Genomic DNA, 143,516 nt, shown 5'->3' with positions numbered 1-143,516 from the left:
GAGTGGTCTCTAACCCCTTTTTTGTTTGTCTCGCTTAGAATCTATTTCGATTCTTCATTTTAATCTAGTTGTTGAGAAAATGGAAAAGGGTATTTCCTTGTTCTAGGATCTTTTATCTTTGCCTTGAATCATTGGGTTTAAACATTACTTCAGCAATATTAAATCATTTCAAAAATGGCAGCAACATGCCCTTTTTTCTCTCTTTTTTTTTATCAAAGAATCATATGAACGATTAATTCCCGCATGATACACTTTTGATCGAAAGAGTTTTACCAATTCCAACAACTTTTCTTTTTGATTTGAAAATAGTTTGAATCGGATCCTTTCTATTTCTATATCACAAATAGACTTACGAAGTTGTTCCAACTTATTGCAATTGCTCAGGATACCCTTTTTTAGTTTAGCTTCTAGTTAGCTTCTAGAATCTATTTCTTAGTTCAAGGTCCCTCTTTACTAACCTAATCAAAGAATTAGTAGATCTGTTCACCCAAAATGGGAATGGGTGGGGTTATGAACTTATAACCTATAATCGATGATCGAGTCGATTCCATGATTATAAGTTCATTCCATACCGGACTGCACCTAATAGGGCTATATACATTCTCATTATGAGAAGGGTCATTCGAGCGTATCTAAATAGATACTATGTTTACATATAGATCCTACGTCGTTACATTCCATTTAGGATTAGGAATGGGCGTGTCAGACCTTCTTTTTACATATCTCTCGTTATTTGGGACCCTATTCACCTCTTTTCTGCTTTTTCTTCTATTGAATCGAGAAATAAATAGGTTTGATTGTCCATCTTTTAATATAATCTATATATATTTAATATAATCTTAATATAGACATCCTCCTGATACTTCAAATCAAGTAATTGGATGTCCGACTAGCCTATATGACATGACCGATCAATAGAAATACTCCAACACTCCACTTTTGTCATATATTCCATACATCACACTAGATAGATATCATATTCATGGAATACGATTCACTTTCAAGATGCCTTGGTGGTGAAATGGTAGACACGCGAGACTCAAAATCTCGTGCTAAAGAGCGTGGAGGTTCGAGTCCTCTTCAAGGCATCTTCTTCTGGAAATCCTAGCTTTCTTAGCATGATATTAGGGAATCTCATTGCTATTACTCAAACAAGCATGAAACGTATGCTTGCATATTCGTCCATAGGTCAAATCGGATATGAAATTATTGGAATAATTGTTGGAGACTCAAATGGTGGATATGCGAGCATGATAACTTATATGCTGTTCTATATCTCCATGAATCTAGGAACTTTTGCTTGCATTGTATTATTTGGTCTACATATCAGAATTGATAACATTTGAGATTATGCAGGATTATACACAAAAGATCTTTTTTTGGCTCTCCCCGATTCATAACTAGAAAGTTTTTCTGGACCCTTTCTAATCGGGACTAAAACTCCAGAAATTAGAAATGCCAAAATAGGAATAGCACTTGATATTATTAGAAATGCCCAGAAAATATCATATTCGTAAAGCAGAAACATAGACGAACTCTTATGAATGTGAAAAATAGATCGGATTAGTCACTTTGACCTGGAATTCATTTGATTTGATCTTGTAGTCCAAATAATCCCGTACCATGAAACCTAAATCAAATCATGTCTTCACATATCAAATATTTCCATATTGATACATATGACACTTTTGTTCTGCCAATGTGATGGAGAGTGAGTGCGAAAAAGAAACTTTTATTTTGAGTATTCTATTATTTAATTTAATATTATTAAATATTGTATTAGATTGAAAAATAGGAACTTCAAATCTTTTTCTGATATACATAAAGTAAATAGAAAAAGATTCAAAGTGGATTTCTCGACCCGTGAAATGAAAAAATAGCCTCTGGAGTTTTTTTTTTTTATATTCATCTGAAGGAAATATGAGAAAGAAAACAATAACAATAAATAAAAGAAATAAAATGAAGGAAATATATCAGACTATAGTAATTTTATACACATAGAAATTAGAAAAATACATAAAAATATTGATTTTTATCAATTTCACGAATAAGATCCAAGAATAAGATTAGTTGATGGAGGGGGAGGGGTAGAGAATTGCTTTTACTGCAATCAAAACAAAATATGTATATTGTGAAGAAGACTATTTGTCTTTACCTCTTTTTTTTTTCTTTTTTCAATCTAAATTGAACTAAATTGGGGGGGTGTAATTATATTCCTATTGTCGTTGTCGATTTAAATGTTACGTAATAGGTTTTGTTTTCTAAATTCAATTTGAGTAGATACTAAACATCAGATAAGTAAGTGGAGAATAGAAAGGAAGGATAAATTAAATGAGGGGAACAAATAATTACAGGGAGTATTCTTCGTCGAGGAGGCCTTGGATTCACTCGGCAGGGGCAGTACCGTCATCTTTGTACCAAAAGTTAAAGCTGGTGACGGAGGGCCGCTTGATAACGATAAATACTGAGGAGGACATTATTGCATCTGTTACTAGTAGTGCACCGTATATAGAAAATGACGATGAAGCAATTGAGTGTTCCTTTCGATCATTGGAGTTTGTAAATGCAACTTTCATCATTGAAGGGGGCAGGGTCCCAATGCCAAGAATATCTGAGGCTACGAGGATGAGCTTGCATTTAACAGTGGGAAATGGAGTATTGTCCGGAAGAGAACTTGGAAAGTATCTTCATGGACGAGTTGAGGTGCTAGTTTTGGCTGATAAACAAGATTGTTTTGGCTTAAAGTATAGGCCAGATGCAAAGCAGAAAAGAAAGGAGATGGAAAGGAGGCAGAAGAGACGAAGAACGACTGAATGGGGCAAAAGCCGAATGGGAATTAATGACTTTTCCCCATATATCCTATACATTTATGTTAGGTGGAGTTATTTATCCTGAATTGAAAATGACAAGGGAGGGAACAGCTGAAGACGCAATGGAAAATTTGAATATCAATGTCATATCTGAAGAGAAAGTGATGAAACGTGACTTAGCAAGCATTCGCCCTTATGAGCTTGGAAGTGTTCTGAACAACTGGACTGCAGAGGAAATTCCTGTAGTTTTTAGTGCTAATACAGAGTAATGTTCAAAACACACTTGTTGTTTTAAAGCCTAAAAGCAATAAGAATCTTTTGTGAAATGGGCTCATGTTCAAAACGTTTATTTCAATATAAATACACTTTCATGTCTTATTCTGAGCAAATATTCTTTTATCTTGAGCAAATTTTCTTTCTTGCATTTCATTTATAATCATACCATACAGATAAAGCTATACTTAGGTTCATTTGTTTGTTGGATATTCTTTCGTGCCTACAATAGGTTTCTAGATATCAATGGTATGAGTGACGCTGTTACAAACTCGGAGCTCCTTTTTGAGTGAAACATGTGTCTGGAGGGATATCAAGATTTTGAAGATGATGAAGACTGTAGCTTACCTTCGGATTTGTTAAAGATGGTAGAAACAGATTCTACCCCATAAAGGGACAATCAAGAGTGTGACCTTAGAAGAGGGGAAAGAGGTGAACATTGGAACTTGCATAACTAAGGAAACAAGACGGGACCTCATTGATTTACTGTAAGAATTCAAGGATATCTTTGCGTGGTTATATCAAGACATACCTACACTAAGCGCTGATATTGCGGTGCATCGCGTCCCCATAAAAGAGGAGTGCAAGCCTGTTCAACAGAAGCTTCGAAGGATGAGACCTGATGTTGCAGTAAAAATAAGAGAATATGTCCGAAAGCAATTTAAGGCTGGGTTCTTGCAAGTTGTTAATTACTCAGAATGGGTAGCTAACATTATCTTTGTCCCTAAGAAAGATAGAAAGATGAGGATGTGTGTAGATTACAGGGACTTAAACAAGGCCAGCCTAAAAGACAACTTCCCCCTTCCTCACATCGACACTTTGGTCAACAATATGGCAGGTTACTCGCTGTTCTCCTTCATGGATGGTTTCTCTGGGTACAATCAGATAAAGATACATCCTGAAGACATGGAAAAGACCATATTCATAACCTTATGAGGGACTTTTTGCTATAGGGTGATGCCATTCGGGTTGAAGAATGCAGGGGCAACGTATCAAAGAGCCATGGTAACCTTGTTTCATGACATGTTGCATAAGGAAATTGAGGCTTACGTCGATGACATGATCGCAAAATCCTGAACAGAAAATGAGCATATACAGGTTTTGAGAAAATTGTTTTTGAGATTGAGAAAGTTTCAGCTAAAGCTCAATCCAACAAAATGTACTTTTGGAGCTAGGACAGGGAAGCTGCTTGGTTTCATAGTCAGCGAAAAGGGAATTGAGGTCGACCCCGACAAAGTCAAGGCTATACAAAAATTGTCTCCGCTGCGCACTCAAAAGGAAGTTCGAGGTTTCCTAGGAAGACTAAATTATATCGCCCTATTCATTTCACAACTGACTGAGAAATGTGACCCCATATTTCGCCTTCTCAAGAAACACAACCCAGGCGTGTGGGATGATGAGTGCCAGAAAGCTTTTGACAAAGTTAAACAGTATTTGTCTAATCCCCCGGTGCTAATGCCACCTAGCCCTGGTAAGCCGTTGATATTATATTTGACATTATTTGACAATTCAATGGGATGTGTGCTCAGTCAACATGATGAGACAGGAAAGAAAGAAAAGGCGATATACTACCTCAGTAAGAAATTCACTGAGTGTGAATTGAGATACTCATCAATTGAGAAATTATGTTGTGCTTTGGTTTGAACTACTCGGAGATTGAGGCAGTATATGTCGTACCACACAACTTCGTTAATCTCAAAATTGGACCCTTTAAAGTACATGATGGAGTCAGCTGCTTTGAGTGGAAGGATGGCCCGCTAGCAAATTCTGCTTTCCGAATTTGACATAGTTTATGTGAGTCAAAAGGCTGTGAAAGGGAGTGCAATAGCAGATTTTCTAGCCAGTAGAGCTTTGGAAAATTATGAGCCTTTGAGCTTTAATTTCCCAAATAAAGATCTAATGTATGTGACAAATACCGAAGAGGACACCTCAGAAGATCATCCGTGGAAACTGAATTTTGACGGAGCATCAAATGTTGTTGGTAATGGAATTGGGGCAGTCTTGATATCCCTAGGTGGATATCATTATCCATTCACTTGTAAATTGGATTTTGATTGCACAAATAATATGGCAGAGTACGAAGCATGTATCATGGGAATCCGTGCAGCCATCGAACATAAAATCAGGGTGTTAGAGGTGTATGGGGATTCTGTACTGGTGATCTATCAGCTCAAAGGTGAGTGGGAAATAAGAGACCCAAAGTTAATTAACTATCGAGAGCTAGTTCGAGATCTAATTAAGGTGTTTGATGATATCACTTTCTATTATCTCCCGCGAGATGAAAACTAGATGGCAGATGCTTTAGCTACGTTAGCTTCTATGATCAGAGTAAATGGACGAAAAAATATGAAGCCGATCCAGATGAGTATTTATGAGGCTCCAGCTCATTGTTGCAATATAGACGATGAAGAGGAAAGGGATGATTATCCTTGGTATCATGATATTTTACTATATGTGAAAAGCCGTGAATATCCTGATCAAGCAACTGAAAATGATAAGAGGACGTTGAGAAGGCTAGCCAGTGACTATGTCTTCGATGGAGAAATCCTGTATAAAAGGAGAAAAGATCAAGTGCTGTTAAGATGTGTTGATGCTGTTGAAGCTAAGAAAATCCTAGAAGAAGTCCATGAAGGTGTCTGCGGGACGCATGCCAATGGGTTCACAATGGCCAGGCAGATTATGAGATTTGGGTACTACTGGTCCACAATAGAAGGAGATTGTATCAGCTATGCCAAGAAATGCCATAAGTGCCAAATTTATGGTGACAAGATCCATGTGCCTCATTCACCCCTTCATGTCATGACTTCTCCGTAGCCTTTCTCAATGTGGGCTATGGACATCATTAGGCCGATTTCACCGAAGGTTTCTAATGAACATCGATTCATCTTTGTGGTCATCAATTACTCCACCAAGTGGGTAGAGGCTGCTTCATATGCCAACGTCACAAAGTTGGTAGTCAGCAAGTTCTTGAAAAAAGAAATCATATGTCGATGTGGCATGCCAGAAAGGATTATATCTGACAACGCGTTGAATTTGAATAACAGCATGATAGTGGAAGTTTGCAGGCAGTTCAAGATTAAGCACCACAACTCGTCACCTTATCGCTAAAAAATGAATGGTGCGGTTGAGACAATCAATAAAAATATCAAAAAGATCGTGGGGAAAATGACTGAGACCTACGAGGATTGGCATGAAAAGTTACCATTTGTTCTTTATGCCTATCGAACATCTGTCAGAACTTCTACCGAGACAACACCTTACTCATTGGTTTATGGGATGGAGGCAGTCTTGCCCATTGAAGTCGAAATTTCTTCTCTTTGAGTTTTATCAGAGTTGAAGCTAGACGAAGTAGAATAGATTCAGTCCTGGTATGATCAGCTGAACTTGGTTGAAGAAAAGAGACCGAAGACTATCCATCATGGGCAAATGTACCAGAGGCGAATGATGCGAGCTTACAATAAAAAGGTTTGCCCCAGAGTATTCTGTAAGGAGGACTTGGTATTGAAACAAATTGTCCCTATGAAAAAAGATTTTAGAAGGAAATGGATGCCAAACTGGGAAGGACCTTACGTGGTAAATAAGGCTTTTTTTGGAGGAGTACTGGTATTAACTGAGATGGATGGTAAGAGGCTGCCTAACCTAGTAAATTCAGATTCAGTCGAGAAGTACTTCACTTAAGAGGTGAAAACGCGCAAAGGGCGCCTAAAAGAAAAATAAATGAGAGGCCAAGGTGAAAACCTACAAAGGGCACCTTGAGACCAAAGGGGTTTTGAATTGAAAACCCGAAAAGGGCAATTCAACTTTTGACCAAGGATGGGGTATGTGGTAGTCTTGCTATGCTGGAACTAATGAAGAGGAAGTACGCATATCTTGGGGTATCGACAGAATACGTTAGATCTCCTAGGCACATGATAAGCTTAAAATGGTCCTCGTGGAGTTCATACGGAGGAGCTTATGTTGCAATATCTAGGGCGTTCATTTTTTATCCTCTTTACCTGTTTTTGTGTACTTTGGCAATATTTGCTTCCTGTAATTAATCCATTTTTCTTGAAACTTATTCCTAATAAACTTTAGTTTTGTCTATCTTTATTTTTATGATCACGTGCTTGTATTGAAATAACGATTAATGGAATAATAATACTTTTGCAAATGAGGTTTTGCATATTACTCTGGAAGTTTCTAAATTATATAAGAACCTGAAACATGATTACTGTTTAGAACTTACCCAGCTTAGGGGTGGAATATTTGTGTTCAAATTGGGATTATCTCTTCAGATTTTCAGTTAAAGATATTGATTGGATAAGAAAATAGGATATTGTGTCAACTAAAGCATTAGAGATAATCATGATATTCCTCATTAATGCAAATGTTGGGCGAACACATCTGGTCATGACACTTAGGGAGTGGTGTAATAGACCGAGTTGATGAAAGTTTCTAGGTGACAAGGGGGGTTTGAAGATGGTACAAACCTTATAGTGGAAGAGACTTTGAAACTACAGTGGGGCAAGCCTGTTGAGCAAAATGAGTTATTTCTATAGGTTTTGTTGAGAAATGTTAGTCGAGGAAGAAGGCAGCATAATGCGATGATGATAAAGCTCTGATGAATAACGAGTGATGACACTTAAAATTTTTTCAAAAAGAAAAAGAAAAAGAAAATCATTTTCATTTCTACATTCATATCATTCATAACACATTTGGTTAGGAGCATCTGATTCATTTTGGTCTTAGCATTCTAATCATTTGGCATAAACATAAACATAAAATCGAGTCTGGAGGGCATGTTCCTCAAAGGACAATGTAGCGACATCGGTGAAAATTACAGATCTTATCTCCATGTATCGGCTATGGAGCAGATCAGAAATGGTGAGTCTTATCTTTATGTATCGGCTATGGAGCAGATTTTAGCCACCAATCCTTATCTCTCTGAAGTTGCAGAGAGCAGGTTGAAGATACAAGTCTTATCTTCCTAAAGTTGCAGGAAGCAGACTGAAAATTACAGATCTTATCTCCATGTATCGGCTATGGAGCAGATCAGAAATGGCGAGTCTTATCTCCATGGATCGGCTATGGAGCAGATTTTAGCCGCCAAGCCTTATCTCTCTGAAGTTGCAGAGAGCAGGTTAAAGATATAAGTCTTATCTTCCTGAAGTTGCAGGAAGCAGACTGAAAATTACAGATCTTATCTTCATGTATCGGCTTGGAGCAGATAAAAAATGGCGAGTCTTATCTCCATGTATCAGCTATGGAGTAGATTTTAGCCACCGGCCCTGTCTCTCTAAAGTTGCAGCGGAGCAAGTTGAAGTCACAAACCTTATTTTCTTGAAGTTGCTATAAGACTACTTGAAGAAGAGCAGCACCAAAGAAGTCAAAGATTCGGCAAGACCGGGCAAAATTGGTCCTTTTAGGGTCTTTGCTTCGTTCTCGTTACACAAAAACGGGCAAAGAGGGGCAGCTGTAAAACACAATTTTGGCCCGGGCCTATCCACACACAAAAATCAAAGAATAAAACAAAATATTAACCCAATTACATGAGACAGGGTCCATACCCATAGTCCAAAATCAAAGTTTAATTGGCTAACTTAGGAAAGCCTAGGTCAACCATGCCGCAACCCCCCACGTCGGTACTCCACGCACGATCCCCTTGTGCCCTGCTCCATGTTGCACCCATACTCCTCACCCTTCGTTCCCCACAACTTCACGGCCAGCAAGTTGGACAAAGAAACAGCAGAAACTGCTTGTATTTTGGCTATAAAGCCTTTGATTTTTAATTGTAAAAGGTTTGATTTTTGAATATAAAATATACACGAAAAATCAATAGAGATCAGCCAAACGAATACACTTCAAAAGGTGGTTGTTCATCATCATTGTATTATGTTTTTCTTTTTTTTTTCATTTTCATTTGAGCCCACGAAATACAAACTAACATTTTATAAAATGAAGAGACGTGCCTTTCGATTCGCTGGCAAAAGGGGAAAAAGTTCGGCTTTCCGATGGCTATTTACGGCCGCGCATGAGGCGGCGAATGAGAGCTGGATTCTAGTCTTTCAACTGGGAAGTGAGGAAGAAGAGAGAGTTTGGTTTTTGTTTTTTAAAAACAAAAGGGTAAAATGTTTAAGGAAAAATACAATTTTAAAAAAAGGGTTTTGGGTTTTCTAAATCTTTAATGTTTTTTTAAAAAATTAATAAACGTTATGTTTAATTTTAATGGCATGGGGAAGGGGAAGAGATAGCCTGCGTGTGGACAAGCTGGATCTGCGCATGTTTCCCTTAAATGGGTAATTTGCGCTTCCAGTCCTTTCCATTCGCACCAGTTTTAAATTAACCCATATTTGCACCTTATTCATTTTATTAAATTTTCCCTGTAATTTACGCTTAGTTGTTATTTGGCCCGCGTCTGGATGCTGCATTTAGGGACTTGGATCATTTGTGCTTTTGGTCCCTGCGCATTTGTGCGCATTGCGCTTTGTTTTTTTTTTAAATTCCAATGGTTTATGTTATTTATAAAATATCCCTTTTATTTTAACTTTACTTTAATTGAGTTTTTTTTATTTGCATAATTCACCTTTTTTTAAAGATTCACTTAACATTTTTTTCATATTTATATTTAAAATCACTTGACAATTTTGTTTTTTATAAAACATTATTTTAGAGCTCTTTCTATATCTTATTTTGTATGATATTACATTTGAATATTCTTATATATATATTATTATGCACATAATATTTGATAAAATAAGCTCTATTCTATGTACATTATTGTTTTCATATTATTTTATGTAAATATTCTCCTTTAAATTTTATATATATATATATTTAAATTTATTTATGTATAATTCGGTTCTCTTTAAAGGATCATTGTATATTTTATTTATTTAAAATATTTTAGCATCTTGGTATATATCATTTACACTTTTTATGTTTTTCCCATTTTCATATATACATGTTTAGTTAAATTAACTTGTCTACGTTTTATATTATTTATTTTGAATTTCTTCTTACGTAATATATATATTTTAATAATTATTCATATATTGTCAGTTTTTATGCGTATAAGTTATTTCTAATTTTTGCTTGTGTTATTCCTTTGTATATATTTAATAGTCTTTAAATTGTTTATATCATTGATTCCTAATTCTTGTGTTGTCTTGCATATCACGTGTCGTCATTGGCTCTCATATCGTTTTCACATATTATTATCCATGCATGTAATTATGTTTTTTATTTCTTGTAATTGCGTTATGGTTTCAATTCCCATGTTCACTCAATATCGATTGTTTTTATCCTCAAGCAAACAAGTATTTTTAATTCGTTTTTATAACTATCAATTTTAAAAGCTTCTGAAACAAAGGCAATGTTTGGCGTTTGGAAATTTGGAAAATCATGCCCTAACGTGCTCGGCTTCAATTTTCTGCTTGCCCAAAATAGTCAAATATTCCTTTAAAATTTCATTCATGTTTTCTAAAATTTAAAATAAGGCAATGTTCTATGTTTGGAAATTCGAGAAATAGTGCCCTAACGTGCTGGGTTTCATTTTTTCGTTGGACCAAATAATTGAATACCCTTTTCGTGGCGTTTCGAAAATCATGAAGTGATCTCGGTTTTTGGGAGGCTTAAAATATCGTGTCCTAACGTGCTAGATGTGGTATTTTATTTCTTTGAAACGAGTGAATCTTGAAATCCAATTCGAGTTGATCACACATTTTTAAAGGAATCGTATTTTGGCAATTTTTCTTTAAGTTTTCAACCATAGGACATTAAATAATCAATTGGTACCAATTTTGGGTGCTACGAGGGTGCTAACCCTTCCTTGTGCGTAACCGACTCCCGAACCTTTTCTTTTAATTTTTTTAGACCTAAAATTATTATTTTAATAAATCAAATGTTTTATTAAAGTGATCAACCTCAAGGTGATCCGATTACACCTCAAAAAAGGTCGGTGGCGACTCCATAATTCGTTTAAAGTCGATCCTTTTTTTTTTTCAAATTTAAAAATGGTTTCGACATAGGGGTTAAAAGAACCAAGCTAAGCTTGAGAGGTAAAGCTTTCGGTTAGGCTTATATGTTTTTCTGAGCATTTCTAAAACATGAAGGAGTTTGGTGGTTCAATGCTTAGATGTTCAGCTTACTCTTGGTCCTGTGTTTGAATAATTGTGTATAAAATAAAATTTCATTTTGATTTTTGGACCCAATTTTAAAGAAAATCTGATGGGTTAAAGTGTTGTTAAAATTTTGTTTTATGTAATTGTATTTTCAATTTATTGTTATTAAAAGAAGAAAAAAAGAAAAATAGAACAGTTTCCTAATTTTATTCTCCCACGTTACCCTCATCTTTTTCCTTCGTTAGTTTCTTTATTTGCAGTCCAATTTCATATTTTGGTTTTGTTTGCCATAATGTTTCTTTCTGTCATCATTTTCCTTGATTTTTTATTTTTACCTAATTGTTGCACGGTTTTTATAATCCAAAGTTCTAATAATTTAAGCCGTCTCATTTGTTCTCTCGTTTTCGTTTAATCAACTGTTATAAAAAGAGTGCAGAGTAAGTGCCGTTCTTCTTGGTTTTACATTTGTATGATCGAAATTCTTATGGGTTAAGTATGGTTGAAAAATTGAGTTTTCAAATTGAAAAATTGAGTTTTCAAATTGGTAATGTAGAGGCGAATTGATTATTTCAGGTGCTTGAAATCGTAATTTCAGGTGTGTTTCCTAAACTAATGCAAATTAGGCTTCGATTTAGTGTTGAAATTTGTGAAACGCAATAAGATTTGGAGTGGTTTTGGGGCCACACAAGCAGCCACATGGGCGTGTGCTGCTGTAGTAACTAGGGTAATTCGTTAATCATACGACCTGGCCATACGGTCGTGTGACCCATGTGGGGAAATTTGTTGTTCGCACATGGGCGTGTGGTTTTGTCGAACGGCTGTGTATATCCGTCACACAGGCGTATGTTTCAGCCACACGATTGTGTCTCTCAGCCACATGGGCATGTGTTCTTACCACATGATCGTGTGCATTACTCACTCGAGCCTGTGTATTAGTCACACAGTCGTGTACCCCTGTCACACGGTCTGGATCCTTCTACACGACCAGGCACATGGCCGTGTGGCCTTGTTTTTGCAGTTTTTATTCTTTGTTTGTAAACTGACTCGTTTAGTTCCTGTGTAATCCAACACTTGTTTAAACCTCTGTAAATGTGCTTGGGACTCAGTACAACTTGGATTCGCATATGTATGTGCACTTATAGGCTTTAACTTAATTGTTCGTTTAAGTGATAATGTGATGTGATGAATAGATTTGAGTTTATTGTTGTTATCATAACTCTGTAATTGAATACAAGTATAACCAAATCTGAATCTGTTCAACTGGATATGTGTACTTATGTTTTTGTATGTTCGTATGCATGTTGTGTTCATTTTGCATTTGCATAAAAATTTGTGGTTTTGGTTGTGAAGAGAAGGAAGTCTAATTTGGGCAGTTAAACTACAAATTAATCTGATATAATCTGATAGCAGTACGTCCACAATTTATATATTTATATGTCAGCTCAGTTGCACATTTTCATTTTAGTGGCTTAGATCCACTATTGTGGTGTGTAGGGTGGATGAGCCTACTGTAGTCCTTTGTGGTGTACAAGGTGGATGGGCATACCATATCCCAATTGTGGTGTACAGAGTAGTCGAAGTGGTGTTTTGGCTGGTGGGGTGGGATTTTTGCTTGTTGTATATTGTACGCATCTAAATTTATGTCTGTTTATATGATTGTTAGGACATTTATGAAATACTTTGAATAGTCTATTGCAATTGGGTTACATGAGTGTTTGGAACAATAATAATATAATTGTGTTCTGTTTGTTAATAGAAACATTTCGTATATTGGATTTTCGGTTTTTTTTTTTTTTATGTTATCTGTATATAGATTTTTTTTGAAATATTTGTTGTGTTATTTCATCTTTTTCCATTTGCTTATGTTTTAAACTCACACTAAGCTCGTGTAGCTCATCCCCTTAATTTCTTCTTTTCAGGTAATCCTTGAGGTTAGGTGTCAGAATCAACAAAACGAAGGTCTCAGAATTTCAAGTTTCAGTTTGAGTTTTAAAATAATTTTTATAAAGATTGATAATATGTTTTCACTGAAACTATAATTAATTTCATAAGGATTGTGGTGTGAGTTTTGCCTTCGAATTTTCATTAAGTTTTGAGTTTATGGTGTTTTTAATTAAATTTGAGATGCCATACATGAGTTTTAGTATCTAAATATGATTTTTTCGACAAGATAACAATTTGTTTTTCCCAATGTAAACTTTTGATTTTTAGTTTGATTATCAAAACTTTCAAACCTCTTTTGGTTGCAAATGTATTAAATCATTAATTGGGAATTGGTTCCAAGGAAAGTTTTAAGTGAAAATAAGTTCAACGTTTGTAAGCATTTTGGAAAAATTCGTTTTCGGTTTAAGTAAATAGCAAGAGAAAAAGACTAATGGAAAGAATTTTTGTGTTTAAATCAGTGTTTTTTTTTTGAGCCATTTCGGTGGCCAATGTGACCTCTAGAATCTGGTTGAAACTTCTGGGCCGAGTTTTGAGGTGTTACAACATATTTACATGCTCAACAAATGTAGGATGACTCCTACTTTGTTCCAAATATATAACATTTGTGTATCTCATTCAATCAAACCTTTGATTCTTTTAATTTAGTTGGTTTTTTAACTCATATTTTTTTTGCTCAATTGAGAAAAATAATGTAAAACCGAGACATCCTCCATACCATGAATACAACATGAATACAACAATATTAGTACTGACAACCAAAGACAAAAACCTCCAGAAAACTAGAACTATAATGTATTAAACAAAATTCACCACCAGGCTTTAAAAAAAGAAGATCTCGATATATCAGTTTTCACCAAAGCATCCTCCATACCATTGCCTTGCGTATGGATATCTTCGAACTAATAATGAGGTAATTGATTAGTGCCATAGTCGATATCCCCAAACAATTTCTGTAACGACCACGATTTATAATTCCTATTCATTAGCCATTCCGAAGCTACACTCGAACAAAATTTGATGACTAAAGATACATGCGCCTTCTGACACAATCCAATATATAAAACATATAATTATGGACACTCTAAGTAAACTATCAAGCATTTAATCAAAGTATGATATATATTATTTAAAGTAAGGTTTTGAAACTTTTTTAAAATTTAATATTTTGGCAACAACAAAAAAACAAATTAGAAATTTTGATGATCTTTATTGTGATAAGTGATGTAATAACCCAAATTTTCCCGACCCGTAAAATAAATAAATATAAAAAAAACAAAACAAAAAATAATAAAAGTCCTTTTTTACAGTCCAAATTGATAGCCTATGTACACAGCCCAATTAGAGCACTACTTATGGCCCATTTACAAATCACACTGGTAGCCCACATATTACACCTAAAACCCTTAGCCCAAATACCCAAACCAGACCTAAACCAGTGAGGCCCAATACCTAAACCGAATCAGGAAACCCTAGGGTTTCTAGAAACATTCGCGTCGCAAGCATGATCCCAATCGTCACGCCGTAGTCAGTGACCCCACGTCTCGCACCGCAATTGGCGCGCCAGTGCGCTTTCATCAGCGCCCGATCATCGTTGGTCTTCTTGTTATCACCTGCAAAAAAAAGGAAAGAAGGACAGCAGAGGCAATACAAATATAGCGAGAAATAAATATTGTAAATATCATTTTGTGATGATTTTCAGTGGCTATAAAAAGCTCGAATCGAAACAATGTAAAGGGACGGTTGATACAGACACACATATACAATAAAAATACCATCAGTTGATTGAAAGAAACAGAGGTGATTTTCCTTACTTTTTTCCTTTTTTTGTTATAAATGCATACAAATGTCATTAAAATAGAAAAAAAGAAATATATCGTCGAATTTACGCTGAAAATCGAAGCTCTTGAGCTTCCGACCGCCCCATGTGGTGGAGTCGATAGTGGCGTGTGGGTGCGTGGACTCGTGGGAGCCTGTGGATGGAGGCTCGATGGAGCTCCGAGGGCCTACTCTCAATCCACTTTCAGAGGATTTTTTTTGTTTTTTTTAAAACCGGTTTTAAAATGATTTTTAAGGCCAAAATTTGGCTTATATAGCCTCATAGGAACGACGTCGTTTTGGTTTAAAACAATAGGCCTCAAAACGGCATCGTTTCAAGGTTGAAGATTCGCGCGTTGACCCGTGACCCGGGGAGGATCCGCGTGTTTTTGGTAAATGGGCAAATTGCCTAATTGATCCTTCCGCATTTTTAATATTTATAATTTCATTTTATTTTTATTATAATTTTACCCTGACTTTTTATTCCTGTTTTAATTTAGTCCTAGCTGCTATAATAAGGCCTATTTTGGGAACGACATCGTTTTGGGATTAGGGTCAAATTGCCCAGTGAGTCCCTTGGCTTTTAGCATGTGTTTCAATTTGGTCCAAAATACATTTTATTATTTTAAAATTAACCCTAGAGTTTTATTTTCATTTTATTTTAATCCTTTTAAATTTGTTATAATTTATTTATTTTAAATATTATATATTTTATTTATTTTACTATAAATATTATTTATGAGTGTAAATATTATTATATATATTATTTTTATTTTATATTATTTATTATATTATTTATATTTTATTATATATTTTGATTTATACATTTTATTATATATCATTTTATTTTATATATTATTCATTATATTTTTTATATTTTTATTATATATTATATAATTATTTATTATTTATTATTATGTATAATTTTAAAATTTGTAAATTATTATTAAATATTGCATTTTATATATCATTAATAAAAATTTAGTATGTAATACTCTAAATTTACTATAAGATTTTGTTCCTATTATATATAATATTATTTATATAAAATATAAATTAAATTTTTACATCATATAGTATATTTTATATATATTAACCATTTTGAAAATTTCTCCTTCATTACTTATCTATTATTTTAATTATTTTATTTTTAATACCTCATTTAATTTTAATTATATTTAGTTTTTTATATATTTTTTGATTTATATGTTATAATTGTTTATTTATTTTTTGCGTCCTTTTTGGATTTATTTAGTATCGTTTTAATATGTTAATTTTATCTCATAAATTATTTGTTATTTTTATGTTATTTATTGTTTTATATATTCGCATGAAAATTAATTATTTATGTTGTTATTTTAAGTTATATATGTATTATGTAATTTATGTTGTTATATTCATTGTTTCCTATGTTATATTTTGCATGAAATATTAATGCATGTATATTTATGTTATTTATATCTGCATGAAAGGTTAATGTATATTATATAATTTATGTCGTTATTCATCAATTTTTATATTATATTAGCATGAAATGTTAAAGTATGTAGTTTATATTGTTTAGTATTGATATCTTGTACTATGTCAAATGCATCATTGTTATAAAAGTTTTTATTTCATTTAATCCAAAAGAATTTTAAAAAATAAGGCAATATTTTTTTGGTATTTAGGAATTCGGGAAGTAGTGCCCTAACATGCTAGGTTGCGATTTCCCGTTTGTCTAAATGTCTAAAAAATATCCTTCTAAATAAATTTTGTAAATCTCGAGATGATTTCAGTTACGAAAGTTTAAGAATATCGCGTCCAATCATGCTGGATGTGATGTTCGTACTCTTTTGAAGCGAAGGAATCTTGATTTTTAACTCAAATTATTACAGTTTTAAAAAGAGATCTTATTTCTAGATTCCTTCAAACTTTTGACATTAAGACAAAACTATTCAATTTGGTACCAATTTTGGGCGTTGCGAGGGTGCTAATCCTTCCTCGTACGTAACCGACTCCAGAACCCGTTTTCTCACAATTTCGTAGACAAAAATATTTTATAAAGTGATCCAATCACACTTAAAAAGGTTGGTGGCGACTCCCGTTTTCAAAATACCCCCCTTTAAAAATGATTTTGACAGCTTGGTGACTCCACTGGGGACTTTATAAGAGAGTCAAGCCAAGAAATTGATTTTTTTTTTAATTTAATGTCAAAAGTTTGGAAAATTTTTAAAATATCGATCTTTTTACATGTGTTTGCTGCATATGTTTGTTATTTTGATTTCCCACACATGTATTTGCATGACGCTGTGGTCGCACCATTAAATGGGAGTGAGAAGCTACACTTTCGTGAGGTTTTCACCTCCGTATGGGCTAGTAGATTGCTTCCGGTCGTACCTATGTCTTCGTGAGATTTTTATCTCTGTATGGCCATAGGGAAATGTGTCCCCCTGAATCAAACTTGGTCCATATGAGCCTATAATGAGTGAGGACCGATGAATCTGCTGGTTCAGGTACCCTCGCTTTAGAACTGAAACACATATAGTGAACTTTAAGTGTTTACCCTGAGGAGTATAGTGATAGCCTTTAATAAGCTACCCTTATAAGTGCTTGTTTATTATACTTTTATATATGATACTGACTTATTTTATTTTGCTATCATTGCATGTCACTCAACATTTAAAGGTATCGATTCACGGTTCGATTTCTAGATTAGAAAGTTTTGTAATGAGGAACGAACATCTTGATAAAGTGGAGGACAACACTTCTGTCTGTGCATGGTCAGAGAAAACCCAATTAGAGAAATGAGATAATGTCACTGAGGGGTATACGTCAGAGTTGTGGGACTTCACTTGTATCAGTTCGACACAGAATGAGTTTCAGGAGTTGAAGGACATTTGGGCCCAACAGGATGACGAGGCTAAGCAGCTGTTCTACCAGAATTATGGAGATCTTCCCTATTTGCTAGAAATCAATGTGGATAAGCATCTGTTTCGAGCTATGGTACAGTTTTAGAACCCTGCTTATAGTTTTTTTACATTTGGAGAGGTAGACTTAGTACCTATTTTGGAGGAGTTTACGACCTTGCTTCGCTGTCTAAAAATCCAAGGTAACAAAAGGGTGATGGTAAATGTATTCCGTGGGCAAGTTTGAGGGATCTGATATTGGCACACCCAGATGTGAAGAAGAGGGTTGATGTCTTGGCCTTAAGTATTTATGGTTTGGTGATTTTCCCCAAAGCTATTGGGCACATAGATGAGGCAGTTGCTGATTTATTCGATCGACTTGGTAAACAGAACACACTTGTGCCTGCAATCCTAGCCGGGACGTTTAGATCCTTGAGTGCATGTCAGAGAGCTGGTGAAGGTAGATTCATTGAATGTGAACAGTTGTTGTTAGTATGGTTCCACAGTTATTTTTGGAAAGTTGATAAGGTTCCTTGCCGAGTGTTCTTTGAGGATTATTCTCCCTTAAAGGAAGCAGCAGTTACGCCGAGGAGGGACGACATTACAGAGGAAAGGTGGATAGAAATACTTCAGAATCTCCGAAAGGAAGATGTAATGTGGAAAGCCCCTTGGATAGCTCCTAATGAAATCCTTTATCGTTGCGAAAGTTTTGATTGGGTACCTCTTCCTGGAATTTGGAGAGTTGTTGGTTATGCACCATTACTCGTCCTAAGGCAATACAAAGCGGGGCAGTTTATACCAGCAATACAAGGGTTAGCTCAAAGTGATTACTCATATAAGGGGGATCATTATAAGAAGAAGATGCGAGAGATTTTCGAGGCTTGGAAGAAGATTTGCTGTGTGAAGATTCTGACTGAAGGTCCGATGACAACCTTTGAGTACAAAGGGTGGTTTAGCAAGAGGATCAGTGATAACATCCCTAGGCCGAGTTTGAGGGCTGCTCGATCGATGGAGGAGAGTTTATGAGTGATTCCATCAGAGTTAAAGTCATAAAGCAAGAGTTTGAAAGGAAGAATTTGGAGCTCGGGAAAAAGATAGAGAAGCTTGAGGAGGAAAAGATGTATCTAAGCTTAGATGTCGACGTTCAGAAAATCAAGCTTAGAGGAAAATTAAGGAAGACCGAGATGACTTGAAGATGCAATATAAGAGGATACAGCTATCAATGAAGATAGTTGGATTGGGGAAGTCTCCAGAACAGTGGCAGCAAGAGGGTCAAAAAGAAAGAGCCAGAGCCGAGTATTGGGAGAAGAAGTTTCAAGAGATGCAAGCGCAAAATCAGACCCTAGAGAAGGAGAATCAATGATTAAAAGCTAAGGTGACTGAGCTTGGACGATCTCTTCATCATCACCGAAGTTGTAACTCTGCGGTCGAGTTAAATGCAAGTCTGAACAAGATCGAGAAAATGAAGCACAATATTAGAGGATTGGAAGTAGCATTACAGAACTGTGAACTTCAGATTAAGCGGCTTGAGGCAAGAGAAGGACATTGGAAGGGAGAGCTTCACCATTTTCAAGATCAAGTCAGAGATAGGGACTATCTCATGGGAGAAGCCATAGTCCAGGTTCGAGAGGTTGCTGATCATTTACAAGACCTGGCAACGCAAGCTAATGTATTGAGTGTAAAGTATGAGTCAGTGTCAGATAGAGGCCGAGAGTTAGCTTTGTTATTGGATAAGGTTAAAACTCTGGGCCTGAGGGTGAAAGCGTATTTGTAATTCGTTTTGTGTAAAGATTTTTGTTTCTTAAATAACGTTTTCTAAAAGAAACTGAATCAGAATCGATATCTTTTTGCATCCATGCATTTCCATCTCATCACATCATATGCATTCCAATTTATAGAAGGACCCTAATTAGTTAAAATTATAGAGAGAGAGAGAGAAAGAAAGAGTGAGAGAAAGAAAACCTGGAAGCAACACATCCTTACGGTACATGCACTAAGATAAAGAATATGGATGAAAGATTTGAGCAGATCCAGAAAAAAATGCAAGAACAATTGCAGGAACAATTGGCAAAAATCTAGCAAGAAATGAAGGATCAAATGTTGGAGGCCCAAAGGAATATGATGGCTGAGATGGCTCAGTTGCTGAAAGGGGCAACGGATAAAGGAAAGGCCCCTATGACTATCACTGAAGAGGATAACGAGGATCATCCTCCTGGTTTTACTCCACCTTATGTGCAAACTCAACTTGAGCCATATCCTTAAAGGCCGTCCATCACAATAAGGCCTCAACATGGGTAAGTCGATGCTGGAATACCCATGAATTTTCAAACTGGCTCAGGATTCAACCCAGGAGATAACCCTACCAATCCAGTCATCCTTGATTTAGATATAGCTGAGAGGGAAGAGATGAGACTCGAATCATCAAGACAATTAGAGGAACGTTGCAGATGGTTAGAGGAGAAATTTAAGACATTAGAAAACGCTGATAATCGTCAGGGAATTGCTTCTAAGGACTTGAGTTTGGTCCCAAATTTGGTGCTTCCTCAAAAGTTCAAGATGCCGGAATTTAAGAAGTACAATGGGACTACTTGCCCTGAGGCCCATATCACCATGTTCTGTAGGCGAATGACTGGCTATGTAAACAATGATCAATTATTGATCCATTATTTTCAAGAAAGTTTGGTTAGGGCAGCGGCTAGGTGGTACAATCAATTGAGTTGCATAAGGATCGGTTCTTGGAGAGACTTAGCACAAGCCTTTATGTAGCAATATAATCATGTGGCTGACATGACTCCTGATAGAATCACTTTGCAGAACATGGAAAAGAAGCCTAATGAGAGCTTTAGGCAATATGCACAGAAGTGGAGGGAGGTTGCCATACAAGTTCAACCACCGCTCTTGGAAAAAGAAACCACCATGCTGTTCACTAACACTTTGAAGGCCCATTCATTACTCACATGATTGGAAGTACCACCAAGAGCTTTGCTGATATAGTTATGGCAGGAGAGATAATTGAGAACGCTATAAGGGGTGGACAGATAGAGGGGGAAACTGCTAAAAGATCGACACCAAGAAGGAAAAATAATGAGGTGAACAATACGAGTAGTTATAATTCAAAAGTGATTACGGTTAGTCACCCAGAGCAACTACAGTTAGGCAACAGGATTCCAAAAAGCAGAGATCTGGTTCGAGACAAAATTCTGATAAGGTCTCATTTGCGCCTATTCCGGTGACGTATCGGGAGCTTTATCAAAGTTTATTTAATGCGAATGCAATAGCTCCTTTTTATTTGAAACCACTGCAACCCCCATATCCTAAATGGTACAATGCAAATGCCAAATGTGAATACCATGTAGGGATATTGGGGCATTCAATCGAAAATTGCACTGGCTTTAAAAAAGTAGTGGAAAGACTTATCAAGATGGGGGTCGTAAAGTTTGACGACACCCTTAGTATAGAGAACCCGTTGCCAAACCATAGTGATCAAGGGGTAAACATAATTAGGGACACTGGTATGAGAAGGATTAAAGAGGACATGGCTGAGGTAAGAATGCCGATGAAAGTAATCTGGGAAGAAATGGTGAAAAAAGAAATGATAATCTCTGAAGAGGGAAATAAAGGAGCAAGGGACTACTACGAGTTCCATACAGAAAAGGGACACGAGATCTAAGAATATGACGAGTTTAAGGCTTTGGTACAAAGCCTTATGAATAATAAGGAGCTGGAATTTTACGAAGCTGGCTCAAATGAGGGTTATGTATGCGCATTGGAAGGTGAACCAAAGAATCAAAGAATCAACCGGCCAAGGATCATTATTTCTCTACCAATGAATAATGAAATTGAGACACAAACTGTAACGCCCCTTACCCGAGACCGTTTCCGGAGTCGAGCACAAGGCACTACTAAACTTATTTGAGCACTTAACCAAATTTAGATAATTTATATAATACTTTTCAGACAAGCTGTCCAACTGTGTCATAGTTGCTAAATAATTCATATCTCGAGTTATAAAACTCGAAATCCAAATCTGTAAATTTTCTCTGAATTTATACTTATATATCTACTTACCAATTTTTTTCTAGAATTTTTGGTCAAGTCAATTAGTACAGTTTATTATTTAAAATCTCCCCTGTTTCAGGGTTTGACTACTCTGACCTTTGTGTATTACGAATCAGATATCTCTCTGTACAGAGCTTCAATGACTATGCCGTTTATCTCTAATAAAACTAGACTCAATAAGGAATCTGTACATATAAAGTATGACTTCTAATTATCTTTGTAAAATTTATGGTGAATTTCCAAAGTCAGAATAGGGGATCCAGAAATCGCTCTGGCCCTATTTCACAAAAATTTAAACATCTCATAAAATATAGCTCATATACCTGTTTTGCTTCTTCCATATGAAAATAAACTCATCAAGATTCGATTCCATAATTTATTCATTATTTAATTCCATTTCTACTATTTTTAGTGATTTTTCAAAGTCAAACTACTGCTACTTACCGAAAACTGTTTTAGTACAAATATTGTTAACTAGTTTATAACATCTTTACTTCAATTCATTCAAACTCTATACATGCCATATAAATCTTTAAACATAAAACAAAACTACCGAATTGATCTGAATAGTGTGCCTGTTGTGTTGATCCGATCTACCCACTTCACTTCAAGTCAATCTACATAAAAATATTAAACACACACAAGTAAGCTTATTGAAGCTTAGTAAGCTCATAGGCATATAAACACAAATCATATCAAATATCGTACACAATCATATATCTATTAGTTTAACTATTTCATCCTCCAAATCACAATTTCATTAATAACTCATTGGAATAATTTCCATATGGCAACTCACAATTTAACTCCCTTAGGCCCATTTCTCATTTACTTCATTGTCAAATTAGGGAACAATAAGGGAATTGAGTGCTTCATTATCACATTGCCATAGTAAACTATGGACTTTCACATTGATACGCATCACACACCGAAGCCATAGCCTTGCCATGGTCTTACACGGTTCACATATCATACCAAGGCATATCCTGCACATGGTCTTATACGGAATCACATTATCACATTATACCGATGCCATAGCCCAGCTATGGTCTTATACGGAGTCACATTATCACATTGCACCGATGCCATAACCCAGCTATGGTCTTAAACGGGCGCACTTATCACATATTTTTCGTCAATTCATCAGGGTCACAGAATAGAAGCACTCAAATCCATTGTTCCTACTAATTTGTACTTTTAGTTACACATTATTTATTAGTTAATGCAAATTGATAGTATTCATCAACAATAAAATACTTTAACAATCATAAGATTTTCATAACAAAACATTGAACTTTGCCATATGAACTTACCTGGACTAATTTGTAAAAGTCGTAGAAATTCAGGGACTATTCTTGAATTTTCTCCTTTCCACGATTCAGTTCGTTTTCTTGATCTATAATTATAAAATCATTTCTTCATTAGCATCCATTTCAATTCTATTTCACTTCACAATTTATGCTGTTCAAATTTTGAAATTGCACTTTTACCCCAAAATTTACAATTTTCACAATTTAGTCCCTTCTCAATTCACCCATCAATTGAACTAATTTTTCTCAATTAACACTTTATTTTATCATTATAAACTATTTCAAAACCTTTTATATTCTTGATTTCAACAGAAACCTTCAATTCACAACTTTTTCACAATTAGGTCCTAAATATCATTTCCTATCAAAATCACTTAATAAAACCACCTTAATATAAAATTAGAACTTAAATTTCATAATAATTCATCATAAAATTCCCTTATCCATCCAGGGTAACTTCCAATTTCACCCATAAAATCAAAAACTAATGAATTCTACAAGTGGACCTAATTGTAAAAGTCATAAAAACATAAAAATTATCAAGAAAAGTAAGAATTAAACTCACATGATGTAAAATATGAAAAACGAGCTTTCTCCAGACCTTCTATGGCGTTTTAGCTGAGAAAATATGAAGAAATGTCTAGATTTTTCAATTACATCATTATTTAACTATTAACTTTTATGGTATTTTCAATTTTGCCCCTTGTTCACATTGTTTTCTTGCTTATTTCATACCCAAACTGTCCAGCCATTAACCTTTGGGTCTAATTGCTCTTTAAATCCATCTTTTTAAATACTTAAGCTATTTACTCACAATTTAACAAATTTTGCGCTATTTTCAATTTAGTCCTTTTTAATTAATTAGCCATCCAAACGTTAAAATTTTCTAACGGAACTTTAATACTAACTCAATGACACTCCATAAATATTTATAAAAATATTTATAGCTCGATTTTCAACTTTGAGGTCTCGATACCTCATTTTTGACCCGTTTGACCTAATAAATTCTTTTAATTCACTAATTTCACCATTTCACAAATTCTTCTAAATTCTTACTTGACTCATAAATATTAAATTACTATCTTGTTCAATCTTATTTGTCGAATTTAGTGATCTCAAATCACCATTTCCGACACCACTGAAAATTAGGCCGTTACACAAACAGTGCCAAAAGTCATTATTCACAAACCTGTTTCCTTTCTTTATAAGGATAACAAGAGGGTACCCTGGAATTATGACTGCAATGTGACAATACCGGAGAGAGAAGATATAGCTAGTACTTCTAAGGAGGCCTAAGTTGAAGGATCCTACACACGTAGTGAGAAGTATTATGATGTAAAAGGCATCAGAGTTGAGCCTATGAAAGTGAAAGCTTTTGACGTTGAAAAGAAGAATAGGGCTGAAGTACTTGTTAATGAACCAGTGAAGGAAGAAGAAGCTAGAGAGTTTCTAAAATTCCTGAAACACAGTGAGTATAGCGTGGTTGAACAATTGCGCAAACAACCAGCTCGTATATCAGTGTTGGCTTTGCTTCTAAGTTCAGAGGTACATCGTGAGGCATTAATGAAGGTGCTCAACGAGACTTACGTTAGTCATGATATATCCGTCAACAAGTTGGATCGATTGGTTAGTAACATAAGCACTGACAACTTCATTTATTTTAATGATGATGAAATCTCACCTGGTGGCATGGGATCAGCTAAAGCTTTGTACATCACCACTCGCTGCAAAGGATATATATTGCCGAGTGTGCTTATTAATAATGGGTCAGCTTTAAATGTCCTGCCATTGTCCACATTGAACAGATTGCCCATAGACAACTCTCACATGAAAACATGCCATAATATAGTGAGGACATTTGATGGCACGGAAAGAAATGCCACGGGAAGGATTGATATCCTCTTGCTGATTGGGCCAAACATGTATGAGGTAGACTTTTTAGTGATAGACATCAATCCCTCTTATAATTGCTTGTTAGGGAGGCCTTGGATATATTCGGCAGGAGCAGTGCCCTCATCTTGCACCAGAAATTGAAGCTAGTAGCAGACGGACGACTAGTCACCATAAATGCAGAAGAAAATATCATAGCAGCAATCACCAGTGACGCAACCTATATAGAGGCAAACGAAGAGGCTGTTGAGCGTTCTTTTCGCTCCTTAGAATTCATTAATGCAACATTTATTTCAGAGGGGAATGAGGTGTCGGTGCCTAAGATATCCAGAACCACAATAATGGGTTTGCAGATGACAGTGGGGAAAGGAGCCTTGCCAGGAAAAGGATTGAAAAGATATCTCCAATGAGGAATTCAAGTTCCAGAACTAAAAGAGAAGAGAGACCCTTTTGGCTTGGGTTTCAGGCCAGATCACAAGCAGAGGAGGAAGGAAATAGAGAAGCGTCAAGAAAGAAGAAGGGCACGTTTAAGTGGAAGAGAAGTAGAGTGGGAATTGATAACGTTCCCTCATACATCCTAAACCTTTATATCAGGAGGGATAATTTACCCTGAGAGAGGGTTGCTCGAAAAAGGAAGTTATCACATCAATGCTGTACATAATGAAGAGTCTGAATGAAGAAACCTTGAGGGTATTCGCCCTTACGAACTGGGAAGCTCTTTAAACAATTGGATTGCAGAAGAACTTCCTGTAGTTTTTAAAGACTTTTCAGAGTAATTTTCAGAACACTCTTGTTGCTCTAGAGCCTAGGAGGAATAAGATTTCATTTGTAAAATAGGCTCATGTTCGGATATTTGCATTTCAATAAAACACAACTTTTGTTCGAGTGAATATTCATAATTCATAAATAAACATTCTTAAATTTCATTCATTCTTTGTACATTCTTTCATCTCCCGCAGGTCCATAAATGTCAATGACATGAGCACTGATACTACAAATCCTGAATTCTCTTTTGAGCAAGACATGTGTTTAGAAGAACCTCAGGATTTTGAAAATGACAGGGATTGTGATGTGTCTCCAGATCTGTTGAGATTAGTGAAATAAGAGGAGAAACAAATCCTACCATGTGAGAGAGAGGAAATAGAGAATGTAGTCTTGGAGGAAGGAAAAGAGGTGAAAATTGGGACATATATTGCAAAGGAAACGAGACAAAGTCTTGTTGAGCTACTACGTAAATTCAAAGATATCTTCGCATGGTCATATGACGATATGCAGGGGTTGAATACTGATATTGTTGTACATCATCTCCCCATAAAACAATATTGCAAGCCAGTCCAACAAAAATTGCGAAGGATGAGGCCTGATATTGTGCTGAAAATAAAAGATGAAGTCAAGAAGCAGTTTGATTCTGGATTCTTACAAGAGGTTAAGTATTTAGAATGGGTGGCTAACATTGTGCCTGTCCCTAAGAAGGATGGAAAGGTACGAATGTGTGTTGATTACAGAGATTTGAACAAAGCTAGCCCAAAGGACAACTTTCCTTTATCGCACATCGACACTTTGGTGGACAATACAACAGGATATTCGTTGTTTTCTTTTATGGATGGCTTCTCAGGGTTCAATCAGATAAAAATGCATCCTGAGGACATGGATAAAACCACCTTTATAACATTGTGGAGCACCTTTTGTTACAAGGTAATGCCCTTCGGGTTGAAGAACGCAGGGGCAACATACCAAAAGGATATGGTGACCTTATTTCACGATATGATGCACAAGGAGATTGAGGCGTATGTTGATAACATGATTGCCAAATCTCGAACAGAGACGGAGCATATTGAAGTCTTGAAGAAGTTGTTCCTGAGATTGAGGAAGTTTCAGTTAAAGCTTAATCCGGCAAAATGCATCTTTGGAGCTAGGTCGGGGAAGTTATTGGACTTTGTGGTCAGCGAAAAGGGAATAGAAGTTGACTCAGACAAGGTTAGAGCTATACGAGAATTGCCTCCACCACGTACTCAGAAGGAAGTTCGGGGTTTTTTTGGAAGGCTGAATTATATCACTCGGTTTATTTCACAATTAACCGAGAAATGTGATCCTATATTTCACCTCCTTAGAAAACACAACCAAGGTACTTGGGATGAGGAATGCCAGAATGCTTTTGATAAAGTCAAGCAATACTTGTTAAACGCTCCAGTGTTAACCCTGCCCAGTCCAGATAGGCCATTAATTCTGTACTTATCAGTGTTTAGTAATTCTATAGGATGTGTGCTTGGTCAACATGACGAGTCAGGAAGAAATAGAAGGCGATATATTACCTCAGTAAGAAATTCACAGAGTGTGAGATGAGATATTCTCCAATTGAGAAGTTGTGTTGTGCTTTAGTCTGGACGACTCGAAGATTGAGGCAATATATGCTATATCATACGACTTGGTTAATTTCGAAACTTGATCCATTAAAATAAATGATGGAGTCAACAGCCCTAAATAGAAGAATGGCAATGTGGTAAGTACTACTTTCAGAGATTGATATAGCCTATGTGAGTCAAAAGGCTATAAAAAGAAGCGCGATAGCAGAATTTCTAGCTAGCAGAGCTCTAGAAGATTATGAGCCATTGAGCTTTGATTTCCCTAATGAGGAGTTGATGTATGTGGCAACTACTGAAGAACATCCATGGAAGCTGAACTTTGATGGTGCATCCGACGCGGTAGGAAGTGGAATTGGGGCAGTCTTGGTATCCCCAAATGGTGATCATTATCCATTTACATGTAAATTGGATTTTGAATGTACGAACAATATGGCCGAGTATGAACCATGTATCATGGGGATTGGAGCGGCCAAAGAGCGAAAAATTAGAACCCTGGAAGTATATGGAGACTCTGCGTTGGTAATTTACCAGCTTAGCAGTGAATAGGAGACAAGGGACTCCAAATTGATTAATTATCGAAGGGTAATTTTGGAGTTACTTGAAGAGTTTGATGACATCACCTTCAATTATCTCCCACGGAATAAAAATCAGATGGCAGATGCTTTAGCAACACTGGCTTCCATGATTAAAGCAAGTAAAAAAGAGGATGTGAGACCAATTCAGATGAGTATTTCTGAGGTCCCAGCCCATTGTTGTAACATCGAAGAAGAGGAAAAGGAGGATCATCCTTGGTATCAAGATATATTACGATATGTGAGAAATCGTGAATATCCTGAGCAGGCAATTGAGAATGACCAAAAAACATTGAGAAGGTTAGCATGCGAATATGTACTAGATGGGGACATCCTTTATAAAAGAAGGAAAGATCAGGTGCTTTTGAGATGCGTCGACGCTGTGGAAGCCAGACAAATTTTGGAAGAAGTACATGAAGGTGTTTGTGGGACACATGCTAATGGCTTTACAATGGCAAGGCAAATCATGAGGTTTGGATACTATTGGTCTACTATGGAAGGAGATTGTATCAGCTATTCCAAGAAATACCATAAATACCAGATATATGGGGACAAAATTCATGTACCACATTCATCTTTGCATATTATGACTTCTCCATGGCCCTTTTCCATGTGGGGCATTGATGTCATTGGGCCAATATCACCGAAAGCTTCAAATGGGCATTGTTTCATTTTCGTGGTCATCGACTACTTCATGAAATGGGTAGAAGCAACTTCATATGCTAGTGTTACCAAGTCGGCAGTAAGTCGATTCTTGAAAAAGGAGATTATTTGTCGGTATGGAATGCCTGAGAGGATCATATCAGACAATGCATTAGACTTGAATAACAGCATGTTGCAAAAGTCTGCAGCCAATTCAAGATCAAACATCATAATTCATCTCCATATCATCCAAAAATGAATGGGGCAGTGGAAGCTGCCAATAAAAATATCAAGAAGATAGTGGGGAAAATAACTGAGACCTACAAAGATTAGCATGAGAAATTAACATTTGCACTCTTTGCCTATCGAACGTCTGTCAGAACCTCTACTAGGGCAACTCCTTTCTCGTTGGTTTATTGGATGGAGGCAGTGTTACCCATTGAAGAGGAAATTCCTTCTTTTCGAATTTTGTCAGAGATAAAGCTGGATGAAGCAGAATAGATTCAATCGCAGTATGACCAATTGAACTTGATTGAAGAAAAGAGGCTAAGGGCTATTCGTCATAGTCAGATGTATCAGAAGCGAATGATGCGAGCTTATGACAAGAAAGTTCGTCCAAGAGAATTTCACGAATAGGACCATATATTGAAAAAGATTCTTCCCATACAGAAAGACTTTAGAGGAAAATGGATGCCAAATTGGGAAGGACCGTATGTTGTGAAGAAGGCTTTCTCTGGTGGTACACTGATTTTGACAGAAATGGATGGGAAGAGTTTACCCAGTCCAGTGAATTCAGACTCAGTCAAGAGGTACTTTGTCTAAAGAGAAGGGAAGTCAAGGTGAAAACCCATAAAGGACGCTTTGAGACTTCTAAAAAAAAAAAACGGAGAGGCTAAGGTGAAAACCCGCAAAGGGCGCCTTGAGATCAAAGGGGTTTTGAGTTGAAAACCCAAAAGGGCTGCTCAATTTTTGAAAAGCATGCAGTGACCTTGCTATACCGGATTTGACAAAAAGTGGAGTGTGTAACATACCGGGGCATCAACAAAGTACTTTGGATCTTCTAATCACATTGTAAACTCAAAACAGTCTTCATGGAGTTTGTATACAGAAGCCCAAGCTGTGATATGTAGGGCATCTAATTTTTGTCCTGTTTACTATCTTTGGATTCTTTTTCTTCTCAAAGATATGTTTCCAGATTAATTTTCTTTTGTATTTTTGATGATTTATTTAACTATCCTTAAGATCAAATTATTAGTTTTCCATTATTCGTAAAGCTTGTTGCATTGAAATAATAATGGATGAACTAAATATTTTTTACAAACGAAGTTTTGCATATTACTCTAGAAGTCTCCAGATAATACGAGAAACTGAAACAGAACAATTGTTTGAAGAATTCCCATGAGTAAAGGTCGGAGGTACTCGAGAAAATTTCTCCTTCTGTCCAAAGGATGATTGGACAATTCAAACGATCTAATCCTAAGAGATGATCATTTCCAGCAGGTCGTAACATTCGGAGAATGGTACAATAGGACCAACTTGATTCAAAGCATACGAGCAGAGTATGATGATACTTCGAGTGAAATAAAGATGAAACTTTGACGGATGAACGAGTAAAAATGTCCGAAATAAGAGTCATTTTCATAACATTTTGCATCATAATATGTCTAACTAGGAGCGTTTGACTCATTTCGATCATGGCATCCTAATCATTAGGCATAAGCACATACGCATTCTACAGGTTATGTCCTTTAGGGGGGCAATATAGATCAAAGATGACAGATTTGGCGTCTCTGTATTAGACGGTGAGCAGATCGAAGATAGCATTTCTGACATTTGTGTGTTTATATCGAAACAGATTGAAGATGACAGATTTGGCGTCTCTGTATTAGACAGGGAGCAGATCGAAGATAGTAGATCTGGCATTCATGTGTTTACATCGAAGCAGGTCAAAGATAGCAGATCTGACATTCGTGTGTTTACATCGAAGTAGATCGAAGATGACAGATTTGGCGTCCCTGTATTAGACGAGGAGCAGATCAAAGATAGTAGATCTGACATTCATGTGTTTAAATCGAAGCAGGTCGAAGATAGCAGATCTGACATTCTTGTGTTTACATCGAAGCAGATCGAAGATGACAGATTTGGCATCCCTGTATTAGACGGGGAGCAGATCAAAGATAGCAGATCTGACACTCGTGTGTTTACATCGAAGCACATCGAAGATGACAGATTTGGCATCTCTGTATTAGATAGGGAGCAGATCCAAGATAGCAGATCTGACATTCGTGTGTTTACATCGAAGCACATCGAAGATGACAGATTTGGCATCTCTGTATTAGACAGGGAGCAGATCAAAGATAGCAGATCTGACATTTGTGTGCTTACATCAAAGCAGATAAAAAATGACAGATTTGACGTCCTTGTATTAGGCGGGGAGCAGATCAAAGATTTCAGCATGGCATCCCTGAGTTTGTAGGGAGCAGTTTGAAGATTGCAGATTTAGCATTGCTGAGTTACAGTAAAGCAGTTTGGAGCTATCAGAATACCTTTGAAGAAGATGAGGATCAAGATTTCGAGACCTGGCCAGGCCGAGCAAAATTGGTCCTTTTATAGTCTTTACTCTATTTCTGTTACACGACAATGAGCAAAGAGGGGCAGCTGTAATAACCCAAATTTGCCCGACTCGTAAAATAAATAAATATAAAAAAATAAAACAAAAAATAATAAAATTCCTTTTTTACAGTCCAAATTGATAGCCTATGTACACAACCCAATTAGAGCACTACTTATGGCCCATTTACAAATCACACTGGTAGCCCACATATTACACCTAAAACCCTTAGCCCAAATACCCAAACCAGACCCAAACCAGCGAGGCCCAATACCTAAACCGAATCAGGAACCCTAGGGTTTCCAAAAACATTCACGCTGCAAGCATGATCCCAATCGTCACGCCGTAGTCAGCAACCCCTCGTCTTGCGCCACAATCGGCGCGCCAGTGCGCCTTCATCAGCGCCCGATCATCACTGGTCTTTTCGTTATCACCTGCAAAAAAAGGAAAGAAGAACAGCAGAGGCAATACAAATATAGCGAGAAATAAATATTGTACATGTCATTTTGTGATGATTTTCAGTGGCTATAAAAAGCCTAAATCGAAACGATGTAAAGGGACGGTTGATACAGACACACATATACAATAAAAAAACCATCAGTTGATTGAAAGAAATAGAGGTGATTTGCCTTACTTTTTTTCCTTTTTTTGTTATAAATGCATACAAATGTCATTAAAATAGAAAAAAAAGAAATATACCGTTGAATTTACATTAAAAATCGAAGCTTTTGAGCTTCCAACCGCCGTATGTGGCGGAGTCGATGGCGGCGGGTGGGCGCATGGGAGCCTGTGGACGGAGGCTCGACGGAGCTCCGAGGGCCTACTCTCAATCCTCTTTCAGAGGATTTTTTTTGTTTTTTTTTAAAACCAATTTTAAAATGATTTTTAAGGCCAAAATTTGGCTTATATAGCCTCATAGGAACGACGTCGTTTTGGTTTAAAACAATAGGCCTCAAAATGGTGTCGTTTCAAGGTTAAAGATCTGCGCGTTGACCTGTGACCCGGGGAGGATCCGCGTGTTTTTGGTAAATGGGAAAATTGCCCAATTGATCCTTTCGCATTTTTAATATTTATAATTTCATTTTATTTTTATTATAATTTTGCCCTGACTTTTTATTCCTGTTTTAATTTAGTCCTAGCTCCTATAATAAGGCCTATTTTGGGAACGACGTCGTTTTGGGATTAGGGTCAAATTGGTTAGTGAGTTCCTTGACTTTTAGCACGTGTTTCAATTGGGTCCAAAATACATTTTATTATTTTAAAATTAACCCTAGAGTTTTATTTTTATTTTATTTTAATTCTTTTAAATTTGTCATAATTTATTTATTTTAAATATTATATATTTTATTTATTTTTACTATAAATATTATTTATGAATGTAAAAATTATTATATATATTATTTTTATTTTTATATTATTTATTATATTATTTATATTTTATTATATATTTTGATTTATACATTTTATTATATATCATTTTATTATATATATTATTCATTATATTTTTTATTATATATTATATAATTTTTATTATTTATTATTATGTATAATTTTAAAATTTGTAAATTATTATTAAATATTGCATTTTATATATCATTAATAAAAATTTAGTATGTAATACTCAAAATTTACTATAACGTTTTGTTCCTATTATATATAATATTATTTATATAAAATATAAATTAAATTTTACATCATATAGTATATTTTTATATATATTAACCATTTTAAAATTTCTCCTTTATTACTTATCTATTGTTTTAAATATTTTATTTTAATACCTCATTTAATTTTAATTATATTTAGTTTTTTATATATTTTTTGATTTATATGTTATAATTGTTTATTTATTTTTTCGTCCTTTTGGATTTATTTAGTATCGTTTTAATATGTTAATTTTATCTCATAAATTATTTATTATTTTTATGTTATTTATTGTTTTTATATATTCGCATGAAAATTGATTATTTATGTTGTTATTTTAAGTTATATATGTATTATGTAATTTATGTTGTTATATTCATTGTTTCCTATGTTATATTTTGCATGAAATATTAATGCATGTATATTTATGTTATTTATATCTGCATGAAAGGTTAATGTATATTATATAATTTATGTCGTTATTCATCATTTTCTATATTATATTTGCATGAAATGTTAAAGTATGTAGTTTATATTGTTTAGTATTGATATCTTGTAATATGTCAAATGCATCGTTGTTATAAAAGTTTATATTTCATTTAATCCAAAAGAATTTTAAAAAATAAGGCAATGTTTTTTTGGTATTTAGGAATTCGGGAAGTAGTGCCCTAACATGCTGGGTTGCGATTTCCCGTTTGTCTAAATGTCTAAAAAATATCCTTCTAAATAAACTTTGTAAATCACGAGATGATTTTAGTTACGAAAGTTTAAGAATATCGTGTCCAATCATGCTGGATGTGATGTTCGTACTCTTTTGAAGCGAAAGAATCTTGATTTTCAACTCAAATTATTACGGTTTTAAAAAGAGATCTTATCTCTAAATTCCTTCAAACTTTTGACATTAAGACAACTATTCAATTTGGTACCAATTTTGGGCGTTGCGAGGGTGTTAATCCTTCCTCGTACGTAACCGACTCCCGACCCGTTTTCTCACAATTTCGTAGACCAAAATGTTTTATAAGGTTATTCAATCACACTTAAAAAGGTTGGTGGCGACTCCCGTTTTTAAAATACCCCCTTTAAAAATGGTTTCAGCAAGTGACATTGCTAGTATTATAATAAAGTAATGCTTATTTCAAAATTCCATTTTTATATGGTAAAATACTAAAAATGTCCCTCAAAAGTAATTTGAAAATCAATTGCACCCTTAGTTGAAAAATGAATCAATTAGACTCTTAATAAAAAAAATAATCAATTGAACCCTTCGAATTGTTATTTTCGTAAAGGCACCTAATGGCCATTTAAAGTTCTGCTGAATAGATTAAAAATGCCACGTAGCAAAACGCCTTTGGTCCACATGTTTTTTTTAAAAAAAATACATGGATAATAAAACAAATGTTATTTTATTTATATTCCTGAAATTGAAAAGAAACCCATTAACAAATTAGTTTAAACCCTAGTTATCGATTAGCTCATTGTAGTTGATTGTCACTGTCTTCGGATCTTCTCTAACCAAATGCATCACCATTCAGACACCATAATCCTTAGACAACTTGCACAATCCACATAATCACCATTTACCATATTTAGCACAATTTCAATAAAAAAACCCAAAGTTGAGGAAACAACAAACCCGAACATTAAATCAATAATAGATTGCAAACAACCATCAAATAACCAAGATATCAAACCACATCAGTAAGGAAAAGAGAAAGAGAAAAGCTTCCTTGTTTCAAACTCTCAATCATAACCTTAATAAATCTATACAACGCATAAGTGCAATTACAACTAAACTACCTTAATCAACATTAATAAATTGATACTTCTAAATTCAATACAATCTAACCTTGTTAATTATTCACCATGTTGTCTAAAGAAAACTTAATATATTAGTGCTTTCCTTCGCATTCCCCCAATTAAACTTCAAATACATAATAGAGAGTTTTTTTAAAATGATGGATGTGAACATTGATTGTGTGGTTTGAAGAGTTCTTTATTTATGGTAGCATAAGAGGTTCTTGAAAATTATTAATTACGTGTATACTATGTATGTGCTTTCTATTTGAAAGATTCTTTGAAAATTAAGAATCACGTGCATGCTATGCATGCGTTATCCATTTGCAAATGCCAAATATGGCTGCACATTATGTCAATGTCTAATGTTAGTTAATAGATGCATCCTAATTTAGAACTTATAAATCCAACTAACTCCATTCATTGTTTTCTACGTGCATTACACGTGTGACGCACATGCATAAAGGTTTCTAATTTTTCGAATTAGGCCAATTCCAATTTTGATTTACCAATAAATTTTTCCATACCTTTAATTTGAGCTATGGGTCCCACTCTGGTGACGAAAAATCTCTACAGTAATAGCATGTTTGATTCCATCAATGAATAGATCGACAGATAAGAATATTTGTCTATCTATAATGGAAATTACATTAGTAGGAATATATGTCTAAACGTCTCCTGATTGGGTCTTAACTATTGATAAAACAATCATACTTCATTCATTTAGTTGAGAACTTAATTTAGCGGGTCTTTCTAAAAAATGAAAATGCAAATAAAAAATAACTTCTGGATAAGCTTGACAACTCGTTTGTTTTGGTAAGTGAAACTAATTAACTTTTATTACTTGGAAGTTTATAAATGCTACCAAATAGGGAATCTGGTGGAAAAATAAAAATTTGGTTTAAAAGGAAAAAAATCCAAGGTAGTAAATGAGATATTAATGAGTGCATTAGGAAAGTAGTATTGCATTAAGGCACTGATAATTATATAAGTCGTGGTAGTAAGTTTCAACTATAACCTACATTAAGTTTAAGCAGCATCTTTATTTGATGAGAAAAACTGCATCTCTTTGATTAAGCGATGGAAAGGTAATGGCAAATGGTTTATTCCATTAAACCTCTTCCAAGATTTAATACCGAATTCTTTGTTAGAAAAGTTTTGAATCATCAAATTTCATCTTTCTATCTATTTTGCAGGGATGAAAATTGAGATATTTGAGTTTGAAGAGTGCAAAAGACTTCAATTGTGAGATTGAAGCTGATGAAAAAGTGGTAATAAGAGGATACTGACAACTGGGGAGAAAATAGTATGCAACGACTTTGAAATTTTTCTTCACAATGGCTTCAAGCATTCTGTTTGCCAAATAAGTGGTTGGTTCTTGTTTATTGACAGGGCCAGGTAGATGGAATGAGATTAATGGTGTCGGTGGGCATAGATTTTGTGTGAGCATAAGAAAAATTTCGAAGTCCTTGCATACTATTTGCTCCCCGGTAGTCAGTATCCCCTTATTACCAATTCTTTATTAGCTTTCATCTCACAATTGAAGTTGTGAATTATTAGAGCAGAATGAAAATTTTCCATTGCCTTGAAGGCCCTCTAAAGTAAATATCTCTACCTTGATTTTTACCAATCGATATACCAACTGCCGTGATTTCGACTATCTTCTAATCTACAAAAACAATATTGATTTAATAACAACTAACCTTTTTTAATAAAATAATGGCCTAATGATTTATTCATCATAGGACCGATCCACAATTCAAAGCAAGGGGCAAAGCATCAGCATCAAGAATGTCAGATTTAAAGATCTTGAATTTCTAATCTGATGGGGCAAAAGGCTTTTGCTATCTCTACCCAGGGAATTGCATATAAAAGAAAAGAGAGAACAAGAAAATAAGGGCATTCGGAGAGCATTATCCACAGGAATTAGACAGCAAGAACTAAAGGAACAGGACTCGTCGAAGGAAGAACATCAATCCAGAACTTTCTACTGAGAAGATGAGTGTTTTGAAAGACATTTAACTGTAAAAATGGAGTCAAACATTTTTTATTTAATAATATTTAGTCAAAACTCCAAAAGTGTTTCGAAATACATTGAACTCGTGAGTATCTACATTACTTTTTACGTGTTCTAGTATTGTAGAATTAAATTTGGATATCCGTCAATTTAACGAATCAAGAATACGAGTTGAAGGCAACATGCATGGTATTTATAGAATTTTTAAACATAAGAGTTCAAATGTACGTCACATTAGTTTTTTGAGTTCAATGCATAAGTTTAACCTCTCAACTTGGTTACTGTTAACTAATGAAGTATAACATTTTATAAATAAGAATGTTAAGAGATTGTGAGATTTTATTGTTTTGAAATGTCTAAATTTTTAGATATACTTTAGTATTTTTGTGGATAATACCATTATCTTATTTATAATTTAAAACTTTTTGTTAAAGTAATTTACTAAATTCAAATATTTAACTAATTCAATTTGTAATAGTAATAACCCAATTTAATGTAGATAATAAATTGATTTAAATTTAAAGCAATTTATATATTCCAAAAGGACATTGAATCATTACGATCTCACATCCATGGTGTTTGCTCTACTTAACTAAGTCTATAGATTGCAATTAGCAAGATGTCTTGCCAATTTTATTTAAGCTTTTCATTATAATAAACTTCAAATGCATAATACAATTTTTAGAAAGATTAAGCATTGATTCTATAATTGAAAAAGTTCTTTATTTACAATAGAACAATTAAGGTTTTATATAGAAAGTTAACAAGTCTATTTCATGATTTGCAATATGAGTATAATGTATCCATACTTTTAGTTAAAATGAAGAGATTTTTGTTAATATAGTTTATCGAAATATGAAATGTAGCATGAAAGACTTCTCGAAAGCTTTACTCTTTAAAATAAAAATTGATATTACAAATCGCTACTAAATTAGATGGATTCATAAAAGTGATATTTCTCTTAAATTTATAGGTTTTTATGTGTCCGAGCTTTCCCTTCTCTATTTGAAATAGGAAGATACGTGTAAAGTAAAATGTATGTACATGGATTACAACGCATAAATACATCTATGGTTAAATTATCTTTGAATTAGTATTAATAAATCGATATGTCTAAGTCCAATACAATCTAACCTTGTTCACTAGTCACCATGTTGGTTAAAGAAAACTTAATATACTAGTGCTTTCATTCGCATTCCCCCAATTAAACTTCAAATGCATAATAGAGAGTTTATTTAGAATGATGGATGTGAACATTGATTGTGTGGTTTGAAGAGTTCTTTATTTATGGTACCATAAGAGGTACTTGAAAATTATTAATTACATATTTGCTGTGTATGTATTTTCTATTTGAAAGTTTCTTTTAGAATTAAGAATCACGTGCATGCTATGCATGCGTTATCCATTTGCAAATGCCAAATATGGCTGCACATTATGTGAATGTCTAACATTAGTTAATAGATGTATCCTAATCTAAAACTTATAAATCCAACTAACTCCATTCATTGTTTTTTACGTGTATTACACGTGTAACGCACATGCATAAAGGTTTCTAATTTTACGAATTAGGCCAATTCCAATTTTGATTTACTAATAAATTGTTCTATATCTTTAGTTTGAGCTATGGATCCCACTCTGGAGACGAAAATCTCTACAGTAATAGCAGTTTTGGTTCCAACAATAAATAGATCGTTGGATAAGAATATTTGTCTATCTCTAATGGAAATTAAATTAGTAGGAATATATGTCTAAACGTCTCCTGATTGGGTCTCAACTATTGATAAAACAGTCATACTTCATTCATCTAGTTGAGAACTTTATTTAGCGACTCTTTCTAAAAAATGTAAATGCAAATAGAAAATAACTTCTGGATAAGCTTGACAACTTGTTTGTTTTGGTAAGTGCAACTAATTAGCTTTTATTACTTTCAAGTTTATATATGCTATTAAATAGGGAATCTGAAAGAAACATAAAAATTTACTTTAAAAGGAAAAAAATCCAAGGTAGTAAATGAGATATTAATGAATGCATTTGGAAAGTAGTATTGAATTAAGGCATTGACAATTATACAAGTCACAGTAGTAAGTTTCAACTATATAACGTACATTAAGTTTAAGCAACTTCTTTATTTGATGAGAAAAACCTCATATCTTTGATTAAGAGAGGGAAAGGCAATAGCAAATGGTTCATTCCATTAAACCTCTATTCCAGGATTTAATATGAAATCTCCGTTAGAAAAGCTTTGAATCATCATATTTCATCTTTCTATCTATTTTGCAAGGATAGAAATTGAGATATTCAAGTTGAAGGAGTGAAAAAGACTTCATTGTGAGATTGAAGCTGATAAAGAAAACTGGTAATAAAGGGATACTGACAACTGGTGTGAAAATAGTATGCAACAACTTTGAGATTTTTCTTCACAATGGCTTCAAGCATTCTGTTTGCCAAATAAGTAGTTGGTTCTTGTTTATTGATGGGACCAGGTAGCTGGAATGAGATTAATGGGTCGGTGGGAATAGATTTTGTGTGAGCATAAGCAAAATTTCGAAGTCCTTGCATACTATTTGCTCCCAGTAGTTAGTATCCCCTTATTACCAGTTCTTTACTAACTGTCATCTCACAATTGAAGTCTCCTGCACTCTTCAAACTTAAATATCTCAATTTTCATCCCAGCAAATAGATAGACAAAAAATATGGTTGGTGGTTGATGATGCGTAGACCCAACCAAGTCTTGCACACAGCTTCTTAAAATGTGATCAATTGGGAATCTGAAACCATGCCTTTCTTTACCCTTAATTGGTTCGTGTTAAACTTGTTAGATCCCACTTGTCATATAAAAAATCAAAGCCCAATATGCTCCTCATGAAAGTTTACAAGTTGTGAATTATTGGAGCAAAATGAAAATTTTCCATTGCCTTCAAGGCCCCCCAAAGTAAGTATCTCTACCTTGATTTTTGCCAATCGGTATAAAGAGTGTCGTGATTTCAACTATCTTCTAATCTACAAAAACAATATTGATTTAATAATAACTACAATTTTTTAATAAAATAATGGCATAATGATTTATTTATCACAGGACCGACCCACAATTCAAAGTAAGGGACAAAGTATCGACATCAAGAATGTCAGATTTAAAGATCTTGAATTTCTAATCTAATAGGGCAAAAGGCTTTCGCTATCTCTTCCTAGGGAATTGCATATAAAAGAAAAGAGAGAAGAAGAAAATAAGGGCATTTGGAGAGCATTCTCCATAGGAATTAGAAAGTAAGAATTGAAGGAACAGGACTCATCGAAGGAAGAACATAAACCCAGAACTTTCTACTGAGAAGATGAGTGTTTTGAAATACATTTAACTCTAAAAATGGAGTCAAACATTTATTTATTTAATAATATTTAGTAAAAACTCCAAGAGTGTTTCAAAATACATTAAACTCCTGAGTATCTAAATTACTTTTTACGCATTCGAATATTGTAGAATTAATTTTGGATATTCTTAAATTTAACGAATCAAGAATACGAGTTGAAGGTAACATGCATGGTATTTATAGAATTTTTAAATATCAGAGTTCAAATGTACGTCACATTAGTTTTTTGAGTTCAATGCATAAGTTTAACCTCTCAACTTGGTTATTGTTAACTAATGAAGTTTAGCGTCTTATAAATAAGAATGTTAAGAGATTGTGAGATTTTATTGTTTTGAAATGTCTCAATTTTTTATAGATATACTTTAGTATTTTGTAGATAATACCATCGTCTTATTTATAATTTAAAACTTTTTGTTAAAGTAATTTACTAAATTCAAATATTTAATCGATTCAATTTCTAATAGTAATAATAAAATTTCATATAGATAATAAATTGATTTAAATTTAAAGCAATTTACATATTCCAAAAAGACATTGAATCGTTACGATCTCACATCCATGTTGTTTGCTCTGCCTAACTAAGTCTATAGATTGCAATTAGCAAGATGTATTGCTAAATTTATTTAAGCTTTTTCATTATAATAAACTTCAAATGCATAATACAGTTTCTTAGAAAGATTAAGCATTGATCTATAATTTAAAAAAGTTCTTTATTTACAATAGAACAATTAAGGTTTTATATAGAAAGTTAACAAGTCTTTTTCATGATTTGCAATATGAGTTTATTGTATCCATACTTTTAGTTAAAATGAAGAGATTTTTGTTAATATAGTTTATCTGAGATATGAAATGTAGCATGAAAGACTTCTCGAAAGCTTTACTCTTTAAAATAAAAATTGATATTGCAAATCGCTACTAAATTAGATAGATTCATAAAAATGATATTTCTCTTAAATTTATAGGTTTTTATGTGTCTGAGCTTTCCCTTCTCTATTTGAAATAGGAAGACACGTGTAAAGTAAAATGTATATACATGGATTACAACACATAAATGCATCTATGGTTAAATTATCTTTGAATTAATATTAATAAATCAATATATCTAAGTCCAATACAATCTAACCTTGTTCACTAGTCACCATGTTGGCTAAAGAAAACTTAATATACTAGTGCTTTCATTCGCATTCCCCCAATTAAACTTCAAATGCATAATAGAGAGTTTATTTAGAATGATGGATGTGAACATTGATTGTGTGGATTGAAAAGTTCTTTATTTATGGTACCATAAGAGGTACTTGAAAATTATTAATTACGTGTTTGCTATGTACGTATTTTCTATTTGAAAAATTCTTTTAGAATTAAGAATCACGTGCATGCTATGCATGCGTTATCCATTTGCAAATGCCAAATATGGCTACACATTATGTGAATGTCTAACGTTAGTTAATAGATGCATCCTAATCTAGAACTTATAAATCCAACTAACTCCATTCATTGTTTTCTACATGTATTACACGTGTGACGCACATGTATAAAGGCTTCTAATTTTGTGAGTTAGGCAAATTCCAAATTTGATTTACTAATAAATTGTTTCATAGTTTTAATTTGAGCTATGGGTCCCACTCTGGTGACGAAAATCTCCACAATAATAGCAATTTTGATTCCAGCAATAAATAGATTGTCGGATAAGAATGTTTGTCTATCTGTAATGGAAATTACAGTAGTAGGAATATATGTCTAAATATCTCCTGATTGGGTCTCAACTATTGATAAAACAATCATACTTCATTCATCTAGTTGAGAACTTTATTTAGCGGCTCTTTCTAGAAAACGTAAATGCAAATAAAAAATAACTTCTGGATAAGCTTGACAACTTGTTTGTTTTGGTAAGTGCAACTAATTAGCTTTTATTACTTGCAAGTTTATATATACTATTAAATAGGGAATCTGGGGGAAACATAAAAATTTGCTTTAAAAGGAAAAAAATCCAAGGTAGTAAATGAGATATTAATGAGTACATTTGGAAAGTGGTATTGAATTAAGGCATTGACAATTATATAAGTCGTAGTGGTAAGTTTCAAAGCAACATCTTTATTTGATGAGAAAAACTTCATCTCTTTGATTAAGAGAGGGAAAGGCAATGGCAAATGGTTCATTCCATTAAACCTTTATTTCAGGACTTAATACTGAAATCTCTGTTAGAAAAGTTTTGAATATCATATTTCATCTTTCTATCTATTCTGCAGGGATGAAAATTGAGATATTCGATTTGAAAGAGTGCAAGAGACTTCATTGTGAGATTGAAGCTGATAAAGAAAACTAGTAATAAGGGGATATTGACTACTGGTGAGAAAATAGTATGCAATGACTTTGAGATTTTTCTTCACAATGGCTTCAAGCATTCCGTTTGCCAAATAAGTAGTTGGTTCTTGTTTATTGACGGGACTAGGTAGATGGAATGAGATTAATAGTGTCGGTGGACCGACATAGATTTTTTGTGAGCATAAGAAAAATTTCAAAGTCCTTGCATACTATTTGCTCTTTGGTAGTCAGTATCACCTTATTACCAGTTCTTTACCAGCTTCCATCTCACAATTGAAGTCTCTTGCACTCTTCAAACTTAAATATCTCAATTTTCATCCCAGAAAATAGATAGATAAGAAATATGGTTGGTGGTTGATGATGCGCAGATCCAACCAAGTATTGCACGCAACTTCTTAAAATGTGATCAATTAAGAATATGAAACCATGCCTTTCTTGACCCTTAATTGGTTCATGTTAAACTTGTTATATCCCACTTGTCAGATAAAAAATCAAAACCCAATATGCTCCTCATGAAAGTTTACAAGTTGTGAATTATATAAAAATTTTCCATTGCCTTCAAGGCCCCCCAAAGTAAGTATCTCTACCTTGATTTTTGCCAATCGGTATACCGACTGTCGTGGCTTCAACTATCTTCTAATCTACAAAAACAATATTGATTTAATAACAACTACCCTTTTTTAATAAAATAATGGCCTAATGAATTATTTATCACAGGATCAACCCACAATTCAAAGCAAGGGGCAAAGCACCGGCATCAAGAATGTCAGATTTAAAGATCTAGAATTTCTAATCTGATGGGGCAAAAGGCTTTTGCTATCTCTTCCTAGGGAATTGCATATAAAAGAAAAGTGAGAAGAAGAAAATAAGGGCATTTGGAGAGCATTCTCCATAGGAATTAGACGACAAGAACTGAAGGAATAGGACTCGTCAAAGGAAGAACATCAACCCGGAACTTTCTACTGAGAAGATGAGTGTTTTGAAAGACATTTAGCTCTAAAAATAGAGTCAAGCATTTTTTTCATTTAATAATATTTAGTCAGAACTCCAAGAGTGTTTCGAAATACATTAAACTCGTGAGTATCTAAATTACTTTTTAGAATTAAATGTGGATATTCGTTAATTTAACAAATCAAGAATACGAGTTAAAGGTAATATGCATGGTATTTATAGAATTTTTAAACATAAGAGTTCAAATGTACATCACATTAGTTTTTTGAGTTCAATGCATAAGTTTTACCTCTCAACTTGGTTATTATTAACTAATAAAGTATAGGGACTTATAAATAAGAATATTAAGAGATTGTGAGATTTTATTTTTTGAAGCGTCTAAATTTTTATAGATATACTTTAGTATTTTTATGGATAATACCATTATCTTATTTATAATTTAAAACTTTTTGTTAAAGTAATTTACTAAATTCAAATATTTAATCGATTTGAATTTCTAACAATAATCTAATTTAATGTAGATAATAAATTGATCTAAATTTGAAGCAATTTATATATTCTAAAAAGACATTGAATCATTACGATCTCACATCCATGATGTTTGCTCTGTCTAACTATATCTATAGATTGCAATTAGCAAGATGTATTGCTAATTTTATTTAAGCTTTTCATTATAATAAACTTCAAATGCTTAATACAGTTTCTTAGAAAGATTAAGCATTGATTACGTGGTTTAAAAAGTTCTTTATTTATGATAGAATAATTAAGGTTTTGTATAGAAAGTTAACAAGTCTATTTCATGATTTGTAATATGAGTATAATGTATCAATACTTTTAGTTAAAATGAAGAGATTTTTGTTAATATAGTTTATCTGAGATATGAAATGTAGGATGAAGGACTTCTCGAAAACTTTACTCTTTAAAATAAAAATTGATATTGCAAATCGCTACTAAATTAGATGGATTCATAAAAATGACATTTCTCTTAAATTTATAGATTTTTATGTGTCCGAGCTTGCCCTTCTCGATTTGAAATAGGAAGACATGTGTAAAGTAAAATGTATGTATATGGATTACAATGCATAAATGTATTTATGGTTAAATTATCTTTGAATTAATATTAATAAATCGATATATCTAAGTCCAATACATTCTATTCTTGTTCATTAGTCACCATGTTGTCTAAAGAAAACTTAATATACTAGTGCTTTCCTTCGCATCCCCCCAATTAAACTTCAAATGCATAATAGAGAGTTTTTTTAGAATGATAGATGTGAACATTGATTGTGTGGTTTGAAGAGTTCTTTATTTATTGTAGCATAAGAAGTCCTTGAAAATTATTAATTATGTTTATGCTATGTACGTGTTTTCTATTTGAAAGATTCTTTGAAAATTAAGAATCACGTGCATGCTATGCATGCGTTATCCATTTTGCAAATGCCAAATATGGCTGCACATTATGTGAAGGTCTAACGTTAGTTAATAGATGCATCCTAATCTAGAACCTATAAATCCAGCTAACTCCATTCATTGTTTTCTAAGTATATTACACGTGTGACGCACATGCATAAAAGTTTCTAATTTTGTGAATTAGGCCAATTCCAATTTTGATTTACCAATAAATTGTTCCATAGCTTTAATTTGAGCTACGAGTCCCACTCTGCGGACGAAAATCTCCACAGTAATAGCAGGTTTGATTCTAGCAATGAATAGATCGTCGGATAAGAATATTTGTCTATCTGTAATGGAAATTACATTAGTAGGAATATATATCTAAACGTCTCCTGATTGGGTCTCAACTATTGATAAAACAATCATACTTTATTCATCTAGTTGAGAACTTGATTGTTTTGGTAAGTGCAACTAATTAGGAAGTTTATATATGTTATTAAATATGAAATGTGGTGAAAACATAGAAATTGATTGTAAAAGGTAAAAAAAAAATCAAAGGTAGTAAAGGAGATATTAATATTTTTAAGGTGAATAAACAATGAGTGCATTTGGAAAATGGTATTGTATTAAGAGAGGGAAAGGCAATGGCATATTATTCATGCCATTAAACCTTTATTCCAGGATTTAATACCGAAATCTCTATTAGAAAAGCTTTGAGTCATCATATTTCATCTTTCTATCTATTCTTGAGGGATGGAAATTGAGATATTCGAGTTGAAAGAGTGCAAGAGACTTCATTGTGAGATTGAAGCTGATGAAAAAGTGGTAATAAAGGGATACTAACAACTTGTGTGAAAATAGTATGTAAGGACTTTGAAAATTTTCTTCACAATGACTTCAAGTATTCTATTTGCCAAATAAATGGTTGGTTCTTGTTTATTGACCGAACCAGGTAGCTGGAATGAGATAGGTGTTGGTGGGCATAGATTTTGTGTGAGCATAAGAAAATTTTCAAAGTCCTTGCATACTATTTGTTCCCCGGTTGTTAGTATCCCCTTATTACCACTTCTTCATCAGCTTTAATCTCACAATTGAAGTCTACTGCACTCTTCAAACTTAAATATCTCAATTTTCATCCCAGTAAATAGATAGATAACAAATCTGGTTAGTGATTGATGATAAGGAGATCCAGTCAAGTATTGCATGCAAATTCTCAAAATGCAATCAACTGAGGAACTAAAACCATGCCTTTCTTGACCCTTAATTGGTTCATGTTAAACTTTTTAAGTGTCATTGGCGATATCAAAAATCAAAACCCAGTCCAAATGTAGCATGCTATTATTATATGCTCCCCATCAAAGTTTACAAGTTGTGAATTAGTGGAGTAGAACGAAATTTTTCCATTCCTTTCAAGCCCTCAAAGTTATGATATGAACATTAATGTTATCGATTTGTTTCATTTTGAATACTAAATTATTAACTATAGTCGATAGTGTAATAATTTAATTTTGATTAGTCTAGTCTAAATGGGATCGATCCTACTTTCAGTTTTTGGGTATGAAATTTTATTTTGGTAGTACCTATCAATTTTTATTTTATAATTTTATAATTTTCTAAATTTGGGTTTTTTAGGATAAAAAATATTAAAAGAAATTATTTGAAAGAGTTTAAGGTATTCTCTATTAGCTTTATTTTTATTAGATATTCTTGAGTTTGATTTTCTTTCAAGTTTTGTATATATTTATATTATTTAGGAATTTTAAATTTTATTAGATTTTTTTATTTTTATATTCTTATAGTTTTCCAAACTATAAGTATCGAGAATGAGTCAAGTTTAAGGAATAAACATGTATTTAAGCCAACAAAAGAAAATAAAACTTCTCAAAAGAAAATTTTAGAGATTACCTATAAATTTTGATTTAAATTTTTGTCAAAACATTGATATAACGTGTTAAGTCAGCTTGTTGTTGCATCATTAATAATAAGTAATCGTTCAAAAATCAAAATGTAACAAATTAATAACGTTAATCATACCGTAACTTTTTAAAAAAATTAGAGACTAAAATATAATTTAAACCATATATAAATGATTAATTTACCCAAAAATTTATTCTGCGTTCATCCAACTAAAATAAACATGGTCAAAATTATAAAAAAAAAGAATAAAAAAATGTGGATGAGCTATAAATTAGTCAAAATGTTACTTATCTAATCTCATAAATTCGCTTGACATACTAGAGAGAGAAAGAGTTTGAACAAAAATATATAGTTGGCAAAGGTGAAAGTCCTGAGTTTTGAGTACCCAAGTTTAAGATTTATCATGTAGAATTATATGCATAAGTTTTGGAATCTCATCATGTGTAGGAGTTTTAGCTCAATTAGTCTTAATTTTTTTTTTAAGAGAGTGAAAAAGGAAAACCAGTTTGATTCTAAAGGAAGAATAATGTTCTCGTATACTTTATATACTTTTGATAGCCGATATGGAAGGAACAGACAACTGAAATAATTAATGGGAAATAAGAAAACATAATTGTTCTTGTATACAAAAAAAACAGAGAATAATGTTTAAGATACAAATAGTAATAATGATAAAACATAAAACTATAAAGATACATGTATTAGATGAGCTTAACGTTAAAGCAGTCCACTCAAAACCATTCATGTCTACTTCTGGAATGGCAAAGAAACAGAAATACTCCCATCTTCAAAGCCCAAAGCATAAACATTTTCATCATCTAGAAAAGAAGCGATAAAGTATATACAGCTTCCTTTTCCTTTCTCCATGCATGAGCTTGCAACGCAGCAACTATGTCCATAACAAAAGAAACATAAATAGAAGGGAATATGTAACATTATTTAACAATATGTAACATAAACAAGAAACATAAATAGAAGGGAATATATTTTTACCCTTTAGTTTTATTAGTATTTTGGTTTTGGGCCGATTAGACAAGGGCCATTAGGATTGCTTTTAGGTTGGTTTTTTCCTTTTAGAACAGTTTTTTACTCTAGGATTTGTATACTGTTCGGCTTGGCCTTTTAATAATGGAAAACTCCCACATTTATTTTCAAAAAAAAAAAATCCTTGTTAGGGTCTGAGTGGGTATTAGGGTTAAAACTTGATTCTTAACAGCTGGAGTAACTATAAAACTGGACTCTTGCCGCCCTATTCACTACAACTCTTGAGTCGTTTTTTTCTCTCATCTTTCACTCCGAGTCTATTAATTAAGAATTTTTGTGTGTTTTTAGAAAGAAGAAGGAATTAGGGTTCCATGGCCAAGTGTAGATTCTCAACAGCTGAACAGGTGGTACAATGGTGTAACCTCCCTGGTGATGTTTTAACTATCGTCCTTTCTCATCTTTTTGGTAAAGATTATGCCAATTTGCTAGCTGTTTGTCGTTCGTGGAGGTCAGCTCCACCTCCACTGAGATCCATCTCCAATCCTTCTGCAAGTCCGTATCCGTCTCTTTTCCACTTCTCCGGTAACAATTCCAAGTGCAAATTCTATGACCCTTTTTACAATGACACATATGTTGCTCAGATTCCTGATGAATTGATTGATGCAAGAATTTTCTTCTCCAACTACGGCTGGTTGCTCATGTGTCAAGATACTCGACTCTTTTTCTTCCATCCATTCACCAATCAAAGGATTGACTTACCAAACATACAACGTCACACCTTAGAAGAGTATGGCAGAATGTGCTTCTCCACTCCACCCACTTCACCTAATTGCATGGTTTTCGGTATTCTAGATGATTCTCCAACAGTAAGTGACGTAACAATCATTCATCGAGGAGAAAGTTCATGGCCAAACGTCCGTTACAAGACAAATAATGTAAGGTTCTATACATCCCATGGTAATCCTGTTTTCTACAAGGGTGCTTTCTATTGTTTGGGCATAGATGGAAAATTGGGCATCTTCGACCCCAGCAAAAGGGGAAGGCGTTGTTGGAAGATAATTGTCAAGCTAAAACATCCTTGTGACTCAATTCAAGAGAACTTTTTAGTTGAGTCCAACGGAGAACTGATTTCGATCTGTATGGGCCATATTGGAGAGTATGTCAGGGTTTTTCGACTTAATTATCACTATGAGATTAGGTGGGAAGAAGTTCAAAACTTGGGAGATGAGATGATTTTTGCTAGTCGAACAGGTAGTATGTGCATGCGAACTCATTCTATGGGGAATACTATATATTTTCCGAACTTCGACAATGGAGGTAATGGGCTGTTTTATTCTCTTGCCTCACGTAAATTTCACTCACTTGGGGTAGCATTACCTAGAAAAGATTTGTATAATACAAAACGGATGTTACATTGTGCTTGGATTACACCAACCGCTTTGGAAGTTTATAGGGACGATGAGCTTAGATGGTTTCCGAATCGTGAGAATTTTATTCCTTCTAGCGGAAGAGTGACCGTCGTGGGGGCACCCCACACACATCCCTCATTTGTCCTCACAAATCTTGAGCACTCGAACAATCAACTCGTCTTTAACATGTTCAATACCTCTCACAATGCTAAGCGGATACTTGAAGTTCGCCAAATGCGCACAGTAAAATGTGCTTTCGGTTGGTTATTTCAGGTTGACTGGGGCTATTCGGATTGTTTGTTAATTAATCCGCAAAGCATGGAGAAGATCCATCTCCCTCGACTACCCAAAATATTCGATCAATGTGCAATCTCATCGTCTCCTAAAGATCCTAGTTGTATTGTCTTGCTTATTGATTATTATTCTTTTGAAAATGGTAGTAGGGTCGATTTTATTTACTGTAGGCCTGGTGAGAGTGAATGGACAATTGTAACGGTGAGTTCCAGCTCGGATGAATCACAAAATTCAACAGATTCTGATAATGAGGAAGACGAGGAGGAAGAGGTGAATTCTAGCTCGGATGAATCCGAAAATTCAACAGATTTGGATTATGATGATGAGGAGGAGGAGGAGGACGAGGAAATAGAACCGAAGATCCTAACTAAAGGTAGAATCGCACATTTAACTGGCTACCAAGGTAAGATTTATGGGCTAATAGCTAGGTCAAACTTGGTGAAAATAGATTTTGATCCAATTTTTCAAGTGAAGTTTGTGAAAAGAGGTGTATGGGTTAGAGTTAAGTTACCCTTAGCAACCTCCCTTGGAACCGTAGATAATAAGATTTACATGGTTGAATCATGTGACGAAATTTTCGTGGTTCGAATAAATTTACGTGGTGAGTGTACTGAAAATGCAAGCAAAATTACAGAAGTGGAAGTTTTCAAGTTAAGTTTGACAAGAAAAATATGGGAGAAGGTGGGATGCCTAGGAGAGAATATTGCTTTCTTTTGTTATGGAGATAGTTGCTGCGTTGCAAGCTCATGCATGGAGAAAGGAAAAGGAAACTGTATATACTTTATCGATTCTTTTCCAGATGATGAAAATGTTTATGCTTTTGACTTTGAAGATGGGAGTATTTCTGTTTCTTTGCCATTTCCAGAAGTAGACATGAATGGTTTTGAGTGGACTGCTTTAACGTTAAGCTGATCTAGTGCATGTAGTTTTATAGTTTTATGTTTTATGTCATTATTACTATTTGTATCTTAAACATTAATCTTTCCCTTTTTCTATACAAGAACAACTATGTTTTCTTATGTCAGTTGTCTGCTCCTTCCATATCAGTTATCAAAAGCATAGTGATGGCCAAGTGTTCTGTTAGCCAAATAAGTCATCGCTTCTTAGTTATTGACCTCACCCAGTAGCTGGAACAAGTGGAATCCAACGGTTCATGTGGCCAAATTCATTAGTTCAGGTGACACCACATTACGTATAACAGTCTCCACATCCAGGAACGGGCGGGGGAATACCTCCTCTGCTTTAAGGATTATTGAGCGTATGTAGCCGTTGTTACTCGAAATCTGAAACAATATCAGATAAACATGCTTTTTGTGGCCGCTCTTCGCCTCCTTTGTCTCAACTCTTCGTATTAAAGTCAAGAAGAATGCTATTCTTATTGCTTGAGAAAGGGTGGTGAAAATGTTCTCCATCGTTATAGAGACCTCGAATTGCTTTTTCGGTTGTGTTGAAACTAGTAAGATCTAAATATTCTATGAATAATTTTTTCAACGAAGGGAAACTAAAAAAAAATTAAAGATCCAAAATTTTCATCTTAACTCCATTCGCATTATAAACATTCTACAAAGAGTCTTTGTAAACTTTAAACACCTACCAAATACCACTGCCATAGCTATATAAGTATGCAATTTCCAATAAACCCCTTGGATATGTCCAGCATTCCATGCATTTAAGTCATATATACGGAAATGCTCATGAGAGAGATTGAAGCCGAAGATTCATGACCCTGTGTGAGATAAGTTCTATGAATTGCAAAAAGAAAAAGTTTCATAGTTTCAATGGTTGCTGACAGGGTGAAGAGGATTCGCTGGATGTAATCATGTACATTTGTTACCATCAGGAATATAAGCCTCAATGTTTTGATTTCCTGTTTGGCTATTTTAAATTCAAATCGTGCTAGTCAAGGGAAAAAAAGGATTATGCTTAAATCGAATTTTCAAGTTTTTTAGTGCTCCGTTTTGGGTCGCATTTTCATCTCCATACAGCCAGTTTTATGGATTAACAAAGTGCACTTGACCGGCAACTATCAGACCAAGCTATTTAGAACAACAAAATAGGTGGCTCGGGAAAGGAACTTTTTTCAAGATACCCAATGACAATGAATTAAGCAAACATACCAATGTCGAATGAAAATAACTTGACATACCAATGTCAAAAAGCTGACATCAGTATCTTTATTACCCTTTTTTTTTTTTATAGTTTTACAGAAATTAAAAGTATAATTAGATATTTTTATATAATTTTATATAACAATCTAATAAATATAATTGATGCTTTTAAGTACTAAATTGAAAAAAACAAATTTAAGTAACGAAATAAATACATTAAGGGCTAAATCATAAATTAAGCCTATTAAAAAAAACTCACGTCAGTTGTTTTATTACCCTTGTTCTCGGCGTACAAAATTGATCGTGATCAAGTGCTTTATGGGTCGTCTTAAGCCTTGCGGTTCACCTTTATCCTAAAAATATATTGAGATTTTTTACATGCAAAGGATTTACTTGTTACTAATATAGTCTAGCCTTTGCTCTTCTTTAGATCCCTTGTTTCACTCTGATAGTATAATTAAATCGGGTCGATGCAGAAGAAATAAATGCATTTTCATACTATTAAGATAAGAAAGTAAAAAAAAAAAAAATTAAAATCTAATTTAGATTATGCTGAATCACTTATTCTACTGGATCTTACGGAGCCCTATTTATACACAACATCGTCAGGTCTGATCATAGAAAAGATTCTCTTCAAGCGAACCAGCCTATCTTTTGTATGGGACTTACACGGTGGTTAAAACAAAGACACATTTAGTTGTGAATTCCAATGTAGCAGATAAAAGCATATTTCTGTACGGCCCAATCAATAGTTCAAGTCACACACTCCCATGATTCATTTTTTATTCGAGGAATTCTCTTCAACTATTTATGTCATATCAAATAAATAATAGAATATTGTTGTAGTTGAAAGGAAATATCCAAATACATGTCTTAATTTTTTTTAAAATAATTTCTATAAAACTAAAAATAAAAACAATAAAGAACAAGGGTAATAAAGAGAACAAGGGTAATAAAGCAACTGACGTGAGTTTTTACACCTGAAGGTGGTCAAGCAATTTCGTTAACAGAATTGTCAGTCTCTTTCGCTCATATTCTCTCAACTCTCTCTCTCTCTCTTTTTTCTCCAAATTATATGTTATTTTCGTTACAAATTTCTCTCTGTCATTTCTTTTCCCCAAGAAAGAAAAGAACTCCTCCTGCAAATGGCGCCGAAAGCCAAGCGAGATAAACCTGGCAACTACCAATGTAGTGATTGCGAAAAACTTTTTAATTCTTTCGACGAGATGAGACGCTTGGTGGCTGAGGTGCATTCTTTAGAGATGTGCATGAGAGAAAAGAACAAATTTAAGTACCAACTCTATACTTATCAGTATTTCAGTATTGAAATGTATATCTTGACAGTATACTTGTCAGTATTTCAGTATTGACAAGGGTAATAAAGCAACTGACGTGAATTTTGTTTAATAGGCTTAATTTAGCTTAATGTATTTATTTCGGTACTTAAATTTGTTGTAATAGCAAGTTTTTTTTTTTAGTTTAGTTGATGTCATGTAATCTAGTTTGTTTTGAACTTAGTTGGTGATGTATTTAATGTGATTAGGTAGTGTTTGAGCTGATAAATCAACTTTGTTAAAGTGTACAAGTTTCATTTTTCAAGTTTTAATGTATTTATGGCTAGTTTGATAATGCTTTTGAAAAGTGCTGTGGAAAAGTGCTTTTGAGAAGTGCTTTTGAAAAGTTTAGTTTAAAATTTGAGTGTTTGGTATTGCTGTCAAAAAGTACTTTTGAGAAATAAAATGTCAATTTTAGACATGATATTATAAAGTAACAAATATGCATTTAAATAATATTCAAATTAGTTAATATTATGATATTTTAGTAATAACATAAAAAATATTTTATTATAACTTATTGTTAATATTTTAATATATAATATTAATTTTAAATAATTATAAGTAACAATTCTAAATAATATAAAAAAGGGGTCTACCGTCTATTTGAAAACTAAAAAAAAGAAGGTTAAAAAAGTAATATAAGACCAAAAGCATTTTTGGCTGAGAAAAAGTGGCAAAATTGCTGCTTTTTCATCTGTGAAGAAGTGTTTATTTTAAGTTGAAAAAGTGGCAAAAATGAAGACTGTTCTTTAATGCTTTTAACAAAAAAGTACTTTTTTGACAAAAGTCCATCAAACAAGTAGAGCCAAACGGGGCCTTAGCGGTAGCAGGTGATGTTTAGATAATGTAAGTGACATTTTGACCGGCTCATGAGCTGGTATATGTAATGGCCTTTATTTAGGTTGTTAATGAAATCATTGAATTTCATCAAAATACTCTCTTTTCTTTGTGTTTCATTTTTGCTCTCCAAACCCGATTCTATTTATTTTCTCCAGCAAATAGACAGCATTGTTGCTCAAGCTTCTGTTAACCACCATTCATCTTTGTCAAAAAACACAACAAGGACACCTTCCTCCTAAGGAGGAATCGGACTGGAGATTCGAAAAACCATGCGCAGCTGAATTTGTGAGGGTGTGGTCATATATACGGAAATGCTGATGAGAGAGATTGAAGCCGAAGATTCATGAACCTGAGTGAGATAAGTTCTATGAATTGCAAAAAGAAAGAGTTTCATAGTTTCAATGGTTGCTGACAGGGTGAAGAGGATCCTGTTTAGCTATTTTAACTTCAAATCGTGCTAGTCAAGGGAAAAAAAAGGATTATGCTTAAATCGAATTGTCAAGTTTTTTAGTGCTCCATTTTGGGTGGCATTTTCATCTCCATATAGCCAGTTTTATGAATTAATAAAGTGCAGTTGACCAGCAACTATCAGAGCAAGCTATTTAGAACAACAAAATAGGTGGCTTGAGAAGGAACTTATTTCGAGATAGCCAATGACAATGAATTATGCGAACATACCAATGTCAAAGGAAAATAACTTCACATATTTATGTCAACTTGAAGCTGCAGTTCGAGCTTGGAGAGGGATGCTCGCTGCTGACTTCTTTTCCTGCAGAAGATGTTACTGTGAACTGGTGAAATAGATTAAAAATAAAATTAAAGTATCAACAAAATAACAGGAACGAGGAATATGAAGTAGAGCCTTAGTCAGCAGCTAAATAGAGTATGCTGAGACTAACAATAGTTCTTTATTTGTTCGTATGTCTCTGACCCTGTATAGAAGGATATCAACTGAATCAAAGCTATTGCTTTCTAGATAACGATACTAAGGCCAGACTTTGTGTCTATTAATACAAAGAGATGACTTAAGCATACCTCTCTGCAAATTCGATTGGTGTTTCGCTAGGTCTCCAGGTACCACACATCACAAACGACGACCCATGATGCCATAAGCTGCAACAGATGCCATTGACTTGCCTACCTAGTAAAGATTTTCATGTTGGTCCCAGAAATACTACTTTACCTTCAAAAGTTCTGGGAGTATCTGTCTGTTGTATGTGAGGTATTTTAATTTGATTTGTTTTGTTGCAAATTGTTGTGATAATTATTAACTCTTTGTGTGGCGCTCTTATGCTTTTTGAACATCTTCATTATTTCAACTTTGGATCTTCATAACAATTGGAATTCAAGTGCAACAATGGCTAATATGGACTACTTTTCATTGGTAGAAGCTTGCCACCCAATTAACACCCCTAAAATCAATATAATATAAAAGTAGTATTAAATAGAATGATGTATAATAGATTTTTCTGGAAAAGTGAGAAAATGATATAAAGATGATAAAATAAAGGTTTAGTGATGCCAAGAAAAAATTGAATTAAGAAGTATGGTGTGATACATTAATCTCAAACAAGGACTAAATTATAAAATCATGAAATGCTTATGGTTAATATTCAAAATTTGAGAGGTTAAAGTGTAAAAATTAGTAAGTTAAAGGACCAATAATGAAAATAATCCGATTTCTTATGACATGGAATTGTCATGAAAGGACTAAATTGGATAGGTATAGAAATAAAAGGGACTAAAATTGAAATTTAATCAAAATTGAGTTGTGACTCAAGGATGAGATTTTGAAGAAATATGATGGGTAAAATGACCAATACCCAAATTAGATAATTATATGGTATAATAATTAATGATGAAAAGTGTTGAAATTTAGTTAGTTGAATATTTTATTATTTTATAAAATATAGTAACATTTGATTAATTAATTAATATAAGATGTTTTTAAAGAAAAATGTAGAAATTTCTCTATCCATCCATTGCTTCTCACATTAGCTATAAATAGGTGAAGAAAAGTTTTATTTTTCTAATAATTTAGTCCTTTATTATGAAACCACACTTTTTCTCTCAAATTCTTTTATAATTTAACTTCAACTTGTTTACACTTGAAAGAACTAACTAGATGCATACACAGGTTTGCAAATAGAGGAAAACTATTTCCATGTTAATTTACTTTTTATTTTTCCATCAATCCATCATTAATTACCATACATATTTATATTTCAAGAGATGAACCCATTTTTTATTGTGAAAATAAAGCTGAAAATAGGTTAATCAGTTTTTTTAGAATGAATTACTTATTTTAAATAAATAACAATATTTAGAAAAATAAAAAGTGTTACTTTCTTACTCAACCATACACATGTTTCGTTAGATGTATCAATTAAAATATATTATAATTATTTTATAATTTTATATAAATTTAAGTTTGTGATTGATATAATTTAAATCATTTTATAATTTCTTTTATATATTTTGTAATTTAATATTTTCTCACACTTTTAAAAAATAAAATAATAAATTTATTAAAAGATATATTAGTCATCAATATATTAATATGTTTGAAATTTTTAATATTTAAAAAAATCAATTAAAGGATATATTTGTCATTTAAGATTTCTTTATGCTATTACCTTATCTATTCCACTAGACCAAACACGTGCGATTATCATATTCATTCTAATCTAAATTACTACCACACTCATTCTATTTCATTACAACTTTATTTCATTCTCATATAATGGCAATTCCATTATAGAATAATGGTAAATACATTTCAACATGGCGAAGTTAGAAAATCTGTTTAAAGGGACGGAATTTTTTTGAGAATTGTATATTTTTATGTTAATAAAATGAAATTTCATCATTTTTAATAATCTATATCTTTATAATTTTCAAAAGAAATTAAATATTTTATCATTTTAAGGGTCAAAGTATAATTTTATCTTTATTAATTTATAATTTTATCAATTTTAAAAGAATTTAAATGGAAAATTTCTTATTTTAGAGGAAACCAGGGCCTCAACCATCCCCTGGCGACATCCTGCATTTTAACTTGGTGCATCATGTTTAATCTTTAGGATAGTTAATAGTTTTTCTCACTAAAATTGATCTATTTCTCTAAATTTAAAAAATATCTAAATTCCTGTTTTTTTAAAAGGGCATATTTATGTAATTAATCCAATAAATAATATGCAATTATATATTCATATTTTAATAGGTACATAAATAAAATAGTTATTAATTAAAGACAATATGAATAAAAATTTTAAAATAACATTCCTTTCAATAAGACATAACAACACCTCTTAAACTTAATAAAATTGATTTAATCAACTAAACAATATAACATTATATAATTATTAATTAAAAATAAAAAAATACGTTAAAAAAATAAAAACAAAAACAAAAATTACTTTTGAGAGGACCAAGTCAGTGGAATATAATGTTAAAAAGAAAAACTAGTTTTTTTAACGCAAAAGTAAAAAATAAATAATTATCTGCTCAAATGTAGCTGATTTGTGCAGATTGTTTAGATAAACCCTAACAAAATCCATTCCCAACAATTATTCTAAAGAATCAGTCAACTTTTCTATACCTTTACCAAAAATTAAAATTATAATACTAGAGTAGTAAAAACAGTGAAATATCAAACTAAGCCTTCTGCCTCCCAAACAAAAAGACCACCAAAGGCAGCAAAAAGCCAAAACCAGAAAAGGACAGTTTAGTAATTAGACGCTACAAACCCAGCCTAATCTTTCGAAGAAATAGTTGTGAGGCTTACCATTTACATCTGCTCTTTGCTTTCCAGCTCATATATTCTCTCCTTCCCCATTTCTGGCTGCTAAAAAACCCTCAAGAAAAGTTTAGATATGGGAGGAAATGGAAAGCACAGATGGATATTTTCATTTTACCAACGTTCTAATTCATCATCTTCTCCAAAGAAATCCAAAACCCAACCTCCACATGAATTCCTTTGTCCAATTTCTGGGTCTTTGATGTTCGACCCTGTTGTAATCCCTTCAGGTCAATCCTTCGATCGAATCTCCATCCAAGTCTGCCGTGACCTTGGCTTTACCCCTACTCTTCAAGACGGCTCCACCCCTGACTTTTCCACCATCATCCCTAACCTCGCCATCAAAACCACCATCCTCGCTTGGTGTCGTGACCACCATGCTCAGGACCCTGCCCCACCTGATTATTCCTCCGTTGAAAAAATCGTCCTTTCCAAGATTCAAGAACAGACTCCTTCGAGATTGACTTCGGGTCCTGACATTCGGGTCTCCGAACGGGAACTTTTGAAAGCGGTGGCTGAAAATCCGCCTGTTCTATTCTCCCACGCCGTCACGGAAATAGGTTCATCCGTTAACGGTAGGTTATTGTGCTCCACCTCCACCTCCTCTTCGTCCGATGAATCTGTTATCGTAACTGCCAGTAGTCCCTACACGCCGTTGCCACTCTCTACCCGCCCCGCGTGTTTCTCAGGTTCCGGTTCTTCATCTTCTTCTACTGAAATTACCTTGTCTGAAGCTCCAAATCTCAAGTCCCAATCTTCTTCTTCGTTGGAAGAACAAGAGCTCGTTTTAAAGCTCAAAAGCTCCGATATTTTCGAGCAAGAAACAGGTCTGGTTTTGTTAAGGAAAATTACGAGGACTAAAGAAGAGGCTAGGGTTTCTCTCTGTTCCCCTCGGCTACTTTCAGCTCTCCGATCTTTAATCACTTCCAGATACAGCGTTGTTCAAACCAACGCCATTGCTTCACTAGTTAATCTTTCATTGGAGAAATCGAACAAGGTCGTGATCGTACGGTCAGGGTTTGTTCCTCTTTTAATCGATGCGTTAAAGGCGGGATCCAGTGAGGCACAAGAACATGCTGCCGGCGCGCTCTTCAGTTTAGCTTTAGAAGATGAAAATAAGATGGCGATTGGAGTATTAGGCGCGTTGCAACCTCTGCTTCATGCTCTGAGATCGGTGTCCGAGCGCACTCAGCACGATTCAGCTCTCGCTCTTTACCATCTCTCTTTGATTCAGTCAAATCGAGTTAAATTGGTGAAACTCGGCGCCGTTTTGACTCTGTTATCGATGGTGAAATCGGGGGATTCAGCTAGTCGAGTGTTACTGGTACTATGTAATTTAGCTGCCTGCCCGGAGGGGAAATCAGCGATGCTGGACGCCAATGCGGTAGCGATATTAGTGGGAATGTTGAGAGAAAGCGAATTGGTTTGCAAGGCAACTCGGGAGAACTGTGTTGCCGCGTTGTTTGCTCTGAGCCACGGTAGCATGAGGTTCAAGGGATTGGCGAAAGAAGCTAGAGCGGTGGAGGTTTTAAGGGAGGTGGAAGAGAGAGGGAGCGAAAGGGCCAAAGACAAAGCCAAAAGGATTTTGCAGATGATGAGAGATAGAAAGGAAGATGAAGATGATGAGATTGATTGGGAAGCAGCTTTAGAGTCGGGTGGACTCAGTCGGACTCGCAACCGAGTTGGTAAAGATGATTTTGCTGCAAATTCTACTGATTTCTAGCACCTTTTTCCTTCCCTTCCTTTTTCTTTTTTGTTGGTGGGTAATTGGGTATGTAAATGTAATAAGAGAGAGGATAATTTAGGTTTATGAGAAGAAATTTTGTGAATTTCTAGGGGTTTTTTTTTTCCAGAAACTTGTTGATAATTTGGGATTTTAATGTGTATAGGTAAATTTCCTGTTGGGTTTTTAGGTTTTTAGACTTTGATTGGATTTTTGTATTTAAAAGAAAATATGATTTATGTTATAAATTAGTGAAATTGGAAACTTCTACCCTTTTCGACTCTTCCAAAATTATATAATCAATCCTAAGATTCTTAAATATATATATAATTGATGCAAACAATTTTATTTTATTTTTGAAATAAAATAAGAAACAAAATTTGACTTGACTCCAAGAAATTGAAATTAAGAAATAACAATAAATTAAAATCAAATGTTACATTACTGCTACATTTAATTTTTGAAAAATTGTTTTATCAAAAAAAAAATTGACAAATTGTAAAATATTCATATTCGATATCATGTTTAAGATTCAGCAATAAACCCGAGATATAAATCAAGTTACAGTAAACAATCGTATACTAGAACGATCATAAGACTTCATGTACGGAAGCAAATCAAAGGGCCTCAGTGTAGATGTTAGGTCTTTAATTCTAAGATCAGCCTGATCTGCTAATGCAAGAAATCGATCGAAAGTATCGGCATTCCGAATGACAGAAGCAATATAAGTAACAGGGTCTGCCCTTGATACGAGATCAACAGCATCGTTGATGATTCCTTTGACTTCACTCGTATTGATTCGTTGAGCAGTAAAACTAGATGCATCTAAATCATGGGTATCATTTACCTTACCATCACCAGGAAAAGAGTTCAGAATACTTCCTTCCCGCTTGTCGATATATGACTTCTTTTTGTTCAAAAGAATGGCTAGTACTTTAACAAGATGTGGAAGACAAGATGGATCATAAATAACATCTGCACCTAAACTGCATCATAAACAAAGATTGCATCAGTTTTAACTAACAATAAACCAGAATTATATTAGAAAAGTGCGGATTTGTTCATCTAAGTATTCATGTTAGAGAACAGGCAACAGTTCTCTTATTCCCAATCAATGAAAACATTAAACATGCAAATTAGATAATAAACAGTATACTCACATAATTTCTGGCATGAAGGTTTGCAGTTCCTTTTCTGATGCTGATTCCCAAGGCAAATGAATGCATTTAACCTACGAATAACAATTTATTTCAGCTTTGACGGTGACGTGATAATTTGTTTTCGTTTTTCAATTTGGTTAAAATAGATTCAAGCTACAATGATAAGAAGAATGATTCATCGGGTTAGTTATACATCGGAATGATTTTTCAACGATGCCAGATCTTTGAAGACTGAGTCACTTCATTTATTTCCATTATTGTTGTCACCAATCATAAACTCAATAGAACATTCTTTCTTTCATGGTTATGGTCCATCATCATCATCTCAGCTTACAGGTCTATATCTGGGAATGTCGTAATAAAACCAATATAAAGATGCACAAGAACCTGATGGCAAGGAATGAAATGTCCGTGACTAGAACTCACCACATTTTGATTTTCGATACTTGTTTCGGATAAATTGGTTTCTGTATTCAACCGGTTCTTCTCCAGATTAAGCTTCATGTTAGCTAAAGTCGGCAAGTCGCCATCACTTAATATCACCTGCACCAGATAAAATTACCATGGTGTTGAGTGTTGACTGCTGATTATCATTTATCATCAAACAACTATGAACTCTATGATAGTAAAGATTCAAGAAAAAAATTATTCAATCCAGAAAACACGAAACATGCTCTTTCAATCTCATTATCAGTTATAACAGAAGATGTGCTTTGAACAGCCTTTGCCACAGAATAATAGAAAAGGAAATGAAAGATTAACTAACATGAACAACTAGTAAACAGCTTTTAGATTTGAAGATGCACATTCTTTTGACAGTCGTATGACTCATAAAGAGTGACTACCTAAACATGTCCTAGCTCATGTGGCGGAAGATTTCCAGTTCAACTATAATTCACCAAAGCAGACAACCAAACAATAAATATTAAGAAAATAAGTGATTCATTCAACGTAAGCTACATTGATGCTTTATTAATGGAGATAATTTTTTAATTATACTACTCAGTTAAATAACAAACCTTGGAGGCTTTTACATGAGCTAGACAAATTCCAACCAGACCAACACCGGATCCGACCTGTTTTTTGATAATAAAAACCTGAAGTAAATAGAAAGATCGAATTCGAGATGATACAGTATACAATCAACCAGAATTTGAACAAGTAATTAACCTCAAAACATGATTTCCCCGAGAAATTATGTGGATAAGAAAGTATGAACTCAGAGAGGAAAAGACTGGAAGGCCAAACTGAACACCTGTATAAACCAAAGCCATTATAAACAAATTCATCTTTACTTACATGCTAAACAAAGGAAAATGCAAAAAGAATAGTAACCATTACAGGTATAATTGAAAACTGTTTTATGCATATTTGTGAAGTTTTAGAAACGACGACTTTTGAAAGCTTAAATTGAGCATATGCACCGGACTTAATAAAAATCTTTGATATTCCTCGTATGATTACATGTAAAAGAATGTGTTTTTCTTGTTTGTGATTATGAAAAAATAAGGCGGTTTAGAAAATACAACATGCAAAATAGAAATCATTGGACAAATATGAACAAACTAAACATACCCTGTATCTCCCTCAAGCATGTTGAGTGAACACTGTAGCGGGACAACCAGTTTCCGTGATTTTGGACAAATCGATAGTTTAAAACAATCTATGTGATCCAGTAAACAGTTAAATGTGAGATAATACAAATAAACTGTAAAAGCTCTCAAAACCAGCAAGAGATAAATAGTATCTGTTACTACCAGGGAAAAGAAAAGAAATGCATTTGCAGACTCTCTCATTTTCTCTGACTGGATTATCGTCCTAGAAAAGATTTCATCAAAAACAATTTAAGTTCCATAAAGATTAATGTTTGAAGATCAAAACAAAACCGATTTGCGCCAAAATCATTACCTTGAAAGAAATCATGTAGGAAGCATATTGTTCATACAATTCATCCAACACATTACCATGGTTTGATTCAATCTCTGTAATAAGCTTCTTTACAAACTTCTTCGAATAAGATTCATAGCCTTTCCCTACCTGTTATAATTCATAAAACTGAACCATGCTTTAATGGTCACTAATAAAAAGAAGGAAATAAACAAAACAAAAGATTGGTTTATTCATAAAACTAAAATTCCCTTATCATCCAAAATTCGAAATTAAAAGTAGAACTCACAGCTTTGGTTAAGCAATGATCCCAAATAAAGCTTTGAACTTTCTCAGTCACCTTTCCTCCACCACATTCCCTAACAAAATATCTCAAAATGAAACAAGCAAAAATAAAAATGATTGTTCACGTGCGCAGGGTTTGTGAAAGCAAACCTGGCTAAACAGAGCAGAGTATCGGTGGTTTCCATGGCGAGAAAAGCGGAGAGCAGGCGGAGCTCCGAAAGAGACATCGAATCCAGCTCCTGTTCCGCCATCGTTGCCCGTTGGCGTCTCTTTGGGATATGCCAGGGTTTTTGGAGGTTTTAGGTTTTATTATCCAGGTGGAAGCTGACTCGGTCCATGTTGACTCAATTCTCCGAGTTGAGCTCAGAGGCCCTATCTCGAGCTCAATCCGATCTTGTTTAACGTTGTTTTCAAATGGCCAACAAGGTTTTATCAAATCAAATAGATTTTCATTTTTAATATATATTTTAAATAATTTATATTATTAAATTACATTATTACATCTAATATATATTTTAGCTTTAAGTTTAATTATTGAAATAATAATTAATCTCAAATCTGATCTTGAATATGAAAAATTGATAAATAAATTATTCGATTATATATCATATGTTTAGTTAATTTTAAATTGAGTATTGAACATTAAATTTATCATTTTCAATATTCGAACCAGTTTCAACTTAATCACACCCTTAATTGCTAATTATTATACTTTGACAAAGCTTAAGATTTAACTCATGTACTAAAAATATAAAAAATACATTAATATAATTATTAAAATCGTTAGTATTTTTGGTTAAATTTGACAATATGACACATTGATTAAGTTATTTTATATGATATAGACAAAATTAACAGCAAATAAACATGTTAAGTTGAATTTTTATAAAAAATATTAATAATATTAATGATTAGACTGTAATTTTCAAATTAAAAGAATAAAAAGATTAGATCTATAAAACTACCAATATATTTTGAGCTAAAATTTTAGTTAATCAAAACTTAACTCAGCAACTTAGAAGGTTTAATTTAATATACTAATTAAAATTAAAAAAATTCTGGTTAAGTTTATTACTTAAATTACACCCTAGCGTTGGATTAATTAATTATTTATTTTACTAAATCATATAATAAAAATTTAAAGGTTATCATATCATCTGTTTATATATTTAGAATTTAATATTTTATTTTTATTTTTAGGATTTTAATCTCTTTACATTTTAAATTTAAAATTTAGTTTCATTTGTTAATATCGTTATTTTTTGTTAATTTTACAGGTGTAATATTTTAAAAGTTTCAAGTATAGCAAAAGAATAATATCATAATAGACCTAAATTTAATAAAATTTTGAATGGCATTAATAATTCTTAAATATTCACATAAGAATTTTAATTAGAATAGAATACTTAAATTAACTAATGATATTATAAAAGTTGAGATGTCAAATTATGATAAAATTAAAATACAAAGATTAAATCTCAAATTTGAACAAAATATAAGGATTAAGATTGAAATTTAATCATTCTTATATAACCTAAAAGAATAGAGGATTATAATTGAAATTTAACCAATACTATTTCATGTAAAAAGAGAGAAAAGGAAATATACTAGACAAATGTCATGTAAAGGAAGGCCCTTCCTTCCTTCCTTTTCATCTATAATAGTATAGGTGAAATTAAAATATTCCAATTTTAACTTTAATTCAATGCAATTAAAAAAGTTATAATAATTTTATTCTTTAATAAAAATAAAATAATATAGATTTATTTCATTCCGAATTTGTATACAAATAATATATATTCACATATTTATTTATTTTAAATGGTTAATGCATCATTTGGGATTTAATTTTGGCAAATGTTTTCAGTATTAGAACTTGAATTTTTTTAAATTAGCCTTTAAATTTAGCAATTGTTCTTACATTGAGATTTGAAATTATTTTATCTAAGTTAGTCCTAAACTTGATAACTGCTCTCACATTAGGACTTAAATTTTTGTTTTATCTAAGTTAACCCTAATCTTGACAATTATTCTCACATTTGGACTTAATTTTTTTTGTTTAACTTAATTCTTGATTTTTTTTAAAAAAATTAGATAATTAAATTTTAAACCCAATATGATAATAATCGATGTGGAAGTTAAACAAAGACAGTATTAACCCTTTTCGAGAACTTAGCAACATATGTCCAATATAAGGCCTATTAAGCCCAAATTTTATGCTGCATAGATCTTCTATGTATTTTAGTTTTTTCTTCCTTAAACCCTTGAAGAATCGTGAACCAAAACCCCTCTGCCCTCTCTATAATTATCAAAATCTAATCAAAATCTCTCAAATAAATAAAAGTTTCGAAGTTTGATTTACAACCCAAAAGGAGATGGCTCTTTTACGAAGATTCAATACTATTCGTTCTCTTTATCAAACCCTTGGGATGCATCAATCTTCTTCATTCCTGTAAGTTCTCATTTACTTCTTTGAAATTTCTACTTTGGGTCCTTCAAAAAGAAGGAAAAAGAAACCTTCAAATGTTTTGATTTATGGGTTTGTCTTACATATTTTAGAAATTATAAAATGCAATGTTTGGTTACTGAGAAATGGAGGGAAATTGGATAGAAAATAGAAGAATATCCATTTTTTTTATATATTGAAGCTTTGATTTTTTTTTTCCTACCAGAAGCTCAAGAAGCTATTCCACTGGGTTTTCAAATGGTAAGTAATTTTCACTTTGTAAATTTCTACGGAATCTGATAAGTTTACTTTATAACATGAGTTAATTTTCATATGCTACCAAAAAATCGATAAACAAATAGAAAGTATTTCTTTTGATCATAAATTTATATGCTTTTCATTGTTCTCAGTATCTCAATTCTACGGCCAAGGTGTAACTTCTTGCTTATATAAGACACAAACTAATGCTCTTCCTTGGACATGTAGAAACACACTGACACTTCGTTCAACCATGGTAACATTCTGAAGTATGAAATGCATAAATTAATTTATTTTTTATTTTTATTAGACCTCTTGATGCTAGATGCTGAGGCAGTTAATGTGGCATCTTTTTCTTTTTTTCTTTTTTTGATTTTAGGCTGCCGAATTGTTGATCTTTTTGAATGACAAAAAGTCCTTATCCACACAAGCGCCTACACAAACACGGAAAGTGGTTTGTAACACCTAAACTGCCCATATTCTATTTTTATTCATTTCTATTCAGGTTCAGAATGATTGTTATTTCCTTCATGGTGCCTATTATGATGCAATTTTTATGCATATATGTTTTTCTGATTTGTTCTTAGTTGGACCGTAGATGGAGGGAATTTATAATGGTGTTCTATTATTCTATAATCAGGTTTACAAATTAATTTAAGCCTATGCTGGCATCGTTTTTAATTTCAGGGAGCTCAAATTTCTATGACTAGCCCTGGATTTGTGTATGAACCTTATGCACTTCGTGAACCGATCCCGTTTTGGAAGAGGTTAGTCTGACTTTCGTGAAGTTGTTATCAGACCATGCTTAAAAGGAATTCTCCTAAAAGCGCCTGTAGCACTATATTGAAAGTCAACTGTTTATTTTATTCAACCCAATATTTAAGCTTTTTTTGTTGGACAGGATCGATATTGTGAAGAAGCAGATAAAAAATGCTTGAAACTAAATTGGGTGGTTGTCTTTTCTGGACATAGCTATTTGAAGACAAGGTTAATAAATTTCAAGATTTAGGGCGAACTAGAATTTTAAAAATGGCTTGGTCGCCATGTTAGAACCGGTCCAACTTCATATTGTGTTGAAATTTAGAAAATCACTCGGTTCATTCTCATTAGACTTACATCTTAGTATGCAGCCTTTTCAACTTATTTTCACATACAAATCATTAATATGCATTTTTCCTCAGATGTCTTCTAATCTGTGGTGTATCAGGTATTTTACAAGAACCGGTTGGAGACAAACAAAAGAAGATATCAAGTCTGAGGTACTTTATCCTGTTTATTCTAACTCAACTTTATAATGTTAAAAAATCTTGCTTTATGTTGCCATGACCATCCTTTTGCAGCGCCATCTGGACAGGATATATTATTTTTCTGAACAATCTCTCTTCTCCTTTCCTTTATAATACCGTGAATACAAGATAATAATAATGTGAATCATATTCAAAATGCATTGTAGAAATGAAGATATAGACTAGAAGAGATCCACTGCATCATTGTCTAGCGAAGTTACATTCTAGTTTCTTGTTTGCAGCTCAAGAGTGCCTATGCAATTGCTAAGTTAAGGAAAACGGGGTACTCAAAACAGAAGTTCTATAAGGAAGCTGTAGAATTATACAAAGAGGTATGCAGATCCAATATCCTGAATTTGCTATTACAATTATATTGTTCACTCTCTTAAATTTATTCCATTGATGTTCTTTCTCTCCATTGCTGAAACTACTTCTCATTTCTCACAGATAAGTACTCTAATAGCAAATGGTGACAAAACATCATTACGGAAAGCAGTTACAGAAAATATGTTCTCTGTATGTCTCTGCTCCTTCTACATGTGGTCATTCTGTTGGTTTTCTAAACTTCTCGTGTTTCCTCTTTTTATGGGTTGGTTAGGCTACTAACAGCATATTGCTTTCTAATTTATACCTAATCCTGCGTGATTCATCATTTGATATCTGATAGGCACTCAAGAATGAAATTAAGCAAAGGGAATCTATATGGAGTAAGGTTTACTGGGAGTTGGTCGAACCTATTGTTAAAATACGAACTTTGCGAGCCCGATTGGTTAGTACCCAATTCATTATTTCTTTGAAGGTGTCATTGACCCAATACAATTTTAGGTCTTGCATCTTGGCATGGTAACTAAAATATTTCAATCAGCATAATGAATGCTGTCTGTATGCTTGCAATATTCAAGTCAGACCCTTTATATAAGATTGTGATATAGTTTTAAATCATAAAGAATATTTTATAGAATTGGAGGAAAAATATAGATTAAAGTCCTAATCTTAATTAATTACCGGTGTCACCTTTTGTTTATTCTAACTAGTGGCTTGTCTTTTGGTGTTTCTACATTACAGATTGGTGTTGATAAGAATGACCTTAATAAAGCTTTCATCCAACTTACTCTCGAGTTCCTGACTAAGGAGGTAAACTGATCCTACTTCAATTTCCTACACATCTTCATATTGTTACATGCTTGTCAATTAGATATCGATTAACCTATTTAAATCAGAACATGGTCGATCCATACTTTGTAGATATCCATCCTTGATATGCTGCCTGCTTATATGACATTGCAGCCATATCCTTTGTCATTTATGGGATGAACTTTATACTGTATTATTGATGGTTCTGCAACAATTGTAGAAGACCACTTGTTAATATCATTGATCATGGATTGACCTTGATATTTTCTCTATTGTTTTGGCAGAAATTCGAAGCATATGATTCTAAAGGCGCTGTTGTTGCTGGGGATAAAACTAAGGAGGTATTGTTCATTATTCTTCTATATGATGTCGACCCTTGATTGTTTCCTCCCTTTTAAGTTCTCCTCCATTTGCTCGGTTTAATTTTTTGCGACATTCTGACTTCACTCTAGAAGACTTAAAATTCGAATTGCTTAAGAATCTATTTTAAGTTGGTCAGTTAGATACTTGGAGATTCTGGAATTAACCTATTTGAAAAGATATACTATGTCAAAAAAAAAGGACTGTGGAATGAAAAGGCATTCACGAAACGTCGGGCGCACTTAGATGGTATACCATTGCCACTCCATATTCACATGCATTATTGTCTGCGTATCCTGTATCACAGCTGATACCATGACTATGTCTGACTTCCTCTGCTTCGAACTATGCATGTAAAAATCTTGTCTCTGTGATCTGCAGGTTCTTGTCCGTTCCATCTGGGTATTCGAGAAGTCTCTCTTTCATTCCGGGTCTCACTGGCGTCTCTGCGGACGAATTAAAGTGTGAGCCAACTATTATTTACTGCAAAGTTCAAACTGATATTTCTGATGGCAATAACGAATAATTTACGCTTACCCGATTTTGTTTGCCGAACTTCTTGTACATTAATTCTATGCATATTGATAGATTCAATCCATGGAGTGATTTCTTAAAGGACTAAAATTGATTAGCAGTTCACAGTTTTCAGAATGACATATATTTCAGGATCTGTAACTTGCCTCAATCAAAATATGGAAAAGTTTTAACTACTTGAGCCAATGTCTATTGGATAGAGTAATAAGGTCTTTTGTTTAAGGTTTCAGTTTGAATTTTTTGATATTTTTCATGTCTGGGTTCAGGTTTTAGTTATTCCTCCTTAACAATTTTGTGTTGTCTCCAAATTTATGAATATTAGATTATGATATACTCATTATGTCGGTGAAAATAGAATTATATAAGTATGTTTATAGAAAAATTGATATGATTAATAAATAAGGATCGGTTGAATGATAAAATACAATTATTAAAAATAATAGACATTTTAGTTTAAATCCTATTATTTTTCTGTATAAAATATATGAAATCACAAAAGTAAAAAAAATATATATATATATATATATTTGAAAGAATATAATTTATTTTGTAAAGTAAAGTTTTTAATCATTACTCGAACGAATTTAGTATTAGTAGAGATGAATAAGTTTAATATCTATAATTATTTTAAATGTTTTATTTATAAAATTATACAAATTAAGTTATATTTTTATGAAGTTTTTATTTTTTATATAATAACTCGATAAAATTTGATTATAATAAGATTTGAATCGAGAACATTATGTATGATAAATTTGTCACCCACTTCGGACTATATACATCATTAACTTGAGAAGAAAATTGAGGTTAATGTATCAAAATGTATCCTTAAACCATTTCAATATATTCAAACAATCTCTTATATTAAGCTTGTAATAAAAGAGGCCATAATCATTAAATCCATTAATTTTAATTAAATTAAATTTTTTATCTTTTAATTTTATTTTTAAACATGTCATAATTTTATTAATTACAAATATTTAATCTAAATAATTTACTAAGCTTAATATATCAAAATTTAAAATTAAAAAAAAAGGAAAAGGAAAAGAAAATAGCATCTACTGGAAAATTGTGTGCCTGTATAATGATCTTGGGGTTCGTGGGTGTCAATAATATTAATCCTAATACTTACAAATTATTCATCAATTAGATGAATAGAGTTGATGCTATTTTTAAAGAGTTTTAATCCTTGTAACTAATAAAATTATGACATATATAAAAATAAAATAAAAGATAAAAGAATACTTTAATTTAAAATATTTATTTATTTAACTCCAAAATAAGTATAAGGGCTTGTTTAAATTGAGGGGCTTTTATTATTTTTAGCCAAAACTTGATCATTTTCCTTTGGTTAAAACATGAGGTTAGTCCTTGCACTTTGACAAAATTTGATATTTAGCTCATGTAGTTAAAATTTTAAAAACTAAGTCCTACTTTTTTTAATTTAAAAATCTTAGTTCAATTATTAAAATTTTAAGTATTTTTTGCCAAAATTTATCAAATTGACAAGTTGATTAGGTTGTTCTCATGTGACGTGACATATGATTGGAAAAAATAAACATGTTAAGTTGACAAATTTTAATGAAAACTACTAACGGAGATAATCACTAAACTAAGATTTTTAAATAAAAAGGTAGGAGGATTGAATTTTTAATTTTTAAGATATAGAGAGTAAATTTCAATTTTTTTCAAAGTACAGGGATTAACTGCATATTTTAAACATTTCCTTTTTATCAGGAAATAATGCGCGGGAAAAAGCTTAAAATAACTTAAAGAAAATACAAAATCAATAAATGAATTCTTACAGGCAAGCTATCAGACTCGCTTTGCCAGTGGTCTTCTGCTTGATTCTCTCGTTCATTATTTGTTTGGTTCCTGAGAAAATATTGGATTTTGCCTGTGGAATCAAGAACAAACTGAGAGCTTTATCGGTTGCTTCAAATTTCGTAACTATTACTGCTTTGGTACATTATATTTTCTCTCTCATCAACGATCTTAGTTTTTTTATTTTATTTTTCATCAATTTCTATTGATATACAACATCAATCTGATCTGTAATTTTATTGAATTTCATTCTATTTGAGCAACAAATTTTTTGAATTTAAATTATTTTATTTTGCTCTTCTTTTCTTCACTGAATATTATCTCAAAGTTTTATGTTGAAAAGATGTTTAAGGTTTTGCCTAAATGAAGTGCTATTTCTAGCTAATGAAATTAACTCAGGAGCAAAGTAGTCTTCCTGGTTTTTAACTTGGGATGATACCATGAAATAAGCAACACTTTTGCTTGGCATGTTTTGCATATATCCATCAATAAATACACAAATATTCAGAAATGACTTCATTGTTTTACTTTGGATGATAACAAATACTTTTGGGGTGGCAAACCAATTCTAATGGCGGCATTTCTAGTAACCCAAACTTTAGTGTTTACTGTGTTCTTAGATTGCAAGAAATATAATAGTCAAATTTTATTTTATTTAGCAGGAGAAAGAATTGGAATGGGGCAAAAGCTTTAGAGCTTGAGAAAAATAAACCATTTTGCCCGAACCAGGTGTGTATGATAAAAACCGATAAAAGTACAGTGGAAGCTCTTATACTAATAATTAGATTGTATTTTGTTTCTCTACAAAAAAAAGATGAGCAAATTAATCTCTGTACATTAGAACAAAAAGTAAATTGGTCATTTTATTAAAAATTTTATCTATTTTACTATTAAATATTGGTCATTGTATATCAATATGAGGTACATGTGGCACATTATTTCGTTAGCTAAGTTAATTTTAACAATAAAATGTATGAAATTTTTAACAAAAATGATTAATTTACTATTTAATTTAAGGCACTCATTTTTAATAGAAATGATAAAATACAATTTCACTTCTAATACTGGGTTCTCCATTATACTTTTACTGATAAAAACCATGTTTTTGAGTTATAATTCTTTAGCTTGTATTGTGTGTTATGTTAGGTAATCAGTGGTAGAATAGTGCATTGCATGTTTCTCCATTTCACCTTCTACATGGTTATAATTTGCTATTTTTATATCTCTTATGCTTGAGGGTAAATGAATTATACTTAAAGTCAGACATATATTGCATTTGACACTTATCTATATTTGCATAAAATGTATCCAATATTTATCTGAATTCGAAGATATATACACATGTAAGTAAACACATCTGTCTGCAGTTTTTATTCTCAAACTTTGAACAATTCAATAACAAACTGGCTTGTATTAATATATATTATCTATATATGCATGAAATATTATTATCATCTATATATGTATATGAATGATCCACATGTAAGTAAGCACATTTTATTAAAAGAAATTAAAGGTAAAGTTCCATGAGTGATTTTTAAAGAAAATAAAAGTCAAATAGTTTAGTAACTGAAATTGGCAAAATAGTCTTCAAATCATTTTCTCCTTTTTTTGAAAAAAAAAATTATTTGTACTAACAAGTGGAGATTAGCCATATTTCACCTGCAATTTTCCTTCTGCCTTGATCATCCTATAAAACATATAACTTCAGTTTTTTTTTTTCAAATTAAACTTTTGGTTATATAATAATCCACCATGTCTTTGATTATTCATCTTGTTGTCACACATGGCTGCCTCCATCCATGATTATGATGATGATCTTGATGATGGCTCATAACCTGCTCTTGACATCTCTTCAAACCATCTTCAGTCACTCTATGTTTCCATGATTCTTCAACTTTCTCTTCTTTTTCTTCATTGATTTTAGAGGAAATATCTTGATCATTATGACTTCTTAACAGATGCAATCTCAACCGACCATTTTCCCTGACAGCATGTAAAATATCAGGTCTCGGTATTTTAACCTCTGTTAACTCCAGTCTCCCATCTTTTCTCACCGGTTTTAGGTAAAAACATGGCTGCCCATTTTCATTCAATGAAGAAAGTGGTGGTGGAAACAACTTACTATAATTCCTTTCTATTCTCATTTTTTCATTACTTCTTTTCTTTCTCCATCTATCCCTTTCTCTTTCACAAAACTCGACCATCTGTTGATGATAATGATGATCATTATCATCATCATCATCATCAACAAGAATCCTTCTCTCTTCACAACTCTCCAACCCTATACTCTCTGTACATGACATAAGTCCGTCAACCCCACCACCTAGATCCTCTATAAATCCTATCCCACCAGGGTCTTTCATTTTCAATGAAGGAGGTGGCAACGGTGGCGGCGGCGGAGGCTGCGATATAAGTTTAATATCATTGACAAGTACTAATGAAGAGGACACAATAACATTTGGATTAATAACCCTAGGTGTTTCATCATTGAAAATCAACCCTAATCCACATTTAGAAAAACGAAGATAATTACGAGAATTCATACTAATGTTTAATAAACCAAAAATAGTACTTCAACATGAATTGTGAGTAGTAATAATAAAGCATTGATACAAGTAAGTTTTAGTGCAAAATAGTTGAAAAAAGAGATGAGAAGAAGATGAAAATGGAAATGGAAAGAAAAAGATCATATTCATATGAAAATAAACGAAAAAAAATAAAAATAAAATTATTTTAATTTTTTAAAAAAGGATTTGAGGAAGAAGAGAAGGAGATGGGGTTATTAATAACATCCTCAAGCCAAAGATAGGGAAAGAAAAAAAAATTAAAAGAGAAAACAAAAATTAAAGAGAAAATATGGTGAAGAGTGTGCCAACGTGAATAATAGAGTAAACGGTGCCGGGTCCCATGAACTATTGCCTTAACCTTCGGTATCATCTTACCATTTATTATAATAATAAATTATTTAGTTTCATTGATTTCTTCTTATAATTCTATAGTCAAATTAATGGGATGAGCCATTTGGCAATGGCTGCTAAAGATACTTTGGACTTGAAGATGAGTTTGAGATATATGTATGTTTTTGAAATTAATAATATAATTTTTGAGAATTTTAAAATTAGTTATATTATATATTGTATGTGTTTATTATGTATTTAACATTTATATTAGTATGTCATATTTAAATGTGGAATGTGGATATTTTAAGAAAGAATTTGTACAACATAAAACCCCATAATGGATTGCCTTGTAATTCATAAATTTACAAGTAAGATGGAATCTTTGTAGTTTAATATAGTGTTAAAAGAAACGTAATTTACACTGACATTCACTCGGATTTAATTAAAATAACAAAACGATAACTCCATTTTTAACTCATTTATTAAATTTTAGAAAAATAACAAATCAGTTGGCATATCTCAATCCTGACCCAATCTGGGTCTGATTCCCCTTCTCCTTCTTCAAATGAAAAAAACCCCAGATAAAGTGTTCAAACAGAAGTTAGGAAAAGAAAAAGTGAAGTGATTGTTGCTGAGAATAAGCACTTAGAGTGAGCTTAACCCGTTTAAGGTAGGTACAGGACCTGAAATGTTATTTCATTGTACCTCTAAACGCTCAAGTTCAACAAGGTTCTGAAGATCTGAAGGACGTGTACCTTGTAGGTTCTGATGACCAATTTGGATCCGAGTGACGCGCTTGTACTCTGAGCAGAAAACGTGTTTCCTGTTGCATGGATCCGGGTCGGTTCACCCGAGAGATTCGGGGGGACCGAGGGTCTTCTTAAGGGCTAACATGGCAGCAACATCGTGGCTTGCAGTTATCTGGGATTTAATAGAGATGAAAGTTGATGAGTTTTATTTTATTGTACTAATTTAATTTGAAATTTTTTTAAATTAAATTGAATTAAATAAAATTTAAGTCGAATTAAATAAACTTTTTAAAGTTAAATTAAAAAAACAGCTATATTAAGACGTTGTCGGCAATATGACTAAATTTCAAATTAAAGAACATAAATAATTAGTATGAACTCTCAGTCAATGGTTTAAAAGTCAATGTTTACACATACTCTATATTGATTAACGAATTTTCTAGAGAGGGATTGCTTGATGAAGCATACTAGTTGTTTAGGGGTATGAGAGACAATGATTGTTTACGTAATTGCTGCTCTTAGGGACTTCTTCAAAACAGCTATACCTCGAAGGCAACAAAACTTCTTAAAAAATAATGAGTAAGGCTTTTCTACAGATATATTAATTTTTATATTATTTCTGGATCTTATTTTACGATTTAATAAATTAATTTTGATCTGAAATATTTCACAAATAGTGTAAAGGTTGACATTTGTGAATGTGAATCAATTTGTTCGTATTGTACTGTCATGATTTCATTCTTCACTTTTATACTTAATTTTTATAGTCGATGGATTTTAGATATTAGAAGTAGAAGCATTTGTGAGTTCATTGTACCTTGTCTAAATTGCGTTTGGTTTAGGAAAGATAGAAAAATAAAAAATGCAGGGTAGGAAAGGTGAACCAATTTGATTGTATATGTCATGAAATCAGTAAATATGAATCAAAATGGAAAATGAAAGTCACTAACAAGGGAACGGTAAGCATCTTTTGCTGTGACAAGCCCTGATCCGACCAACACCACCCACAAATATCGGGCCCAACATTGTTAGAAGAAGGTCGATTACCCAAGATTCGGTGACACCATATCGCCATCAAGAAAACTTGCTAATTTCAAGTCATTAATTCAAGTCATCTCAAGTGCCTTTAACAAGTAGTTCCAAATCAACATACGATAAAGCACGATTGTAGCCATGCAGTGATTTCACTGCAATATCTGATTTTTGTTAGTGTTGAAAACCCTAATTCAAGATTGAATTTTTTAAATTAAGCCGCTCAAAATCGAGAAATTAATAAGTCAAACAAAGAATTAATAAATTGAACCAAATGGTAATTAAGTAGATTAAATTATTTTGTAAATAGTACATGGATTAATTTATAAGGCGAGTATAATGAAAATTTGATTGAAACTTTATACATGTCCCTGATAACAATTTATCATGTCCTTCAAAATAATTATTCCATGATTAAAGTTGAATTAGTAGAGGTGGGAGAGAGAAAATAAAATTTGCTTCATCATCTTTTCTTCTTCACCGTCCCTAGCAAAGAAAAGAAAGAAAAAGTTTAGGTATTTTCCTCCATTGCCGTGAGCTTCCAAGGTCTCTTGGTAAGTGGCTTTTTCTTGTAAATTTTAGTAGATTATTAGTATATACTAATAGACAATTACAACTCAAGCCATGAATTTAGAAATTGTTTAGTTTATTTAGATGAAACATTGATAGAAAGCTTGAGAATGTTTGAGCCTAAAGGCTTAAATTCATGCAAGCTAGTATGAATTAAGTTTACGGTGGAATAGGTTAATATTATAGTAGAAAGTGTCAAATTAAGCTTATATAAATTAATTTTATTTCATTAGGGACTGAATTGAATAAATTTAAAGTTGTTAGAAAATTTTGTTATAGATTGAAAGTATGAGGTCCCTAGTAATTATATGTTAAATTTTAAATTGATAATGAATATTGAAATATACAAGCATTTCAGATAATAGAGTTTTAGAGACTAAATTGAATAAATGCATAACATGTTTAAATTGAATATGTGATTAACTGAATGTGTGATTTAAACTTTGTATTTTTATTTTAATCTATCGAATGTAGCTAAAGACGAGACCGAACCATTGAGAGATAATGGGAAGGCAAAAACCGTTGAAGACTTGCTATTTCGGTTTGTACCATCATAATTTGTTTTTCTTCTAGTAAATTTTAATTAGGTAACTAGTCTTGTTAAGTTGCTAGTGGCGTATGGATACAACTATGTTTGAATGTTTCGTATTAAATGTTGACTTAACAGATAAGTTTAACAAGTACATTTATGTATATGAAATTTATTATGGTGCTAAAATGATTAACTACTTGGTTGTCATATTGAGAAGTATGTGGTAATACATGTATTAATATTGTAAGAGTATGAATTTGCCCTATTAAACGATGCTAGACATGGTTAAGGTATAGTTGGCATGTTATAGGATTGCATATGTTATTGGTGGTAGCATTCTGGCACTACGATGCAATTTATTTTGGCATTTCAGTACATTATATTATGTGGAGTGTTTAAAGGATCAATGCGTTTATGCCTAATTAACACCACGATGCTTACTATGGGGTGTTATGGGATAAATTCACGTACCCATACTTATGTTTGCATCTAGTTAATAGGGGCTATAATTAAATGTTTATTATGCTTATTGATTCTGGAAATGATACATTATTCTTATTCGTAGATAAATGTCCTTCTGATTTTGATAAACGAACATCATTATGATTCTGATTATATTAAGTTATTCTGAAAATGATTTCTTTTAATGTCATAATAATATTTTTTATTTTAATTAAGTTTATTTTAAATTATGTTAGTACCACTGAGTAATCAATACTCAGAGTACGGATTTGTCTGTTTCTATGCACAGGTTTCATAGGTTTTTAGAGTGATCATTAGTTGTCAGCTTCCAAGCGATCAATACTTAGGTCAGCCATCTAATGTAATGTTTTTACTATCTCTAATACGTGTGGCATGTTTAGGAAGTATTTTGGAGTTCTTATGAGATTTTGTTTATATATATATATATGCTCATATTATGGTATACTTGGTAAGGTGACCTACAAAGTTTCCAAGCTTTGCTTGGTAGCTAATTATGCATGGTTGTACAAGTTTAAATATGTTAGTTGATACGTTTTGTTTAGTTGTATTGGATTGTATGTTTGGATAATAATTGATGTTGATTATGTATGTTGAATAGATGATTATTGCGTTAGTGATACGATTAAACATGTTTTTTGTATAACTTACTATGGTTTGAATGCTTGAAAATTGGTAACTTTTGGTCATTTTACTGTTTAATCTCGAGATAGGAAGAACAAGTCTCAAGATCATTAGAATAAAATTTACCTTATTTGTACTCAACTTTTAACCTTTTAAATATAGGGATCAAATTTAAAAGTTCATTAAAATACAAGGACTGGAGAAAAATTTTAACCATTATATTATGTGAATCTTCCTCATCGCTTCTGATATAAAAAAAGTCTTCGGCCCATACGGATATCACATTTGGAACACTGAGGACATAAGCTACTTTGCCAGTGCCGTCGCCGTTTGTGGTTTCGTTTCAAGCTCGGCTCTTATATCCACTTTGCTTCATTTCAAGATATGGGTAAGCTTCATTCTTCATTAATTTTCCGTTCAATTGTTAATGGCGGAAGGAATCCTTCTAAATTCCACTCTTCTTATTCTTTTAACACCATTGCTTCCCATGTAAGGGAAAAGCAAAAAAAGCATGATAGTTTGGATAATGTTGATGATGCTTTTTTTTTATTTAATAAGATGATTCACAAGTACCCAATGCCTTCTGTTGTGAAATTTAACAAATTATTAGGAGCCATTGTTCGAATGAAACGTTATGGCATTGTTGTTTCGATGTGTAGCCAAATGGAACTATTCGGAGTTTCCCATGATGTTTATACTTTGAGCATCTTGATTAATTGTTTCTGTCAATTAGGTCAAATTGATTTTGGGTTTGCTATTTTGGGGAAAATGCTGAAGTTAGGTGTTGAACCTACTGTTGTAACTTTTTCCACTTTGATTAATGGACTTTGTAATCAAAGTAAGATTTCTCAAGCTGTGAGTTTGTTTGATGAAATGATTGGAAGAGGGTATCAACCTGATTTAATTGTCTACAGTACCATGCTTAATGGGTTGTGTAAGACCGAGTATACCGATCGAGCTGTTAGGTTTCTAAGGATGATAGAAGAAAGAGGTTTTGAACCCGATATTGTAGCATATAATACTGTTATTGACTGTCTTTGTAAGAATAGTTTACTAAATGAGGCTTTCGATCTCTTCTCCGAAGTGAAGGTTAAGGGCATTAGACCAAATATCGTTAGTTATAATTGCTTAATTCATGCTACTTGTAATTTGGGCCAGCAAAAGGAGACAAGGCAACTTTTGAATGAAATGGTGGATAACAATATTTCATGTGATATTGTCACATATAATATATTGATCGATGCACATTGTAAGGAGGGGATGATTTATAAAGCTGTAGATATCGTTGATACAATGGGGAAGCAAGGCATTGAACCTAATATTGTCACGTATAATATATTTATTGATGCATATTGCAAAGAGGGAATGGTTTCTAAAGCTATAGAAACCATTGACACAATGAGAAAGCAAGGTATTGAGCCTAATGTTATCACGTATAATATACTGGTTTATGCATATTTTAACAAGGCAATGGTTACTGAAGCTGAAGATATTGTTGACACAATGATAAAGCAAGGCATTGAGCCTGATGTTGTTACCTATAATGCAATAATAAACGGCCATTGCTTGCAAAACCAAATTGGTAAAGCTAAAAGAGTATTTTCGTTGATGATTGAGAAAGGTTGTGCACCTGATATACTTAGTTACAACATCATGATCAATGGATATTGCAAATCTAAGAGGTTGGACGAAGCAATGGAACTTTTTCATCAAATAGCTCAAAACGGACCAATCCCTGATACAGTGACATACAACACTCTTATGCAAGGTATGTGTCAATTTGGGAGAGTTATTGCTGCATGTGAACTTTTCAAGACAATGCTTGCTTCTGGGCCAGTTCCAAATCTAGTGACCTGTTTGATTTTGCTCGATGGTTTATGCACAAGAGGTAAACTCGAAGCGGCATTGGAACTTTTTCGAGCAATGCAGAACAGTAGGTTGAAACTTAATGTTGCATCTTATAATATCTTAATTGATGGCTTGTGCAAGGCTGGGAATATTGAAGTTGGAAAGGAATTATTTCATAAACTCTCTGTCAATGGTTTAAAACCTAATGTTTACACATATGCTATAATGATTAATGGATTCTGTAGAGATGGAATGCCAGATGAAGCATACCAGTTGTTTAGGAGCATGGAAGATAATGATTGTTTGCCTGATAGGTTCTGTTACAATGTAATGATCCAAGGATTTCTTCGAAACGGCTATACGTTAAAGGCAACACAACTTCTATCAGAAATGGTTGGTAAAGGCTTTTCTGCAAATTTGTGCACTGCCACTTTAATTTTGGATCTCATCTTACGATCTAATGATTCAATTTTGGTATGAAGTGTTTCAAAGATAGTGTAACGATCGTCACTTGTGAATGGGAATCAATTTGTTCATAACCAATTGTACTGCTGTTATAAGTTAAAACCTTTTGGAAATTACAATGAATGCTAAAGTTATATTTTCAGTTTAACTTGATGTACTTTAAAAGTATGAAACAAATGAGTGTTATAACCCATGGTTCACTTTTCAAATACACACACGCACGCACACGGACGCATGTGTTTAGAATGATTTTATGAAATCAAAGCAGCCCGCTGATCCATTGGAGACCATAAGTTGATCTCAAGCTGATGTAGCATAAGGAGCTGCAGGGAAAACAGAATTTGTGAACAGCCAGCTATGATGAGTTGTGTGGGATGATTCTAATATTGATGAAGCTTTATGTCCTGCTTTTGTTAAAATGCTTTTAGAATCTTTTGAGGGTGTTGTTATTTGGATTCTTACATTTTGAGTTTCATTTAAAATGGATTGACTTCTTTCATTTGAGATTCCTTCCATTTGCTTGAGGTAAGTATTGAATCACATTTTGATATTTGATGATCTTGACTGGCTTCTTTTATTGAGTTCCAATGTTTTATCATTTGTAAAAGGTATCCCTTTTCGGTGTCTGGTTTTCTGAACTGGATCAAGAAGACTTGCTTTTATGCGTTTAACCTATCAGATTGTATTAGTGAGATTATATCTATATGCAGATGTAGGAACCATGTCCTTTTAAAATTGTTAATTTATGGGGTCAAAACGATTATTCTCTATTGGATGGATAGGGAATCCAAAATATCTCCCCAAGTCTTCCATGATTCTAATACTCACATTTCTTTGCGACTTGTGAGTTACACGTATTTGGTGAGAAAACAATTGTTCACTTCGAAGTTTGGAGAACATGGGCTTGAACTACTAATACAATAAGAGGTATAGTCACGAATCTCAAATCGTAGATAATAAAAATAACATAAAAGATATAAAAGAAAATTTGTTGACTTCGAAAAACTTAATACTCTATGCTAACTAATCCAAAATATTTCTCAGAGTGTTAAGGAATTTTTTTATTCATTTTTAAAAAATAAATTAATGGCATACAATTAATCTTAACTCGAAATTTATTCAAACTTAAAGTGATCTGAATTAATTCTATCTAAATTGACTTGATTTAAAATCATCTTAACTTACTAAATCAACAAGTTTAATATATATGTAATGCGTATTATAAGATTTAAAATTCATTATTGAAAGAGATAATTCAAATTAACCTCAAACATATAACCTAAAATAAACATGATTATTTATTACATAAACATGGTGAGGACACATACGATACAACCAAAATTAAACATATAATAATAATAATAATAATAATATCATTTTGAGTTATCAATCTTATTATTTTGTTTTATATCATCACGATCGGGCTTGTCAGCATACCCAACCCCTCTTCGTTTGGTGGGGAAAAGCATGAACAATCCACTAGCCAAAATCCCAGCCGCTAATGGCAGATTTGTTATCAATGCATTACCATTAGGTCCCGGTCTAGGGAAAAAGCAACGCTGAACATCATAGCTACTAAAAGCCATGACTAAAAACAATGTTAAAGCACAAGCAGCATGAACAAAATCAATGGGTGTAAGCCTATATTTCCTTAATATTTCCTCGGCTTCTCTTGGGTCGTCCAAACCGAAATCATCATCCAGTTCACCGTTGAAAACCCAAAGTCCACTGATGGTGGCAATTCCATAATAAAGCTTGCCATCGCTACCTATGAAACTGTCAGTGAAAGAAGATAAGAAGCAAGCGAGTGAACATAAAATAATGGCACCTAAAGTGATGTATTTATGAGCCATTTCACATCTTCCATTGTTGGAGAATGAAGGTATAATGGCTTCGAATGCAAAGACGGTGCCGGTAGGAAGTAGGTTCGAGAGGTTGGCTGAGAGCGGCAGTGCCTTGTGGGCAGATTTCGGAGAAGCTTTGGTGATTGCCATTGCCACGGATATGAGCTTTTGAAGTAGATTTGTCTTTGTGGGTTATGGATTTTATGCATAAAAAAGGAATCAATTAGGGCGTAAGCCATTTTTATCATAAACAATGTGTCATGAATTCCTTTATTTATGAACCAAATTTATTTCCCAAAAAATGATAAATGTCACATTTGCTTATTCCAATTTGCAACTTGCATATTACTATTGTTTCCACCACAAATATCATCTTATAATGGAAGTTAGTGTCAATTAGGTTTTCTACGTTCCATATATATCCAAATTATTTTTAAAAATTTAAAATTATTAAAAAATTAATTAAATGTTGTCATGTCGTCTACGTGACAATTCATATGTATATCTCATCATTAAAGTTAACAAACTTAAATTTTCTATTTATTTTAAAGTGATTTGACAAAAAAAAAAAACTAAAAGTGATGAAAATTTAAATAAAGATATTAAAATATTTCTTTTATAAAATTAGAAAGCGAAAAGACTATTTTATTCTTTTTATTTGTTTTCGAGTTACATTACAATTGCAAATAAGTTTCTACTAAGAAAAATATTATGTCTAAATTTATATACTAAAGAGCTAATTGACAATAGAAATTAATAATTATAATGCATTAGAAAATGGAATATATTCACACCAAAATCAACCAAAAATGAAATTGAGAAGAATCGGATGCAATTATGAGATCAACTCAGAAAACAATTACTCCACTATGGATGGTTGTAGATGTACAAATATTGAGGTTGGCTCTTTAATTTTATTTGGCTACATTTTAAATTTAGTTATTTATGGATTAAATTAAGTTTTTAATCACTTTACTTTAAAAATTATAATATGATCATCAACGTTATAGAAAATTATAATATATTCACCGATATTATCAAAAGTTATGATATAGTCATTAATTAGTCATTGAGCCATTATCCATCATGAATGATATAATCAATGTTTTTTAAGTCAGATCGATGGTTGAATCGGTCAAGTCATCGATTCATCAGTCCAATAAGTTCAATTAATTTGATTAAAAAATTATTAAAAAATTTAAAAATTTAAAATATCCGATTCAACTACTTGGTTCAGTCGGTGTTTTGCACAATTCAATCAGTCCATATCTATTCCCAAATCAACCGATTCAAAACCTTTCTCCATATCAATTCCCAATCTAACTACAAGTTGACATGGTTTCAGGCAAAAAATCCAAATCAAATTGCATAAATGATCCCTGTACTTTTTTTGAAATTTAATTCTTTTTCCTTTAGTTTCTTTTTTTTTTTAACTCTCTCTATAGTTATAAAGGAGCCTAAGCACTCATTGGAGCACAATAAAGTATCAAATTCTATAAATAATTAACAGTAATTTTTATAGAATAATATTTGAATATTAGAATAGATTGAAAAGAAAAGAGAATTTTTGTTTCTAAGTATTTAGTTTTGTTTAACTATATGATCTTATCAATGAAATTTATCTCCTATTTATAAAAATTCTCATGATTATTCACAAAGACATAACTACTAAATTGATGTCTATTTGGATACAACTATTCATTAGATATTACATGAATAATCATAAACTTTTGTTAATAGTCTAGTAATACAATTTTAGTATCAAATGACAACTTTTGGATCACTCGTAACTTTTCAATTATAATTATTAGAACATTATAAATATTTTAAAAATATTCCAATATTTATTTACTTCATTTAGGGTGTGTTCTTTTGTTTAAAATATTTTACAAAAAAAATGATTAGTTTGGAAAATAAACTTATTTTTGAAAAAATTATATTTTTTATGTCGAAATAATATTGCGTAAAATATTTTTCGTTGTTTAACATGTTTTCTGATAAATTTAATTTTGTAATGCTAAGCATTCAACATTGAATGATACATGGGTATTGTTGATAAAATTATCCAATTTTGAGTGCCTAAAAACTTTAAAAATCAATAAGGAACTCAAAACAAATGGAAGAACAAGTTAGTACAATCAATTCCTCATCATCTAAAAGCATTCAATTGAGTGTCCACATCACAAAATACATTTTACAAGAAAACACTCCTCTCATGAATTCATACACCAAGCCATTGTCAACCGAGAAATACATACTTTAAAAACAAACGAATCATTTGACCAAACATGAATACCAACTCTATCATAAATCAACTGCATAATCTTATATAAACAAAATTAACAATGGAGCAACAATATCCATAAATTTCGATATCATTATATGTATTTAATATGTACCATAAAAGTGAAATTTATAATAAATTTTGAGAGTTTTGTGTAGAAGTGGAAAAGTAATTAGGTTTATTCATAAAGAATTTTTGATCTAATCGAGGTGAGAAATACTTATCCAATGACTTCTTAGGATATCTCATAAAGAATGAGATTTTATCTCAGTTGATTGTGTCAAGCACTCCACAACAGAATGATGTAGCTAAAAGAAGAAACAAAACCTTACTAGATATGGTTCGTTCAATGTTAAGCTATTTACAACTCTCTACTTCCTTCTGAAGGTATGCGATACAAACGGTTTGCTATATTTTGAATGATGTGCCAACTAAGTTTACTTGTAAGGCACCTTATGAATTGTAGCATGAAATAAAACTCACTCTAAATCACTTTAGAATATGGGATTGTTTAGCACACGTTCTGGATAAAAGTGCAAAGAAGTTGGATGCACATATAGAATTGTACATGTTTGTAAGATATTCAAAAAGAACAAATGATGGATTATTCTACAACCTGAAAAAGAATACAATTAAAATTTTTACTCATGCAATTTTCCTCAAGAAAAGCTACATGGATAACTTTAAGCCTCAAAGCAAAGTGGTGCTCAAGAAACTTCCGAGAGTTGTAGAATAATCATCAAATTCAATTCTCAAGAAAGTTGTAGGAATACCTGCAAATAATCAACAACATAAGAAAATCCATCGTAGTGAGAGAATTTCTAAGAAGTTGGACTTCTTCATCTATAATAGTAGTATTTATAATACGAACGTCAATAATGAGGATGATGATCCACTCACTTACAAGGAGACTATGCAGGACATAGATTCTAAGCTCTGAAAATAAGTCATGGATGCTGAGATAGATTTTTTGAAATCTAATACGGAGTGAGAACTTATAAACTTACCGGTTGGGATTAAATCTATAGGGAGTAAGCGGATCTATAAGAAGAAGAGAAATACGAAAGGGAAAGTGGAAATCATAAAGCTAGATGTGTAGGGAAATGCTACACACAGAAAGAAGACATCGATTACATAAGACCTTTTCTTTAGTAGCCATGCTTTAGTCTATCCGTATCCTTTTATTCATTGTCGTTACTCTCGATTATGATATTTGATAAATAGATGTCAAGACAACGTTCTTTAATAGCTATCTTAATAAGATTATTTACATGGCTCAACATAGTGACTATGTTGTCAAAGGAAATGAGCAGAAAATTTACAAATTATTAAGATTCATTTATGGACTTAAGTAGGTATCTCATTCATCGAATAAAACATTTGATCAAAGGAACAAAACTTTTGACAACATAATTAATATATTGAGTCATGCAAATTAAACATTGAAACTAAAATTAAGTATTTAATTTAGAAAAAAAGTCTAGTAAAAATTAAATATACTAAATCGAATATTAAAGTTAAAACAAATATATCAAATAAAATATTAAGGTGTTGCGGAAGCTTTAAAGAGCACCCACATGTTGAGTAATAACACAATGACGAAACCCTAAATCTCGTAAATATTTTATAATTTTTTTAATTTCCTCACAAACACCTTGAAATTTGGGCCCAAAATTTAAATCTCAAAATTAGCCTTACTCTGCCTTCAAAAATCCCTCCTTTTTTTCTTCTTATGTACTATTTTATCAGTCTATCACCACCGTATCTCATTTCTGCACCACCATAAAAACCCTAGCCTTCAAAGTCCAAATCTCATCTCAATACTCCCAAAAATGGTGAAAAAGAAAGTTACCCATCAATCCAATGACCCCAAACAACGAAACCCGTCTCAGGAAATCCATGACCCTGCCAAAGATTCAACCTTTACTAAAGCTTCCAACCCTTTGAGCCGCCAATCTTCCATGGAAGATCCTAAGGAGAAGCTCCAAAATCTAAAGTCTCTTAACTCTTTGCTTGTCAAGGAAGCCTTTGAGAGTAGGCAACAGATTGACTCTTTGGTTCAAGCCAAGGAAGCTCTTGAGGTTGAGTTGATTGAAAGGAAGAAACTTGAAGCTGAGGAGAGTGAGAAAAATGTGAGCGTTGAGCTGCAGAATGGGTTGGTTTCTGTTTATATGGTGAACCAAATGAAGGAACTTGGTGTTGAGAGGGAAACGGTGATTGGAGCATTGAAAAATAAGGTGAGTGGACTAATGGGTAGTCTTGAAGAGGAGAGGAAAATGTTGAGTTTGGTTTGTGAAGAGAGAGATTTGGTAAGGAATGATTTCGAGCTGCAGGTTAATGAGGGTAAGTTGATGAAAGAGAAACTGACGGAAATGGAGGGGAATGAGAGGAAATTTGTGGAAGAAATTGGGAAACTTAAAGTGGAATATGATAGGTTGGTTTGGGAGAAAGAGGAGTTGGAGAAAGTGAAGAGTTCAATGGTTAAAGATAGAAATTTGTTGGAGAAAAACATGACGGATATGGCTGGGGAAGTTGAGCATTTGAGAAGGGAGAATGAAAAGGTTGTGAGAGAGAAGAAAGAGGTTGAGATTGAGAAAAATGAGCAAAGAGTGAAGATTGATGAGATGGAAAAGGAAATGAGTGAAGTTATATTGAGTTTCAGGAAGGAAGATGGGGTTTTGAGGTCTAAAATTTTTGAGTTGGAAAAGAACTGTGGGGAAGCAATGGATAGGGAGGCAGAAAGGGCGATTGAGATCGGTGCATTGGTGGAAGAAAAGAGAGCAAAAGAAAGGAGTATTGAGAGACTAATGGAGGAAAAGGATTTTATGTCAAGATCATTGGAGGCAATAATGGTGGAGTCAGAGGATAGGCAGAGAAGAATTGAGAAGTTATTGGAGGAAAGTGATGCAAATAGAAGAGCGTTGGAAATGAATGAGAAGGAATTAAGGGATATGCATAAGAAAATCAAGGAATTGCTTGGAGATAAAACTGAGATCGAGAAGGACAAAATCCATGGTGAGAACGAAAACATCAAGTTGCACAATGAAGTAAGTGAGCTGAGGAATATTGTGCATAGGCTGCAAGAAGAATGCTTGGATCATCAAAAGAAGAAGGATGAATTGGTTTCCGAAGTTAGCCGGTTTAAAGCTTTGGTTGATCAAATAACACTTGAGAGGGACAATGCTTTGAAAGGATTTGATAAGGAGAAGCATAATGGTGTTAACTTGAGATCAAAAGTTTCAGAAATGGAGAATATGCTCAAGAAAACTGAGGAAGAGCTAGCACGGAAGAGGACCGATTGGCAGAACTTAATCGAGGAAAAGAAAGAGATGGGGAGTCACATTGGATCACTGGCTGAAGATAAAGATAGGTTGTATTTGGAACTTTTGGAGACAAAGAGAAGTTTCAATGATTTGAGAGCTAAAATGGAATCGACAACTATTAATTATGAGCGAGCATTGACTCTGTTGAAGAACACTGCTTCACTGTTATGTCAATCTAAAGATGAAAAATCGCCAGAAGAAGCTGCTATTGCTGAACAGAAACTCGAAGATGAAATCGAACTATATGCAATGGAATTGGAAGCAATCAAAAAGGCATTTAAGAACAAAGAGACAGTGGCTCAAGACTTGAAGCAGAAAGTTGAGTTAATGGAGAAATCCATGGTGGAAGCACAAAAGAAAAAGAGTTTCTGGACTTTGGTGTCGTCGGCAACAACTCTTTTGGCTGCAATTACAGTTGCATATGCTGCAAGAGGACGTTGAACGGTTCGGTTTGGTAGTTAACTTTGTTTTACAGTCTTTTTCCCCTTTACTTTTAGGATTAACTGAGAAAACTCTAATGTGACGACATAGTATGTTGTCTAGTTTTGAACTTTAGCTCAGTGATAAATAATAGGTTCTTGAATAAGTCAAGAATCATAACCTCAAAAGGATACTTTTTTAACTGTTTTATGATCATAATATCTATATGTTGATGCTTCATGTTTAGCTATATTGATCTGTCTGTTTATTTGTTATTTTGTTGTTTATACTGTTTGGTTAAACTAGAGCTTGATTTGATCATGCTAATCTTTGTTGTCCAGACTCATTCGTGAGTTTTAGATACAGGAATGTGTCCAACACGAGTGTCTGACATGAATATTGCTTAAGAAAAATGAAAACTCGAACATAGATAGTTTGCTTAAAGTTCTATGTATCTGTTGACTAGGTATGTTTCATGATGACTAATCCAATATAGATATATGTATATATACATGAACATGTATCAATGGAACATTCATAAGCAAAGAGCTCATACAATTTCAAATGTTCATGCTTTCACTTTGATGGTAGTTGGACTTGGATTTTAGGAGTTGAATCATTTGTGTATTCATTGTTCCTTGTTCCTATGTTACTCGGATTTCTGTTTGACTGTTGGATATGAGTATGTGCTTGACACGGGTGTGTTCAACATTTTATAAGTGTTTCATGTACATGCACTCCGTAGAAAAGAGCATGTAGATATCGAAAATTGAATTTGGTATATTTACATTAACCAACTCTACTGAACTCATAGATTATTCCGAATTTTGAAATTTATCATATGAAATTTCACATGCAACTGATGCCATCTCTAGTTAGAGCACATGATTAGAAACAAAACTAATTCATGTCTGAAATTAGGAGGGGGACAAAGGAGAATAAATTTAGCAGAAAATAACAAAAATTAGGACAAAATAAAGCCAAAATCAATTTTCAAACAAAAAAGTCAAATAGACAAGTTTTGATGTCTTTATCAAAAGCTTAGCTGTTATTTATCATTATGCTAAATATTTAAGCACAACATGAAAGCAAATCCTAAATGTGTGCTTCTCAAAAATGGGTCCCTTTCAATGCAAATCCAAATTGCAACCACTATTATAAGTTCTTTTTCTAGGTTTTATTTTGGGGAATATAAAATCAATTGAATTGAATGTATCTCTTTGGGTTTTCTTCCCTTTTCCAGGCAAGCCAATTTCTGTACTTTTCACTCCAAAAATGACGAGATGCATCCTATACGAGTAAGGTCCTCGAAAAGTCTTATCTTTATACCTGTTTCCGGATATGCACCAAACATGAATGTTGAACACAGATACTTGCTTGTCTTATGGTAAATACAAACAATCATAGGCCACAAATCACAAAACTAAAATTTTATCAATCTTATGGAACAATATAATTGTATTTACAGTTGCCTGAAAAAGAGTTTCAAACAATACTAGAGCAAACAGAACAGCAATAAATCAAAAATAGAGGAAATAGAGAAACTAAAAACACAATGAAGACCAATTTAAGCCATCGTCTTTACATAAACTAATAGTAACACATATATAAACATACAAAAGGGTGGAATCTTTCGAATCCGTCTTCTGATATTAGCTTTATGTAACATTAGCCGAGCACCGACCCCTTGATCGGGTACCTGTAAGAGAGCTTCGTAAAACTATAACATCCATTGTCTGAGCAGCAGGTTTATCAGCTACACGCTGAAAAACCTCTTCTTCATGATATATATATATATATACACACGGGGCAGTAACTGCAAACTTCTTAATCACCACGAGATCGTGAAAAGTTTATTATATTTAGCAGTCAGAACCCACAAATTCACTTATCTCGTCCATAACCGTATGGAAGTGATTGTTATTCGGCAACAAGTAGAAACCGATTGTCGCCTGTTCCATATATAAAAGTTTAACCTCTTTGCCAGCCTTTCTGAGCCCTTCAACATAAGCTAATTGCCAGTCCTGAATAAGGTCCAAACCGGCAACCACAACAAGACTCTTCGGAAATTTGATTCCTTCAAGACTTCTACCGTTAGGTCCAAATGGGTTACATGCAGGATGGTCACGGTTTTCACCTTCGGGGAGAAAAGCTCTCCAGTACCAATCTCGATCTCGTAGAGTAACAAAATATTTCCCATCTAAACGCATTTCGGATTCAGTTCTTTCTTGTCCACCAAACATTGGATTGAGCAGTATATTTCCCAACACATCAATTCCAGATTCCACAGCTCGTGCCGCAACATGGTGTGCAATGTTACCACCAGAGCTATCCCCAGCCAAATATATATGAACCTTCGAATCTTTCTGACTTTGAAGCCATGATCTAGAGTTAACCCACTTAAAAGCAGTCCAACCATCATCATAAGCACATGGATACCTATTCTCAGGTGCACGTCGATAGTTCACCGAAACCACAACAGCCTTACAGATACCTACCAATCGTCGACATAGAGTATCGTAAATAGCACTATTCGCTGAGGAATGTGCAAAGCTCCCACCATGAAAGAAAATTATAACAGGAACAACATCCCCTACAACAGGCTTTTCAAGCTCAACGATATTTGGCTCAGGCTCTTCAGCAGTAGCTGGTCTGTAAATCCGACAAAGGAGGCCTGTAGCACGATCTATGAGGACATCAAAAGAGAAAACTCCATCAACTGGGTTCAAATTAGCAGGGACTTTACGATCAAGAAACTCTGCCAAGTGACGATTGAAAGTGCCGTCCGGTCGACGGAGAAGATTGTAAGCCAACTTAAAACTGGAGATTAGGACCCATGTATTTAGGGGAACCACCGTCTAACAAAGTTCAATAAGATATACATACAGCATGTTAGCAAACAAAATTCATCAAATACATGAACTAACTTTGCAGAGATACACAAAAATTAGCAAGAATCTATGCTAGCCAACAAGCAATGCAGATATGGCCATGTAAGTCCATGATTTTCACAAAGATTGAAATCAAATGTTATCATCCTCTAAAGCAAGGTGATCCAAATCAATAAATACAAATGATTTTCAAAATCCAAAGAACACCAAAAAAGGAAATAAATGAATGAAAAAAACTACTACAAAGGCTTAACCAAATCAGAAAAACTCCAGCTTTCTTGGAAAACAAACAGAAAAAGCCGAATCCTATATATCATTACAAAAATAATAATAATCAGCAAAAACAGCAAAGGAATCAATAAGAAAAGATATGATAAGATCAACAGCTCTAACAAAAAATAAGCTATAACTCAACTTTATTCAACCAAAAAAACCCAATAATATATCAAAATCCATTAAAATAAACCATCTTTGACAACCAATTTAGATAGAAATTATACAAGTTGACCAAAGAAATTAAGGGGGAAAAAAAGAGAAGAACAAGATTTTACCTTGCACTCATTGAGGTTGACTTCATTACTTCCAGCCATTCCCCTTTCTTTTAAACACTCGAAAACAAAACCCAAGAGCTAAAAACAGATCTTTTTGAAAAAAAGAACTCAGAAACCCATAATTCATATCACAAATCAAAATCAAATAAATGAAAAAAAAAATGTCCACCAAAGCTTTTAACCTTTTCTCATTCTTTTCTCCACTCCAATTGTCCCTCCTTTTTCCATTTTTCTCTTTTGCTGCTCAACTTCATAAGTATAACTGTATAAGGCCAGGAAACTAATTTTTTTAGAAAAAAAATCTCCGTAATAATCCCTTAAATAAAGACAGATAAAAAGAGAGAGTAAACTGTAAACGATAAAATCATAAATCTCACTGGAATAAAACAGAGAAGGTTGTAACATGTATTGTATGTGTGTCGTGTAGTGAAGGATAAGAAAGAGCGCGCAGGTTAGAAAATGTCAAGGGCTAATGCTAACATATACAAAGAGTGAATGTGGGACATGAGAGACGACGCGACAAAATGAGTAGCCGAAAGATTAACTGTTATGCGGGTCCCTTGCTTGTGGATTTTTAAAAAAATAATCAATTTTATAAATCAAGTTTTTGTTTAGTAAACTTTTAAAAAATTGTAAAATAATAATTGAATTATTTAATTGTTTTTATTTAAGTTATTCAATTGTTAAATTCTTTTTCAAAATTCGGTCGACGAGCTTTGAATAAAAATATAATGATCAATATAGTGGAACAGTACTTATCAATGAGTAGAAGAACATATCTCAAATTTAAGTTAATCTAATAGTCAGTGTCGAAGATGAAAGTTGTTCGGATTTTAGTTTGCAGATTAATGACTTCCAAAATTATTTCATAAAAAAAAACTAAAATGTAAAAGACGATGTGAAGTTTACTCTTTTGATCGTTGTCGAAGGTGAGAACGAAAAAGGCTATACAATAGCAGTTTTGACAACTCATTGACTTAAATGTAATTTTTCGAAAAATTAAATAACTATTTTGTAACTTTTTAAAGTTGAGTGACTAAAATATAAACTTATTAATAATTCAATAACCATAAATATAATAAATGGAACACATGATAAATTTTAACTTTGTTGCTGTTGAGATTAAAAATATATATATTATTAATATACCAAATATTAAATTTAAACTTAAATATATCAAGTTGAAATATTTTTGAAAAATAAATTAAAATCAAAATTAAGATATATTAATTATATATAAAATATTAATTTTATACAACATGTGATTTTTCATTAACAAATTAACAAATTGATTATACAACATGTGATTTTTCCATGCATTCTTATTGGATTAAACCATATTAAAATTTTAACACCAAAATTGACGCTAAAACTTTATTATTTAAAAAGTGTTGAACTACACAACTAAGATTATTCAACAAAGCAATCGAAAAGAAAACTCAAAAAAACTTATGTCATTGCTCTTAGAGGTCTCTTCAAGTGATCATCCAACTAATTTGATAAGCACTTATAATCTGTTTGAATGCTAGCAATGTCTTTCTAAATTGTTTTGAATAATTATCTCATTAACCACTTCATTACCATGTTTTGAAAATATAAGGACAGGCTTTCTCATTCCTCGAGCTATCTTTTGAATACTCATTTGAAATTTAAAAAAAATTGAACAAAAATATTAAGCATGAAAAATAGATTTGAAAAAAATTAGATTCATTTAAAATATAAGTGAGAAAGGGTTGTATGAAACTATGATTTCACGTCATGACAAATCAAATTTTTTCTTCTGATTTTTAATATTTTTAGTTGAATTTAAATTTTTTCAGGAGGAAAAAACTGAAAATGAAGAAGAAAAATTTGATTTGTCATTCTCCTATTGGAAATGGATAGGGATGACATAAAACCACAGTTTCATACAATCCATTTTCAATAAAAGTTGGGTTTAGACTAAAATATTTAAAGCCAATAATATATTGACCTACTACGTTTTCAAGGTTTAAAACATGTTAAATTATATCATAATGAAATAATATTTAAGCCTTTTTTAACACTTAAAAGATCTGGGTTCCAACATTGATGTTATATATAGTGATAGTAAAATATATACGTAAATATTAAATAAAATTAATTATATTTAAAAATATATATGAGTGTCCTTAAATAAGTTTAAATTAGAAATTTAAACAATAATAAACTTATACAACTATATATAATATTGATACTATGCATAATTCGATCCAAACTTAATTTTACTCAATTCATCAACACTTCTAATTAAACCAACTGAAAGAAAATTGAGGAAATTCGGATCTAATTTTTTAACATTGTTAGGGGTGTTTTATATAATAAAAGTATTTACCAGAACCATTTTGGCAAATTGAGATTCTATCTTATCCACACCATAATTTATAATTTAATTAATTAATTAATTAATTTACACAATGTGGTCCCATGCAGCCAAAGAAAATCTATATTGCCCCAAATGACCAATAATTGCCCGCTTCTTGGCTTTTTCTTATAATCCCACTCTTATTTATTTCCACGTGTGAATAAATATGAACAATCCATCTCTATCACGACAATTAAATATGATAATCTTTTAATATATTATAAAAATATGAAATAAACTTACTACATTTCAGAAATAAAGTTTAATCCTTTCAAAAAATAAATAAATATAAATATGATATTTTTTTATTTTTTATTTTATTCAAAGTTTTAAATATTTTTTCAATTTGTATTTATATTTGTAAAATCGAGGAAATCAAAAGGAGTTGTTATTTTCCAAAAATAATTAAAAATATACATTTGTCCTTTGCATGAAAAGGTATGTACGTTGAAGTACTTATGAACCAACAAGTTCACATCTTTCTACATCTCCATGCGGAAAAACAATTTTTGAAGAAATTGTAACTCTCTTTTTTACCCTTTTATACACAGAAGTAAAAAATGTTTTTTTTATTAAATTCAAAATCGAGTTGGGTTAAATTCCATTTTAAAGAATAAGTTTTATTATCACTCGATCAATGATTATACGTAAATACAATAATGAATTCACATACCTCAATGGTGGCCCGTAACTTTTGTAAATATATGCATTTATATTAAATATTCATACTTTTTATTAGCATTACGTAAATTAGTTATTATGTTGAATCTTTTAATTAAAATATAATTAATATGTCCTTATATAAAAGGATTTTTTTTTATTTTTAAAAAAATCTATAAAGAGTCATCCACGTGAAGTTGATAGATTCTTTAGTACGTCTAGTAGGATTTTGTTTCCTAACTTTGTCAAAAATCGAGTGTCTAAAGAGGTGACCAATTCGCAAAGCACAAACATCTCATCCGAATGCCAGAGAAGGCGAACAATACGCGTTATGATTGTTCACCCACCAAAAAATTTCTCATATTTACAATTTTTGATGTTTGAACCCTTACTAGAATATAAGAAGTTGAGCAAGTATGTGATGACAATTTTATCTCTTTGGAGACAGAAATCCGACAGCAAAAACTGAAGGAATTTGCGTTCCCTCAACATTTTATATTATATAGATCTGTTCAAATAAGTCCACGTAACTTAAGAGTAATCAATTTAGTCCCTGATGATATGTAGCTTGTATGATAATGGCCATGCATGAATTTCCTTCGTTCAAGGCAATGTTTGGCATGCCCTCCAACTAATAAATAAATAAATAAAATTTCCCTTTACTCCAGCTTTTATGTACAAAAGAAATAAATAAGAATTGCTTAATAATAATAATAATAAAAGAATTAAGAGCATGAAAAGCTCTTCACCTTGTGAAATTTCAATGAGCTTTCCTTTTACATTTATAATAATGTATATAATTATCTTATTAATGGTAATCACATGGTCTCTTTGGATTATTTATAGATTTCCATTAAAATATATATGTGTTGTTTAAATTATTTAATTCAAATATAATTACTTATCATTAAAAATTATTTCTCCACCTACGATCACTTTACTTCAAATAATATATATAATCAATCATACTGGAAAAATAAATATTTTATTTTGGTCCAATGCAAAAATAAATATTAAGTGTGATGAAGAGGAAAACCAACAGGGAGCATCTAGCCTTGCTGTCCTTGTCTATGAATTTCACTGTCAAGGGGCAGCTTTGGGGTGCGTTGGGTCAACAACTATGAATAGGTTTTCGGCTTCTTTTGCATTGGCCTCTTTCCATAAGGATAAATTTTGGACTTCTTTTTTAATAATTTTCATTTATTTCGTTTTGGTTTTAAAAATATCCATTTACACTTCTGACTTTTGATGGAAAAATATATTAAATTTTAGCATGTTAATAAATTCAATCCTTAATATTTATATTTTATTAATTCAATATTTATTTTTAGTTGAATTTTACCATTAATTTTGTAAAAATAGTTAAATTATTTTTAAAACAAAATGTTTATTAAAACATATATATTTTTAATGATATTGGTGTTGAAACTCACATGCAATCCACGATACTTCGTACTAACATAAGATGATTTATTTTATATATTTCAATTGGTTTACATATCTTAAAATTCTCAAAGTGGTAACCTTCGCATAAAGTCAAGGCCACATTAGTTGTTATTTTATTTTTAATAAATTATTATCAATGACATTATATTTTTTTTCCTTCTATTTTATTTTTATTTATGATAAATTTTATACAAATATATTAAGCTTGATAATCACCAACGCTGGGAGTAAATTGATGTTTTAAAATATTTAAAAAATATATAGAAAATAATGAAGACTTAAAAATTTATAATGGTTCGGCTCTAATTGTCTACTACCTTCACTTATTTAGCTTACCACAACTAATAATTTCTCAAATCACTAAATTTGAACCTTTCAAGTACAATGTTTAACATTTACAAACACCATCTTTTCAATAAGCACTATAAAGTCAATTCCCTCGAGGTTTTCTAATCTAAAACCTTAAGCAAACCTTTACAAATATGATAATTAATAATACTAATTAATGACACCTCTAAGAGGAAGATATTGCAATAGTCAAGCTCACTTAATGACAATACAACACTTAAAAGAATGAAAGAGATTGTTACTAAAATATGCGTATGAAGAACAAAGAAAATATTAATGAAAAATTGAATTTTTACACAATTAACTTTACAAACTTGTTTATTGGCTTTAATACGGAGTTATTAACTTGCATTTGTGACTGTAGCGATAGATTTGAGCATTAATTGTAGATTGCAGGTAAATTGTATCAGTACAAGTGGACTGGTGTTAGTAGAATTCTTTGAAAATTGGACCATTGCAACTAAAACTACTGGTAGAAGTGTGCTTGTATCGGTAGAAATCTGAAAGTTTTAAGGATTCTAATCTATGTTAATAGTTGTATCGGTAGAAGATGCAAGGGAAACTAAAATTGCTCATTGAATTGCTTATATCGATCGATTAAACACTATAAAACAACACGACTAATGACATATTGTATTCAACTTTAAACTTTCAACATATTTAATGTATTTTATTATATTTAAAATTATATAATTAGTACAAAAATCTATAAAAACATGTCATGCATATAAATTGTGACTTTCTCCTAATCTATTACTATCTTTAATAACTCTTTATTTTTGTATTTATAAATATGAATATATATATATATATATATATATATATATATATATATATATATGCAAGAAGGAAAAAATACTAGAAAATTGGATGTTGACGAAAAATGGGTAAGTGGGGGATGTCTTTGCCATTTTAGGGTTAGGATGGATGAATGGGAAGTTGTTGGCAAGCAATATTGCGGAAAATTTGGGAAAGTTCGGCCCATTTCCAAATCAAGATTTCCCTTTGTGGCAACCAATCAAATTGCACTTTTGTGGAAATAACACAGTCAACCTTCCCCTTTCATCCAAGTGGATTCCACGTGGCTCTAGTTTAAAATTTGGGGTCAAAATAAATTTTCATTTATAATTAAAATTCATTAAATTTAAAGACTTAAAAGGTAAATATACCAAACTAAGGGGACTAACTAAAGTTGTCCATGAGTCGGGCTCGGGTAGAGCCGAATAAAAAAATTTAGGCTCGGGCTAAGCTCGACTTAAAAATAGGCCTAAAATTTTACCAAACTCAACTCAGATAAAAATATTAAAACTCAATTCCAATTCAGTCTGCCCGTATTAAATTTTTATATAAAAATAAATTTAAAAATAAAATAAACCAAATACATTAAAAGCATTAAAATAATGTTGCTCAAATAAATGAAAAAATATATAAAAAATACTCAAATAACACTAAGATAAGTGTAATTTAGCAAGCAAATATCTCTAAAATATTAACAAAATTAATAATAAAATAAGACTTATACAATATCCAAACAATAACAATAAAATAATAACAATATAATAACGAAATGATTGCAAAGCAATGAAAAAGTAGCGGCAAAACAATAAAAAAACAACAACAATTGTTTTTTTGCAAATTCGGATCGGGCCTAGGCCAAAAAAGCTTACCCAATGCTTGACTCATTTTGAAAACGAGCCTTATTTTTTTGTCCAACCACATTTTTTGGGCCTATATTTTTATTCAATCCTTCTAACTTTTCAACCAGACTTTTGAACCACTGACAAGTCTAATTAAGACCCTTACCAATTCGTGAATTTAATTCATATTTATTTTGATAAAATTATTTAAATATATTTATTTTATTAATCTAAATTCAATTAGCTATTTAATGATTAAGTGTGGTTATAATTTCTAAGTGAAAGAAAGATAGATTTAGAGATATTTTGTAGAACCTTATATCAATTGTTAATATATGCCAAGAAGTATAATAAAGCTCTTATGTATTAAGCTTTGATTACTTGATAAAAATAGATGAAAAATATAGAAGGAGAAAAAAAGCTTGTTAAATGGTTATGGTACAAATAATAAGAAGTATTTACTAGAAATTGACCTTATTTTTCTTAATTATGTCTTAATAATTTTAAAATATATATATTTAAAAGCATGAGATAATGTAGGATGGAATTGTTCCTAAATTTCATGGTGATAACTGTAAGAAAAACCATCAGTTCATTTTAAGTCTCTTCAAATTATTTTTAGAGATAATATCATATTTGGTACTTATATTTTCATAAAATATTTAATTTAATATTTGTAATTTAAAAATATTTAACGTGGTACTTGAACTAGTGATATATGTTTTATTATGATACATGATGTATAAAATTATGGATGTCAAACGTGACATTATCTCTTATTTTTAACATTTATATTTTCATAATTAAATTTAAATATATATTTTTATATGATTTGGCATTGGAGGTTGGTGTCGGGAGCCATTTAGGATGATTTCGTTGAAAACAATAGTAAGGCAAGTTGTATTCTCAAAGAGAGATATAGATTCAAACTTTGAAAACAATATTATTAAGAAAGACAACCACGAACCTCGAGAATGAACAATAAAACGTATGTAAAAATACCAAAAAAATATTATTGAAGAAGATTTGACAAAGTTTCAAGGTAGAGAGGGATTGTATAGTTAATGAGATAATGTAAGTAATTTGGAGTTCTAACTTGTGGGCTTTCTACACATGTATTTAAACATGATCGAGACTTCGTTACGTTGCTATGTAATATTTTTGTGGACTTCAGCATGACTTGATGATAATTCATATATTGCTTATCTAGAAAGTTATTGTTGATGAAGATCATAGTCTAATTATCACGATCATGCATAATTGGAAAAGGTGTTTCCTCTTGGCAAGATTACTTTTTAGCTATAAGTTGAACGTGCTTTCTTCTTTTTTTTCGCTCAACACGATTAACTTTACGAGGTGATTGCATATAATAATTTAGGTGGAATGGTAAAATTTAAGCCATCCTATTGATTTTGAATTAATTCGCTTTGAATGAAGTGAATAGTTTTTCTTTTAAAAAGTAAACATAAAGTGGGGTAGGGTGAATTTTTTTAAATAATGGGTTAAAGCGATTATGACAATTACTTATCCCGTTCCACTTCACTTTATTATATGAATTTATCATTTCATCTATATATATAATTATTAAAAAGATAAAAATGTAATAATTGTTATAAAAAATTTCTTATGTTAGAACGAGTCGAATGTTAGAAACAAAAATACTAATTATGAAATAATGATGAATTTAGCAATATATGCTTTCGATCCGCTCCATAGCCAGTTTTAGGCATTTTCAAGGTAAAAAAGTATAATGAAAATTTATAAATGATTTAAAGTCCAAATAATGTTTGGATTTAGGCAAATTGGGCTCCTTTTTAGAAGGCATGAATTTACAACAATGGGCTCTAATATCTCTATACGACGTCGTTATATTTAAACCAAGGGACAAGTGCCCGCCAAATATATCGAGAAAAGCTCCAAACATAAATTATAAGAAGGAAATATATGTTTTTTCGCGCGAAAACTGAAAAATCTCGTGCCACGTTGTCAATCCTCGTTAACCTACAGCCCACCAATCAAATTCCACCAACCTTTGTTATATAATGTACACCGCGCAGCCCCTTATTCTCGAATCCTCCATTGGTAAAATTTTAAACCGACACTTTCGCCATTCCCCAATTTTCATCATTTTCAACAAGAAGTTTTAGGGTTAGGGATTATTTTTGAAAGATGAGTCCCACCGAAGGATCAACGAAAGGCGGGAGAGGGAAGCCCAAGTCAACCAAGGCGGTGTCGAGATCGCATAAGGCTGGGCTTCAGTTTCCAGTGGGGAGGATCGCTAGGTTCTTGAAAGCCGGAAAATATGCTGAGCGCGTTGGTGCTGGAGCTCCCGTCTATCTCTCCGCCGTATTAGAGTATCTTGCTGCTGAGGTGAGTTTTCAAATGGGTTTGATGTTCGGTTTCTAGCTATTTGATTTGTGCGATTAGTCGTGTTTTTTTAGAAAACTAATTGTGATTTGATAAATTTTACATCTTTTATTGCTATTTATTAAATTGTTTTTCAGATGATTTCAATGTGTGATTTGTGCGATTAGCAGTTTTAGAGAAAAAATGTTATTTGATAAGATCACATATATATATTTCATTACTAGTTATTAGATTGAGTTTTCAAATGGTTTCAATGTCTGATTTGTGGATTATTGATTTGTGCGAGTTGTTTATTTTTAGATAAGAAATGTGTTTTTTATATGCTTTTACATCTTTTATTAATTAGAGTTTAAGTGGTTTCAATTTTTATTTCGGGTAAATCGATCTGTTCGATCATTTTGATCGATAAATAAAATTGTTTCCCTAGCATTCTTTGTTTTTGAATAGTTCGAGAAAGTAAAAACGAATGGTTTGCTAGATTTTAGTTTTAGTTTATTTTTCGGAAACGTCTTCTATCTGTGCTTTTTGTTTGGGTTTCTTCAAACTTTCACATTTTTTAATGAAACCCTAATTCCGATCCCCGTTGTACTTGTTTCAGGTTTTAGAGCTTGCTGGAAACGCAGCGAGAGACAATAAAAAGAATCGAATAGTTCCAAGGCACATCCAACTAGCTGTAAGGAACGATGAAGAGCTAAGTAAGCTTTTGGGTTCAGTCACCATTGCAAATGGAGGTGTTTTGCCTAATATTCACCAGACTCTTCTTCCCAGTAAAGGGGGAAAAAGTAAGGGGGATATCGGATCAGCTTCTCAGGAGTTTTAAACTCTCTCTCGCTTTTTTGCTTCCATGAGTTTCTTTTAAACGGTTGTATGATATGCAACGTTTAGTACTAAATTTTTTTATTTATGGCTTTAGCCTTGAACCCCTCATGTTATCTTTTTGATGGAAGCAGTAATATATCAAAGCTTTTTAATATTAAATCTCCAATGTCCCTTTTTCATTTCCTTTCCTGCACGATTGATTGTTGATTTTTATTTCGGATGAATATATATTTTGTTCCTAGGTTCAAGCAAGAATGAATCAATGTTGGGTTTTGGTGCAATTTCGTGTTTCGCTCGGGATTCTGCATTTTTGCTCAGATATTTGCTCATGAGTTGTTCTTAATCTACTGCCAGATTTGCTAATTTCAATTCCCAGAACACCAATAAAAGTTTCAGAATCAAATAAACCAAAGGGGAAAACACTTGTGTCTGAACGTTTGTCCCAGTTCATTTTATGCTCCACAGCTGCAATGAAATGTTCAAACAAGCTAGGGTCTTAAAATATATCAATTTTTTTTTTCAAAATTTCTTTCCCAATCCCCTCTTTCTGCCCCATATCCAAGACAGACCCCTCCCCGGGCGCCAAAGAAAAAAAAAACGAGGAGAAAGAAACAACATTGGGAACTTATATGCCATGGACTGATAACTCTTACAGTAGTCTCATACTCTCATTCCTTTGTGGGCAATGGCTATTTTCCAAGGAACTCCCCTCAGCTCAATGGCTATTTTCCAAGGAACTCCCCTCAGCTCTATCTATCGTTTCACCCTTTTTGGAGCTTATCTTCAGCGGGTTCCTTTTATTTTGGGGTGACTGATTTTTGGGTTCTTTTGACTTGTTTCAGGAAGTTTTGGGGGCCGTGTTTGGATGCAAAGGAATAAATTTCATCCTTTCTGTGGAGTATTATCGTTGTAATAGGTCTAATCATATCTTGCAAGTACAATTTTTGGTTAACCAAAGGAAATTATTGAATTGAAGCATCTGGTAATCGAGGTTCACTTCTTATTTGAGTGAGTTTGTGTTTGTGTTTCTTAGCATGTTTAAGGACGATTGTGAATGGATTTTGTATATGCGTGTTTTGTAGTGTAGAATGAGAGTAGAGATGCACGAACGTTATGTTATTTGGGAGTATTAGAAAGCAATATAGCATTGTTAATGATGTTTAGTTCCACTTAATTTGATGCTAAAACATTTGAAACCATATGATTCTTTTAGTTACTAGGCCAAGCCTTGGTTCTTTGATTATAAGATGATTTGCAGAGTTCTGTTTTGTCCTTTGATATTTAATTCATGGGGTTCAATTGACTGGAAACTGTGCAGTAAATTAGATGAAAGGGGATAAACTTAATAGAGTTGTCGAAGTCCGAAGTGAACTCTATTTAAATTTCAAAACACACTGCTATCCTGCATGCGTCAGATATAAAAACAAATTGCTTTCTTATTCAAATTGTATCAATACATGATCTAGAAGTGCACTTCATTTTCATTTACATATCCATTGTTGAGAAAGACGAGGTTTGTTCTATACAAGAAACAGGGGCATTTTTGTTGTTCATATTAAGGCCATCCTTTTCAGGCTTTGTCGTTATGACAGATGATAAGCTAGGACGTGATTTCTCTGCTGTAACCTGATTCTTCAAAGTTTTTGTTTTCATCTAATATTTTTCAGGTACAGAAGTTTGCTGGCAGTTACAACCTTTTGACTAGCTTTTCTGATCTGGGAAATGTATCAGCAGAGAATTTTTCACGGTATCTATCGGTTTATCCGTATGACAATACCATATGTAGAAAGAAAGAATGCTCGACTTGTTAACTTCCAAAGTTCATTGTATTGGTGTCATGTTTGTTAGTGTGTCTTTTTAATTCTCTAAAACGTGATCAGATTATTCTTTTGATCCAGACCTTCTAGATCCAAGCATTGCAGCATATGCAATCAATGTGTTCCTGCTTTGGTCATCATTGTAGGTGGATGGTTTGTATCTTCAACTGTTCTTTGTTTCTTTATTTTATTTCGTGTAGCGAGTTGTTCTATGTACAGCATATTAAAAGCATCAGACTTACGTCTACATAAGATGGTGTTTACTCTAGTCCAGAATAATTGTACGGGGAGAGAAGTACACAATCTTTTGGCTGTTCTTTTTTGGTCAATTCTTCATCATGTATCAGCTGCTAGCAAACCGTATTTCTGTTTAGTTTACATAATTGCCTTTTCCATTTTGCAGTCGGTAACATTTTCTTGGAGAACATGAGCATCCTCTAGTTACTCGACCAAAACCACCATTAACTATGATTAGAACTTTTGATATTTACCAGATTTCCATTACTATCAAGGTTGTTTTTCATTAAAGTGATGATCTAAATCTAGTAACTGAGTTTGTGTTTTGTCCATTAATGAGTCACTTGCAATTTCTCAGCTTTGTTTGAGATCAAGAGCACTGCTCATCCTTTTCTGACTTGTCCCGATCTATGGGCTACAAAAATGAGCTATTTTCTGCATTTTGTTTCCATATTTCATGTTAAAATCATAGCAAGTGTTCTGCAGGCATTTCCTTCTTTGCATTTATTGGATTGGTTCTTGCTGGAAGATTGAAAGAATTGAAAGTTGTATATATTTTAACAGGTATGATTGATTCAGACTTACGTTTTCTAGTTTATTAATGATTTACAAACTAAACTTTCCGGGCCATTTTTTTGTTAATTTTATTATGGTGTAGAAAATTCGTTTTGTATTTTAGCCCCTCATATTGTACAGGCAAGTGCATTAGTTTTTAGACATTTTCTTTTTCTGCTTTACGTATAGGATCTTGCTGCTAATATTTTGAGTTTAATACATTGTCTTCTATTTTTCAGCAGTGGCTGTTAGGCTCGCATGACACTCAAATCCCTCTTAGGGTGTTTATGGCTATAGTTTTGATCTTGTTGACGGGTTTTTTTGCTTATCCTGCTAACCTTTGTCTCATAAACACTTCAACAAATGAGGTCAGATCTGTTTCAATCTTGTTCTGCTGTTCCTTTTTTTGGTACCTTAAGTTGACATTGCTAACTAGCACTGGCGATTACCATAATTTGGCAACCTAGCCTCCGTTGAACATAAACCCGGAAATACTTTTCTATGCCGATTATTAAGTCGTAAGTGAAACTATGAAACTAGAACCGAATGTTGTCATCTTTCTGAGGCAATCCAGCCTTGACCTAAGATAAACCCTGAACTACTTCGCTATGCAGATCGTTATGTTGTTAAAGAAACCATAAACTAGAGTCAGATGTTCTCATCTATCCGAAGCAGGTTTGCCTTGACCGTACATAAACCCGGGAATACTTTGCTATGCTGATCATTAAGTTGCTAGATAAACCAGGTAACTAGAATCGAATGACCTCATCTGGCTAACCAGCTTTAACCAAACATAAACCCGGAAATACTTTGCCATGTCGATTATTAAGTTGTTAATGAGACTGTAAAACTAGAATAAAATGTTTTCATCTTCTCCATAAGCTGGCTGAGTGAGGTCTGCAGCATTGGAAGTAAGCATCAATGGCATGAATAGCAAAAAGCTCCTAGAGAACAAATGTAAAATCCTTTTTTAAAAGGCTCCTTCTATAGAATACTGAGAAGAACAATGTGTATGATAATGGATTCTTTCCCAATTTATATGAGATCATTTTTTCCGGTCCTGACAAGAGCATCGTTCACTCTGCTTCCACAATCTGGTCTGTGGCACCCATGTTGTAAGCTAAAGATTCTAGATGGATGTACTTATTTCGAAGCATTCGGATATTGGTCTATTGTATACCTTGATGGCTCGGTATTATTGTTCAGTAGACCGATGAATTTGTTTATTCGTATTGCAAATTCATATTATTTCTGCATGTCGTAGTTCTTTTGATAATTAGACAGGACAAAGTAAAAATATATCTTTATTTTCTCTTTAATGTGATTTAAAATGCATGGAATCTTAGTAAAGAACGAATCTAACTATGATCATGGTGGAGACAATGGAATGTTATATAGTATATATTGTTAATGAATTGGATTTCCAATAAGATTCTTGCAAGTGCTTCTTCTATGTATGTTTCATTCCTAACATCATCTTGGACCTTTGGTCCGCCACCTTGTTCTTATTTATAGTTAAAATCCTTGTATTTGCAATCAAATTTTGGTATGAAATGTATATTTATATCATGTTTATGTTATTTAAAATATAATATAATATATGATATGAAATGTATACTTATATAGTGTTCTAAATTTTTTTCCATCTCATATCATATTGTATATTATTTGGTATTGGGGTTTCAAATGATATTATTGAAATTGAAAAGTAAATGGAAAAGGAAAAAGGTAGAAAAAGGGCTTCCCATAATTGAACAATTTAGTGGGTATAATAACACCTACTTTATTCTATCAATTTGGTCCATTGACTAAGTAATTTTAATGTCCATGAAGAACAATTTAGAGAATAAAACATCACCCAATATGATGGGAGCTCAAATGTCATTTCAATTATTATTATTATTTTTGTCATTTCCATCTTTAGCATATATTAGTTACATGTGAAATAGCTTAAAATAAAAGTAATTTTATATTAGGTTAATTAAGTTTTAGTTAAATTAGTATAGACATTATTATTATTGTAGGAGAACATATATTATTAATATTGTAGGAGAACATAGGTTTGAGTCGTTAAATCGTATTATTCTCTCATTTATATGTAGTTCTAAGCACTATGTAAAATATATATATATATATATATATATATAATCAAGACTTATAATAAAATTATTAAAAAATTAACCCTAAGTTATTTCAAAGTCAAATTCTTTTTTAATACTTTTGTTTCCTTTAACCTCTTTTCAAAAGATTTTTTGATCAATGCAATTGCATTTTCTACATCATTCTAGAAAATGGGTTATGTAACATTTTAAGTGTGTTCAATATTGAAAAATAATAGTTTAATTTATTAATCATTTTCAATAATACATAATATATGTTGAGCTGTGATTGGTTAAATTTTAAAATATAAAATTTATAAAGAAAAAATTAATAACAATTTTAAAATTTCAAAAATAAAATAAAAATAATAAACATTACAAAAAATTTAAAAGAAAATTAAAATAATATAAATGTGATTTAATTATATGTGAATATTAGTAATATTTACATAAACCATATATGCATGATTGTACGAGAGTACACTTTAACATGAACATTTGAGTGGATGAAACGTAGGCCTTAGTGGGGGAGCACTTTATATATTCCTTTTTTATCTCATAAAAATCACCTTTTATACATTTGGTGGAATTTATCTCTCATTATCATCAAATAATTATTATTATTCACTATTTCGAGTAAAAATCAATTAACTATAAATTTAACGAATTGTATAAAAATTATTTAAAAATTCAATAATAATATTGATATCAATTAAATTAAAAATTGTTAATAATTATTTGTAAATTAAGCTATGATGAATGATTTATATTAATATTAAAATTTTTTGTTAGATATTTAATTTTAGCACTATCTATATAGAAATATTTATCAAATTTCAAATACAAATATTTAAAAAATAAAAATAAAATCCCAAAAAGTTAGATGTCATTTGCTTTAAAAAAAGCATAAGCTTTGAACACTAATTTGTCAATCATCGAGAACTCTTCAACTCTAATATAACTTATATCTGCTCATTGGATAAAAAAAAAGCAATTATTTTTGGGTAAATTACACAAAGAGTCACCAAATTATTAAAAAAATTATTTTAGGCAGTCAAAAAAATTGTAATTTGAGCACTTATGCTACATAGTTCGGTCATTTTGGTCACTCCCATTAAAATGACAAAAGACAAGCTGATGTGGTAGCTAAAAAATTGATATAATAACAATTAACCATTAACTTTTACATATTATATCATTTAACCATAATTTTAAAAATTAGCCCCAAAATTTACAAATATTCTCAATTTAATCTTAATTCTAGAAAATATATAAAATTTTTCAAAAAATCTTCATATTAATATTACATTAATAAATCCCCACTATCTCCCTCTTCCACCATCATCCTTGTCCCCTACCTTTATCACCGTTCGGGTGCCACCGGACTTCAATGATGCTTATAAGTGCACACATAACAAACACACGGGAAGCAAAAGCATTTGCTCTTTTAGCAATTCCCTTGTCAGACAAAAGAGTAAATTCCTTTGCTTCCCGTGTGTTTGTTATGTGTGCACCTAAAAACCTCATTGTGGTGGTAGGGTTGGGGGCACAAGAGACGAGAACGATGGTGGGAGAGGAATGGGGTGGGGTTTATTTTATTATATTTACTATTAATATAATTATATTTATTTAATATTAATAGAAATTTAAATTTATTATTATATTTTTGAAAATATTTATGTATATTTATATATTTTTTAATTTTTAAAATTAATATCAAATTGAAAATATTTGTAAATTTTGGGATTGATTTTTAAAATTTATTATTAATGTAAAAGATTGATGGTTAAATTTGTTACTATAGTTATTTCTTTAATAGGATTTTAATAGGAGCGATCAAAATGACCGAACTATATATTACGAGTGCTCAAATTATAAAATTTAGGTGCCTAAAATAATTTTTTGAATAATTTAATAATTATCTCAGATAATTTACTTTTTTAAGAAAATGTTTTATTTTCTTTTCTAAACCTCGAAACCAAAGGCCATGGCCACCGAAAGTTTAACAAATTTTTTTGTCAATTAAGGTGTATTAATAGATATTTCATTTTTTTATTAATATTAATATATATTAGTATCCTTCTATCCCAATATATTATTTTAGATTTATCGTTATTATATATAATATTTACAAATATAAAATAAATACAATAAAATAAATTTTAAATATAAAATAATAATCAATTATATAAAACATGCTACACATGATTGATTATAAGGCATTAATTAATAAAGGCATACATTAAATAAATTCAAAAATTTAAGTCTCAAAAGACAATAAAAAGAAGTTTTTCTATACTAGAAGGTACTTATTATTGGTACTACAATAAAAATTATATCAAAATAAAATCTAAATTTTATTGTCCCGTTTTATTACTAAAATAATACATTTTAATATAATAGTCGATTGAGTCTTAGTTCAACTGGTATTGGTATTATAGTAAATCCGAATACACTCAAACGTATTATTTTTTTATTTAAGGGTTGAGAATGAATTATAAATAATTTTAGAGATTATACTCTTCATATAAAAAAATATAACATCGATACACGTGATGTAAACACTTAAAATAAAAAGGTGGATGGGTAATATCTGGTAAAAGATAGAAAAAATTTGCAGGAAAAATTATTGAAAAGCAAATGGAATTTGCGTTGGATTCACGTTGATGGAAAAGCAAATTGATGATGAATTAGCAACATTTTTTTTTAATTGTATATTCAGAAATCACTTAGATTGAATGTAAAGGAACACACTTCTGTCTGCTGTAAGGAAAGCATCATATTCTTATGCTACATGTTATCCAAACTCCACTGTAAGTATCGGATATATATATATATATATATATATTGCTCGATTTATTCTATTTTTGGGTATATTTTAGTACTTTATATTCATAGATGAATAAGTGTAAAATATAAATAAAAGTTTAAATAATATTCGTAGCTATTATATTATACTCGTATTATATTCGTAAGTTATTAATATAATTCGATTCTAAGTTTAGAGTTTATATAAATTTTAGGATTCATGCGTTAAACTTAAACTTAATACTCAAAAGTTTCACTAGCTCATATAAGACTTCTCGCATATAGCATCTTTTATACACTTGTTTATATAGTTTGATTAGTTTGTTAGGTTTGATTAAATAAATAATTATAAAAATTATATAAAAAAAAAACTTAGATTCAACCAGTGCATACTAATTCATTAGTGAACCGACTCAACCTTTTATTACGGGCCACTATCTCTGATTGATTCACCGTCCAATTGATTAGTCTGGTTTTGAAAATCATAATATATATTATTATAATACACATGATTGAGTCAGGTTCGTGAGTTAATTTGATACCAAGTTAAGAAAGACCTAAAAACCATTTTTTTTTAAAAAAATACAATAAATATTAGAGTTAATTACATTGGATATCTCCAAACTATGATCTTTATTTTGAATTGATTCTCAAACTTCAAAATGTTCTAATCACATCATTAAACTATTAATGTCATATTAATTAAATCCTTCCATTGTTGAAACCGTTAATTTAACCATTAAATGACACGAAAACCTTATGTGACATGATTTAAAATGAAAATTTTAAATAAAAGTAAATGTTGTCGTAAAAATTTTAAAATTTGAAACTAAAATAATGTAGAATTGAAAAAAAGAGAGTGAACAATAGTTTCAAAAAGCTTCAAAACCTCAATACCAAGATTTTTACAAAATTTATTTATTCTTTTAAATTTTTATTTTAAATTATGTTATATAAGATTTTACATATCATTTAACAGTTAAATTAATAATTTTAATAATGAAATCTTATGTGAAAGTCATAGTTTAAAAATATTTGGTGCTATTAAATCTAAATATTTCTCATTTTTTACATAAAATCTTTCAATAAATCAACTAAAATAACACTATTTAAATTGATTAAACTTGTTTGAAGTACTGATTAAGATTTTCATTGGCCATCTAGATAATATGGATTCAAACACTATCATCACTTTCCCATATAAAATAAATATTAATTAGAAAAATTAAACTTGAAATTAGTGAAATATTTTACATAAAATATTCTCTTTATGATGCCACATTTAATTTAATTTTTCATGCTGCCTTTAGAAATTTTTTAAGGCAATTTCATTGTTTTCCCTTTTCTGGGTGCTTATTTTATCCTATTTTGAGTAATTTTTTTATAAATACTAATAGAAATATGGGTTAAATAGGGATACATGTAAATTTAAAAAAAATTATTTTTTGAAATCCTCGTGAATTCGTATGGTATTAATTTTTACAAATATTTATATTAATTTTCATACCAATAGTTTATTGTATATTTTGTACAGATTCTAACATATTAATTTGACACAATTATAAATTTTATATTTTTTACCATTGTACCAAATACAAAATTGACAAGTCTTGGTGGCCAACTTTATATGACTTGTGGTCCAAATCTAATCTTTTGTCGGGAGAATTTACCAAATCATGTATATCATGTTTTTATATATATATATATATATATATAAATTTATCTAACATATTTTTGCTAAAACAGATATTTTTGGAAGAAATTTTCATATTATTATTCATTAGGTAACTAATCCTATCAGCAACAATGGTTAATATTGCCTCCTCAAAATACTCCCAACTCTATGAACTAAGTCCCTTGAACATGTTGACTGCTCAATGGATGGCACTTTAAAATTTATCTAAAAGAATCATCCAATAATTTTAATTTTTAAAATTCAGGATAATTAATAACTTAGTAAAATATATTTTTAAAATATCCATACACTTTTTCATATATATAATATATAATTTTATGGTGTTTTAATATTTATTAGATATAACCATGAAATTTCCTTATTGGTAGTCAAACACAGATAAGATTTCCAGCTCTCCTATTATTCAAAACCCTATCTTGAAAATATTTTTATATGATCAAAGTTGAAGCCAATCTAAAATGGCTTACTAAGGTATTCCATTATTATATTCAGGTTCATGTATCTTAATTTTTATTAAAACTTTATTATAAAATTTCATTATTCAAGACATTAGACAGTCCATATTAAAATTCAAATTAAAAATATAGGCTAATCCCCAAAATTTCGTGCAGTGTCTGCGTAAGGAGGATTAAAATTTTGTTCAAAGTTCGATTTTACTTAGATCAACAAAAAGTTGGTTTGGTGAAGGCTAAACCTGTTTATTTTAAACATCAATTTGCATTTTAATAACGAAAGTTGTACCAAATTTTGCATGTGTTTAAGGTATAATTTGAATTTCATCCATCTATTTTATAAAAATTGAGAAATTAGTCCCTTAACTTTAGTTCAAAAAATTAGCACAAACCAATATTTCAAGTTCATTTGTTTACTAACAAGTGGACTAAATTCTTAGTTTTTGAATTAGGAGATTAAATTTTGGTAAATTAATGTAAAGGGATTAAATTTTCAATTTTTATAAAATAGAGGGATGAAATTTGGAATTAAACCTTTAATTTAAATGTAAAATAATAATAAAAACGCCCCCATATAAATCGGATAGCATTAATTACGAGTTTACATAATTGACGATAACCCCATTTAATATAAACATGTGGGTTCACATTTTGTCCTTTAGACAATGGAAATGATATAAATAGACTCTGCTATTCTTCATCTTGAAGCTCAATAAACAAGAAATCTCTAAAATCTTCTGATTTTTCTGAGTCTTTTTCTTATCTTCTGTTTGGCTCCTGAGAAAGTGTTTTAAGAAGAACAATGAATGCATTAGTGGCAACCAACAGAAACTTCAAGCTAGCAGCCAGGCTTCTTGGTTTGGATTCTAAGCTTGAAAAGAGTCTCCTCATTCCCTTCAGGGAAATCAAGGTCAGTTCTCTAAAAAAAATCGTGTTTGACGCACATCTGAAAATGGGTACAAGGAAAAACATGTCCGAGTCCGAGTAACATAGATTCTAATTGTGATGTTTGAACATGTCTTGCCAGGTTGAATGCACCATACCCAAAGATGATGGCACATTGGCAACTTTTGTTGGCTTTAGGATTCAACATGACAATGCTAGAGGTCCTATGAAAGGAGGAATCAGATATCACCCTGAGGTCTGTCATTGAAAAGCAAATATATTCGAGTCGGAAACGTACTTGTATCCGAGCTTTAACAAGGGTTTTGTAATCGAATAATGTAGGTTGACCCTGATGAAGTGAATGCATTGGCGCAACTAATGACATGGAAGACAGCAGTTGCAAACATCCCATATGGTGGGGCTAAAGGTGGTATAGGATGTAACCCTGGAGAGTTGAGCAAATCCGAACTAGAACGCCTCACTCGAGTTTTCACCCAGAAAATACATGATCTTATTGGAATTCATACCGATGTTCCAGCACCTGATATGGGTACTGGTCCGCAGGTAGGTTATGTTATATGGGTTCTTCATAAAGTATTCGGATTGGAAACATATTCGGGCATTGATAAATGGTATTTTGCTTTTTTGTTGTGGTTAAACAGACAATGGCATGGATACTAGATGAGTACTCAAAATTCCATGGTCATTCACCTGCTGTGGTGACTGGAAAACCGATTGTAAGCATTTTACTTCACATTCACCTTATAATTCGTGTTATATAGAATTTGACCTTTGTGTATTCGTATCGGATTTGTGTCTACATAGGATCTTGGAGGATCACTTGGGAGAGATGCGGCCACTGGCCGAGGGGTGCTGTTTGCAACTGAGGCCCTTCTTAATGAACATGGCAAGTCCATCTCTGGACAAAAATTTGTAATTCAGGTACGATTTTCAGCAAAAAAAAACCCCAAGTTTTTTAAAATGAGAGAATTGTTCAAAAATGGTGATTTTTGTTTCAGGGTTTTGGGAATGTTGGTTCTTGGGCTGCACAGCTCATCCATGAAAAGGGAGGGAAGGTTGTTGCATTAAGTGATATAACAGGGGCCATCAAGAACAGCAATGGCATTGATATTCCCTCATTGCTCAAACATGTGAAAGAAAACAAGGGTATCAAAGGGTTCCATGGTGGGGATTCCATAGACCCGAAATCAGTTCTTGTCGAAGACTGTGACATACTCATCCCGGCAGCACTCGGAGGCGTCATCAACAGGTAAATAACATTTATCTGGATTCGAACTTGCAAAGATTGTTGATATGAAATGATTCGAAAAATGACGTTAATTGATGCACATTTGATCTTTTAATGAAGGGAAAATGCAAATGAGATTAAAGCAAAGTTCATTATTGAAGCAGCTAACCATCCAACTGACCCAGAGGCTGATGAGGTTGATCATTGTGATCTAAAGTTTCATAATTACAATAAAATGAAAGCTTGTAATGTGTTCTCTTTGTATAAATCTGCAGATTTTGTCAAAGAAAGGAGTCATTATACTTCCAGACATTTATGCAAACTCTGGAGGAGTCACTGTTAGTTACTTTGAGTGGGTTCAGGTAATCAACTAAACATAAACATTCTTTCAAGTGCTTGTTTGGATACTAATCGGTTGTGTTCCGATTGCAGAACATTCAAGGTTTCATGTGGGATGAAGAGAAGGTGAACAGTGAGCTAAAGACTTACATGACCAAAGGGTTTAAAAATGTTAAGGAGATGTGCCAAACACACAACTGCGACCTCCGAATGGGAGCCTTTACCCTCGGAGTTAACCGCGTTGCTCGGGCTACCGTTCTTAGAGGTTGGGAAGCATAAGAATGCTTACTGCTAATGCTGGTTTTGAAATAAACATGGAGGATACTATGAACCCCCCTGATTCTTGCCCACTATTGTGGTAAAACCTCATTCATATTGAGGAGCTTCAAATGAAGATTTGTCATTTGTATTTGTTGCTTTATTGTTGAATTCTATTTTAGTAGCAATTTCGAAGGCAACAAAAAAAACTAACACGGAAGGAATACGAATATATGAAGATCACGAAACAATCTAGCATGAACCCTATTCAATATGGATAGCAACCAAATTCAGATATTGCACATTGTGTAAACCAAAAAAATTCGAAATAAATACATCTCCAATGAACACAACAGTCACAAATAAAGCTTGGCATCAAATTCTCAAAGTTGTATCCCTTTGACATCCGAAAAGGATAGCGGATAAGGGCATTGATAATGTTACAAAATGTTATTGCTCTAAAACCTACCTCTACCTCTAAATCCACCGCCACGACCACCACCCCTAGGACCACCTCTGCCACCTCTTGGAGCACCCCTTCCACGAAATCCACCACCTCCACGACCGCCTCCTCTACCACCACCTCTGCCTCCTCCACGACCACCTCTTCCACCACCTTGTGCCTGTCCCCTACAACATTACATAATAGGGGAAGTTCAATTTAAAGAAATAGAATGAATGATAACTCCTAAGTAGATTAAAATGATAAATGATTTCAATACCTAATACAAAACATCGGGGAAGAAAAGATATGCTAAACATAGAGGGAAAATAAACATGAATTCTAGACAAACAAAGTATGCAAGTGCAAGCTTAAGCAGACTAACAATGACAAATCAAACTCGGGGACATGATCATTAATTCTATGATTTGAATAAGAACAGTTTCGGGGCTTTAACTATAAGAATAGCAAACATACTTTGGTTGTGGAAGAAATCTTGCAAGAGGCAAAAGCTTGCTCGGATCGATATAAAACTTATCACCTGGAGCATACGAAGTTGCCACAATACCTTCTAACATTTTGATTGAAAAATACTGCAACAAGAAGAAAATTAAACAAACAAACTCAGTCGAAGTCCCAACTTTTTAGTAGATACAAATTTAAACTAGCAACGGAACTCACGGATTCATTGATGGGACCAAAGATTTCATCAACTTTCCCTATTTGGGTCTTGTTCTGCAGATAAATATTAGCATTAAAGTAAGGTATTTTCTCATTGGTAAGCTTTGTCACTGCATCACCTTCACATGCATGAACAAAGATAGAGACCTCTGCATTAATAACAAAATGAGAAAATCAAGTTAATATCTTTGATAAGGTAAATTGAGAATACCCATAATAGAAAACGAGTTCTTTTAGCTTTTAATTTGCATCAAATTCGTTTTTTTTTTTTTAATAATTAACCTTCATTTCCTCAGCACCCACCCAGAAGAAACACACATATTGCAAAGAAAAATAATATAAACAATCATGAATAAATAAACAAAATGTTTCTACTCACTCCTCATCACATCAAAATGTTCTCTTTTTATACTTTTCTCACTTTCCTAGCATCCAAACAAGAAAAAAAAACAGAGGTAATAATTTCTTTAAAAAAAAAAAACTAACCCACAACTTCAGCAGGAGGTCCTTCATCACGGAACCCACCGCCACCACGTCCTCCACCACGACCAAAGCCTCCTCGGCCACCTCCTCTCCCTCGACCACCGTCCCTTCCGCCCCTAAAACCTCCGCCGCCCCTCGGTGGTCGCATTTTTTTCTTTCGCTTGTCTGAGCTGAGGCTTCCAAGGGTTTTTCTCAAAGGGTTTATAGTTGAAGAAAAGAAGTAGGGTTTTGAAGTTCTGTTTGGAGACTAAATTACTATAATATCCATCTTCATTTTTTTGATTCTAAATTTTAATGGGCCTTATGTCCCGGTAAGCTAAAAGCCTTCTTCTCATTTGGACAGACTAAATAATTTTACATTTGTTAAAAGCAAAATATTTAGGATAATTTTTATTTAATAAATAAACTGTAAAAATTTTAACTTCAAAAACGAAATTAAGACACAGCAATATATCAATATATATATATATATTTTATTTTTCAAATATTATGAAATTAAAATTTTAAATTTATATATTAATAACTATCTAGTTATGTTTATAATATTATATATTTCACTTTGCGCATTTTTATATCTTATTAAATCATTTAATTTTTAAAATTAAATCCGCTTTTTATTAAAAAAATCCACTTAAATTATTTTAAACGATTTACTTTTATTGATTCATTGTTAATGCATCAAAATATAAATTCATATATTTATATTTTAATTTATTAATGATTTATATTTTGTAGTGTTCAAGTTTTCTATATTATGTCCAATATTATCAATTTTTTATTTTTCACATAATTTTTAAATTGATATATCTAATTATATTTATTTAATGGTTAATTTTTATATTATATAATTAAATTTTAATTTATTTTAAATTATAATTAAAATTAAATTAATTTTAAATAGAAAATAAAATAAAATATCTTTTAAAAAGGAGAATATATTTGTGTAGTGTATTCATATATTTCTTAAACCCCACTCAGGCACTCACCTATGGCTCTTGGGTTTTTGGCGGCTACCCCTTCTTCGCGGCCCACGCCTTTAAATATGTTTCTTTGCTCCTAGGGTTAATTTTCTTTTTCTCCTTCCTCACTTTATCATAGTTCTCATTCTCTCTCTAAATCTAAGCCCTTTGATCTTTGATCATGGCCACCTCTGATCGTATCCTTGCTAACTTTACTCCTCTGGGTATGCTTTGTTTTTTTTTTTTTGTAGATTTGTAGATAAATAAAAAAATATTTTTTTGGGGTTCTGATTTCTTAGTTCTTGATGTTTTTCATGGTGGCTTGAGGTGTTAACTCAATCATATTTGTTTTTTTTTTTGGGGGAGGAGGGGTAGGGGCGGGGATTGTCTTTATTGGGTTTTCTGAGGTTCATTCAAAAGTTTTTTTTTTTCATTGGATCTTTTCTGCTGAAACTGTTCTTTGATCTGGGTCTGATGGGTTTTTGAAGTTCATGAATTTGATTTTTTTTTCTTTGGATCTTTTCTGCTGAAACTGTTCTTTGATTTTTCTGTAGATGGTTTTTAGTAGGGTTTACTGTGTGGGTGTGTGGGTGTTTTAATTTTTTGGTTGCTGGTTAATTAAGTCATTTCTGCCTAAAATTTTTCATCTAAGAATCTATGAATTTTAATGTGTTGTTTTTAATCTTTGGATCTTTGTTTGCTGTTATTTGCATATAGAGATAAATCTCTAGGGTGATTTATGTGACATTGATAGCTTTCAAGTTATGATTTCGTTTATTGCTTCTAGTGATATGTATTTTTCGATATATTTTAACTTTGATGAGTTTAAAATTTTAAATTCTCAGATTTTCTTTTTATCCTTTACCTCTACAATCACAGAAATTGCAAATTCAATGGAGAATTTGTCTCTGGATTCACAGGTCAAGACCACAAAAGTTCCCGAACCTGTCAAGAAGGTAGTACTTAGATTAATGAAATGTTTTCTTAATTGATAATGTGTTGTTTGCATTGGAATCTATACTAGTTGCACGATGTGATAAGGTTTAATGTCTATCCACAGGATATTTACAGTGATAATGGCTCTTATATGTATCCTCAAACATATGGTTATATGCCATATGGAGCATACACTATGCCCCTACAAGAATACTATTATCCGAAAAATCCTTATTATCAACCACCTATGCAAACTAGCCAGGCCGATGCTTTTCAAGTTGAGGTTCCAAGTGCAGTTGATCAAGCTTCTTTACCTGTTGAAACAAATGAAGGGAACTTGAGCACTGTAGCAAGTGGTAATAGTGGATCCGGGTCATTAAAATCAACTTTGAAGAGCTCTTCTCTAAATCCGAATGCTTTCTATAAAGGAGGAGGATTGTCATCAGGTAATCTATCTCAAGGTTATCCGGATCCTAGATTTAGCTATGATGGGGTTCAGTCACCGATTCCTTGGTTAGATATGTCAATGTCTTGTAATGGACAATCCGAACATGCTGCAAATGGTGGGTTTTCATATACAAGCAACCTTTCATCTGGCAGGAATCAGAATCTTCATCCCTTCCCTCATGTCATGGTACGTCCAAAGTCCAAGTTGCTTTATTGTGTAGATTGTATGTCGTGCAAGTATATTGTCGGTTGACCTAACTGTTCTAATGATCTGAACATGCATGCAGAATTTGCACAATGTAAGACCATCATCGGGTTTAGGCCAAGGATATGGATACATGTACCCTAACAATATGGCCTACGGTCATTACAGAGGTGGTTCGGGTTTTGGATCATATGGGGATGGTGCTCGAAAGAAAGGACTAGGTTGGTATAATGTTGGCAGCAACAACAAGTACAGGTTCCAAGGTTATGGAAAAGAGAATATGGATGGTTTGAATGAGCTAAACAGAGGGCCTAGAGTAAAAGGGTGTAAGAACAAGGATGGTCTTGAAACAGCAACACTAGCCGTCAAGGATCAAAACCTTCCACCAATGGAGAATAGTAAGGACAATGGTGTTTCTCTTGTTCTAGATATGGAGCTGTATAATAAAGAAGATTTCCCCGGAAGTTATTTGGATGCAAAGTTTTTTGTCATTAAATCCTATAGTGAAGATGACGTGCACAAAAGCATCAAATACAATGTGTGGGCCAGTACACCTAACGGAAACAGGAAACTTGATGCAGCATTTTGTGAGGCCAAGGAGAAGCCTGATGGCTGCCCTATATTTCTATTGTTCTCGGTGAGTATAATTAAACATTACCGGATTCTGTCTCGATTTACCGAGTATATGATTTGCTTGATTTTAACTAAGCCTTCATTTTTTCCAGGTTAATACCAGTGGACAATTTGTCGGATTAGCTGAGATGGTAGGTGCTGTTGATTTTAACAAAACTGTTGAATACTGGCAACAAGACAAGTGGACAGGTTGCTTCCCTGTGAAATGGCACATTGTTAAGGATGTCCCGAACACTTCACTGAGGCACGTAACTCTTAAGAACAATGAGAACAAACCTGTAACTAATAGCAGGGATACCCAGGAGGTAATTTCTTCATCTCTCTTTGTATGTTTGTTTGAGTGTGTGCATTTTTAGCTCTTTTTCCTGATTTTCATCCTTCTCATTGTAAAACAACTGTGGCTATTGTAGGTTAATTTTGAGCAAGGGATGCAAATTCTCAAAATCTTCAAAGACCATTCCAACAAGACATGCATCCTTGATGACTTTGAATTTTACGAGGCCCGTCAAAAGATGATCCAGGAGAGGAAGGCTAAGCATCAGCTGTTACAAAAACAAGTATGCCCGAATCTTGTTTCTTAACACCCCCCCCCCCCAAAACAACATTTATGAATGATGTTTCCTGAACTGGTTAAACATTCACAGGGTCTGAGTGGGGAACCTAAAGGAGAAAACCCAGTAATGGCAAAGGAGACATTGGAAAAACCTGTCGAGGCAGCCTTGACAGAACGAACGGTTGCATCAACAGCAGAAGCAGTAAATGCAACGAATGGAGATGCAAAACCCATTGAAGAGAAAGGATCAGTTGCTGCAACTGAAGACGGCTCTCAATGAAATCAGGTTGTTTTCGATAGTCGGCTTTGGTAGAAATGGGATAGGATTGTACTTTTTGATTGGTTAATTCTAGTTGCTAGATAGTGTGATCAATATCATATTTAGCTTATTTTGAGTCAATTTTATGACGTGAGAGACTGGTAGGCAAAACACCTTTTTTTTTTTTTTTGAAAGTGTTCTATCATTTATGTACGAGGCTATGGGCAGAATGCCAGAAATGTGACTGCTCAATAGCCTCTTGAGCCTTTTTGTTTTTGTTTTAATCATTTTGATCTGTTTTCCCCCCTTTTTTTTTAATGAGAAATGAGTTTAGGGAAAAGAATTTGCCCTGAGTGGAAAATTTTTGCTCCTACACGTTTTGCATTTTATCATTTCCTATATATATTATCACGTTTTTTGTTTTTTTAATGGTATTTATGACTGCAACATGTGCAAATACAAATTACAAATAAATTTCCTTTATGTGAGAAAACGTGTAATTTTTATTTTAAAATCAAATAATCAGAATAAGTTTGGAGAATCTAATTATTTATTTTTTGTAAGTAAGAAACCAATAAATTTTAAATATGATTTAAAGGTGAAATAATTGAATCTGATAAATTTATAATGTAAAAATTAATTGGCAGCCTAAATTTATATTGGATACTGTAAAATTTTCAAAATAGGAAGGAATTGAATTATGGAGAAAGCATTAATGGCAAGTGACTACGATCTGAAAATTGAAGGAAGGAAAGAGAAACAAGAACGAAGTTGAATGAAGGAACTTAAGATTTCAAAGGGTAATGGCTTACTTGGAAAAGGAGAAGGTTTGAAGAAAACAATAGAAGGGAGAGGCTAATCTAAACTAGTGGAGTTTGTTCCCTCGGATTATTGTATGCAGCATCTACCTTAGGGTGTTTCTGGTTTGATTAACAAAGGATGGGGATTGATGGCGCGACGTCGTTCACCTACCGATGAGACTTTCCATTTTGATCCAGATTGGGTGCTAGAGGAAGACTGTGAAATAGAAGTCCGACAACTTTGGGAGAGTAACAGGGGTGACGTCCTTTCCAAACTCGTTGAAGATTAGTAAGGGAAGGAAGGTCAAGAATTTAAAACGATGACTTAATGGTTTGAGTGAGTTGTATCCTTCTTCTTACATATTGCAAGAAGTTGCTAGGGATAAGTTAGAATTAAGTCTAAAAGCTGATAAAGAAGAACTATACTAGGAGCAAAGAGTAAAGGAGAATTGGTTGAAGCAGTGTGATTGAAATGTGACTTTTTTTTCACAATTTCACTTTGTTTCAAAGGCAAATCAATCGCATTGATGGAGTTGGAGGGTGAGGAAGGAACTTGTGTGACAAAAAGGGAGGAGGTAGAGCACATAGCATGGAGATATTTTGCCACTTTGTTTGTTACATAGGGTCGGAATGATTTGTCTCACATACTTTTTGGGGTGGAAAGATGTATCATTAGCGAGATGAATGCTTTGTTAAGCTCATATTATTGCATAGAGGTCACTGATGCAGATAGAAATATGCATCTAACCAAAGCTTAAGGTGATGATGGTTTGCTATTTTTTTATCAAAAGTTTTAGCGTATCGAGAATTATTATTTTTTGATGTTAATCATGAACCCTTTTTGGAGAATTTTAATCACACCAACATTCCTAAAATCTCACTTCATGAGAAGAAATGGACACACCCTAGCTACGATCGTTTTGTTCTTCCAAGGTGGAGCTACCACTCAATTCGGTGCTATCCATTGAATTTATGTCCTTTTTTTTTTTCTTAACTCTAGTTGCCATTGTTCATGGCCTTCTTTGGTCAACCATCATCACCAATGGTTCCTCTCTGCCTCTTCTCAAACTTCACTTCAGATTTCCCAATAAGTTTTCACTATCAAATCATCACCATATTCCGACCACAGCTTTTCTTCGACCAACCATGACTCTTGACCACTCAGATCATCAAATTGGTGGCTCAATTTCTCCAACCCGTAAAACTCGAAATGGGTGTGGGTTTCTTCTCTTTTGATTCTCTTCTTTTTTTTATAGGTTTTTTTTTACTTCTTTCTTTTGATGCAGGCCAATTTGGGATTCTTCTTCTTTTTTTGTTGGTTTGATTTTGAATGCTTGCTATTTGGTATTTTTGTTTTCGCTATTTTGCTGTCGATTTTGATTTGGAGCTTCATAACGTTGCCACAAGTAGGAGTTCTGACTAAACAGGTGTCGATGAATGGGCTGTGATGGGATCTCCCTTGACGTTAGCCCAAGCAATAGTTTCGATGCCAGCCTTAACATTTTCGCCATTGATTTTCAATTTTCACTACCAAAGAAAGAGCTTTTCCTGTAACGCCTTTAACCCGAATCCGTCACCGGAATAGAGTTACGGAGCATTACTGGAATTACCGATTTATTTATCATATATTTTATTTCATCTAACGTTCATATTTGGAACCAATTAAAATCAAACATATTGTCCCTTAAACGTACTTATTTTTCTCGATATGTTTTACTTGAATTTATTACTCGTCTCACTATACTTAATTTCTTTGTATCAACGTATCAAAGATAATCACATATTTACATGTCATGATAAATATCATTCTCTTGCCATTTCTTCATAAACATAAATCAGATAAATCATTATATCGATATTTCATGCATTTAAAAATACAATTCAAGTTACACTAACTTACTTCGTTGCTTGTTCATGTTTATAATTTCATTAACCCGATATCCTTTCTTTTTTACGTTCGAGTCTCGTATTCGAGTCATCCGAATCTTTATAAATAAATTTGATCGTCGTTTTCATTTATTTCATGTTCTAATACGTTCAATTATGCTCTAAACAAAATTACCATTTTATCCCTAAACTTTTAAATAAATAACGATTTCATCTTTAGGCTCAAAAAAATAAAATTCTTGCAATTTAATCCTTATTTCTAGCCGTTATTCTCATACAAATTGATAACAACCCATGAATTCTATAAAATATCAGAATTTTTCATAATTTCAACACTTTTCAATTTAATCCTTAAAATATATTTTTCCCCGATCTTAAACTAAATTAATAATTTCATTCAATTTTGAAATTTTAAATAATAAAATAATCCATTTCATTCAAATTGGTCATCTAACATTTTTACAAAATTTCCCATAAAGTTTTACTTTTATTCAATTTAGTCCCTGAGCCTAAAACATGCAAATTAGCTATGCTAGCTGAATATTCATACATATTTTTCTCCTCCTCCTCTCCATTCCTCATCCTTAATTTACATAACTTGCTATAAATAACATTATTAATAATTTCACTATTTACTTATATTTATATTCAAAACTATCCATTTGATTCATAGTCACTAAATTATTTATATCTTGAGCTACAGAACTCGAAATTAATATTCGCTAATTTTCCCTGAAACTAAACTTACATATCTTCTTACCATAAAATTTTAAGAATTTTTAGTTTAGCCAATAAGTACAGTTTATTCTTTAAAGCCACCTCTGTTCTGCTGTCTGACAATTCTGACCCTTCTTCACTAAAAATTAATTATCTCCTTGTACAGAATTCGAATGATGTTCCTGTTTATTTCTCTTAAAAATAGACTCATTCAAGATTCTAAAAATATAAATTTAAACCCCTAATTATTTTTCTCCAATTTTTGATGATTTTCCAAAATCAGAATAGGGGAACCCAAAATCATTTTGACCTTGTCTAACTCAATTTGTTATATCGCACAATTTACAATCTCATTGCTTAAACAATTTTTCTATGAAAAACGAGACTCAATAAAATTTAATTTCATATTTTATTTAACTTCTAATTCAATTTCTACAATTTTTGGTAATTTTTCAAAGTTAGACCATTGCTGCTGTCTAGAACTGTTTTAGTGCAAGATATTAATTACCATGTTTATAAAACCTCACTATTTCTCATCACTTTCTCTTATTTTCTCTTCACTAACATATCAAAAAAATAGGACCATATGTAAGGAAACTCTACATTAACATCAATCTCATGCTTTTTCAATAATATCAAACTTAAAAAATATATTAAAATCATGATGTTCTTACCTTGTTCTATTGATTTCAATCTTCATCTTGATTTTCTTTCTCCTTCAGCTTCCATTTCTTGAATCCAACTTGATATTCTAACTTCCTAGAACCTCTTTAACATTTTTTTCTCTCTTGGTAGCTATCTAAATTCTTTTAATTTTTGGGTGAAAATGATGAATTTTTGGTAGAAGGACCAAATTGTAAAGAAAAGAAAATTTTCTTTCTTTTCTTCTCTTCCAGCGTTGGTTGCATGGAAAGATGGATGGTGTTGTTCCCTCTCTTTCCTTTTTTTTTCTCCACACACACACACACATATATAGACTAAATAAAATAATAAAATAATAATAAATATTTTATTAAAATATTAAATAAATAATAATTATCTAATTAAATAACTATAAAATATCACCAACATCATCATTACTTTCTAGATTTCTCTCTCTTCCAATTGACCATTTTGCCCTTTGTGATCTTTTAAAATTCCATTCTTGAGTCATCACTTAATTTGAAAAAATTTAATTTAGTCCCTCATAATTCTTCACCTATTCAATTTGGTCCTAATTCATCAATTTTCCTTGGTTTCTAGATCATTCCACCCTTAAAATATTTTCACTATTAGTCCTTCAACTTTTTTATATTTACACTTTAATCCCTTAAATTTTGAGTATTTACTCTTGGGCCACAAAACTTTTCTCACTTTTACAATTTAGTCTTTTATTGAATCAATATGTCATAATATACTTCCCAGTGACATAACTAAATTTTCCTCTTCTTGTTACTTTATTTCTTTATTTTACTGTATTAAGGATAATATCTTACTGTAGAAATTTTCAAGTTGTTACATTTTCAAGTTCCGTTAGGGATTGTGTTTTGCTTGCTTTGTCATTGCCAAAATTTTTTTCCCAAATTTCCCCCTATTTTGAACCCTAATTTTGGGTAAACTCCACTTCATCTAATTGCGTTAATTAGGTTTCCAACGTAGCAAGTTAACTAGTTACATTTGTTGTCCTATTAAGCCTGTGACAGAAAATGTTAATGGGTGACTGATTTGTCACTTTTCAATAACGTAAATGATTATTTTGTTATTTTTCAAAAATTGAATGACTGAATTAAAATCAGAGTGACTGTTTTGTCAACTACATCAAAATTGAGTGGCTGTTATAATTTACCCTAACAATAATTGTCAAAAAATTCCAAGGCATGCGCTTATTTATTTTCTTCTATGAAATGGTTTTTCACAACCCTATTACCTATATATGCTTTCCTCATTTACATGAAATCTTTTTAGGTCAATATAATTTAGCTTCAACATCACTTACAAATATTTGGATGTTTATGAGGCAACATAAATTTTGAATAGATAAATTATTTAATATTTTTTCATAAGTATTATTTACCAAAACACTATAGTATATTTTACATTTTCTATCAAATTATTATTTTATTTAACATTATAAAATTTTATGTTTCAAGTAACATTTTTTTAACAAAGATGAGAATATAAGTTCGAACTTTTAAGAAACGTATTTGTTGAGAGAATTTTACCTTGACACTAGGTTTGGATTGCATTAAAGCTAGAGAAAGGAAAATAAAATCTTTTTTAGACTTGATTATGGGTCGGGCCAGGTAGATGTAAAATTTTAGGTTTGATTTTTAGGCTCGAGCTTAACTTGAAAAATGAGCTTAAAATTTTATCCAAACTCGACCCAGATTAAAAATATTAAACTCGAGCTGGACTCGTCCTTATTATTTTTAGATTATTTTTTATATAAAAATTTAAAAATATAATACATCAAATACACTAAAAATTAAAAAAGAAAGTTTAAGTTGGTTTGGGCCAAATTGATCCAAAAATCCTCATTTTTATTAATTGGGTCAAAATGTTGATTAAAACATTAAAATTTTAAATATGACAATCTTATGACAATTCCCGTACTTTATACTATTTTTGATAAACTCTTTATAATTTTCTTGAATTTTGAATTTTTGAATATCTTATAATTTTTAAATTATTTTTAATATATCATATCAACATAAAATATATGTAGACTACGATACTATTATTATTAAGATTTTAATATTTTAATCCTTATTTTCATTTAAAAAAACAAGTTCAATCTAACAACTAAATTTAGCTTTAAAAAATAAAAGTGAAATTGATAAAATGTTTAGCCAAAAGAAAGCCTGAATATAACCGGCAAAACCCGGTAAATCTCTCGGTATAACCGGGTAAAGGAGTGGACGTTTATAAATAGGGATGTTAGGGTACAAAAGGGCAACACGATTGAACCACCGCCTCTCTCTCTCTTTATAAGCCAACCTCAAAAAATCTCAATCATCAAAGCAAAAACGAGACAGACCCTCTTTAAATCCAAATCCAAATCTTTTTCTCTTCACATATATATAATCTCGAACAATTGAATACCTATAAAAGACACTCCTTTCAAAATTTCTCCCTCTTTTCTCCTCTCAATTTTGCCTCCAGTTTTGCTGATTTACATCTTAAGTCTTGTAATTTTAGTCTTCTTTTTCTTTTGAAAACGGTGTTGAATTTGATTTGATACTAGATAAACCAGATCTTTTTTGTTCCGGGTTTTCGAAGTTTGCTGATTTATCCTACCCCTAATTGTTTTTAGTAGAAGGGTTGGATCGGTAAGATTTGTGAAAAATTAGATCTAGGTTTGTTTATGTTTTGGATAGTTGGAGAAAACCCATAGTTATTTTAGCGGTGAATTTGGGCTTTTTTTTGGGGGGGTATTTTTGGTGAGGAACAAAAGAGAGAATGGCAGAACAAGGTGGCTTGGAAGGGAGCCAACCTGTGGATCTTTCTAAGCACCCATCTGGCATTGTTCCCACTCTTCAGTAAGTCTCCTTTTTGCCTTTCTTGTATCTGATTCTTGTTTACTCCCCCCCCCCCCTTTGTGTATAAACTTTGCAGATTTGTTGAAGAGTTCTTCTAGGAAGACCTTTTAGGTCCATTTTGTACATTGGTTGACAATTAAGTCATTAGGGTAAAAAAGGTGTCTTACGTATATAAGTCTTTCAGAGGTGATATTTTAAGTTGAATAGGATTTTATTTGGATGCCCTGAGTTTGTGGGTGGCCTGGCCTTCTAGGTTTTAGAGACAGGTATCAATTTCGTGTACCATGTTTTGAAGACGAGGAGATGTTTGCCAATAGGTGTTTCTTGTGATGGATTAATTTAAGGAATTTATTTTGGGTGGTGGGCTTTGATTTTATTGTGAAAGAGGAAGAGGGAATTTAGGAGTATGATACATGGGCTTGTGGAAGTATTTATAAGATGAATAGTCAATGTTTATATATCAAATATGATTGTAAGCTTTGTCGGCTTTGCTGTGAATGAAATTTAGCTAATTTGGTTTAACCATATATTCAAATTGAGTCTTGTTGGAATGTGGAATCAAATAGAATGAATTACAAGGGGGCTTCACTTATATTAAGCCTTGGTTGCGAGTTTTGAAAATTCGACTTGAAGTTTTGTATATGAGCATATATGTTTTCTATGCTTGTCATTGTAATGGTTCTCTGATAAAAGTGTAAATCCATATTTTTCAAAAATGTTTTCTATTATAAATTTAAAAAAATATTTCCGAAATAAATAAATAAATTGAAACTGTGCCCTTAATCCTTTATAGATTGACTGTGGTTAAAATATGGAAATCTTAGTATTAAGTCTTATTTTGTTTCTAGGAACATTGTGTCAACTGTGAACCTAGATTGCAAGCTTGACCTTAAACAAATTGCACTGCAAGCTCGAAATGCAGAATACAATCCCAAGGTATGCCTGGGATGGTTAAATTCTAGTTATATCTTCTTTTTCTTTTTTTGTTTGCGCAGCTTCAGATTCTACTGCTGTATCCGGTTCTAACCTTCTAGTTTATAAAATAACGCCACAGCGTTTTGCTGCTGTCATTATGAGAATCAGGGAACCGAAAACAACAGCTTTGATTTTTGCCTCTGGGAAGATGGTATTTCCTTCATTTTTGGGAATTACATTCATATGCATTTACTTGGTTGTTGTGTTTAGTGTCAAAATCCTTTATTAAATAACTGGTGCTTGAGCCCAAGCATGTTGTCATTGTTCAGTTATTGATTTACTTAAACGGTTTTCTCTGGTTCTTCAGGTCTGCACTGGTGCTAAAAGTGAACAGCAGTCTAAACTGGCTGCAAGGAAGGTAAAGTATTTTTCATTCTTTTGTGGAGTATGTTGTAGGCCAATTAGCTATGTGATTATTATTCTTATCGTTAAGATAGGTGGATGTGGCTATGAAGTTGCCTATAACTGACATTATTTTTGTTCCTTCAGTATGCCAGAATTATTCAGAAGCTTGGGTTTCCTGCAAAGTTTAAGGTACTTCAGCTATTTCTTTCCTTTCCTCATTCAAAACCAGCTCATGAAATTGCTTGTATGGGCTAATATCTTCCCCTTCCACACTGTTTTGCCTGATTATTTGAACCATTTTTTTGATGTGATTGGGCAGGACTTCAAAATCCAGAACATTGTTGGTTCCTGTGATGTTAAATTTCCCATCAGACTTGAAGGCCTTGCATACTCCCATGGTGCTTTTTCCAGTGTAAGTGGCAGTCATTTTTATGGGTTTGGCTCCCATCCATTACTTCTATGTCCATTATTATCTACTACTTTTGTGCCCTGCACATTTAAATGGTGATGATTAGTGTATTGGAGAGGACCCTAACCCCATTTTCATTGAATCTCATGCTTACTATAAGAACAGTGGAAATGCATGTCTTGTATGTGGCGTTTTGGGTTCTCATTTATGAGTGGCCCAATTGCCTCTGCCCTTATCCATGTGTGTATGCCTTGGTTTTTTCCCCCTGTGAATTCCTTGAATTTCAGCCTTATGTTATAAGTTGAAGTTGACCCTTCATTTGGTTACTGAACAGCCTTGAAATGATGAAGATAAGTTTTGGTCTCCAATTCTTAGATTTTTTGTTCTTTTCCTGTATGAGTTCGAGATTATTAAATGGTTTTGCTTATTTGATGTTAAGACTTGTTTGTTTGGGTCAATGATTGGGACTTAATTTTTATGCTGTTTTAATGCACAGTATGAACCAGAACTGTTTCCAGGTCTGATCTATCGTATGAAACAACCGAAGATTGTGCTACTTATTTTTGTGTCAGGGAAGATTGTGATCACTGGAGCGAAGGTGATTATGTTCTGGCCGCTGTTCATCTCTTAAGCATTCTGTCTCCAATGGAATTACTAATTTTCTTCTCTTTGTCCAAATGTTTCAGGTGAGAGATGAAACATACACAGCCTTTGAGAATATATATCCCGTCCTTACGGAGTTCAGGAAGAACCAACAATGGTAGGAAGCTATATACTCTGTCTCCCTCCCTCAGAATAATGTTTTTCAACCCTATTTATGACCGAAATTCAACTTACTTGCAGATATACCACCTTTGAAATCGACTTTGAGTCGGTTATGGGACTTGAATTTGCAAGTGTGAATATATAAAGAAATGAGGACTTTGGCAATGGGTTATCATCATATGACATCTCCATTTTCGTGGCTTGAATGGATGGTTTATGCATGGGTTGTAATTAGTAATTTGTGGTAAAACTGTGTAGGAGATTTGGCTTTCAATTGAAATGGTCTTTAACTTCATCAAAATTTTGGCTTCAAGGACTACTGATTTTTGGCAAAATAATAATGATTTACATGTTTACCATCTTTGTGATGTTGGCTTACCCCCAAGAATCCAAAGGGAAAATGAACTTTGCAAAAGTACCAACACCCCCGTCTATCCGCAGGATCAAATTCATAGTAATAGGGTAGTTTAAGAAAGGGATAAATTTCAGAATTTTGATTTGGTGTATTTATATATATATGTAATTTTGATTCAATTATTAATATTAAAAAATAAATAATATATTTATTTTATATTTTATAAATTTAATAATATGTATATGTAATATATAAATGTAAACTATATCAAATTAAAATTGAATAAAATTAATTTATGTGTAAAATTATATACTATAAATTATCTATTAATAAATTTAGACATCGAAAGGATTATAATTATTAACCAGTATTAAATATAAAAATCTAATATATATATTTTAAATATAAAACTTAAATAATATGGTCAAATATTCAAAAATTATAAAAAAAAAGAAAGTTAAAAAGTAAGGTATAACCAAAAAAAAAAAGAGAAACCATAAAAAAAACTATGTAACCTGGATACTATTAACAGAAATTAGTAGTGTTATCGAGTTTGAGTCAAGTTTAAATATTGTCATGTTTTGTCAAGCTTGAGTTTAATTCGAAATTTCAAAGTTTAATATTCGGTTTGAGTTTGATCGAACATCTATTTTTAAGTTCGAATTTGGCTTGATATATAAACAATCTGTTCGAATTCAAGCTTGATTAAGTTTGTTCACCAAGTTTTGTACTCAAGCTCAAACATGAGCTCAAATTCAGCTTGATAGATAAGCTTAGGGTTAGTATATATTAATGAAAATAATGAAATTTAATAATATAAAGTTATGAAAAGCTTGATAGGGTTCACGAGTCATTCGAGTCAAGTATTACTAAGTTTAAATTCGACTTGATTGATAGCTCGAGTTTGAGTTTAGTTCGATAATTATCAAATCGAACTTTAAAATTTTTTTGAAACAAACTCAAATAGCTTGTAAACATCAATGTCCCATCTATATTCTAATAAAAACAAGTAACTTATTAAGTTTCACACTCTATTGAATAATAAAAGATTTTAACACGAATTTATGTTGAATTTCAAAATAATATTATTATTTAATGATTTGATATATAATTTAGATCAAACCCACAAAATGAAACTTATACTATATCCGTTTTATGATCTTGGTATCTAAACTTTGTTTTTTAGTCACAAGTGGTATTTAAATTACTTCTTTTTTCCAAGCTGATACCTGCGTTAGTTAAATTATTAGGAAGCGTTAAGTCTATTTTTTAAAAAATTAACTCATAAATTGATACCTAAACTATATTTGATCTCAGTTAGTTCAGTCATTAGTCAAACTATTAAATCTATTTTAATAAATAAATTAATTAAAATTGTCACTGTAGCAAGAAAAAACTATTTTTTTCTTTACATATACATTTAATAATTATTAAAAAATTCATTAAAAAATAGAGAATGGTTCAACTGTTTTTTAGCTTAGTTCTATTGGTTTGTATTGATTTGCGAGTCAACTTGTTCAACCCTTATTTTTGGACCGATTTCCAGCCCAATTGGTCGGTTCAATTCGATTATGAAAACACTAGTTTTGATCGATGAAAAAACCTTTTTAATCTCATTAGGTATAACAAGTAAGCAGTAAATTTCGGAAACAAAATTAATAGTCAGCGACTTGACTTTGGGAGGGCTAAATTCGAGCATTGTTAGTATTGCCAGACATTATAAAAGAAGAAAAAAAAAAGAATAAAAAAATAACAAAATATTTTTAAACAATTTTTTAACAGATATAACAATTTGGTGTAAAACAAATAATCGAACTAATTCATGGGTTAATTTTTTTTTACTGTTAAAATCCATATTCTGATACAAATAAAATCGAAGTCTTTGAACACCTAACATTCAACCTATGTTTCCTTAATTTAATCATCTCGTCTTAAACAATACATGACGATAATAAATACATTAAACTTTTCTGTATTGTTTCAATTTGATCGGATATCCCGAAAGAACATCAATTTTCTTCACCGAAATCCGAGTTGTAATCGAAATGAGATGAGATTTATACCGATCTTCAGCTCCAACTGAGACCATTGAGATCAAACTGTTTGCAATGTTTTTCATCAACGTTTAAATCCAGCTTGGTTGCGAAGTAAGGTAATCTATTGACTGAATCCACCCTTTTGTTTCCTACATCCAAGAAACTATGTTCTTCATTTCTTGCCTGGGAAAAGCTTCCCCGTAATCCGACACTCATCGATAAATCGCTACAGTTTCTATCTGCGAAAAACATTCTTCTATCGTCATCGTCATCGTTACCCATCGTTTTGTTTTCGGACGTTTTCGTTTCAGTTTGATGGTGCATCAATGGATCTTTGTGAGTGTTACAAGTCCTTAAACGCATTCCATTATTGTGTATTTCTTGATCTCTCTGTGACCCTTCACATGAAGTTAAACAACTATCCATGGAACAATCGTTGGGCGGATTCGGTTGTGTTTGTTGACAGCATAAACCTCGTAAATCTTTCAAATCCGGGAATGCCGAATTCAGGCATTGGTTTGATACTTTTGATACCAGTTCCGATAGCTGAAGTTTGGCCGCTTCGAGCCCCACCGTGCCTAAATTTTGTCTATGCAGAGTCTCTTGAGCTTTCTCTAGCACGGATTGTAAGTACTTCCCTTGCGCCTCGATACGAAGCTGTAAATGTCGCTGTACCTGCAGTCCGTAATGAACAATCAATACGGCACAACCGAAAACACATTTACGATCGTAATTTAAATCCCTATAGTTAGCTCTAATGTTGTTATTTTGTACCTCGAGTTGCTCATGCAGCCTTCTCTGCACTTCGATTTGCATTTGCAGCGCTTCCCCTATTTGTATGCCCCTGGATTAATGAACATCAAAGTCAACATACATACATACATACATACATACATACATACATACATACCAATGGGGATTTATCAACTTACTTGTTTGCTTGAGGTCCAATACTTAAGCTATTGATCGGCGAGCCGTTTGCTTCAGACATTCTTTTGCCTGCCATTGCAACCGCACCTATATTCATTGAATCCAAATACAATCTTCAGATATGTATGTATGTAATTGAAAACTTGTCGGAAAATGAAATTAACACTGTGTTCTGACCTATTTTGGTACTGCCATTATTAGTTTGTCCATGGAGATTTTTACTAAGCCTGTATTTCTGCAGTAAAAAAAGGAAAGATGTGTCATAATCATCGAACGTTCATATTTTCGATCTATGTCTGTAACTCACTATAAGCTTCGAAAACATAGAAAAGATGTGTATGATCGAGATATCAAACCGCCAACAGCCATGTTTTCGGTCACGTCATTAATTAAGATAAATATCGACAGTGGAAAGAACCGAAACTGTAAAAATAAACAACCTATGCAAGATGTTTTATAAATTACCTGAAGATGACTTTTGAGATGGTATAAGGTAAGGCCTGGAATTCCCATTAATTTCATCACTGTTTTAGGTGTAGCCTCTACAACAAATATAGAACATAAGAAAATTATACAAGGCCGAGCTAAATTCTCAACCCGTAACGTATGCAATAGTTGAGAAATTGGTGTACTTACTGTCGGCTCCTCCAAGCTGATTGACAGCTTCAATGAACCGCTCGTGAAGATCGGGTGTCCATTTCAGTCTCGGCTTGGCATCGGTAGAAAGCATGAGCCCGGAATCTCCATGGTCACCTTGCAAGAACAAATGCCTCTCGTTATGAACCGCCATTCTCGAACTAGAGTTAATGTTCTTCCCTTGATGTTGATGGTGGTGGTACATTTCTGGCCTCAAAAAAACAAACCCATAAGTTCATGCTCGTGCTTATGTTCGGATATATGTCGAAAATACGTATTTATATCGGATATGTGTAAGTTATTACCTGATGATTGTTTGGCTTTGATGAAATTTTGATCTTTGCTAAACAAACTCTTCACCTTCCCTTATGGCTTGTTACAAGCGAAAGGTGAGACCCTCCAAGCATGGCTATATAAAGCAACATAAGGGAAGAAAGCATAGAATCTTGAGATTGAAACTGATGGAACAACCTGACCCGATCCAATATTCACTCTCAGCTAAAAATATTTAAATCGTGCCTCTATTTTTTTTTTCACTGTGAACCATCCTCATACCATAAAAATATTGTAGAAGCTTTTATATTAAGATTTGATTGTAATTTACCAACGGGTAAATTGTCTATGTACATTAGATTAAAAAATAAATTGGTCATTTAGTTAAAAATATGTATTTATTCATCATCATGAGCTATATGTGACATACCACATGTCATTATTTTATTTTTTTGTTAGCCATACTAGTTTTTAATAGTAAAATAAATAAAATTTTTAACAAAAAGAATTAATTTACTCTTTGATCTGTATAGAAATTAATTTACCCTTTTTTTAGTAAGAGGAACAAAATGTAATACAACACCTATTACAAAACCTCCATTCAAATTTACTACACTACTCCCCATTCCTAAATATAACAACTTTACAGTTCAATTTAAAAAAAATAATATTTGTTGCATCTGCAATTACAATAAATATGATCTAAAACTCGAACCACGAAGAGAAATACAATTTTTTCTTGAAAATAAATTATTATTTTTAGTAGTAGTAGTACAATTAGCTTGCATTAGGTACTGGAATTGATGCAAATATTTTATTTTTAATTATTTTTTTGTATGTGAGAATTAATATTCGTCCCTACTGGCAAAAGCCAAGAATCTTATTCCAAGGGATTTAATAAAGTTTTGAAGGAATTTTCTGACTTGGGTTAAAGGAATCCACTATCTATCTTTGTTCTTGAGAGACATTCAAAATAAAAGGGCTCCCACGCTCTCTCAACTTAAACCAAGATTCTTACTCCTTTTATGCCTTTGTTCCTTCACCTTGTTATTTCAACTCTTTGATATCCAACCTTAGGTTTCTTTTAAAATTCGAAAATTTAGCAAATTTAGAGTTCGAATTTTAATATTTACAATTTTATATTTTGATAATATCGAGGATGATTCTTTTGACTAAGGCACTTATAATAAGCTTTGGGGTTTTGTTAAATTTAAGAAAAAAATAGATAGATAAAAATGGAGAAGGGGAAGATGCTCTCTTAGAGATTGTTTGGAAGCAAGGAATAGAACAAAGAATTCATTCCATTTTGTCTCCTTCAATAAGTTTGGTACTTATTCAAGGCCTTTATAGTATTTGTTTGCAAAGAAGAAAAAAAAAAAACCTAAACCATAAGCATCTTTCATGTTGAAAATTCTTGAGTTTGATTCTTAATAATCATTTTTTTTAATCGTGCAGTTCTGTTAATCATTCATTTATTTTGCTAGTGAGATGAATATCAATGATGGATCCAAAGATTAAGTTTGGAGAGTGTTTAACACAAAATTTTCAAAAATTATAAGAATTTAATGAAAATATTTTTAAAAAAATTAGGGTTTTAATTAAAATATTTAAATCTTTTTTTGAGATTAATGAAAAATTTTGAGGACCTTCTAGATGATATGTTGTGTGTGTGTGTGTATATATATATAATTAGAGATCATTGATTTAACATAGAAACTAAAATATCAGAGTGGTTGGCAACTTGAGCTTGACCTTTCTGCCTTTTTTTTTGTGTGAGAAATAATATTCTCTTGTATGAATCTCTAACTGTTGTTGATCTTTTCTCTATTTGATTACTTTTTTTTATCTTAATTAAGTACTTAATGGAAAAGGTTTCTTAAACAGAAATGTCAGCTTAAATCAATGTTAAATATCCATGAATAAACACATGCAATTTCAACTTTATTTCCCTGCATGAATCTACCGTCTGCACGTCCAAAACACAGGACTTCTTATATATACACACAATTTAATCAATTTGCATGCTAATTTTATATTTTCGAGTTAAAAAAAAAATCACTTGTTAATATTTTTCGTATGGTTGTTTTGTTAGCTATCTTTTCATTTTCTTATTCTACGTTCGAATTCACATGTAGAATGTATATTAATTATGTCATTTTAAATTTTAGTTTAATGTATTATAATAACGAGAATAACATAAGTTCAAGTGTGCTTAATCATACATTTTTCTTTGATTTAAGAGTTTGAGAGAACTATAAGTAAAATGTATTAATTATGTCATTTGAGTTTTAGTTTAATCTATTGTAATAATCAGGAGAACAAAAGTTCAAGCGTGCTTAATCATGTATTTTTCTTCGATTTAAGAGTTTGAGAGGATTTTAAGTAAAAATAGACATTGTGTTAAAAAATGCATTAATTATAAAAGTTTGGGAGTATTATGAGGGGACGTGGTTTTTTTTTTTTAATTTAGAATATATTTGAGGAAATTAAAATAAATCTGGAAACAACTCGTGTATGATTTACGTAATATAGAGTTAAATTAAGGCCATCAAACTCAAAGTCTCGTTGGCAAAATACGTTGAAATGAACTTAATAACATGTTGAAACTTAAATATAATAATAAGATTTTTGCTATTAACTTTTTTATACAATTCCTACTACTATCACCTATAATGCTTAAACCTTAAAAAGAAGTATAATATGCACTTAAACACATTTAAACCCAGATAATTCTTAATTATACCTATATCACCAATTGACATATAATTTGAACATGAAATATTTTAAAAAATAGATTAAAATTTCTGAGTTATTATTCTCTAACACAAGTTTTGTCCTATGATCTAAATCATAATCACGAATATATTTTGAATCATATCACATTTATGGTGATAAAAAAAGTTATCGCGATCATTAAATTAAACATTTAAAGGGGGAAAAATTGGATTTGGTTATCAGAAACCATTGTTGGTGGCATAGTATAAGTTGCAATGTGTCAAGTGCAAGTTCAATATGCTTATGCTATAGTAGCTAGCATTTGCAGTGAGTGATCCAATCATTTCGATAACCTGGAATTATACTATTATGCCTATTTAAAATAAACCCTAAATTATTAAATAAATAAAATAGAATAATATCTACAGCTAATACAGAATAAATTCGTAATATTAAGTTATCAACAGCATATCCGCCATATCATGCAAGAACCAACAAAATAGATTAATAATTATATATATTTCGAGGATTGATTTATTTATAATTTTCCATAGTTAAATATATATGGAAAAAATATTTTTATAAAAAAATTGATTTAAAGATGAAATGAAGTTTTAATTAGTTGAATTGGTATTTTTTTTAAACAATATGGTATTTTGGGTTTGAATTAGAGTTGTTCATGGACTAAGCCGGGCTAAGTAAAAATTTAGGTTCGTTTTCTAGGCCATGAAAAATGGGTTTAAATTTTTATCCAAGTTTAGCCCGGTTAAAATCGAGCCTGATCCGACTCACCAGTATTAAATATTTTTATATAAAATAAATTTAAAAAGTATAATACATCAAATATACTAAAACATTAAAATAAATATTTCCCAAAAATAAAAAATACTTAAATAATACTAAAATAAGTGCAATTTAACAAGCAAATATCACTACAATAGTTACAAAATTAATAATAAAACAAGATTTATACAATATCCAAATAATAATAATGAAATAATAACAATATAATAGCTAAACAATAAAAAATCAGCAACAATTTATTATTTTTACAAATTTAGGCCGAGTCTGCATAAAAAAATAGGTTTTATTTTTTTTATCCAAGCTCATTTTTGAACTTATATTTTGTCCAAACCTCCAAACTTTTAGGTTGAGACTCAATCCATAGAAAAGTCTAATTTGAATCTTATTAAGTGCATTTTTAAATTTCATATTATTTAAAATGATAAAAGTATCCTCACATTAATGTTTATTATTTTATAAAAAAATATTTTTAGTAATTACTCAATTAAATTAGAATATGATTGAATGATAACACCAACTCAATAAACTTTTTAAATGTAATATAGATATATATGATAATGTCCGAAGACATTATTAGCCCATTGCTAGTTAAAGTGGAGACTTGCTATATATGGGTTTTTAGTCCCGTGGATATTATAGATAGATTTTGTTTAATTTCTCGTGCGTTATATTTTTAATTTTATATTGTTTATATATATATATATATATATATATATAATAAAAAATATTAAAAAAACAAATTCAATAATATAAGCAAATTAAAATAAAAATTCGTTGAGTAATTATGTCTTCACGTTGAAAATCAATTGATTGAAAAATTTGAAGGAAAGAATATTTTATGCAGTTTGAGAGAATCTATTTCGATGTCTTTGAGCAAGTTATTAAAGCAGATGTTGACTGCCTTTTCATGACCCTCAAAAAACGGCTTAAATAATATGTTTTAGCCTGTTTGAATTTATGTTTTAGGTTAAAAATAATATTAATATCAATCGAATTAAGATTTAACGAAAATTATAATTAGTTAAAATGTAATAAAATAACAATTATAATATCTGTTTTTTATATTTAAATGATTTAATAATAAATAATAGAGTATATAAAGAGAGAGTGGGGAACATGGATTATTAATTTGTTCTTCCTTGTACTTACATTTCCCTCTTTTCATAGATTCTGTGTTTAAAATTTTTCAACGATTAGTTTCAATCATAAGCAATACACTTGTAATATTCTTACTGGTACACCATTTGCTGAAATATAGAAAGTAAGAAATGACCACGGAATGTTGAAAATAACAATTAAATTTTTGAAAAATTTTAAATACGATCATGAAACTAATAACATAAATAAAAACTATAAAATTTTGAACTCAAAATAAAGCCAATGAGTAATATTCTCTTTTTTTTTTCCTTTTTTATTTTATTTTATTAAAGAAAATGAGTAATATTCTCAAAGTGAAGCATTTTTTGGTTATTCTTCTCAACCCAAAGCCACCAAAAATGGGTTCTCCCACTTCGGTGCTTCTCAACATTCATGATTAATGAGGAATTTATATATTTTTGCTAAATCATATTAATTAAATTACATCTAATATAAAGAACATGATTCCATGCAATTTCAAGGGGTTCAACTTAATTAAAACTTCGAAGCCATGAGACTCAGATTATACTCCCGCCGCCATCTCTATATATATTCCATAACAAATTACAAATATTAAATTTTGAATATGTTATGGATTTTGTAATATTAAATATTAAATTTATTTGATATACTACGCAATATTAAGTAGTAAATATAATTAAGATTATTTCTTAGAAAAATTTAATAGAGAGTGTAACATTAATAGCAAAAATTACGATCTGAAAAGGAGTAGAAAATAGATCAAGTTTAATGTAGAGTTGTCTAAAAATTAGATTTATTGTAACACATTTGATATCACGGTAAAAACTGTAAATATCTAATATGATGTATAAAAATTAAAATTATGGTTTATATAAAATTTAAAATGGAAACGAAAAATACATTATAACTTGGGTCCGAATATAAATAAAACTGACTGTCTATGTTGATGCATATATTCTATGCCAATTTGATTTGTTGGGGCAAAGTTGTTGTCTAGGCTTCAATGGTCCAACTGCATCTTCTTTAATTTTGTTTTTACTTTTTTCTTTTGGGGTCCGATTCTAATGTTCCCATCCATCAATTTAAAGAGATTTGCTCTAAAAGGTTTCAATCCCATATTTATATCACTTAGCAAATAAAACAATAACTTGAAAATATTGTTTCTGTTTATCATTCAATTCCATTGTTCTTTCAATGAAATATATGATTATATTAAACACAATATGATACACGATATAAATGTTTCAAGATTTTATATAATATGAATTATTACCAAATATCTTGTTGATTATGATAATATGATACACATTGATACATAAATTAACATATATATACATGTATAGATATAGATATAGGGAAAAAAAGATGTTTTCATTTGTGTTTTGTAGTATATGCCAAGAATATTCATTGAGGAATCTCAAATTTACAAAGGACCACCATATTATGGATATATTAGAATATGATTTTTTTCCTTTTTTGTAAATTTTGTCTTGGAGGAATTTTAAGTTACAAAAGCCTATTCCATTATATTTTAGTCAAATTTTTAATAAATAAAAATATCTGACTATTTGTTCAATGTAATGTACATTCCATAAAAATTATATTCTCAATTTATGATAAAATATTTGAACCACTTTGAAACTTTTAAGTAGTATATATTCTTATTATATGTTCTTCAGTCCAGTCTCCATTAATCTAAACAGTGTACAATTTGGAACATAACATTTTAAGAACTGAGAAATGAACGTTCCAACAAATTACACAGCTCCTTCGGGGTTAAAATTTAAAAGAAAATTGGTAAAGGTATATATATATACACATATAATTTATTATAATATGTGTGTATATACATATATATAGGACTGCATTTTTAACAAAACAATACAAGCTACCATGACAAAGACAAACAAAAACCTGTTGTATTTACCTGCATTGCAAGTTTAAAGTATGCTTTTCTTTCCTTTAACCCTAGTGTTGTCACTATTGTCGTTTTGGGATCCTGCTGGAGGCTTAGATCGTTCATGTGAACTGCCGCCTGCAACATGCTTCTTTCGACTTGGAGCACCTGTTTTGGAGGACTCAACTAATGGACCTGACCGAGTTTGAAATGGTTCTTTCGGATAAGGGAATGATGTAAAGCTGAAGGGGATATCGGGAGGAACAAGTGCAGGATCAATGTGATGCGATGCTCCTAATGGAATGCCAACTGCTGCATCCTGGTGTGGAGGGGGGAACTTTTCGCTTTTGCTTTTTGCATTGGCGTGTGATATTAAGCGCCTTCTCTGCTTCACAAGGAACCCGACATTAGTTATAAAATATCAGAAAATTTTAACCTTTACTCTAGAGGCAGATACAGCTTATCAAATAATACTTGATAAGCTGACAAAAATTTTAGCAGAACTGTTACTTGACAGTATATCTTACTAGGAACAGATAAAAACAAACTTTCAATGCCAGATCTCAATACAAGTACTAGTGCATTATCTGACTTACATCAAGATTAGACTGAAGCTCGGCATTGGCTTCTGGAGCAGGAACTGCCCTTGCTCGATTGCGTGTCCTTGTCTTCCTCGTACCATCACCCTGGGCTTTACCGGCAGCTCTGAGTCTGCAAATTTATACGTCATTGTTGATTATGAATGAAGCATATACAGGAGATATAAATGACTTGATGCTTTCAAATGAATATTTGCCTTTGCATGTGTGATAGAGAACAAGACAGAAGCATAAGCTTTAAAGATCGTAACAAAATATGTATGTTAAAGTAAATAACCATTGGTAGAAAACAAATTACCACATTGAATAATTCTAAACCATTGCATATTTACACTAATGTATCTAACCAACCAGCAAATTTCAAAGTTCCTCGACTCATAACAAGCTTTGTCATCTACATTTAGCAAAGAATCACTTAAGACATTGCACCTAAGATCCAGAAAGACCTAAATCTCCATATATGAGAATGCAAACAACGTTAGCTTATACATAGATGAGTGTGTGTTGATCAGGGGTTTCCAATAGAGCATGCATGAAAGTCTATCAAACTAAAATAATTCTCAAAACCTTAATCAGATAGCATTTTCTCGTAAAATGGCAAATTATTTAATTCAACATAAAGCAAAAGAAGTGACCTCCGAGCTTCATCATCTCTTCGTTTTGCATCTATCTCTTTACTGGGTGGATATTTGGGAAAGCTAGACGGTTCGCAAGCATAAGGTTCTGTTGTGAAGAACTGCCGAGGAGAATAAAATGGTGAAAAAGAGACTTTTCCAGAGGGTATATTCTCAATAAACCAATCATTACAGAAAATCAGACAGTGTTCACTGAAATCTAAGGACTCACTTCACTTCTTAATGCAGCAGTGGCAGTCAAACGTTCTGCAGGATCAATTGCGAGCAAAGTATCGATAAGGAATAGTGATGATGGTGGGAAATCTTTGAATGTCTCCTTTATGCATCGTTTATAAGGCTCTCGAGGTTTAAATAAGGTTGCATTCGGCAACTTATACTTCTTCCAGTATTCGTCTGATGGTGAACCACATAACTTGTAAATCTTATGTAATTGTTCTACCTAATTGATAAAAGAAAAAAGAAACAGTTAGTGGAAATAAAGTGGGAGCACAACTAAATCGAATGTCAACTTCAATGCTCAACATGCAACTAAAAAAGCAAAGAGCGAAAAGATTCCAAGATATGGTATTGTAATTTAATGGTTGCAAGATGTTATCCTCGAGCCTCTATGCATTATGCAATAAACATGGAACGAATAAATTAAGTTAAACAAGCAAGTAAGAACCAAAGAACGTCATAAATGAGCAGAGATGCCAGAATACCTTCCAGCTAAAATCTTGCACACTTATACAGACAATAATCCTGAACAAACAACAAAATGAAGTGAAATCCTACCTCAGTTCGACCTGGCATAACGGGCCTCCCAGCAAAGAGCTCAGCTAAAATGCATCCCGCACTCCAGAGGTCCACACCAACACCATAATCTGTAGCTCCAAGAAGAAGCTCAGGGGCACGATACCACAAAGTAACCACCCGTGTAGTCATTAGATGCTTGCGGCTAGGATCAAAGAATGTAGCCAGTCCGAAATCGGCAATCTTAAGTACACCTTCATCATCAATAAGAAGATTCGACCCCTTAATATCACGGTGAAGCACTCCCCGGTTGTGACAGTGCTCAAGGCCAGAGAGTAGTTGATGTATATAACATTTAACCTACAACCGTACCATAAAGTTTAATCAAACTTCATGACTCACCACCTCAGCAACAATGTAAATTATGGGTATTACTACTAATTAAATAGCATGGTAGGTTGAGGCTAGGCTAACCTGTGGCTCCGTAAACTTTACTATCGGGCTTGCCACAAGCCCAGCCAAATCATGCTCCATGTATTGAAATACCAAGTACAAACTACATGACATCCTCGACGTAACTAAACCTTCCAATTTTACAACATTGGGATGATCCAACCTCCGCAATATGAGAATCTCTCTAGCCATGAATTTCACACTCTCGGGTTCTAGACTATCAAACCGGACCTTCTTTAGTGCAACTATATTATTTGTCACCATATCTTTAGCTTTATACACATTGCTATATGTTCCTGAGCCAATCTATTATTAGTAAGGAAAGGTAAGTATAGGAATCAAACACCTACAAATCAAGAAAAAGAACAAGACCAAGAATCGAACTGCATCCAAGATAATGTAACTAAAGGCAGCTGCAACAAAATCAACCATCAATATGCTATAAATCAAACAAAGAACACAACTGAAATGGCACAAACCAGTTAAATTCACAAACATTTCAAACAAACTATATTCTTTTTCATCATCATTCAATAAGGATAACATCGAACAGATAAAAAACAGCCCACCTAATCAAAACAGCAGCTTCAAAAATATCGGCAAATCGAGAACATGACCAAGAATCGAACAGCATCCAAGATAATGTAACCAAAGGCAGCCACGAAAAATAGACCATCACAAACAAAGAACACAACTAAAACTAGTTAAACTCACTAACATTTCAAAACAAACAACATATTTGACATCATCATTCAAAAAGGATAAGTCCACCTTATCAATTTTCTCATATGTGTCAGCCCTTCGAGGAATCCATCCATTAAGCGCCTCCCCACAGGCATCGGAAAGCCACGAAGGCCATCCAGCAGCCACTTGCTCTCCACGCAAATGCTTTGGAAGGTTACTAAGCCTTGGATTTGGCTTTGATTTTCTCCTTTCCCCCCTTTGTTTTGTTTTACCATCAGCTTTTTCCTCCTCCTGGGTACCCGCATTTTCAACCTCTACAACATTAGCATCAGTGTTTGGAACTGTAACATTATCTACTCTCCTATCGGATTCAAAGCTACCATTTTTACTCTCTCTGGATTCCGAAACAATCCCTGAAGATACCTCTCTTCCCAAAACACACCCCATTTCTTAAACCTAAACCTCATTTCTCAGCATATCCTAATCTGGGTCTTGCTCTAAATCAACAAATAATTAGCTACAACAAATCAAGCAATTTTAATAAAGCATGATGATCAAGTTACATCAAATTACCAAATACAAAACTTTAACTAATAATTAAAACTCTAAGATAAAGCTAGAATTGACTAAGCAAAGAAAACTATAAAAACCTTTCCCTTTTTACTGTGAATTTGGGAGCTTCCAAGTTCAGAAAAAAGTGGGAAAAATGATCTTGAAGCTAGCCAAGTACAAAAAAAAGAAAGAAAGTGAAATTTGGTAGGTGCTAAGAAGAAACTTAGGAAGTCAAATAAAAGAATATCTGAAAGTATTAAAAATAGAAGAATAGAGGGGTTTTAGAGAGAGAAAGTGGGGGAGAGTTTGATAAAAGATGAGTTTTAGAGAGAGAGTGCTGAAATCTGAAGGAGGGAAAAAGAAGAAGAAATAAAAAGATATCTGGCTTCTTCAACTGTTACTTTTTCTATTCGTGAAACTAAAAGGTTTGTGGTGTCATTGTTTTCTTCTGGTCTAATTCTGTTTTAAGTCCCTGTACTCTTAGCTCATTTAGAATTTGATCTCTTTACTTTTAATTTTAACAACTTAGTCTATTAGGTTTAACTGAATTATGTGATTTTATTTTATTTTTAAAAATACTCACTTATCTAATTTAAAACTAAATAGTATCGACTTCTAATCTATTTCTATAATGCCGAAAAGCCTTACGACCCCAAATTTAGAATCGAAAACTTTACAACTCAAAATTAAATTTTTTTTATTTGTTTATTTGGCTTTCCACATGTGCAATATTAGTCACGTGAGCAATTTTTATTTAAAAACATCATACAATCTAATTTAACAAAAGTCTTTTTAATTATTAAATTAAAAGAGTAAAGGATTAAATTTATGAGATTGAAAGTAAAGGGATTAGGTTATAAAATTGGCAGAGTATAGGGACTGAAACAGAGTTAAACGTTTGTTCTTTTGGTGTTTTGGATACTATTAATATATAAAACTAATGGTGAATAATCATTGAAGTAAGAATAAAAATGTGGTTAAACTAATAAAGAGGTAAAACCTTTCTACTATATATATATATATATATATATATTTATTATATTTTAGTTTTTTTATCGAAAAATTGATGAATTAGTTCTTATACATTACATGAGTGAGTAAAATAATCCTTTAAATGTTTATTTTGGTGTTTATATATAAGATTTAACAACAAATTTAATTTTTA

The 143,516-nt window shown here is 32.1% G+C and overlaps 16 protein-coding genes, 1 long non-coding RNA gene and 1 other non-coding gene across 23 annotated transcripts; 11 read left to right on the top strand and 7 right to left on the bottom strand.

The window, feature by feature from the left end:
• The first annotated feature begins 1,007 nt into the window (after positions 1–1,007).
• Positions 1,008–1,088, top strand: TRNAL-CAA (transfer RNA leucine (anticodon CAA)). Its single transcript has one exon. It is a non-coding gene; the product is annotated as a tRNA-Leu (tRNA).
• A 35,043-nt stretch (positions 1,089–36,131) lies between these two features.
• LOC128296361 (uncharacterized) lies at positions 36,132–36,793 on the top strand. The gene is made up of 2 exons (XR_008286945.1): positions 36,132–36,315; positions 36,460–36,793. It is a non-coding gene; the product is annotated as an uncharacterized LOC128296361 (long non-coding RNA).
• Positions 36,794–47,857: 11,064 nt separating this feature from the next.
• Positions 47,858–50,384, top strand: LOC108469119 (uncharacterized). Its single transcript, XM_017770007.2, has one exon. It carries the CDS (start codon positions 48,034–48,036, stop codon positions 50,275–50,277), a length of 2,244 nt encoding a protein of 747 aa, XP_017625496.1. The 5' UTR covers positions 47,858–48,033; the 3' UTR covers positions 50,278–50,384.
• Positions 50,385–57,412: 7,028 nt separating this feature from the next.
• Positions 57,413–59,436, top strand: LOC108467536 (U-box domain-containing protein 38). The gene has a single exon (XM_017768182.2). The coding sequence runs from the start codon at positions 57,526–57,528 to the stop codon at positions 59,170–59,172; it is 1,647 nt and encodes a 548-aa protein (XP_017623671.1). The 5' UTR covers positions 57,413–57,525; the 3' UTR covers positions 59,173–59,436.
• A 159-nt stretch (positions 59,437–59,595) lies between these two features.
• LOC108468184 (uncharacterized) lies at positions 59,596–62,937 on the bottom strand. Of its 2 annotated transcripts, XM_017769065.2 has the most exons (10): positions 62,655–62,937; positions 62,509–62,578; positions 62,241–62,369; positions 62,090–62,150; positions 61,908–61,995; positions 61,503–61,587; positions 61,352–61,408; positions 60,759–60,875; positions 60,333–60,403; positions 59,596–60,158 (listed from the first exon to the last, which is right to left on the bottom strand). In XM_017769065.2, the coding sequence occupies exons 1-10, from the start codon at positions 62,753–62,755 to the stop codon at positions 59,729–59,731; spliced, it is 1,209 nt and encodes a 402-aa protein (XP_017624554.1). In that variant the 5' UTR covers positions 62,756–62,937; the 3' UTR covers positions 59,596–59,728. The 2 variants fall into 2 exon arrangements, with proteins under 2 accessions (XP_017624554.1, XP_052887933.1); XM_053031973.1 differs by lacking the exon at positions 62,090–62,150 and having other exon boundaries at positions 62,297–62,369.
• A 1,789-nt stretch (positions 62,938–64,726) lies between these two features.
• On the top strand, positions 64,727–68,612 carry LOC108468165 (uncharacterized). Of its 2 annotated transcripts, none has more exons than XM_017769040.2 (12): positions 64,727–64,956; positions 65,180–65,211; positions 65,361–65,464; positions 65,588–65,662; positions 65,896–65,975; positions 66,416–66,467; positions 66,737–66,826; positions 66,942–67,010; positions 67,162–67,263; positions 67,560–67,628; positions 67,913–67,969; positions 68,370–68,612. In XM_017769040.2, exons 1-12 carry the CDS (start codon positions 64,880–64,882, stop codon positions 68,454–68,456), a joined length of 894 nt encoding a protein of 297 aa, XP_017624529.1. In that variant the 5' UTR covers positions 64,727–64,879; the 3' UTR covers positions 68,457–68,612. The 2 variants fall into 2 exon arrangements, with proteins under 2 accessions (XP_017624529.1, XP_017624528.1); XM_017769039.2 differs by having other exon boundaries at positions 65,177–65,211.
• Positions 68,613–72,115: 3,503 nt separating this feature from the next.
• LOC128296481 (uncharacterized) lies at positions 72,116–72,892 on the bottom strand. Its single transcript, XM_053031726.1, has one exon. It carries the CDS (start codon positions 72,890–72,892, stop codon positions 72,116–72,118), a length of 777 nt encoding a protein of 258 aa, XP_052887686.1.
• Positions 72,893–77,517: 4,625 nt separating this feature from the next.
• On the top strand, positions 77,518–80,107 carry LOC108469670 (pentatricopeptide repeat-containing protein At1g12300, mitochondrial-like). Its single transcript, XM_017770646.2, has 2 exons — positions 77,518–77,624; positions 77,970–80,107. Exons 1-2 carry the CDS (start codon positions 77,621–77,623, stop codon positions 79,562–79,564), a joined length of 1,599 nt encoding a protein of 532 aa, XP_017626135.1. The 5' UTR covers positions 77,518–77,620; the 3' UTR covers positions 79,565–80,107.
• An 815-nt stretch (positions 80,108–80,922) lies between these two features.
• Positions 80,923–81,543, bottom strand: LOC108468267 (protein DMP10). Its single transcript, XM_017769158.1, has one exon. It carries the CDS (start codon positions 81,541–81,543, stop codon positions 80,923–80,925), a length of 621 nt encoding a protein of 206 aa, XP_017624647.1.
• Positions 81,544–85,265: 3,722 nt separating this feature from the next.
• LOC108469671 (uncharacterized) lies at positions 85,266–87,670 on the top strand. Its single transcript, XM_017770647.2, has one exon. It carries the CDS (start codon positions 85,510–85,512, stop codon positions 87,439–87,441), a length of 1,932 nt encoding a protein of 643 aa, XP_017626136.1. The 5' UTR covers positions 85,266–85,509; the 3' UTR covers positions 87,442–87,670.
• Positions 87,671–88,835: 1,165 nt separating this feature from the next.
• Positions 88,836–91,308, bottom strand: LOC108469672 (gibberellin receptor GID1C). The gene is made up of 2 exons (XM_017770649.2): positions 90,863–91,308; positions 88,836–90,278 (listed from the first exon to the last, which is right to left on the bottom strand). The coding sequence occupies exons 1-2, from the start codon at positions 90,899–90,901 to the stop codon at positions 89,283–89,285; spliced, it is 1,035 nt and encodes a 344-aa protein (XP_017626138.1). The 5' UTR covers positions 90,902–91,308; the 3' UTR covers positions 88,836–89,282.
• An 8,070-nt stretch (positions 91,309–99,378) lies between these two features.
• On the top strand, positions 99,379–100,681 carry LOC108470163 (probable histone H2AXb). The gene is made up of 2 exons (XM_017771421.2): positions 99,379–99,706; positions 100,302–100,681. Exons 1-2 carry the CDS (start codon positions 99,506–99,508, stop codon positions 100,521–100,523), a joined length of 423 nt encoding a protein of 140 aa, XP_017626910.1. The 5' UTR covers positions 99,379–99,505; the 3' UTR covers positions 100,524–100,681.
• A 10,147-nt stretch (positions 100,682–110,828) lies between these two features.
• Positions 110,829–113,543, top strand: LOC108467461 (probable glutamate dehydrogenase 3). The gene is made up of 9 exons (XM_017768075.2): positions 110,829–111,096; positions 111,214–111,327; positions 111,414–111,635; positions 111,734–111,808; positions 111,897–112,013; positions 112,091–112,341; positions 112,441–112,516; positions 112,596–112,682; positions 112,753–113,543. The coding sequence occupies exons 1-9, from the start codon at positions 110,989–110,991 to the stop codon at positions 112,936–112,938; spliced, it is 1,236 nt and encodes a 411-aa protein (XP_017623564.1). The 5' UTR covers positions 110,829–110,988; the 3' UTR covers positions 112,939–113,543.
• On the bottom strand, positions 113,222–114,753 carry LOC108468266 (putative H/ACA ribonucleoprotein complex subunit 1-like protein 1). Its single transcript, XM_053018083.1, has 4 exons — positions 114,527–114,753; positions 114,041–114,189; positions 113,837–113,952; positions 113,222–113,547 (listed from the first exon to the last, which is right to left on the bottom strand). The coding sequence occupies exons 1-4, from the start codon at positions 114,669–114,671 to the stop codon at positions 113,376–113,378; spliced, it is 582 nt and encodes a 193-aa protein (XP_052874043.1). The 5' UTR covers positions 114,672–114,753; the 3' UTR covers positions 113,222–113,375.
• A 733-nt stretch (positions 114,754–115,486) lies between these two features.
• Positions 115,487–118,876, top strand: LOC108470006 (YTH domain-containing protein ECT3-like). Of its 3 annotated transcripts, none has more exons than XM_017771179.2 (7): positions 115,487–115,679; positions 116,362–116,438; positions 116,543–117,052; positions 117,153–117,707; positions 117,796–118,008; positions 118,114–118,260; positions 118,348–118,876. In XM_017771179.2, exons 1-7 carry the CDS (start codon positions 115,664–115,666, stop codon positions 118,534–118,536), a joined length of 1,707 nt encoding a protein of 568 aa, XP_017626668.1. In that variant the 5' UTR covers positions 115,487–115,663; the 3' UTR covers positions 118,537–118,876. The 3 variants fall into 3 exon arrangements, with proteins under 3 accessions (XP_017626668.1, XP_017626667.1, XP_052874262.1); XM_017771178.2 differs by having other exon boundaries at positions 115,487–115,706; XM_053018302.1 differs by having other exon boundaries at positions 115,488–115,809.
• Positions 118,877–124,851: 5,975 nt separating this feature from the next.
• LOC108467550 (TATA-box-binding protein) lies at positions 124,852–128,232 on the top strand. The gene is made up of 9 exons (XM_017768206.2): positions 124,852–125,437; positions 126,286–126,373; positions 126,492–126,563; positions 126,720–126,770; positions 126,902–126,946; positions 127,077–127,169; positions 127,663–127,764; positions 127,853–127,926; positions 128,010–128,232. Coding segments are annotated over exons 1-9 (606 nt in total). The 5' UTR covers positions 124,852–125,357; the 3' UTR covers positions 128,011–128,232.
• A 1,845-nt stretch (positions 128,233–130,077) lies between these two features.
• On the bottom strand, positions 130,078–132,368 carry LOC108468825 (myb-related protein 2-like). Its single transcript, XM_053031533.1, has 7 exons — positions 132,194–132,368; positions 131,889–132,095; positions 131,718–131,794; positions 131,430–131,487; positions 131,255–131,339; positions 131,097–131,166; positions 130,078–130,997 (listed from the first exon to the last, which is right to left on the bottom strand). The coding sequence occupies exons 2-7, from the start codon at positions 132,091–132,093 to the stop codon at positions 130,356–130,358; spliced, it is 1,137 nt and encodes a 378-aa protein (XP_052887493.1). The 5' UTR covers positions 132,094–132,095; positions 132,194–132,368; the 3' UTR covers positions 130,078–130,355.
• Positions 132,369–138,433: 6,065 nt separating this feature from the next.
• On the bottom strand, positions 138,434–142,759 carry LOC108467569 (probable serine/threonine-protein kinase At1g54610). 2 transcript variants are annotated; one of them, XM_053018270.1, is made up of 7 exons: positions 141,887–142,759; positions 141,137–141,421; positions 140,705–141,022; positions 140,142–140,369; positions 139,931–140,031; positions 139,293–139,407; positions 138,434–139,084 (listed from the first exon to the last, which is right to left on the bottom strand). In XM_053018270.1, exons 1-7 carry the CDS (start codon positions 142,244–142,246, stop codon positions 138,740–138,742), a joined length of 1,752 nt encoding a protein of 583 aa, XP_052874230.1. In that variant the 5' UTR covers positions 142,247–142,759; the 3' UTR covers positions 138,434–138,739. The 2 variants fall into 2 exon arrangements, with proteins under 2 accessions (XP_052874230.1, XP_017623733.1); XM_017768244.2 differs by having other exon boundaries at positions 138,434–139,081.
• Positions 142,760–143,516: the final 757 nt, after the last annotated feature.

This window comes from Gossypium arboreum, chromosome 8, assembly GCF_025698485.1.
Source record: "Gossypium arboreum isolate Shixiya-1 chromosome 8, ASM2569848v2, whole genome shotgun sequence".
Lineage (NCBI taxonomy): Eukaryota > Viridiplantae > Streptophyta > Magnoliopsida > Malvales > Malvaceae > Gossypium > Gossypium arboreum.
This window is presented reverse-complemented; position numbering and strand designations above follow the sequence as displayed.

Bases quoted from the DNA above. Each gene is read 5' to 3' on its own strand.
- LOC108469119 (XM_017770007.2), top strand. From the start codon at position 48,034: ATGGCCAAGTGTAGATTCTCAACAGCTGAACAGGTGGTACAATGGTGT.
- LOC108467536 (XM_017768182.2), top strand. From the start codon at position 57,526: ATGGGAGGAAATGGAAAGCACAGATGGATATTTTCATTTTACCAACGT.
- LOC108468184 (XM_017769065.2), bottom strand. From the start codon at position 62,755: ATGGCGGAACAGGAGCTGGATTCGATGTCTCTTTCGGAGCTCCGCCTG. The intron at 62,579-62,654 runs GTTTGCTTTCAC...ATATTTTGTTAG, and splicing joins ACTCTGCTCTGTTTAGCCAG to GGAATGTGGTGGAGGAAAGG. The intron at 61,588-61,907 runs GTATGTTTAGTT...TGGTTTATACAG, and splicing joins ATGCTTGAGGGAGATACAGG to GTGTTCAGTTTGGCCTTCCA.
- LOC108468165 (XM_017769039.2), top strand. From the start codon at position 64,880: ATGGCTCTTTTACGAAGATTCAATACTATTCGTTCTCTTTATCAAACC. The intron at 65,212-65,360 runs GTAAGTAATTTT...CATTGTTCTCAG, and splicing joins TTCCACTGGGTTTTCAAATG to TATCTCAATTCTACGGCCAA. The intron at 67,970-68,369 runs GTATTGTTCATT...TGTGATCTGCAG, and splicing joins CTGGGGATAAAACTAAGGAG to GTTCTTGTCCGTTCCATCTG.
- LOC128296481 (XM_053031726.1), bottom strand. From the start codon at position 72,892: ATGAATTCTCGTAATTATCTTCGTTTTTCTAAATGTGGATTAGGGTTG.
- LOC108468267 (XM_017769158.1), bottom strand. From the start codon at position 81,543: ATGGCAATCACCAAAGCTTCTCCGAAATCTGCCCACAAGGCACTGCCG.
- LOC108469671 (XM_017770647.2), top strand. From the start codon at position 85,510: ATGGTGAAAAAGAAAGTTACCCATCAATCCAATGACCCCAAACAACGA.
- LOC108469672 (XM_017770649.2), bottom strand. From the start codon at position 90,901: ATGGCTGGAAGTAATGAAGTCAACCTCAATGAGTGCAAG. The intron at 90,279-90,862 runs GTAAAATCTTGT...GAACTTTGTTAG, and splicing joins TCAACCTCAATGAGTGCAAG to ACGGTGGTTCCCCTAAATAC.
- LOC108470163 (XM_017771421.2), top strand. From the start codon at position 99,506: ATGAGTCCCACCGAAGGATCAACGAAAGGCGGGAGAGGGAAGCCCAAG. The intron at 99,707-100,301 runs GTGAGTTTTCAA...TACTTGTTTCAG, and splicing joins TAGAGTATCTTGCTGCTGAG to GTTTTAGAGCTTGCTGGAAA.
- LOC108467461 (XM_017768075.2), top strand. From the start codon at position 110,989: ATGAATGCATTAGTGGCAACCAACAGAAACTTCAAGCTAGCAGCCAGG. The intron at 111,636-111,733 runs GTAGGTTATGTT...GTGGTTAAACAG, and splicing joins ATATGGGTACTGGTCCGCAG to ACAATGGCATGGATACTAGA. The intron at 112,517-112,595 runs GTTGATCATTGT...ATAAATCTGCAG, and splicing joins CTGACCCAGAGGCTGATGAG to ATTTTGTCAAAGAAAGGAGT.
- LOC108468266 (XM_053018083.1), bottom strand. From the start codon at position 114,671: ATGCGACCACCGAGGGGCGGCGGAGGTTTTAGGGGCGGAAGGGACGGT. The intron at 114,190-114,526 runs GTTAGTTTTTTT...TTATTAATGCAG, and splicing joins ACCTCCTGCTGAAGTTGTGG to AGGTCTCTATCTTTGTTCAT. The intron at 113,548-113,836 runs GTATGTTTGCTA...GTAATGTTGTAG, and splicing joins AGATTTCTTCCACAACCAAA to GGGACAGGCACAAGGTGGTG.
- LOC108470006 (XM_017771178.2), top strand. From the start codon at position 115,664: ATGGCCACCTCTGATCGTATCCTTGCTAACTTTACTCCTCTGG. The intron at 116,439-116,542 runs GTAGTACTTAGA...GTCTATCCACAG, and splicing joins TTCCCGAACCTGTCAAGAAG to GATATTTACAGTGATAATGG. The intron at 118,009-118,113 runs GTAATTTCTTCA...TGGCTATTGTAG, and splicing joins ATAGCAGGGATACCCAGGAG to GTTAATTTTGAGCAAGGGAT.
- LOC108467550 (XM_017768206.2), top strand. From the start codon at position 125,358: ATGGCAGAACAAGGTGGCTTGGAAGGGAGCCAACCTGTGGATCTTTCT. The intron at 126,771-126,901 runs GTAAAGTATTTT...TTGTTCCTTCAG, and splicing joins CTAAACTGGCTGCAAGGAAG to TATGCCAGAATTATTCAGAA. The intron at 127,765-127,852 runs GTGATTATGTTC...CAAATGTTTCAG, and splicing joins TTGTGATCACTGGAGCGAAG to GTGAGAGATGAAACATACAC.
- LOC108468825 (XM_053031533.1), bottom strand. From the start codon at position 132,093: ATGTACCACCACCATCAACATCAAGGGAAGAACATTAACTCTAGTTCG. The intron at 131,167-131,254 runs GTAAGTTGATAA...TCATTAATCCAG, and splicing joins ATTGGACCTCAAGCAAACAA to GGGCATACAAATAGGGGAAG. The intron at 130,998-131,096 runs GTACAAAATAAC...TACGGACTGCAG, and splicing joins GGCTGCATGAGCAACTCGAG to GTACAGCGACATTTACAGCT.
- LOC108467569 (XM_053018270.1), bottom strand. From the start codon at position 142,246: ATGGGGTGTGTTTTGGGAAGAGAGGTATCTTCAGGGATTGTTTCGGAA. The intron at 141,422-141,886 runs GTGGACTTATCC...TACTAATAATAG, and splicing joins CATATGAGAAAATTGATAAG to ATTGGCTCAGGAACATATAG. The intron at 141,023-141,136 runs GTTAGCCTAGCC...GTACGGTTGTAG, and splicing joins TAAAGTTTACGGAGCCACAG to GTTAAATGTTATATACATCA.